This window comes from Electrophorus electricus, chromosome 7 (genome assembly GCF_041902795.1).
Source record: "Electrophorus electricus isolate QZ-2024a chromosome 7, ASM4190279v1, whole genome shotgun sequence".
NCBI classification, from domain to species: domain Eukaryota; kingdom Metazoa; phylum Chordata; class Actinopteri; order Gymnotiformes; family Gymnotidae; genus Electrophorus; species Electrophorus electricus.
The window spans coordinates 21,365,990-21,510,168 of NC_137503.1; the positions used below are offsets into that span (position 1 = coordinate 21,365,990).

Consider the following 144,179-nt stretch of genomic DNA (forward strand, 5'->3'; position numbering starts at 1 on the left):
GCGCCCCGGACCCGCCGCCACTGACTGCTGCAGCTGCGCTCCCAGGCCCGCCGCCGCTGATTGTCGCAGCCGTGCCCCCAGACCCACCGCTGACTGCTGCGCCCCCAGATCCACTGCTGGTCACCGCGGCCATGCCCGCGAACCCACCGCTGACTGCTGCGCCCCCAGACCTGCTGCAGAACGTCGCAGCAGCACCTCCAGACGAGCCTAGTCCTGCTTCTGGTGCTACGGACACCTCATGGCTTGTTCCTCCTCCTGGAGTGAAAGTAGCCAGGCCAGTTCCTGTGCCTCATGTTGGTCCTAGCACCATGGTTAATTCTCATGACTCTTCTGTCCCCAAAAAGGCTGCTACAGGTGTGCTCCCTGAGACAATTGGGACTCCTTCGGTCACACACGACCAGTGACTCCTCTGAACTAATGAACTAGCCACTCCTGGTCATTAATAGAATTTTAGTCACTGATTGTGGTGCATGTTTTCTTGTTTCGGCTTATTCAACAAACTTACCTTGATTATTATGTCTGTGAGCCCAAGTGATATTATGTTTGGTAGACGAGAAATAATCACATATCGAATTGGCGACTTTCATGAGTTGAGACAGAATTATTAGTTATTAATACATTTATTAAGCATAATCAATTTTCCCCTGTTAATCAGGGTGGTACCTCAATTAAATTTAATAATTGTAATAACTGACAATTAATAACTGACAATTCATTAAATTCATACTAAATATGCTATAATATATATTTCCCTCAAGCAGGCTGGATTCAAAGTAAACATTTTGTATGGAGATTAAGAGGGTGGAGGAGAGAAATGAGAAATTGTGATTCTCCAGACTGGATGTACCTGTTAGAGTAAAAATGGGCTGCAATGCAGGGTTGGCTGAATGTGTTGGGAGGGCAGTACAAGACATCCTGAGGTTCTTAGATTCCAAAAGAAGTCTTTTCACATTGGCACCCACTGAATGGCACAGAGGGCACAATAAAACAGTACCTGTAAAATAATCTACTGCACGTGCCGAAGTAATATACAACCCCAAGTCTGCAGCTCTCAGGTTAGTCCCCACATCAGCAGTGCCTGCCACAGGAATCACCTGCTTTTTGCTCACTGTAAAAATTGTTTTTATTTAAATTGGATTGTGGTTTCAGAATTTTTCCAGTGCTGTGACTGATGAATTTCAAGTTATCTATATATAAAAATTAATTGTTGATTTGACTATTGATAGGATAAACAGCTGAAAATAATAGGCCAATGATTGCTTAAAAAATCAAATTGCTGACACTTCTGTTACTATATACATGGAGTTATTGCCACTCATGAAAAATCAAGCAGGAGAGAGTAGTAAAATCATGAAAAAATCCATGTACTCATGTTTGATTTGTATACATGAGAAGTCCTAAGGCATCTGGTCTAAAGTCAAAGTTCCGCTTCATTTGTGGACAGCTAAAAAATATTTTCTGCATCAGTATCTGTTTGACATTTTATACCAATAAGCCTAACACAGCCTAATTTGAACTACATGCTATGTCAGCCTATTTGCTTAACTGGGCTTTGTTTTGGATGTCTAAAGATATAGGTTACATGGGAATGGTAAACACAGTTATTGTATAAGAGTGTTTGTGGGGAAATTTCATAGGCAATGAAAACAAAAAATCAGAGAATGGAAAAAAAATCAAATGTAATGTGTAATGTGTAATGTTTGTGCACCCACAGAAGAGGATCCAATTGCTAGAGGTGTTATATTAGCAAACAAGCTAATTCTTAGCATCAGACAGGTAAGCGTAGTCGGGTCGGTCCGGGGTCGAAACACGGGGTAGTGTCCAGGAGGTGTCCAAGGGTCAGGCAGGAGACAAGGTCTAGGAAGCAGGCAGGAGTCAATAACCGGGAAAACACACAGGATAAGGAAATGCTTAGTATGCCAAATAGGTTAAACAATACTTCACGACGTGTACACGGGGAAGGGAAGCTTATAAACGGTGTTGGTAATGAGGGGAATGGGAATCAGATGTGTGCTATAATTCTGGTGAGTCGGATTGGAGGGGTGAGCGTGGCTGTGGGTTGTTCCTGGGGTTTGTAACAAATGGGAAGCATTCAGATATTATTATTATTTGCATGTATATAGGACCTTTCTCAAACTCAAGGTCGCTTTACAAATATCTAATACTAATATTATCTAATATTTAATACTCACACACCTGATGAGAAGCAGCAGCCAATTTGCACACGTCGTACTCTCAATCAGAAACCACAGCCCCCTTGGGGGACTGCACTGGGTGCAGGGGAAGAGGTTAAGATCAGGACAGAGCACCAACCATCACTGGACATACATGCACAAATTATATATATATATACACACACACACACACGACAATTTAGAGTATCCAATTAAGCAAACCTACATGTTTTTGGAGGAAACCAGACACCACAGAGGAAACCCATGCAGACGCAGGGAAAACTTGGAAACTCCACCCAGATAGGGACTTGAACCCAAGACCCTAGTGCTGAGAGGCAAACATGCTAATCACCAGGATAGGAAAAGTAGCTAAAAATGAAATATTTTTTTCAGCTGTGTCTGTAATATTACACAAAGAGGAAAATAAAGTAGAACTATGACTAAAGACCACACTGTTCTTTTCTGTAGTTTTGGGTTAATTTTAATGAAAAAGCAGCAATTAAAACTTTGTTATAACAAACCCAAATGACATCAGTAATCAGTTCTACAACAGTACAAATTAAATCTCTGCCAAGCTTGTGAGTTCAAGCCTCATCTGAACCAGGAATTTTAAGATCCTCTTCTGTGAAAACACTTCGTCATTTTACATTTTGAATATGAAATGGGAACCTGCCTGTTTAGTATGATAATTGGCACATTATCCACCATCTTAATGGTGTGTTCAAACAGTTGTTGAAACCTCATATATTTCCTAATTTATTGCTTGGAAGTTTGTACAACTGACAAAATCAGAAATACCGGAGGATAAATGGTGGTAAATCTGACTTTATCTCAGTTTGTGAGTTGTGGCATATTAGCAGAGAGTAGGTTACATTCTGATATTATGTCAACAGAATGGGCCAAGCTGGCGAACCAAGTTGCTGGTAAACATATTTATGAAGTTATCCAGCTATGACTTCAGTTTCTGTGTCTTAATGTGTGTAATGTTATAAATGTAGTAGTTGCCAATGACCATGCAAACAACTAGGTTAGTTATTCTAATTTATTTTAGTTGCCAAGGGCCATTTGACAGCATAAGTCAGTGATTGCAGTCATGGTTGTCTTTCATCTTGGTGCAAGAGAAGGCTGATCACTTGGGCTTCATAAGACCAGTTCCTGTCCTCTGCACTGGCATCTGTGGCCATCATGAATAATGTTCACACTAATGTCCATGAATAATGTCCCTCTCAACAGAAGGGCTGGGTTGCTACAGTAACTGGCAGACCCACCAGAATCATGTCACAAATGGCACAGAGACTACACTGCTATAAAAAGTGAGGGCCAGAGTGTTATTGACAGCCGATTAACCTCTGACCTATAATACACTGATGCAAATTGCCATTTATGTGATTATCACAGACCTGCACTAGCCTTCATCAGCACAGTAACTGTGGATGCTAATAGACAGTAGCTTCTCAAAAGCAAAGAAAACAATGAGATGGCTGAGTCTCTAAAAGTTTAGCTCATTGGTGTACTACAGGTGAATATGTTTTATATCTACCAGTTTAACTCGTTACTGTACTACAGATGAATATGTTTTTTATCTAATATTCCCCATAGCTGGGAACATGCTGAGAGTTCAGCAGACAGATAATTAGCAGGAAGATAATAAATATAGTGAGTTTAAAAAGATAACCACAACCATAAAATAAAAGTTATATGTACTGTTATATGTAATATGTTTCACACAAATACAAAAGCGAAGATTGGCCTGAAGATTTATCAAGTATTAAAATTGACCAATCAGGATTGTCCAATCAGCAGTACAAACCTTCTTGGTGGTAGAGAGAAAGAAAGCCTTCATTACCAAACCAGAAGAATTATAACAAGAATAAGAACTTTAACTATAACATAACTATCAAAACAATGTCTGAAAACATTGTTTTGTTTAGAATTTGATGACCTTGAATTGAGATGGTAACTACAGAAACCTCTAACAGCATTTTGTGTCCTCTATACATTTAAAGCTTCAAAACTGCATACACGCTTACTAAAGGCAAAATTACATACAAACTATTCAGAAATACCAAACTAGGTACTGTCCACACAGTAGAACGTAGGCATACCTGTTCTTCTAAATGCATTACATTGTACTCTGTCATTTATCAATTTACAGAAAGCAAACAGAAAGAACAAGTCAAAAATACTTTCAAACCTCAATGTTAATTTGAATATAAAAATTAATGAAAATTACACTTTATGCCTATGTATGCTACATGTAAGACCTCACACCCTGTTCTAAGGATTGGGCTTAGAGACCTATAAACAGGATGTTGTCTCTCAGTTCATCTCTCAGTTCATCTCTAGACTCAGTTCTGTTTAGAATGTGAAGGCGTAGACCACACCCACCACCACAATATTGCCGATGGTGGCAGTGATGGCGATCCACAGCCAGATGGCATCGCAGGACATAGGCTGGTGCTCCTCCTGTTGGTGGTGAGCTGCCATGGCTGCGGTGTGAACACTGACTGAGGAGTTGAAGAGCGAGTGATCCGTGCTGTAATCATCATTGGGGGAAGAGTCCATAAAGGCCCCAGTCATCACTGGGATCTGCAGCAAAAGGGGAGGAGAGGATGCAACCAGAGGGGGAAATATGAGTTTAAGGGATGCATCATGCTCAAGATAGAGCTTCTATTCTTGCTGCTGAGCCTCTAACTTTGAAGTCCATTTCATGTATGTCTTGTACATGCTTGTGGTTGCATGCATTTGAAAGTGTTCTAAACTGACCACACATCCTTAAACAATGTTCCATATCTTATATATCATTTGCATAATTAACAACAATAGCAAGTCAAGAACATTGTATTTTGATGTCAAGGTACTAAACATTGAGAATGTTCACATCATGAGGGTTTTTCAAAATCCCCTCCCAGGGGTAATAGTATGTTTCATGGGAGGAGTAATGTGTCTTCTGGGGCACTAGAGGGTCTGATGGTGGAAGTATTGAATCTGAAAGAGGTGTAATAGGTGGGATGGGGGCAGAGGAGCACTGACAAATGCCCTAAAAAGGAGCAGCACAGTCAGCTGAAGCCCAGAGCAACATCAAGATAAAAATATCCCACAATTCTCTTTTTCAACCTTTATATTCTTACACACATACACACACAGTTCCTGTGATTTGTGTACCTTCCTGATACACACGTGCATGGCAACCAGTGACTATGGCAGAGGACAGGGAGTTTTAATACTAGCATACAGCTGGGTGTGAACTCTCATCAGGAGCTAAAATATACATGGACATCTAAACAACAGACAACATACATATGAAATTTAGACTGGTTTTCCTATCTAATAATACATGTATACTTGCAAATCAGTATTAATGTTTTTTATTGTCTTTGCTTTTTCAGACCAAATTTTGTCCCATGCAGTATTTCTTGCCTGTATAAAACTTTGTCACACACAGCTCTTTATCAGGCATGGTTCTCTGTAACACACTACTTTCTGTAACATACTGCTCTCTATCACACACTACTCTAACACTGTCAATAACCTCAAGAGAACAGGAGCAACCAGCATAAAAAATCCAGATTTATCTTAAGACCAAATAAGATAAAGCTGTGTCTGTCTGTCTGTCTGTCTGTCTGTCTGTCTGTCTGTCTGTCTGTCTCTCTCTGTGTGTGTGTGTGTGTGTGTGTGTGTGTGTGTGTGTGTGTGTGTGTGTGTGTGTGTGTGTGTGTGAGACCGAGAATCTCCTAGGACTGAAAAGATCATGTGCAAGTAAAACCTGGGTGAACTGAAGTAACATTTAAGGCTTCAGGACATAGCAGACATCACTGATTCACTTAGCTCAGACCCAAACTGTGATAAAAATACAAGCTAACCCCCCTTCCCCCCCCAAAAAAAAACAAAAAAAAAACAAAACAAAAAAACAACCTCATATAGTCAGTAGATAAACCTTAGCAGCTCACTATACACAAGTATTTTCTGCCTCACATTAACATACTTTATAAACATATCCTATTACTTAGCTCATGGGGCAGCTATGTTTTGTGCTTGCACACATGGTGTCCTGTATGCATTGTGTCTACTGATTGGATTCACATTAATTATCAGTGACAGAGCATGTTTGGAGGGAACGAATGAGAAGTGAGACAGGCAGTGGAAACTTTCCTCCAGGCATCAGACATGGATCATTATTGAAAGCAGAGATGCAGATAATGGAGTTGTGTTTTGTGTGTACATTCTTTGAGAAACAGAATAATGAAAGTAATGAACTTTAAATAGCTATCTTGCGGAATACTGCACTCTGTCTTAGTCTGTCTTAGTGTAGTGTTTTAAATCAGCATTGACCCAACCCCTCTGCCATAAAGCCTCACTCGAAAAATGTTAGTCTACATGCAGCTACTCTGGTCTTTGTTGTTTTTCCTTTGAGCCAGGTTTCACTGCAGAAACAGCACAATGGAGCACTGGCACATCTTATTTTCTCCAGTAAACAATATTTATTCTATAGTTTCCTTCTCTGTTTTTAGAATGAAAAAATCATTACAAAATTATATCCTTGAAAGTCTGAATGACTAAACTGAATAAGTAAGAGTTTGAGTTACTTAATAGGATCCTGTGACAGACCAGACTATTACTACTACTCACTCAATCTGCAGTGAAACACCCTAACTGTACAAAAAATATACCGAAAAAAACGTAATCACAAAATCACTGCAAAGCAGTACAAAAATCATTGACTAAACTGACTAAATATTGTTAATTGTATTTTAAAAAGTTAGTTAAGACTTGTCATTCATATGGGACTGAAATTTTAAAGTTGTTTGCATTTTTCATGTGAACAGGGAATGTTCTCAAAACCTTCTTTAATATTATCTGAAGGTTTTCTCAAAGTTATTGGGAAACATTCTGAACATAATGTTAATGGAATGTCCTTATAACCTTTTATATATGTGATACAATTTCTCAGGTCATTAAACAGAGAGGGACTAAAAATTGTAGTGTAATACACAAGGCACACAGTTTATAAAGCTGGTCAATCAACTTTCCTGAAACATTTGAACTGTAATGTTTTTAAATGTTTTGTAGGGATTTTGTTACTGTATTTACTTAGCTCTACCACACTTACGTACAAACAGTGCTGGGAACAAATATTGGTGAATTTATGTAAACCGTAATAAATGTCTTTACTGTCATAATGCTGAGTGTCATGTGCCTCTTGATCTTATCAATCATTCACTCTAGTTAGAATTTATGTGTTGACATTACATAATACTGCCTAAAAAGCTGAACTTTGCATGAATTCAAGATAACACAGGGTTTATTAGCATAATACAAGCCAATGTTACATATTAAAATTGATTAATATGGTAATTAGGCTATATTAATAATACTTTAAATATCAGAAATACAGTATAGAAAATGCTACATGAATATTACCTGGAAACAGAAAGGGAAGAAAGAAAAAAGGGACATAAAAATGAGGGATTTGTATTTACTTTTGTAGCATCTAGCAGACATTCTTATCCAGAGTGACTGAAAAAAGCATCCGAGATGCTACTCTACAACTCAGTCCACCAAGGGACTCATACCTGGAAAGACACTTATTTATGGTCCTGAATAACAATTGACTATTTATGATAGAGTGGGGCCAAAGTGACCATTGTGACTGGATAAATGTTATCTCTGTGAGAGACCACCAATGTGCATAACAGTAGGGTTACAGGAGAACATAACTTCATAGATCAGAGTTTGGCCTAAAGTTTTTAGAACACTGTGATAAGAAAAATATGTTCTACGATTGTTAAATAAACTAAACACAATGAAAATTTCCAGAACATTTGACCCATAGGATTCAGAAAATATTTTGTAGAACTGTCACAGTTGCCCCTCCTCTGGTGTCATGGTTCTCACGGCGACACCTGCCATGTGTCCTTTGTTTTGGTTCTGTTCCTGTTCCACCCCTTGCTTTGTTTTTTCCCACCTTGGATTGGTTTCACATTTGTCTAGTTAGTATCCATTAATCTGTGTATAACTACCCCTTGTTTCCATGTCTCAGTATGGGTCTTTAATCGTCTCATGTTGTTATGTGTGGGTTTCAGGTTAATTACCTTTTGCTGTTTTACCTTATTTTTGTGTCGTTGGATTTTCCTTTTGTATTCCCATCCAGCTTGTATTTTGTTTAGTGTTATTGAATTTCGTGTCTGTTGTTTCTGCCAGTTGCATTTCTGCCAGTTTCCATATTAAATATACTTCAACTACACACTTGTCTCCTGCTTTGCCAGCTACTTTGTTACAAGGATATTCTCATAACCAGTAAAAAAAAATGTTCAAGGACCATTAAGAAAACTGGTCATTATTAATGTTTCCAGAACATTTGGCTGACATTTTTATCCAAAGTAACTTATATTTAAATATTTTATCAGAATAACAGTATGTGCACTCCCTGGAAAATGAACCCATTGGTTTTGTTAGCAGCTTACTTTAAGTGCTTTACCAGATAAGCAATATTGTTATAACCATGGAAAAATGTTCCAAGAAAAAACTAATGAAAAAACTGGTTATTATGAACATTCTTACCTGTAATGCTCTAAGAATGTTTTACAGAATGTTCTGATAATTAAGATAAAACATTCCCTAATCATTGGGAAAACTGCACACAACAAACAGTTATATAATAGAAGTGATTTGTTTGCAGGAAACAAATCACGTTGACATTTATTGGCCTCCACAGAACATCCACAATGGCCAGCACCTCCACAAAGCCCAGAACACCATGCTGTACAGTACCTCCACACAGCCTGGAACATCCACAATGTCCTGCGCATCCACATTGCTCAGCACATCCACCAAGCACCCCTGCCTCTTACTGCACTCTGGCTAGCTGGATTCTTACATGGTGCCTCATTCTGCAGCCAATCACTATCAGCCCACATCATGAAGCCACACAACAAAATCTTTGCATTCAGGACAAATACTTGCACACATATCCTCCCCTCCCCTCTGTGTCCTATAAGCCATAAAATCTTATTCATTTTGCAGTTCAGCATTGTGTAATGTTTATAGCTGAATTGAACCATTTTATAAGATGTAGCATGTCCTCTTTTCGACAAGGACATGCTACTTTACAATCTTTTGGTTTGAAATAAAGTATGTATTTTTGGTCCAACCAATCTTTGCTGTATATGTATTAACACATTCAGTATAATCAATACATTACTGAATGCATAAAATATTGTAAATCAAATAGACTTAACCGCAGAATCAAAAATTGTATTGAGCCTAAAAATGTGTTTATCATTACGCATCCTACCACACACACACACACACACACACACACACACACACACACACACATAATTATATGCTTTTTCATATTTTAACTTCCAATTTGAGAAAAAAAACAATTAACATTGTATCATGTGGCACAGTTTTTTTTTTTCCTTTCTATTTGTTGCACTGTCAGGGGAAAGCAGTGCTATCTGTTTGGCACTTGGTTCAGTGCAGATCTGAAAGCAGGCTTGGGGCAGTGGTGGCTCAGTGGTTAAGGTACTTGACTTGTAATTGGTTAAGGCACTTGACTTATAATTAGAAAGTTGCTGGTTTAAGCCCCACCACTGCCAAGTTGCTACTGTTGGGAACCTGAGCAAGGCCCTGACCCCTCAATTGCTCAAGTTGTACTCAGTCATAATTGTAAGTTGCTTTGGATAAAAGCATCAGCTAAACGCAAGCCTCAATAGAAATCTGAAGGCAAAGAGCTCTTGAGGGCCCCTGTTCACCCATATTGTTCATACTGTGACAAAAAGCTCCTTTCCATTCCACTCCATAGGCTCCCTGAACATCCTGTGGAACTTTCTGGGTAATCAATCAGTCACCTCAGCTTTTGTTCATGACCATAAGCATTTGAAGCCAACAAACCCTACAGGGCATAATTTCAGAAAACATTATTCTCTCTGACAATGCTCAGACAGACACACACACACACACACACACACACACACACACAAATGATTGTAATGATTTCAAATTCAGTATAAAAAAGTAATATAAATGTCATTAACAATTAAAATTTGTATTATTTGTATTATTGATACCCTCTTTGAACTACTCTGATCATTCCCCTCTACCTGGTTCTCCTCTCATATGCTGTAAAATGTTTTATATGTAGCAGTTCAGATTTTTGCATTCTGCACAGCTCATTTGCACTTTTTTAAAAGTTTAAAAAGACAACTTGCTTTCCAATTTTTGTTCTGAAATAAAAGTTTTTGTCATGCCTTCCACTCGGACTCAGTTCAATACAACCTACAATGCCCACAAGCCACTAGTTTGTTACAGATCACCTGATTATTGAACTCACCTGTGTCATTATCCCTCATGTGTTCTACTATATACGTTCTGTTCATTCACTGAGAAGTCTTATCTGTTTGCCTTATGATTCTGAGCATTTGTATTCTTTGTATGTTCTTCTGGCTATCGTACTCTTATGCCTGTTTTCGGATTTATTCTTATGCCTGCTCCTTGTTGGATTTGTCTGCTCATCACCTGTTTGCTGGATATTACCTCTGCTTGTGTTTTTGACTACATCTTTGGTGTCACGGAACACTCCCATTTCAACTGATCATATGGTACGGCCCACTGTGTGCAGTGGGAGTTCACTGTTTATTGTGACTCGTGTCTTATTTGTGATCACGCCCCCTTGCTATTTCACACCTACACCTTATTCTGTGTTTCATTTATGTTTGTATTTAAACCTCTGTATGTGTATAGTTCTTTGTCGGTCATTATTCATGTTACTCGTATTCTGGTTAGATGTTTCTTGTGTTCATGCTGCTTGTTGTATATGAGTGCCATTTTGTTTATCATTTGTGTCTAATAAATGTCTTTGTACGTTGAGGGAGGTCTGCGTGTCCTGCTCCTTGCCCTGTGGCACTCGGGCCATTACATTTGGATTGCCCCTTTTCATTATTAAATCCAAAACCTGCATTCAACTCCATCTCTGCTTGCAAAATGTAAAACTATTAAATAAAAGTATTTTGTTACATATACATATAGTTATACCTGAACACACACACACACACGCACACGCACACACACACACACACACACACACACACACACACACACACACACACACACACACACACAACTATAAAATAGTATGGGAAAGGCATACTTATTATTAACAGCACCAATAGCTGAAAGAAACACCAATATCTACTAATACATCTTTTTATTTATTTCCTGTCCAGTGGTAGTCCTCCCCTTTTCTTAAATCCTTCTTGTTGCTGGACACTGCTCAACATTGCATATATCAAAGGATAGTATAGGCTCTAATTAATCCCCACAGCAGCCAAGTATGACAAGCTAAATGCTGTTTAGCATGGGAGTGGACAGATTGTTTACAAGTTTGATACACACTCCAGGCAAAGCCTGGCAAAGCCTGGGGATAGCAGCCTCACCCATCTCAGCCCATCTTCTCTCAGGATAATAATTACACTGCATGCAGTGGAAAAGTGCTGGATTCATTCTCAGGGGATCTTACCAACATTAGCATGTGGGCTAAAGAGCTTTATGTGATTTACAAAATGTATTCTGTCTAAGACACAGCAAAAGGAAGCCCTTCAAATCATACAAGAGATTTGAATATAACAGTTGGAAAGAGGCAACTGGGAGCCAGCTATTAATATGAATAGCCTGAGTGGTAAAACTTAAAGGAGAAGGCCAATAGCCAAATGAGTTTCTCTAACAACTGAGAAGGTGGGGGAAGGGGTACAAGAACCTCTTGGCAACTGACTCAAGAAAGCATCTTATACAAGCTCCCAAGACCTCTGTTATAAGCAGACAAATCACATTACTGCAAATGCCTGACCCAAACTTAGGTAAACAAATATGACAAAGCAAACTGATGTCTCTGAGAGTTGTATTTCAGTTCAGTTCACAAACTTTCATTTCACTCCTTATATCTTGACAAATAATTATTTTTAAAAAATATTTTGGTCCAGGAAAACAAAAATATTCCAACCAACTGTGCATTTACAATCCACTGAATGCTTTATAAATCTTTAGATATAGCTTATTTGTAACATGGGAATTAAGACCTCTGCCCCCCAAACTTAGAGAAACTATATAATCTTTTTGGCCAAGAGGATAAACACAGTTGAAAGAGCTGCTGTGAAGGAGATAATCTTCTGCTCATGGTGATATGTATTCCTGTTCTGGGAGATTAAAGTGTTTTCAGTGCAACTTTTGTGCAGATGCCTCATAGTAACCAGCCCACACAATGATAAGAGCATTGGCTGCAACTGACTATTATAACCTCCACAGTAGTAACAATAATTGAATGAGATATGAATATGCATATGTCTGATGTGGCCTCTGAATTAAAATCTGTACTGGTGTACTATGCTGTGCGACCTCCCTGATAACACAATTCCATGCTAATATTAAACAAATAAAACAAAAGCTTGCACAATAGCACTCACACCACACTGTACACTACACTACAGTCATTCAACCAATGCTATATATAAAGCTATGCTGATTAAAAGACAACAGATCAAGCAGACTATATACTCTTTTATATAACCTTTTAAAACAGACTACATTTGCTTCTTGCTCTAGAACCAGGATACACTGAAGGTGTACACTGAAGAGATTTTTATAGAGTAATACCATAGACCAGTAATGGCTTTTGTTTAGGTCATTAATGTGCTAGTATGGTATTTGTGGCTCTGCAAAATAATGTAATATGACTGGCCCAGAGTCTACTGGTGTTCACCACAGTTATCCAGGGTTATGCAGTGCATGATGACTGTTCCTTCACATCAAAACATGTGATATGGCAACTTAATATGACCATCATTGGTAGAGCAGCACCATTTTATGCCTGTCTGTCCTACAATGGTACAATCTCATGGAGGTGTAAATTCTTTATTATCATAGTGCAGGGTCAGCTATTATAAAATACCCCTGGAACCAAGAGGGTTAAGCGCCTTGCTCAAGGACCCAACAGTGCCAAGATTCTGAAATTTGGCCCTGAAATTCTGATTCTAAAATTCTGCTGATGAAAATTCCCTCTACTGTTAAAATACAGTTCCATATTGCTGTGTGTGTGTGTGTGTGTGTGTGTGTGTGTGTGTGTGTGTGTGTGTGTGTGTGTGTGACAAGTCTATGCTAAATTTCCACTGATGTTTTACTGGGTAAAAATAATTTCAATGAAATGAATGTATAATCTAGCTCCATTCAAAAGAGAATATTTAGAGAATCAAATACATTTTAATTAGCATACTGGGGATTGCAACAACATGTTTTGTATATTTATTATTTTTTTAAACGCATATCATATATAGATTAGAACTAGTCCCAATTAAAGCACACATAAGATTGCCCAGATGAGCTAAACACACTAAGCTTTACTTGTTCTTTTATTACTCTTAACTGCTAGTGCTTTTAGTTGAAGTGTAACATGCATTCTTAATGTGTGGAATGTTGTTGTACCACAACATTTAATGATCGCAATGTTTTAGTTTGGATGAGCTGCATAAAAAAACAAAAAACAAATGCAGTCTTCATCAATATAGTAAAACACACACTGTCAGGTCTACAAATATGAAAACATGGCCTTCAGTTTAGGCACCTATTACTCCTTCACTAAATATAAAACCCAAATCAACAAGTCTTTGACTAAACATAAAATGTCTTAAACACACTTCCTATAACACAACTTCAGCCCCAAATGCATTTATCATATAACACTACAAAAATACAGAGAAATTAAAGTCAGAATCATAACAAATAGATCTGCTAGCAGTGCTATTAATTTCTTCCTGATCACTCAGCTCACCTACAGCATCTCCTACAATGAGCAATCATTTCCATTCAGAGTAAAACGGTGCTGTCAGCATATTCACTCCACTCTTCTTCCCTAAAGTCATTTCATCCTTAAGGAAATCAAGCCCCACATAACCCCAAGTATACCATTGCGTTCCTTTCTGAAGGTATTTTATCTTGCTTTCTGATCTTGCTGAAATGACTCAATAAAACAGGATTTTCTATTTGCTGCACATTCTACATTATTCTATCTTGCACCGTGTGCATGTTCTCCAGTACTGGCTTGAGGTTGTAAACAGGTGTTCATATTCAGGTGGTATATATCTTGAATTGTGCAGTAATTTAATATTGTGTGCAGTGGAGAAAGCTCAGACAGGCTGGTTGGTTGTGCTAGTAAATTAGCTAGTAAATCATACCTAATCATTTATCATCATTTATTTATTTGACTCACTAGCAGAAAATGTCTGACTTGTATTTGATACAATCTGCTCTTCCCTATATGGCATGGCAAACCTGTGCCTATGATTGTCAAGGCACTGCTTTTGATTGGAAATAGTTGCTTTTGAAATAGCAGCTTTTTACCATCAGAGATCCATTACAAATCCTAGTAATGCTTTCTATAATTTGATTTCTGTTTGAATTGTGTTACTGCTTTCCAGTGCTTTCTAATTCGAAGGTCCTCCCCTGTAACAGTGCTCTCTGTCCCAGACAAGCCAGGAAACTGGAAGAGGAGAAAATGCTGGATTTTTTCAACCACACACACACAAATTGTAAGAACACGGAGGGCACATATGCAATCTAGAAACTTATACAGACAGATAGGAGGCACAAAGTGAAATTTCACAAACTTAACCAAACCAGTGGGAGACATTTTCCACCCACTCCTCCTCTTCCTCTACTATTCTAACCTGAAATGATTTTACACCACATCTCCTCAGCTATGTGGGTTCCTGGGTCCTGTCTATGGCCCAGGGGTGAGAGAAAATCTATACTGACCAGGTCAAAGTTTCATCAGGTGAGTGGTTTGTAGTCTATCATGCAATTTTATATGAACAGTGACTCTTTGTGTGTTCACTGAAGGCACTTAACTTTGCTTGTATAGCACATTTCTCAAATTCAATGTCACTTCACAAAGCAAAAAACAAACAAAAAAAACAAACCAAAAAAAAACCCCACTTTACATAGATCACATTACAATTTCTCAGAGAAACTTGATATAACTGGTATAATGACATAGAGGGTGATTTGCAGAGGAAGGTTCTCACTGGGTTTTAAAAGAAGGCATTAATAGATCCATCTCTGATACATCAGGCTACAGAATTCTACAATTTAACGGTCCAGCACAGAATAATGGAGCAAAGTCTGGTCTGAGAAACCAGTGGCAGCCCAAGACCTGAAAACATGATAGCATGTGGAGGGTTGTAAACGTGAAGGACCTTACGGAACTGACCTTCATGGACAACATTTCACCTGGAGTTTACACAAAAACCTTCAGATTATTTGGAAATCTGCACTATGAGGTGCTGGTATTGGTCAACCTAGCGAGGAGACAGCAGAGAGGCAGACGAGTGGGTGTACTCGTACTACTGAGATGTCATGGGTTTCGGACCCCTTTACTGTCTTTAGTCCTATCCAGTCTGCGATCTCTGTGTGACAAAATGGAAGACCTACTTCTGCTTAGCCAAACCAACAAAGACATTTCAACCACATCTGCCATCTGCTTTATGGAGACCTGGCTTTGTGATATGATCCCAGACAGCACGTTACACCTCCCTGGCTTCCATCTGCACAGAGCAGACACAGACACAGAGCTCAGCAGGAACACCAAGTGAGAAGGAATATCCTTTTCTGTCAGTGAACTCTGGTAAAGTCACTTTTTATTAACTGCCAACATCTTTTATTTTGTTTGCCGCTTACATTTCACTGGATATGTGGGTGAGAGGTGTGCAGGTGAAATTCTCTCTGATTAATTAGAGAGAATCCAGATTCACTGTTTACAAGAGAAGGGAACATTTTGGATCACTGTTACACCACTGTTAAAATGTCTATCACAGTGTCACACACTCAGCTCTTGAGCATTGCTACCATAGCCTCATTCACCTCATGCCATCATACAGGCAAAACCTCAAAACCAACAGGCCTGTTGTCACTACAGTGAGACATTGAACCAGTGGAAACACTGAAAAGCTACCAGTGGAAACACTGACAAGCTGCTTTGAATCTGCACAGAGGCGAGAAATGGACTAGACAAAAACACGGACACTGTGATATCAAACATAAGTTTCTGTGAGGATATCTGCATTTCAACTACAACACAGGAAAATACACTAACAATACACAACAATAAACCATTGTTTTCTGTGGAACTTAGCATCGGAGGGAAAAGGAGGCAGCACTCTTCAATGAAAACTACAACGAAGCCAAATACAGGCTGGAAAAAGAATTAAAGCAACAAAGAAAGAATACTCAGAAAAGCTGAAAAGCCACATTGCTACTAACAACCCTATTTCAGTCCGAAGAGGCCTCCAAGAGATCACAAACTTCAAAACATTTACCATCATTCCAGTAACCCTAAAAAATAAACAGTACTGGACTTAATGACTACAAGCTTATAGCTCTGACCTCTGTAATCACTAAGGTCTTTGAACTTCTGGTCCTACTGCATTTCAAGAACATCAGAAATCTTCTGCTGGATCCCCTGCAGTTTGCATACAGAGTTAACAGATCTGTTCATGATACAGTCAACCTGGCCCTGCACTTCATGCTTCTGCATGTCAACACTCCTGGAACGACAGAGTTCTGTCTGTGGACTTCAGCTCAGCTTTTGCAAAACATGTTTTAACTTTTTGCAAATGTTCGTATCATTCTGTAATATATTTGAATATAGTTTCAAGTTTGGTTCATTTGTCATATACATAGTCATACACAGTATAACTTGCAGTGAAATGCTTTTTTATAATAGTTTTTATTAATATTATCTGACCTACATATGTATAGATATTGTGGAAATGTGCAGATATTCATACATCTCTTAGCTCTCCTCCATGGCTCATTACTGGTCTTATTCTTTGTTCCTTACTCTATTTATTGTATTTTGTTTTTAGTTTCTTTTAGTTGTGCTTGACAGGTCTGTTTAGTTTGTGCCACCCACAATAACCTGGCAACCTAACAGACCACATAACCTATCTATAGAGAAATATTGCACTAAAGTGTAAAGCACTACCCATAGAACTCACATGAAGCATAATGAGCACTTTCTGATAATAAGAACATTTTCCTATGGCCTGTGCCTGAACACTACAACGTGACCACTGAGATGTATGTTTTTGAGCAAGTATGTATCCCTAGTTGAGTATCATAAATTCACAAAGGATAGCGAGTAATACACTTTAAGTCACTGGCTGTAGGGAAGGCAGCTCTAATAAATATATTTTGTCAGTATAGTTACTGACTATATTAATGTTACAAATCCCAGAATGTATAGTAATAATAAGTTTAATTTATATAGCAGGTTTCTCAAGTCCAGTGTTGGAGCCTTACATGCATACATGCACTCACCAAGACAAATTCTTTATAGGGGTAACATACTTCAAATATAGTGATTCTGAAAGGTTTTCCAGTTTTCCAGTGTCAAAGCATTGTGGTCAGCAAATAAATATTAATGAAATGTATTTATTCTCTGAGAATATTGAGTCTGTTCCTTTTAATCATTCATTTAAATCAGAACTGCTAGCTTTTTAATAGATATATAGGCTGCTTATTTAGTTAAGTAAGTGCTTAGCTTAGTTAAGCATCATCCTGTTAGCAGGGTGTAGTGAGAGTTACACATTGTGATTTCATCACATGGCAATGACTCTTTAAAAGAAAAGCTGATCCAGGAACAAAAAAAAAAGAATATTGATCCCAGAACATGTCCTACTCAAAGAAGTATGATATGTATGGTGTGGTGTTGTATGGTGTAAGGCTGTATGGTATAGCGCAGTTTGATGTAGGCCTGTATGGTGTAGGGCTGTATGGTTTAGGGTTTTTTGGTTTAGGGCTGTCTGGTGTATGGTTGCATGGTGTATGGTTGCATTGTGTAGGGCTGTATGGTGTAGGATTGCATAGTGTAGGGTTTGTACATGGTGTCAATTCTAATGGACAAGAGAGAGGGTGCTGAATCAAAAAATTCTATGCAGGTGAGGGTAAACTCATATGTACTAGTTTAGAGATAGATGGAGTCTGTTATATATCCATATATAAACATAAGGAAAAAAAAAACATTTATTCCTCTCTTACACAGAATGGTACAATTAAAGTACAGTGGACAATATCTATGGTGTGAGATAAACAGGTGGCTTAGTTCATTATATCAGAAATATTCCCCCAAATCTAGGACATTATGAGAATGCAACAACTGCCACCCTTCATCATCTGTCAGAAAGAGCAAGGTGATGATTCATTCACATCAAGAGTGAAGAATGAGGGATTAGATCCATGAGGAAAAACTATTTATTAATGAACAGCAGTTCATTCATCTGGACATTGATTGGAAGGTCATTACAAGACGTTTGCAATAGGGACATTAAGCCAAAGCACAAAAAGAAAAATAAAGAGCAAGGCCTTAAATAAGGGCTGGCAGAGTGGGATAGTTGGTGAACAGGGGCCAGATTCATAAAACCTGATGGTAACCACACTACGCCACACTGAACTGCCATTTGTATAAAAATATAATGCAGTTGCAACATTTACCAAGATGGAAATTGCATGGTTGGGCTGAATTGGTGACTTTAGTTCTTCTTCTAAATCATGGCAGAGCAGTAGAACTGTAAAACAGCTAAACTGTTTATAATCTTAATCTTTAACATCAAGTTAAATGTCATGTTTTATGAACTAAATAAGTAGGCCTTAAGTAAGGTATGAAACTAATCTGCTGAGAGCCTGCATATCTTCAGAATTTTAACTTTCTTTCAAAACTGGTTCTTAGTCATCAAATATGACATTCTGCATATTCTCAAGGCACTTTTCTTTGTTATGGAGTTAATCCTAAAACAGCTCAAAGCTTTCTGTCAGGGGAGATGAAGCAAAAGAGAGATGACAGATGTGAGGTCTTCTTTTTGCCAAGCTCTTCCCACACTTTGAGACACACACACATTTTTGCATGTAGATAGGAAAGCAAACATAAACAGGCTTTGAATGTGACAGTAAGCCATCCCGTTGATGAGGGCACACAAGGATTCTGTCTGTGCTCTGCAGTGGGGGTTAATGTAGGAGCTCTACCTCAGCCAGCCACCCTCTGTTCACTCATTTTTAGCATAGTTTCTGGCCATTTTCAGGCAATTTGTTCACACAGCTCCAATGTGACTTTATATGAATTTGCATCTTTTTTGCTGACAAAACATTTAATTGATCTAAAATGATGGAAACAAAATGCACATTCTGTAAGAACAAAGGTTGCTAAGGAAAAATAATTGCTACAATAATGTAACTCCATAAAAAATACCATACATAATTTAAGAGGAAAGGAAAAAGGGTAAATATAAAGTTAATATTTTATGTCAGTCTGATAAAATTAGACAATCCCAAAAAACATCTTATTACAACTCATCAGTTCATTTCATCATATGGCAGGCAGTCATATCCAGAGCGATGTACATATTTATCAGTATGTTTCACCTGGGAATCAAACACCCCAATCCTGGGGTTTTTAGCACCTTTCTTTGATTGTACTACCAGGTATGTACTACCACTGAAATAATCTGCTTCAGACATGTTTTCTATGGAAACCCTTTTGCTTGGTATCTTTATGTCTGAAATGTTTAATAGCACAACACTTTTACCAGTATTACCTAAAGCTGCTTTAATTTTGCTATAGTCAAATTGTGCTTCCTTTACCTTCACCTCAGTCAGCTGGACCACACTGACTAATTTACTTGCCAGTTCTAATGAACACAGAAGTAGCCCAAAGCTCTAGTGTCCATACATCAGCCTCCAGTGTTTTGCTTCAGGCATTCTGACCATGTTGCCTTTAAATTCAATACATATACCACATACCATGTCTGATCATAATGTTAAAGGAAGTGTTTAGTGTAATGGTGAGTTCATGTCACAGTGTTATTTTGTTTCTATAGCTTTTAACTATACACCTTTTAAGTGTGTTGTGTGTTTGTATATGTGTTTATGTATATGTGTATGTCTCTAGGAACAGCAACTCTCTAGGGTCTGATGTATTTTTGTCAGCAGTATTGCACAGAATACCACTCAAATTATATTCTTCCTTATAGGATTTACAAGCATTTCAGATGTTGATGCATGAAAAATGTTGTGGAATAAATGGAAGTCTAGTAAAACTAGGCTTGCTCAGCTGTCTTGTTTCTGTAAGGCTCCAACACTGGACTTGAGAAACCTGCTATATAAATTAAACTTATTATTACTATACATTCTGGGATTTGTAACATTAATATCGTCAGTAACTATACTGACAAAATATGTTTATTAGAGCTGCCTTCCCTACAGCCAGTGACTTAAAGTGTATTACTCGCTATCCTTTGTGAATTTATGATACTCAACTAGGGATACATACTTGCCCAAAAACATACATCTCAGTGGTCACGTTGTAGTGTTCAGGCACAGGCCATAGGAAAACGTTATTATCAGAAAGTGCTCATTATGCTTCATGTGAGTTCTATGGGTAGTGCCTTACACTTTAGTGCAATATTTCTCTATAGATAGGTTATGTGGTCTGTTAGGTTGCCAGGTTATTGTGGGTGGCACACCCAATTTTCATTTTATACGCCCTTACGTCCTTCCAAACGACTATCAGTTTATTTAATGACCTGTTCGTTTATTAGCCTAATAAGTTGCTGTCATTTTCAAGCGATAATAGAACACATATTTATAAACGTTATGAAATTAAACAGACAGAAAAAAACGGCATTCTATTCAATAGTCACACGCTGGAGCTTCGTTTTTCTATCTTTTTCGACCCTGTCCTATAAGATCGTCGTTATCATTTTGCATTGTGGTACAAGACGAAAGCCGTGCATCCAGCAATCGTACAACATCCACCTAAACAAAAGTTAACCCTTTATTTTCTGACATGGATAGTGATTCCACATCATATACCTTTAAAAGTCATTGGTTCATTCTAAAAACATGACACCCTACGTCGCAGATTTTAACGGTCTTAGTATGAAATTTACAGTCTACAATATTGTCCCATTTCTGCTTTAAGATTGCGAATATGATTAAACCAGAATATGATTAAACCATTTTTTTTTTCACTTAGAAAGCTCATAAGAATCTTAAACGCCAATTTAAGATATCGAATAACACCAAATACCAAGCCAAAGTTCATGAAATAGCCAAGCTCTCGAAACTTGAGTTTGATTTTCCTTTTTTTCTAAAGAGGTAGTTTCGTTTGTGGAAAATTAGGTTTAATCTGTAGGTTTTCCATGAAAAGACCTACCTGCGCAGCCATAAATGACAGGTCCATGGTGATTTGCTTATCCTGACACCGAGAAAGCACAACGAAGGATGAGACAGCTCAGTTCTGATTTGCAGCGTAAAGCGTAGTAATCTATTTACATCCAGTGTTCATTGCTGTTGTTCTTTAGCGCATGACTCCCGGTTCATGCATGCTGGCGTAACGCTGAGCGCAGAAGACCATTTTGGTCATCAATAAACAAAGACACGCACGAGAATGTGAGACAGAAAAGGAAGGAGGTAATGAAAGGGACAGGAAATGAGAATGACAAAGAGAGCAAATGAGAACGCGTGAACGCACGAAACGCTGCTTCTTTTGTGTCCTGGTTTTCTGTTTGCCTTGAGTATTTGTGGCATCAAATAATTTCATTGCCTTGCGCTGCTCATTTTAAATATCAGAATAATTTGAAAATGATATATAAAAAATACATATATTTTGATTTGCTATATGTATTAGTCCTTTCTGAATCCAGTATGCTAGTGGTGTAAATGCAAATATACCATAACGGAATTTGTCAATATTTATTGTATGTTTGTTACTATGTGACACTTTTGACGTAGGCAAGAACTAGCGCTACTGCGTACCTAGTGCACTTTGGACTGTACTTGACTAGACGTTGTTTATTTTCTAGAACTCTATTTTTAAAATACTTTGATGAATACTTTTTCCTTGGCAGTCCTTGGTCTTTTGTGCACGTGCTCAGTTGCCAAGTCTTCTATGAATCTGAAATCATCCGGCGAATCGTGTGAGCCAGAGGGTTCCATTACATACCACTCTAACATCTCTCAGATTCAGCCCTGTTATCAGTAGCTATCATACCACTCTAACCCTCAATTGCTCAAGTTGTACTCTCTCATAATTGTAAGCTACTTTGGATAACAGTGTCAGTTAAATGTAAATTTCAATTAAAGTGTGGATGAAATGTAACCTTGAATCTGATGTTGCTCAGTGTAATGGGTTTTACCATGGCACACTCTCAATCAGTCAGTGTGGCCCTCTTTTAACCCAGCTTCATTATTTCATAGCTGACAGGCACATTTAAACACACAATGAGACTGAGTGAGCCTAGTAACTATACAAAACTGGAACCTCAGTGGGCACAGGTGGGAATGAGTCCATGCTGACATTTTTACCAAATGCCAGAGGCATCACATGCCAAACTGAATATTCATTCATACAGCACAAATATCTGCTTTGTAATAAGCCAGTTATGATTAGTGTGCACCAGTATGATGTAATTTAATGCCTGAAGGCAGCATTATGATGGGGTGAGTTCTGACACATCCACAATACAAACTGAACAATCAGAAGATGAATATTTGTTTGGAGTGCACCGCATACTGTGAGTAATTGCTAAAGCAGGCAATCATTGGTGGCCTGATTGACACTATGGCAAATACTTGATTTCATCTGTCAGCAGAATTTTTTTTTGGTGTCATGCAGCCCTCCAGAACCATCACACACTACAGTTCCCAGAATCCTCCATGGAGTATTAATCCAGCACACCTGTGCTTCCTTGCATCACATATTTATATACTCCTCTCACGCTTCCTCATTGTGAAGTATGGCCTCTATTTGCTTGAGCATAATGAGTGTTGTAAGTTATCCTGCTATTTCTCCATGTTTCCAAATTCTAGTCCTTTTACGAGCAATGCCTTGCCCTTGTTTGCCCCTGTCCTACTGCCTTGCTATCTTGTCAGCTCTAATTTGGATGTGTTTGCCTCTCAAACTTATTTTCTGGATTTTTACCTGGAATGTTTGTAAAGTAAAAAAACATTCACTTTTTCTCATCTGCCCTTCTTGCTGCATGATATTAGGCAATTTTGAATTGTGTGCAGTTTGTCTGTCTCCAGGTTCAGTCATTAAATTCAGTGACTCTGAATCAATGAATTCAGTCACACAGATGATCTTGGACTTCTGAACTAGGCCTGGCAGACATGACTTAGGTGGGTTTCTATCACATAAACAGTCCTCATGCACTATAAGGTTTAACAGAGTATTAATAGTTTGATATTTAATATGGACCTGAGTTTAGGGCATGTTTAGTGTGGATATACAGTATTCTTTTACATACATGAGACATAAATGTCACATGAAGTAACCATATATATACCTTATGGGGTAGCAGTAGCATAGTGGTTAAGGTATTTGCCTAGCAGTCAGAAGGTTACCAGTTCAAGCCTCACCACTGCTGAGTTACAAATGTTGGGTCCCTAATCTCAAAGCTGTATACAGCCATCATTATAAGTTGTTTTGGATAAAAGCATCAGCTAAATGTCATCAATGTAAATGTATATCTTGCATTTATAGCCTGTCAGAATCCACTGCCTGTGTCACAGTTTCCCCTTTCTTAGTGTTGCGGTTCCTATGGCAATACCTGTCATGCTCTTCTTGTGTTGGTTTTGTCTGTCTTTAAGCATTTGTTTTTTCCACTCCTTATTGTCCAGGATAGAAAATAGAGCTTGAGTAGTCTATTGCAGCAAAACGTCTAATCATAATTAGCTGTCCTAGGGTGCATTTCATAATCCTACATTGAAACCATCCTACATATCTGGAAATTGATAGTTGAAAAAAACAGAAAAAGACATGCTTGTTTTTGTCATCATGATGTATTTCCTGTCCAGTTCAATATTTTGTGCAAGAATTTGAGAAAGAAAGGGAAAATTCACATGAAATATGGGAAAAGAAAATTGCTGCTCAGTAATTATGATTCCGATGCTACCTAACCTGAGCAGTTGGACTTTATAGACAGCATTTCTGGCTTTGGTTCATTAACTTAATATGACCTTTGAGTTCTCACTGCCCATTTATTTTAAATACTGCCAAGGTGAAAGTGTATACATTTAAGATATTTTATAATACATTGTATTATAAAAGTAATGAGAAATTATGCATTTTAGTTTATAATTCTTTACACTGGTTAAAACAGATTGCTACCCTTCATTCTGATAATACAGATATACACTACCAACATCAGCAGTATGAATGAATGAAAAATCCTCCAGCAGACCAAACAGGAAATTGCCACTAACAGGCTTTTGAGGTGGCATATTTATTTCCAACTATGGTGATGGGTGAAATTCATGTTAGCACTATCCATCTATTTTTTAATGTTGCTTTCAGTATGTGCCTGAGGGGTGGGGCCTGCTGGCTCTCAGACAGAGCCACTTCCTGAAGAAAATTCTGAAGAAGAAACATGTCAGGAAAATGACTGATGGATCTGTCACATCAGCCTGAACACAGCGTCATAAAATAAAATGCAGCTGGGGGAGGGCTTGAGCGTCCTGCACATGTCACCTCTGTTCACTAATGTGATGAAGATGTGGAATAAGGCTCCTCCCACGGCACTTGGCTTCTCTCTAGATGTTCTCCCATGACAGCCATCAGTGAGGATAGGCTCACTTGGTAGGATATGATTAATTGTGTGTTTCATAGCAACCAATCTTAGTGAGTTGGATCTCTTGGGCCAGTAGTTGTGTGGTTATTAGCCTGTGGCAACTGTGTGGGAGGCCACATGCTGAATTTCATTACGAAAGAAAAAAAGAAAATCAAGTCTGAGGAGTATAAGTTTGTTAGAGCCAATCTAAGTATGCAGTTACACTCCAGTCTCTATCAGAATAATTTCTTTCATCTCCAGAACAAATTGTTTGCTTGTTTAAGAAAAATGCAATGTTTTATTATTTATTTATTTATTTAATTTTATTTTTTTAATGAGTACACATATAGTAAATATGGGCTCCACAATGGTCTTTGTACTCTGAGTTAAATCCTACATTAAAGTTCACATTAATTTAGAAAAAGATTTGTAGCCTCATCTGTTACTTGCAATTCCTTTATTTTTGACCAGGGTTGGACTTTCCTTCACTTAATGTAAGAGAAAAGGTAAGGAACAGAGAACAAAGAAGAAAGGAATAGAACTATGAGAGGGAGGATTTGCTCAAGTTTCTGGAGGAAAGCAAATGCTCAACAGAGGAACATTTCCTACACTGGGGTTTAATCATGCCAATTTTTAATCATGCCAAATTTACTTTCTCAGGGGAATATGAACCAGTGCTGCTAGTGGACCATACATATGTTTTCCACTGTTCTGAAATTCCTCAGGAATTGGTGAAATATTTTTCATTTTCTGACAAGCATGGTTTTGGGGGGTTGGGAATTTGGAAAGTTTGTTTTCCATTATTACTATAAATTTAGCTTTGAAACTTATTTTTGTGATTTGGAATTGTTTCTTGAGACATTTATAGGCCTATACAGAAGAAATTCTAAAGAAAGTAAGATTAAGATTCCCTTTATTGATCCCCATGGGGAAATTTGGGTGATACAGAAGCCCCAGCACTGAATAAATAAAGGTTAAAGGTAGAATTAAAATAAAATAAAGTAAAAATAAAAACTATGGGGACCATTACTGTATTATGCAAAATTGTCCAAGTGCCACCCCATCTGCTAGTGATGTACATTGACGTGATATAGAGCATAATGAAAGTGACAGTGTGAAATGGCAGCAGGTATACAATGTGAAGGTCTATAGTTAGAGACTATAGACATATATGGTATAATTATTGTATAATTATTGTAACATAATGTATAAAATGTTTGCACATTTTTCATGATCTTCAACATAAGTTAATCAGGCAAACAGCATCAGCTACTAAACAAAATGATCAATCACATGTCGGCTTTTTTCCTCTTAGTGAATCATAATCACTGTAGCAAACTACGGAAGTAAACAGCAGTAGAGAGCTGTGTTGGCCCAGAGATTTGGTCTGGTTAGTCACACAACATTTGTAGGTTAGAATTTTTATGCCTGCCTGCTCATTTGATCTATGATTGTTTTGTTTTTTTTTCCATTGACTCTTGGTTTAGAAGACTCCTGTCTGCACAAATTCCTTCCTTGAACATGTTGCACGAAGCCATATTTATACCTTCACAATCTTTGTTCACAGAGATGTGAACACTTCTATTGCATTGTACATTTCCAATGGCAAGGTGAAAGGCTGAAAGTACTGCAGTATTCAGGGTCAAAAATGTTTAACTGACTACTAACAGCTGAAGATAGATATGTTCTGAAACTTCTGTAGCAGCTCAAATAATTTGTTCCATGGATATGAGCTAACTAGCTTTCATCCAAATGTTCTTCTGCAGCTTAAAGCAACTTACTAGTGGTGAGTGTTTCACATAAAGTAAGTTTCTATTTAAGCCATTTCCTGTTTTACATATAATTCAGGTTACTGAAAGGAGATATGGTGCTCCTCTAGGAAAAATGAGCATAGAATTCATGTCTTGGTTAGATTTTCTTTGCTGATTTAAGATGGCACTTGGTCTGTATTAAAAACAAAACCAAGCTTTTGGAATGAAGTTCACATTCAGTTAACTACATAGCTGCACCAGGCTAGCCTGCAATGCTAAGCTACTGGCGTACCTTAATGGCTTAGTGGTAAGCACTGAACATCAGTAGATGGTGTACAGCTTCATTCTCTCTCACTGAGATGAAAATATTTGTTTGTGTTTTGACACGACTCTCTCCTTGTCATAAAACTGTCAAGGACAGACAGCCAGCACCTCTTGCCTTTGCATTGCATCTGAGTGGTTGTTTGAGAGGTCCATTAATCACTAATACTTTTTAGTATGTGTTTTAGTGTACACTAAAGTCTAACATGTAAAAGAAAGCAATTAATGTATATTAAATATATGGAGTTTTTATCCAGAAAATTAAAAAAAAGAAACTAAACATACAAAAGTGTTAGCACACTTTATGAGAAGGAATTTTCATATTAAAATATTACACATTTGTCTGAAATTTCCTTACACACTGAGAATGAACCCTTAAATAGTAATCAAAACTGAGAAAACAGAATTAACTGAAAGAACAGTTTATTGCTGTATCATTGTAGCAGTGTAAAAGTAGCAGTGTAAAAGATCTTACAACATTTACAGTGTAAAAGATCTTACATTTACATAAATGTAAAGATAAATGTAAATGTTGTAAGATCTTTTACACTGCTACAGTCTAGTGCCTCAGTTTGTGAGGGGTAAAAGATTCCTATATGGAGCAGATGAGGCAAATAAGGAGAGAGACACACACACACACACAGTCATACAGGCCATAACTGGCACTAAGGCACATAGTGCCTTAATCCCTGTCAGTAGATGGTCCACAAAAAAAAGAATACAGCACAGAGATACCACCTGATTCTAAGATTCATTTTCAGTTGATCAGTGGGTATAGATGGAAGACTTTCATATGACCATTCTTCTTCTGCATGACAATTTTCTATAAAAGCTCTGTAATTTCTTAAATCAGACTGCATATTTAATCTCTGTTAGAATAGTCTTTGGATCGCTACAAATATTTCTTATTATTCGTCTACTTTAATATGAGTGAATAAGGCTATAGAATCTGCAAAAACATGACTAGTGAGATATCTGCATTACTGTCGACTGTGATTTTTTGAGCCATTTTTCTGAAGGTATTTCTATATCATATCCAAGCACGATTAATTGTGTAACAGTAATGTAATACAGTCCTGCACATCTTCTTGGATCATAGCCAATTACTAATTACCCAGGACTGGAAAATGTACAGGGTTATGTTAAAGAAAGCTAGTCCAGTGTTTGTTTTTTTCTACATCAACATGAGTTTTACATCAACTTATAGTGTTTATAGGCCACTTCAAACTCTGCTTCATGCTAATGCTTTTCCTGTTGTTGGGCAAAAGTAAATGTGTTTAAAGTGAGGTGCAAACCTCCATGAACTGTTGTTTTTCATTCTAAGAAACCATTAATAGTACCTCTGAACAATTGGGTGTCAACAGGCAGTCACTCCTTATCTCTATGGAAACAGAACCAAATACACATAGCTGAAGGTGTGCCATGTTAGATCTTGTTCTGCGGTAATTTTATTTTATTATTTTTTTTTGTGTGTGTGTGTTTTGTTGTTGTTGTTATTGTTTTTAGCACTGTGGTGATATAGTTCTGGCACATATGTTTGTCTTATAAAATTCACTTATCATTGCACTGCAATAATCTAAGAGGCTGTGTGCATATCAAAAGTGAGATGCTACTAGTCATTTAGGCTAATAACTTCCATTTAATTAATAGCTTGTTTTCTCCAAGTGGTATTCAACTGTAACTTTGAAAACTGTGAGGGACAAGAATGCAGAGCAGGTGTTGCATTCAATTCAGCTGCCCCTCAAATTCATGTTGTCTTGAAATCAAGTCAAATCAAGCATGTTCACTGAAAAGAAATCACTGCCGGGACTGAAAGTAAGAGGTTCATGAAACGTTTTATGACTGCCTTTGTCTAGACTATCAGTGTTGAACAATCCAAAACGTATCAGAGCTATGGCTTAAAATATATTTACAGCAGAATTATTTTGTTTATTTTGATTAAAGTTCATTTTCATTTCGCCATAAGTTTATTTTTTGGGTACCTGCCCTTTTTCTTTTGATCCTCGGGTGTTTATTATTTGTAAATCCATTGTATTACAGCTTTTGAATTATTTTGCTAAAATTTGTATTGGCTCAGCACTTTCTCAATTTCTTCTATAAAGGCCCATGTTAGCTACTGATAGTCTACCAGCTCTAGTGTTTATAATATTTCTGCATCCTGAGTCCCATGACGTCTCTTATACACATGTAAGTGAAGTTAAACTTTGTTCATCCATTTCATAACAAAAACATACCACTTTCCTGCCTAGAATCATTCAAGTAGGAATAACATATTGCCACCTAACAGAGAAATGCAACCTGGGGCCTGGGGCAGAAGAGGTTATATGTCGAAGATACTAGAATAAAGCCCTATATCTTTGTTTACTTAAATGTTCATTTATACAGCTTTGTCTATCTTTTTCAATCTATCTCTTCTGGCAGACATGTTTTAAAAACCTTTTAAGGCTGGGCCACACAAGTCTGAAATAATTAAAACACTGTCAATTTCTGTTTCTTTGGAGTCATATTATCCATTAAGCACAAATAAACATTGCTTCCACAAGTTGTACAAGCAATCGGAGTAGAGTAGTTAGGAAACAATCCTATCTCCAAACAGAGTAGGGTAGACATGACCAAAAAAATTTTCTCTACACTTCTGAGTACAGACCTAATAAATGATCTACTTAGCAGTGCAAGAAGTGCATTGTGGGGATTCCCCTCCTGGACAGGCTAGTGAGATGTGCTGGAGGACAAATTGGTGGATATCTGGCTGGAGTTCCTAATTGTACTGCTGGGCCATTTTATTCCTGTGACTTAGGAGAGGTCCGGCTCTGTCTACCATCTCGTGGCCCTGGCCATCCCTGCCCTGCTGTCTGTGGACCCGACTCTCCAGAGTTCCGGGTGCTATAGGCCCCCACTGCCTCCAAAGCATCCTGTTCTTGCCCACTGGACCTGCTGGACTCACTGCTGGCTCCCGCCTTCTCTGGCACAGCATTTCCCATGATGATGCCTTGCCATGTGCTTCCTTATTTTAATTTCATTCTTGGTTCTGTCTTTTGCTTTGGTTCTCTTCTTTAACTTTTTTTGCTCTTCACTGTTTTATTGTTTTCAGGTGATCCTCATTTTGTCATTACTCTGTTTCTTCTCTGTCTTGTTGCTCGTCCTGATGTTTTGTAGTGTTCACATATCACTCCCATTCTTCAACAGCTTCACTGGTTACCCATAGTTAAACTTGTCCAATATAAAATTTTCCTACTAACCTTTAAAGCACTTCATGGCTTTGTGTCCTCATATATCACAGAGGTACTCCATCCATACATTCCATCTTGCACATTAAGGTGCTCTGATACAGGTTTCCTCACTGTCCCCAAGTTTAGGCTGTCCACCATGGGTGGCAGGTCATTTAGTTTTGCTTCACCCTCTTTCTGGAACTCCTACACCAACTTTAAAACCCAGTTTAAAACCTTTTATCTCAGTATTTCCACTCAACATGTACCACCACTCTTGATTGATGCTGCTCAGGCATCTTTGTTTGTTTGTTTATTTGTTTTTTTGTGCATACTTCCTTATTTTGTAAATTAACCTTGGCTTTTTGTGAAAAAGGCACTATATAAATCTAACATTATTCTAATTCTAATTCTAATTCTAATTATTATTATTATTATTATTATTATTATTATTATTATTATTATAGGCTACAATGCATTGACTCCAACTTAAATTGCATTTTGATTATAAAATACTTCTAATGACCTACAAAACACCGAAGAGGCTTGCTGCACAGTACCTTAGCTAACTCTTGGTGCATTAAGATTTACCACATCTGTGTAGATTAAAAGGTGCAGGCTTTTTATTAATGCCCAGAATAAGGAAACCTATTGCAGGGGGCAGAGCCTTTTCCTATAAAGCTCTCACACTATGGAAGCCTTCCTGTCAATGTTCAAGCCTTAGACACAGTCTAAGTATGTAAGGCTAAGATAAAACCCCATTTGTTTAGTCAGGCATTTTGTTAAATACCCCTCATTTTAGGTAAAAATGAAGATCTGGGAGTTCATGTGCATTGACAGATATGCAACTGCAATGTTGTGATCTTCAACTATTTTTTGTCACTCAAGTTTTGTTGGCTGAGAGTGATGGAGTTATGATGCTCCAGAGAGCCATCATACCTGTGTCTTTTTAGCTGTGCTGCCATGACTAGATGGAGTCCATCCTTGCACATTATACATGACTATTTTAGACACTTTGGTATTTGAACATGCCTAATTATCTAGCCTTTCTTTCTGCCAAGGTACATCTACTCCTGCTGTCATGATATTGTTAAGCCTCGACCCGACTCAGCTGTTGTGGCTCTTCCTGCCCTCTGACAAGCCCCACCCCCCAACGTAGCTCCTCCCACCTCCACCCCAGCCAACCACTTCTCTGCTCCTCTGTGCAGCTGTTCTTGAGTCCTTCCTATGCCAAATGGCTGTTGTAAAAGCACTATATGAATAGGTTTGACTTTGAACAGGCATGCTGGTAAGAGGAGAACCCATCTGTAATGAAAGTTGAAGGTACTCACCCTACCCAGGACTCAAACCCAGGTTTGACAGGAGGTAAACATGAGCTCAGACCACCAGACTAAAGAGTCAGCTCCCTGGTACAGCAGCCAGAGCACCTATTTAACCTTCCTAAGTGACAGCCTCCGTCACCCCATCCTTCCCTTTGGAGGGTGATGGTCTGTATCAGAGTGCTTTCACCTCCACCTGGTGGTGTGAGGAAGAAGAAAGACTGGATGTGCTGGCAAAAGAATGAGGAGGAGAGACTCGCCAGGCTGGTGAGAGGAGATTGTATAAAAGAAGAAAGATCCCATGGTACAGCACCACTGTGCAGCAGGTGGCCATGGGGATAGAATCTAATTTGAATGCAACAATGCTCCACTTTGAACATCTATTCAGCTACTTCTCAAAGGAACAGTCATCTGAATACTTTTGTCCACATGAAAACAAACAGATAATGGTTACTATACATCTAGAGTTACTATACATCTTTATCATGGTTTCTTCTTCTTCTGCACAACTAACAAAGCAAATGCTAACCTAGTATTCTTTTGAAAGAAATTCAAAAGACTTTAAAATGCAAGAGCATAATGCTGTCATGTTTATGTTGCAATATTTTATCAAAGTGTAGACAGTGAGACAACTATCCATTAGTCCAGCATATATGACTTTATCCCAAAGAGGATCAAGTAAATAAGCAGCAGTGCCACCCCAAGATCAGCTTTCACTTTACTAAAAGAGAAATTGGCCAGCTTACTTATTGTATATCTCTTAAAGCCTTTAATTTGTAGAAAGCTAGGAAACTTTCCAAAGGTGAGATCTCTAGGGAGTATTTACGTATCATTACAGTATGGTTATATACCACTCTGGTATATTAGATGAATAGGTTAGTAAAAATGTTCAGTAGTAACCACATCCTGTCCCATCTTGAAGAAATCATCCATCAAGAAGAAAACTCAATCTCAGATGAATAACTGTAAAGTCAATGTGACATTCTTTTTGTCCCTCTTTCTCTGTGACCCGTGATACAGTTTATGCACTGAAATCTATAGCGCTGTAAAGGCCACAGAGTGACACAAAGTTTATGAAACATGACTTCAAGACTTCAAATCCTCTGGCTCATGATCTCATTACATTTTTATCAAGATTAGTCTTCCACTAGGAAAATAATAATCTGTAGCGATGTGTTCAGGTTATGTCATCATTTGCTCTGTTTCTGATTGATTTTGAACACCAGGATGCAGAAGGGCTCTAGTTTGAAATGCTTCATTTAAAATGCTGTCAGATCTTAGAGTGACTCTGTAGAATTTTTTTGTTCCTTCAGAAAGGGTTAATGACAAAGGTCCAATATGTCATGTTATTCCATCTCATGCACTAGAGGGAGATGCTTTTTCATAGTTCGGTTATTCACAAAGCCACTAAGAACAACTACCACTTGCCTTTAAAGCAATCCCCAGGTAACCAAAAACAGAGAAATTACATAGATTAGAAATTAGATGTGCTTTCTCCTTATTATGTACTGTGAAGACCAGAATGTTCTTCCTCAGGAGAGCTTAACATTAAAATGAAACATCCATTTGTCTAGGCTCTCCCCCAGTATTACAATTGCCTGAATGTAATCAGCATGAATTTACAAACCAAGAATACCCTCAAAGAGCATTTGTTGTGAAGCTGGTGTGGAGCTGCCCATCAAGTATAATTTCACAAAAGGCAGCATTTATTTGCTCATCATTTCATTTATATATTTATAAAGCTCATTTATAAACAACAACATTACCATATCTTATGTGGCCAGCTGTCAAATGATCAAGCTGTCAAGAATAGTTTAAGACCTTATAATTGTTTTTTTTTTAAATGCTACATCTATAAAACTAGATCACTCTGGGAAGCATTGACCAAAAGTATCTTTAATTACCTGGAACACTCTCTTTACTGTTAAATTATAATAATGTAGGAAAACAGGCTCTGTTCATCCGCTTTAATTTGTTGCAATCCAGATTTGCCACTGTAGACATAAGAATAGATTATACTGTTTTCAGTTGTTCCAAACATGAAAGGTTCTTCTTGTTTTTGTGAATGTATGTTTAAAGTGTATCTCTATATCTTACTAAAACACTCAAGTCTCTTTGTTATGTTGAGGTAAAACCTGTACATAAATCAAGACTAAACCTTTCCTTTAAGGGAAAAAAAATGCTTATCAGTACACTGTTGAGGGAATAAAGAATGCTTATCAGTAACATTTTGAATTTTTGGTAAAAACATTGCTTCAGTCTTAAAATTGGGGCAGCGATGGTTCATGTGTGTATTTTTGGAAAACAATTAAATGTGAATAATTTTGTTGTTTTACCAAGTTTGGGTTCATTACTATCACTGGTTTCTAAGCTTTTCATATGGCTTACAGATAATGTGGTCTACTTTATTTAACCAGACCAAAATATGCATGAATTGCATAACAACTGCATTAGATCCTTGTAGCCTCCTCTCCTTTACTCTGGATCATATACATACAGCATGCAGTATAACAGGTTCCACATAAGCTCTTTGGTATAGGAACTGGTTCACCGAGTCACATGATTAAAGAATCAAATCAGTTTTTTTTTCTTTATTACCTAATGTCATAAACAGTTATACCAGCAAACAGTTTAGTTTGCTAGTCATTTCACCCAAAACAACAAAACAAAGTTTTGAGGCCTAGGCTTAAAGGGTGAACAGTTTAGCATCAGAAATTAAACCTGCAAAACCTCACCACAGAAAAAATAGCAATGTCATATCAAAAATACTATAGCTGAATCATTTTAGAAAAAACAAAGACATGATATCCATTTTTAGTGATCAAGAACTGTCAAGTGCTACTTGCAGATTTGCTGAGGCTCTTTTTAAACAATAGGACAAGCACTGATGAATCAGTTGAGGCCGGCCCACTCATTTTAGACACTTTATCAAAAGCTATTAAGTAAATCTACTATATTCTGAAAAAAATATATCACATGCATTTTAACAGGCAAGCAATACTGTCCTAAGATGAACCTTTTTAGATTTAGCTCCTTCCCATCAAAAAGCTAAAAAAAACACACGCATGAGGAACAGTATCCAAAGTTCAGAATGTTCACAGAAAGTTATGCTTGGCAACATCAAAGTCAGAACATGAAAACATTCCAAAACAATCCATTGCCCCTAATGTGTCCTACTGCCTGCCCCATAATTATGCTTAACTGAAACACTTCTGAAGTCCTTGGTATACAAATATCCATAGTTTAGAGGGAGGTGTCGATGTAGACAAAGATGATGACGAGTAAATTCAGAATGGTTCCAGCAATCCCAAGGAAGGCCAGGATAGATTCCTCTTTGCTTTCACTCTTTTGTTCTCTTGGCTCTTCAGGGCCGATGGCATAATTTAACATTTCCCTGTGGTGGGTCAACAGCCTTCTCCTAAATCCAGTCTGCAAAAAGATGACAGATTCCATTTAAACATTAAAGCAGAAGGAAACACAATATTTGCATTACTTCTGATCAGGAAGTAAACTTACATGTTTCTGGAAATGTCTGAATATCATTATTTTCTGTGTTTTGAGTGAACCTGCTGTCAATGACGTTGAGAGCAATGTCAACTGGTATTCTCAAACTTTGCCCAATCTGTAGCTTTGCCAGGGGATTTAGTAACAAACACATTCAGCTCCACTATTCACCATGTGACACACTGAACTGTCAGGCTCATAATGACAAGCTTGATGTGAAGGGAGCTTGAAGAGAAGAGAGCTTACCTGATACAGCACCAGGAGGATGAGAGCTCAACCAAAGTTACAGAATTCAGGACAAGGTCCAAACTTCTGTGCACCAGGTCACTTGTGGCACCTTGTGCAGTGAGGAGCTATGTGCTCAGACAGGTCCAGTCAGCTAAACTATCAGCACAGAGCAAGTGAGATATTGATCACTGTCAAAAAACATGGCAGTGATGAATCTTTATATATTATTAAGTTGTTTTGAATTTACACTGGTCCCTCAAAACATTCAGTTCACAGGCATAAGTATTATGTACGTGCTTTTATCTGCATTATGCTTTACCTCCAAATGCATCTGTTTCCTCCAAAGGCACCATTGCCAGTGGCTGGGCTCCAAGGGTCCTGAGAACAGTACTTCTAATAATTACACATACATTTGTTGAATACTGGCACTCTTAGGCTCCTTTTTAGAAGTGTTCTTGAAGATTGTTTCGACTGCTCAAGGCATTTTGGGTCCTGCCCAGCTGTCTGTGTCTCTTCAGAGCAGAGGAGTCATACATCCTCCAGGCACCGAAGCCAATGACCTGATTCTGTTAGTACGCCAAATCCACTTGGAAGAACAGTGTTCTTCTCACCAACTGCCTCTTATATCAGAGAACCTGGAGTTGCCAAGCAACAGGCATGGGATGAGCTGAAGGATTCTGGGAGGTGAAGGCGCCATTATTTTCTACATATTTTGGAAATGGATTAGTGGGCAGTGGAACCTGTCACATGAGGGTTGTTTAGTAGTGTTTGTATGCCTTCAATTAGTGTTTATTACTGACCAAATAACCACCTTCAGATTTAATTACATGTTATATCTTGTATGGAATTGTATACAAATATCATGAATGGTAAAGAAAGGGCAAGAAGACAAGATTATATTATATTATATTATATTATAATAAAACTGAGTGAAAGACAAAAATCATACAACATTCCATCCACTTAAATGTAATACATGTGAATCTGCTGAATCAAGGCTCCTGAGCAGAAACCATATACCAAAAAATGATTTAAGTCCCATTGGATACACACTGATATCAGAATATTTTTGCGGTGGTGTGAAGTCAACACATCTGTCTGTAGAACTCAGAACACTATCTGCATATATGGGAAATCCTAATTAGCGGAAAAATGATAAGTTTCGCAATATATGTTAGTGTCGTAGCCAATAAGAACAAGTGTAGTGGTGAAAAAAATGACTAGGACAAACTGCTTTCTTTAAAAACAGGACATTGCTCAGTTCGTAGAAAGAGCTGTTCAGAGTGAAGCATGACCAGTAGTAATCTATGAGCCCTGATGTCATCATAAATCATAAATTAAATGCAGATTTTTCTGTTTGGAAGACTAATCGATATATACTGACTTCCAAGGCTGCTGGGTCAGAAGCAACATTTACACAGCATGCAGCAAACAGAAGACAGACTTCACAGAGATAGAGGTCAGGAATAATTTAGCAAAAAAAAAAACAGACCCCATTTCAGAAATGTGCTGAATTATATTGCATTTCTAAACTCTGTTCCAGGATCATCTTGGCTGCTTCAGTTAGCAGCTTCAGCTTCCCTATTAACAACAAACAATACTCAGTCCTAGAGGACTAATCAGTGAAGACTTTATTCCACTCAACAGCTAAATATTAAGCTCTATATTAGAATCTGACTATCTGAAGCAAGGTGTCTTGTTGTATTTGTGCAACACAACCACAGATGCAGTTTCTTAATTTTCCAGTATGTCATACCACAATGACCCCTGCTGGAGATTTATGAAACCTAACTTTCTACCTAAAAGAGGTTCCTCCCAGGGCCCATTTTAGATTTTGCAGAAAATTAAAATGAATGGAACATTGGATGCTAGTGGAAGGTCTTTAGATGTATGTCTTGTTTCAAGGTTTCATGGCACTGAGAGATGAGCACTTCCCTTGAATAGAGTCAATATATTCCAGAGAAATGGCGTGTACCCATCTCTAGGCACTCTAGAAAACATGCCACTGCTTCCGGCCCTGAACATTTAATTACCCAAATGTGGTTGTTTATAACACTTAATCTTTGTTTTATTAACGTCAGTATTACCAGTAGCACTTACCATATGATATTGTTTGTCTACTTTAGAGTCAATGTTGGTATAGGAAGCAGTGTGATGACAAAAAAACAAAAAACATTTATCTGATTAAATCACTCTCCTTCATTTTCACCCTTGGTGTGATTCGTTTGAGCATTATGAAGTAATTGCACTCGGATGTGGGCCAAATCATCTGCAAGACCCTTGAGAGGAGGTGGTCTTAGTCCTGTCCCAAACCAACTATGAAGTGGTTTGTTTGTGGTAAGAACGTGATTTGACCTTGATCCAAACCTTCAGGTGTAGTCCGCAAGTTTGAGCTAACAGCATTTTAACCTCATATATTGCCCAGATACTTACTACATCTGTGAACAAATGCCTTCTCTGGGATTTTAAACTGCAACAAGCTCCATGTTAAGCTGTATAGAAATATGAAATAGTCCAGAACACTGGACCTTCTTCTAGCATTTACTTTCTTGCTCCCACACAGTTGTGACCAATAAACAGAGAAAAAGTTCACACGTGGTTTGCTGTGATGTATTTTTGCATTCTTAAAACTTAGAAATTGTATATCCTTTTCAGTGTGACTGGACACATGAAATTCACACGAATGTGAGACACCAAGATCATCATAGGCTATACAATATATGCTTCAATATTTTATTGACAAAGTATGACTCCAAAACTACATTTCATACATTTTCAAATATATATAATTTTAAATATATGTTGGGTACTACATGAGTGTTATGAATATAAAGGTATACACAACATAAGAAAATTATTGTGTAATACAGTGCACATCTGTGTGCAATGTTCTGAGAATTTGGGTACAGTTTGGTCTTCAGTAAGTCATCAAACCCAGCTTCTATAAACACATTTGAAGCACTTTAACTCATACATCCACAACTGATAAAGACATCTACTTAGACTCCTTTTCTTTGTCCAGAAGTGCAGATCTGATGCCCAACTTCTCAAGTTCCTCAACCAAGTCACCACTTTGATGCATCTGTAGGAGAATGTCACAGCCCCCAACAAACTCTCCATTGAAGAACACCTGAGGAATTGTTGGCCAGTTGGAGAACGTCTTCACTCCTTTTAAAAAGAACATGGTACAATTTAATTTCAGACCCAATACACAAACAACGTTTTTGTAGAAAAATGATAAATATGTCAAGAGATCCATTACTCATTTTGCTTCTAAGATCTGTCGTTAATGCTCCGCAGTCAACGCCCTGTCACTTGTGCTGCACACGACTGATAAACGCAATCTGAATATGCAAGATCACTTAGCTAACGTTCATCATTTGTTTATCCAGGGCTTTTCCATTAGATCAGTAACTGACCTACATTTTAATTAACCACACAGCCAACTAAATCCTGAAACCACAACTACATTCAATGCATCAACTCGGATAATAACGCTTGCTCAAAGGTTTGACGCCGAAATCTCATAATCCCGAGTAGTCATTTGGCAGGCCAACAGTCTTCCCATTGTTTTAATCTTTACTCCTAACCACCTGACTGGTCTAAACATCAGAAATTGATTAGTTTGCGATATTAGCAGATAAGATAGCTAGTTAGCTAATGAGACCTAGTTTTTCTCTCTCCTACGTTTCTCAAATGTAATATTTAAAAGGCAACCAAATCAATCTTTTCTTAAAAGAAAGTTATCCGCCTAGCTTCAAAATCCGTACGTATTTTTTTTCCCTGTCTCAGTAACTATGCAGATTCCCGTTCCCTTGAACATAACCTAACTAGTTGCATTATTCATATTAACGCTAATTCTGTAAATGTTATAGCTAGCTAAACCAATATTTACCATCAAGTTTCATTTATCTCAAAACTAGCTAGCTAGACAGACAATTAGCTACTTGCCAATTTACCAATTCCATATTTACCCTAACAAGAACCACACAATTGACTACCATAACCTACGAAATTGGTACGCTAGCAGTCTAGTTATGGATAGCTAGACAGCTAGCTAACTTGTCGGATATCAACTGACCTTGTCTAAGGTCTTGGTCCTCCAGAACGTTGTAGGCGGCATAATTATTTACTCCATGCATTCTAAGGATCTGGACCACAGCGTTGCTAAAGCCACACATAGGCTGCTGCGGAGTCCCTTTCATAAACACTACAACTCTGTCCTTCTTCACCATCTCAGCAAGGCTGTTATGATTTTCTGCTGTACACATTCGACGGGGCGAAATATAAAGAAACTGCCCATTGTTTTGATTTGACCTGTAAAGCGACGTCATCGCCCGAAGAGATGTAGCTGTCAGCCTAAATATTTTGTTCATTTTATAAAGATTGTATACAAACAATGCAAAAAGCAATAAAGCAGAGGGATTTTTTTTTTCTTCTAAGACGCCGCAGCAAGACTTTTCAGGAGCACCGCCCTTAAACGGAAGCTATTGAAACAAGACACTCATTGGCCTGAGTATATTTTACTCTTCTGCAATTGGCTTAAAGACATGTCAGTTATTATCAACATTTGTAATGGCGCGTTCGTACAACCCACGTTGGGCGGATCCTCTGATCGTTAATTCATATGCATTCGAAATTGCTGAGACGAAGGTAATTTGAAGATCGTCGTACTTTCGCGGACCTGAGTGATTTGAAAGTACCTCTAATTTTACGCAGGGTTTCCATAGTAATACTTTTTTGTTGGCTTGTTTTGAGTTTCAATATGCTAATTGGTTATTTATAAATATTCAGTGACCTCGCCAAAGGCATACAGCAACGGACACGTTATCAATGAGTAATGTATTTTCGGTCATCCATTAGATTTGTTTGCTATTTGTTCCAGGCAGTATCGAATTTGTTTACTATTGCTAGCTAGCTAACCGCTAACTGGCTAGCTACATAGCAGTACTAAATTTGTTTTTTAAAACCATATCGTCATAAACGTTTAATATAACGCTAGCTGGTTTTAATATTAGTTCGCTAAAATAGTTTGCTAAGATGGCTTTCTTGAACTTTCTAGCCAGCCAGCTAGCAGTTACCTAGCTAGCAAGACGTACTAGTTGGCTAGTTTTAAAATTGCTTGTGTGAAACACATCTGGTGGTGACAAATATGCAATGTTGTTCTGCAGTGCTTTCATATTATTGCAAGCGACTCAACAATATTGCATAGATTAAAGGAAGAAGTATAAAGGCGTAACCTCTGGAGGTTTTGAGGTCTTACGTGCGATATTCTTTTAACACTTTGAACCCTGTTTCCACGGCGGTAATAGTTGGCCGATACTGTTACCTATCCACAAACAGGCAGAAAAAGACCGAGCACTTCGATATTGTCTGTTAGGACAAGCTCACCTTTCAGACACTTTTTGTTGCAACATTTTCCTATCTGCCATTTATGGATAATAATGGCAATGGCCAGCTGACGTTTTTAATCTCTCTTTAGGTGGATCTTCTGTGTGGCTTGTGATCCAGGTTCAAGTATTACAGACGGTGAAGAGATTGTTGTTGCTGATTCATGTCAGTTGACTTTAACAGGTTGTTTAAAAAGGCGGGGGAATACCTAGTTACAGGAGACTTATGTAAAGTAGTGCATATTTTCACTGGATAATTTGTTTTGCATTAAAATGTTACAAATCAGTGGTTAGCAACTGTCCTCCTGAAGATATGCATTTTTGCAGTTTAGTTCTATCTCCAGCACTAGAAGTTAAACGGCTTGATGTAAATGAATCGCTACCAATGAGGACTGAACCCTTTAAAGCCTGTGGTTTCATGAAATTAATCCCCTTATTTCATGCTTTACATGTTATGGCAGCAGTATATGGTGGGCTTCATATTGAAACACCTTTTTGGTCATGTTCTGAACTAATAGGTCATATGAATAAAACTATATTAAAGCTGTGTGTTGCTTACCTTTTGCTTTTAGCCTAGCATTTCATGGAATTTGTAAGGGATATATGCTATATAAGATCCGTTTATAAGTGTTCAGCGCTCCAGTACCATATAGCTAATGCTTCTGGGATGCTGTGCTGTGGAAAATCAATAAATATCTGAATGGAAATTCATGTGTGAAACAAGATATGTTCTATTTCAAGCATTTTATGTCTCTAAACTATGAAGTATAATGTTTGGTTTCTAGTTTTGTCTAAACATTTACATACATTTTCTCAGACAAACGTATGATTTCAAAGAAGCCAGTCACTTTTTGGACAGGTGTATAATCTAAAGGACAGTAGAAAACGCTAGTCTCAAAATTGAATTTGCAGATTGTGGCCCTCATATAAACAGACTTGCTTGAGTTATTAAACTTTTCTCTGTGTATCCTGATGTTCATTGTTACACAATGTGGACCTAAAAAAGTTCATTAATTAAGACATACACAAGGGTGGCTGTGAATAGATGGCAATTCCAGATGAGAAAGGACATGCTTAATCAAAAGGTGTTGTGTTTTTGTCCTCGCACTTAATTTCCAGTAGGTATAGCTAAGGTTCTCACTTCTGTCCACATTGTAAATACATGTGGAAGGCAACCATCCATTTACAATACAAATCACATACACCTGTTTAATTCATGGCATGGGCCAAGTTCAATCATCAGTTATTTGTTTATTTAACAAATGATGATGGCCTTGCAGGATTTAATGTTCACAACCCATGTTTCCTTATTTAGACTTATTATTACTCTCCTTAAATTTAGAAGCGTTTATTGGAAGTATAATTGGCATATTTCTTATATAACATGATCGATACATTTATTTAAAAAATAAATAAAAATCTAAAAGCGACTGGAATCTACAAGTTTTGCAATCTATTGGTCACCCTCTCTGTGTTATTACTACTCCATGTTTCTAATTAATCATAAATGGAAGAGTATACTATATATGCTCAAAGCATTCATTGCTGTTGTAAACACTGCTAAAGTTTTTTTAAGTATTGAAGTTATTATAAAATCTTCAGTGGATTAATGTATGCTGCTTGTAATTAAATTATTGTGTTTGCATGTATAAATAGGCAAATAAGCATTTTGTTACACACTGAGTTTTTGTGCTTTGATAAGGGCTAATTTGTTCATTTTGTAGCATGTCCTCTTCAGAAGGACAGATTGTGCAATATGGATTGAAGTGTTTTTGGGCAGGTACCACAATTATTCAGGTGATTTCACAGCAGCATTCATAGGGCATGATGTAGTGTGTATGAACAGGGCGTGTTTGTGAATGCCTTGTGGTAAGTTCTGCATTATGTTTTACATTTGACCACAAACTCTTTACCCTTTTCTACTAAATCTGCCTTCCTGTTCGAGATATTACCACCTGCAGGACATCTGTTTGATTATGAGAAAGCTACTGCACCACAAAAAGACAAATGTCCTACAAACCTTGCAGTGTTTCTGGTAGGCAGCATTCAGTACAAACTAGCAATCAGATTCATCTAAATTAGTAATCAGATTAACCTATCTCAGATTTTTCTCCTAAGTGTCTTCAGTTAGATTTTTTGCAGTCTTAAAATAGACCAGTTGGCACCTTGTGACAGGGTGGGTATACACTGAAATATTCTTTCTATCTTCATATTCTTCTAAAATGTTTTTTGTAGAGAACAAGTAAAATAGAAAGGGAACTCGTGCAGTAGTAGTGTCTGATTTTATTGCCAGTGAATTACCCCATGTGTAGTATAGTTGCCTTCTCAGGCTATGACAAATTCCATTTTAATACTTGTTCTCACCTGCTCTCACTGCCTGTATGTTTTCAAAGGAGCCCTTCACACAAATGTGCATATTAAACACTGAACTGAGTTTACCAGTTAACAATATCAACTAAACACATTTTAACTTCATATTTACCATATAAAGTTCAACTTCCAAATGGAAGGCCCTCTGCAAATAAACTTGCATTGTTCTAGTAAGTTTCTTTATGTTTGAAATATGTTATTTATGATTCAGGTTATGCAGATGCCAGAGAAGCTATCCAGAAATGGATCTTCACCCGGTGCATTTACATGAATTTGAAAATGGTGACACCTTTTGGCTTGTCAAACAACATAATATTTAAGACACAGTGCATGTTTGTAGAAGGATTCATTATGGTACCTGTGTTCAGTATTTTAATGGAAGCCTAACAGAGCAGCCTGATTTATTTTCCTTCCCAGTGTGAACCTCATGTGCAGGTAGACAACTTGCTCACAGGCATTCAGGATGGAAATATATTAATGGCTTTGTTAGAGGAACTGTCAGGATGTACATTTACAGCATTTAGCTGACATTTTTATCCAACGCAACATATAACTATGACAACTTGAGTAAAACTTGAGCAATTGAGGGTAAGGGCCTTGCTCAGGGGCCCAACAGTGGTAACTTGGCAGTGGTGGGGCTTGAACCAACAACCTTCCGATTACAAGTCAAGTACCTTAATCACTGAGCTAAATGCAAAATGGTGAGACTTTGCTTGATTGGCTTCTTTGAAATATTGTGTTTCATATTTGAACAAGTGTCAGTTAAACACTGACAAACTGATGATGATGATGATGATGATGATGATGACAGGCAAACAGCCTGATTGTGATGGTTATATATACTGTGTATATTTGATATTTTTCTGACCCTCATGTTACATATTTTGAAAAGGAAGGAAATACATTCACAAAAATAACCCAAAAGCCCCACACACATTCATTGATCATTTCCTTAATCTAGTATTTACAAAAATGTATATACAGCATTGCCCAAAGGTTTTCCCATTACATAGTCTTATTGCTAGAAATCACAGAAGAGCTAATGAATTATGTAGCAATGGGCCATGTAGACAAATTTCAACAAAATGACAGAATAACTAAATAGAACAAGTTTTATATATATATAAAATCTGTCTTCATTTTTGCAAAATAGGACATGAGAAATTATAAGTACAATTTTGGTCAAGATTGAGAATGATTTAGTTTTCCTTGTAAGGGAAATGGTGTTTAGTTTTGCTCCACTAGGAGGAAAAAAATACAAACACCTGAGCTTCTGATCAGTGCTGTAGCCAGGAATTGATTTCAGTGGCAGATGGGGACAAAAGAAACACACAAATTGTAAAATTAAATTGATACATCCAATACGCTCATGGATTTTCATCCCCTATTGAAATTGTCATGTGTTGTTTTCGGGAGGTGTGAGCTGACCTAGCTATGCCTTGTATGCCCAGAGGGTTTGTGAGAGTTTTTTGGTGGTGCAAAAGGGCCATTAATCACTGTGGAGACTGTGATCTTTGATTTCATTCCAGCTTTACAAGTTCAGACTATCTACACATTACATTTTCAGTTTCAGCAATATTGCTAAGGCTCTGTATTTCTTTGAAGACAGAAATGTGAGTTGTGTTATCTTAAAATGGCTAATTTAGATCATTATGTCCTACATACATACATATATATATATAGGAGGTAGAGAATATTGAGGCTAATTTAGATCATTATGTCCTACATACATACATACATACATATATATATATATATATATATATATATATATATATATATATATATATATATATATATATATATATATATATATATATATATATGTATATATAGGAGGTAGAGAATATTGAGGTAGAGAATAATATGAATCCAGTTGGAGCTCATGGTTTATTTAATATATTAAAAATATTGCTGGACTGTATGCCTTTGAAAATACTTGCTATGCAATTTCCTCCAACAGCTAAAGGAAGTGACAGTGAACTTTGAGAAAAGGTTCTCCTCTATATCTAGCCTTGCTTCTCTACGTGACAGCAGCTACTCCTCTGCCTGCAGCTCTCCAGCATCCCCCAGTGATGAGCAGAGCAATACTCTTCTCTCCAAGGGGGACAGGATGTACATCCAGGATAAAGATGTGAGTATCTCCTTAATTATTACATTAAATTATTAAAAACATGTAACCTATAGAAAGGGTAAAAACATTTCAGAGTTTTGCTTCTCATACCCTGGAAAACATTATAATTAGTCATGATGAATGCAAGCTCTTTTCTTTTAAATTTGCTTCCTGCATATATTCAGGTTAATTTATCAAAAGTCAGTCCAGAAGATGAATTTAACTTCACTAGTAACCATCACAGCTCTGCACTGGCCTGCCCCTCACTGGATGATGTAAAAGAAGTTCAAGACTATTCTACTGTCTGGCAGAGAACCTTTGCCACAGAAGCTGGACATGTCCAATTCTTACCACTGCCTAAGTTGATTTGCTGTTTACAATGACATTTTTCCAAGTGTAGCGAAATCCATGTCATCAAATGGACAGATTCTCTGTTGTTCCACTGAGGGGCACTGTTGGAATACCTTATTAGAGTCCAGGAGCCATTCAGAAGGAATTGAGAAAGATGATGAAGGCCTTTCCCATGTTTCAAAGGAATCTGTTCTGTTTGCTCTGGACTCAGATGAAGAAGTTGCCTACAGATACATCCTATACCTGGGACACCAAGAATCTGAGCTTCATGATGAGTCAAGCTTACAGCTCAGACTATTTGCAGTGTTTAATGCTCAAAAAGCGCATGACAATTTATAAGTTTTAAATACACCTGATTTTTATCAAGGAGAGAGAGAATGGCGGCTCTTATCTCGCTCTTTGGAGATCAGAGTACAAAGCCTCCAACCACCTTCAGAAGACAAACAAACACCTGATAATCCCAAACCAGAAGCTAAGATCATATATACTGATAATATTCCTACTTGCCAAAAGAACAGGGCATTAGTCACAGAGCCACATACAGTTACAGAGCTATGTTGTGCGAAAGGTAATGTTAGCCAAAATGATATCGAGTTCCCTGAACTCCATACTTATAAAGTAAAACTTCACAAAAGTGGCAGACCTAAAGTAATTTCTACTGACTCTACACTTTCTGACAGAGTCAGAACTTTAAATAAAGGATGTTCTCCTGAAGAAGAGAACCTATATAATAAAATTTCCAGAGACTATATGGATCCAGAGTAACTGTCTGTGAGAAAGAGAGTGTACTCAGAAAATTAACTCAGAGATGAACACAACCTTAGTGAGGTTAACACTCATATGCAGAACAGTCTAGAAGATGAAGATTATACTGCACTGGGAAACTTTAAACATCAACGTGATTTCATCCTAGCAGTTAAGGGGCCAAAGATGGATGCTACCTCAAAAACAGCAAAGTAAGAGTGAACATCATATATCTTACTTATTGTCATTAGTTATTTTGCATGATCTCATTTGTTATATGCAATCTGTATCCTGCAGGGATGTGAAGCTGACTGTGCTTTCCGATGTCATAAGTGCTGAGATTGAGTTACTGCACAAAGTTCTGCTCCTGTGGCTTGTCACCTACTGTATCTTTATGTTGTTTCAGTCAGAGATCTGGGCACTGTTCTAGCTAGAACTGGCTCAATCCAAAACAAGGACATAGCTATGTAAAAAACATCATTGCAAAAAAAAACTTTCATGCATGATACCACACACTCAGGTCCCACTGGATGTGGCAACCTATCTGACCTATATAACAGTTACAGATAGGAATAAGTAATACATTTATGACAATTAATTTATGATGAGCTCACAGTTCTGCAAAAGTCACCACAAAAGTCATGCCCATTGCATCTTTAATCCCACTGATACTCTTGAATTTATCAGATTGGGCAAATTTATAAGTATTGTATTTGCATACCCTAATTGATTCCATTTCTGTATGATAATAGGTCACAGAGAGAGATTTGATGTGAGTGTTTTAGCTGGCTCTATGATCTATATACTCTGTGAAGCTTCCAGTGGGCAGGTATTGCTGAAAACTGTTGCAGGGAAGGCATAAGATCATTCAAGAAAACATCTTACTAGCATGGGTTTTGTAGGATCCATACCCACTGAAACAGTCCATCACTTCTAAGAATCATGTGTACCCTGTTTGCCTGCTAGGTCAGGGTCAGCAAAATCAATAATTTTAAACATGAGTGCAGGAAAACAACTTCAGTTGGAGTTTGGACAGTTTCATGAACCATTCATAGTCTTTGTATAGCAGGAGGCTTTGTGAGCCCTTTGGTAGCAGTTCTCAGTTCCCTATGTGTACATATGGATATTTTGTCTGTGGAGCTCCACTCTGAAGTGTGGAACTTCATCCTGCAGACAATTTTAGGATTTAAAAAAGTATTTTATAGCCTGATTTAACCACATGGAACAGAAATAAATAAAATGTACATTAAAAAAAACCTTTAAAGGCATCAAAAAGATTTTGCTCTCTTCAGTTTTACTAAGGTTACCAGTGTTAAATAAGTTAATTAAGATTGTTAATGTTTATTACCATAGCTAGAATATACATAGAAAAACAGATGTCATTTGAAAACATTCCTTTCTGTCCAACAGATGGCACATCAGCTCTGAGCCAATAAATTCATGGAATTTATCAAGTCCTTGCTGAAGATGGGGCTAGATATTTTTATTATTACCTGAAATATCATTTTACATCATTTTACAATTGTGAGGCAATTTATCTGTAAAAAGTGTCTCTTCTGCAAGTGGAAACTCACCTAGTTCTATAAGAAATGTAAAGTCTCATGAGAAGTGCATACTATACAATAGAAATGTGGTGTGTCTTTGGGCAGGTGTTATTTCTTATGTAAGGTAGTTAGCTTTCCACTGTGGTTACATTTAGAGAGACATGCTATGACTTACAAATATCTACAATAAATAGGGTTTTTGACAATGGCATTGCATTAGTGTAAAAACCTTTTGGAAATAATTAATAAATATTGATCATTTTAAGTGCACATATAACCTTATGAATTCAAATAAAAAATATATATTTCATTTCCGTGATCAACTTCAAAAGTTTTCAGTGGGAGAAAATACTCAACATCGTTTAAATAACATTGTGATTTAAAAGATTTTTTAATAACAGTGGTGTCTGCTCCATTTTATCACAGAACACTGAACTCTGTAGGAGTCACTAATTGATTGTACAAAGTGCTCTCAGAGTATTCAAATACAGGGACTGAACAGTGCCTCCACTGTCATGCACTGTATCTGTGTTTTTCGTGTTTTATCTGAAACAGACAGAAGATTTTCCTTTAAATTAAATTGGTCACCAGAGAGAGATCACAATCCCAGCATTTAAAATATAAAACATTTAAAGACTGAGCTGATTCACATGTATAAAAAACAAAAAGGTGGTATTCACTATAAGATAATCAGAATTTTAGAGCATTTTATCCCAAACGTTAGAAAAACTGAATGCATGTTTGCACATGAAGACATTAAACCATTATTTTCTGTTTTAGAATGGTCCGTTATGTTTTCAGTAATCAACTTTTTAAGATACAGAATGACTAATGAACATAGAATGTAGGAGAAATATAATTAAACATATTTAATAGGCTTTAGTAAGTGCAACATATTGTGTTGTATTTGAAACAAATACAACACAATAAATGTGTTAAATAAATGTGGCAAATAAAATCCTGTAATTCAGCAGTCCACATATTGCATCACTATATGTTGTGTGATAATAAATCATGACCAGCTTCAAATAATGCAGTGTGTGCTAAGTTAATGTTTAAAAGGCTGTACTCAGCTGACATTTAACAGGCTATAAAATGAACAAACTCAATCCCAACAGTCTCCTGCTAATAGGACGCTTAAGGTAAGTAAACATATTGTTAGATGATTGCTAATCTGGAGTTCTTATTAAAAGGGGGTATTAAACCCTCCAAAATCACTGAGATATGGAGAAAGAGATTACTAACTTTGCAACCTTAGATTTTCTAAATATTATAGAAAATATTGTCATATATGCCATTTTAAAACTACATAAAAATGTAAAATCTATAGCCAACATTACATTCCGGTATACTTTGCGATATGTCCAACTCTGCAAGCATCCAGTGTTGTAGACATTCCTAATTATTATAAAAACATTTAGCCTTTTTAAAATATATGTTGAATATGAATTTTATCTGTTCCTGCACTGAGGAATACCCATATGTAATTCCAGATTTAAATCAGTAAAATCCCTCTCCAGGTGATAAAATGTTGGGAAAGGTCCAGTGCTATTTGACGGTTGCTCTCCTGCTGGCAGTGGCCTGGGCTGACCACCACGAGAGGCTTGATCATGGACATCATTCAGCAGATCACCATAAACATCTTCACCATGGCAAAGATGAACCCCACCCTCAGCATGATAGAGGAGACAAGTCCTGCCACATACTCTCATCTCAAAATGCTGACTTTGCCTTTTCTCTCTACAAAAAACTGGTCAGCCAGCCTGATGCCAAAGGCAAGAATATTTTTTTCTCCCCACTGAGCATCTCCATGGCTCTGTCCATGCTGGCCCTGGGGGCCAAAGGTGAGACCCACTCACAGATTTTCAGCTCACTGGGCTACAGTAACCTCACAGCCACTCAGGTCAATGAAGCCTATGAGCACTTACTGCACATGCTGGACCACAGCCAGGATGCCATGCTGTTGGAGGCAGGAAGTGCTGTGGCTGTCCGAGAAGGCTTCAAGCCTGTAGAAAAGTTTCTGAAGAATGCTCAGCACTTCTACCATGGAGAAGCCTTCAGTGTAGACTTTTCCAAACCAGACATTGCTGTGCAGGAGGTCAACAAATTCATTGCCAAAAAGACCAAAGACATGATCACTGACATGATCAAGACTCTGGACCAAGACACTCTGATGATGCTGATCAACTATATGTATTTCAGAGGTATAACATCTACACATAATCTACCAGTGTTTTAGTATTTCTAATGTACCCCCCCCCCCCCCAATTGCTTAACAAGTCTCTAAATTCCATCTTCCAAGGTAAATGGGAAAAGATTTTTGAAGTGAATAACACCCACAAAGCTGACTTCTATGTGGATGGTAACACAAAGGTGACAGTGGACATGATGAAGAGAACTGGCCGATATGAATTCTATCAGGATCGAGAGAACTTCACTTCTGTCATCATGGTGCCCTACAAAGGAAATGCGTCCATGATGATCATTCTACCTGATGAAGGAAAAATGGAAGAGGTGGAAAAATACATGTGCAAGCATCACCTCAAGTACTGGCATGACAAACTTTTGAGAAGGTAATGTTTTTCTGTGATGTGAAGTCACTTACATATAGTACCAAAACATTAAATCTTATTTTTAGAAATGTTTTCGTTTGAAAAGCAGAAATGGTGGAAAATGATCCCTAAAGACTAAAAATTATTTCCTATGTCTGAGATCATTTCTGTTCTCCAGCAATGTAGATCTGTATATGCCCAAGTTCTCCATCTCTGCTTCCTCCTGTCTTGGGGACACGCTGAAGGAAATGGGAATAGTTGATGCATTTTCAGACAGTGCAGACTTCTCTGGAATCAGTGAGAGCAAAGTGGTCATTTCCAAGGTACATGGAGAAACTGCACTCATTCTCAAGCAATGTTTTGTAATGATTTGGTAGCATCTTTGAAGAAAGTGCCATGTTGACAATCCAGGAAACTTCAGATCATAGCCCTTGGGCAACTAATTAACTATTCAACACAGACATCTTTGGAATCAGTGATGGGAACAAAGAGGCAGAGGTAGATGTGCCACATGGATAAATGTATATACTAGAACTATGCACATTTCCTTTACATAAAAATACTGTAAATGTAATGAAAATGAGTAGGGCTGCAAATCATTTCCCAGCTTTCATTTATGAATAAATGCTGGAAAATTCTAAATATAGTTCATACATTCATGAAAAAAAGTTTCATGGGAACTGCAACAAAATTAAGATGAAAATGTATTTGGTGAGTTAGTAAAAATTGCTAACAGAATTTAGTCATATGACTATTTTAGACCATGCCTGGTAAGTTTAAGCATGTGATTAGGCTAAAGATCTGTGTAATGTTCTTTTTGCTATTTCAAAGTTTTTATACATATGTAAAGTTTTTGTACACTGACAAGTGCAATTTCAAGCTAGGAAATTACTGCAATTTACCAAAATATATACATATTACTTTTAGTCTATTAACATAAAGTGGACAAATGAATACAAAGATTAGAAAAATATTCATTTTTGTCCGGCATTATAGTTTGAATATGAATTTTTAGCGTGTAGTATGTTCCACCTTGTTCATATATGTGATATCCCTGCAGGTCCTTCACCAGGCAGTTCTCAAGGTTGATGAGAAAGGCACTGAAGCAGCTGCTGTCACGACTCTAGAGATCATGCCCATGTCTTTGCCAGACACCATGAACCTCAACAAACCCTTCCTAGTCTTTATAGTGGATGATAGCACCAAGAGCATCCTCTTTATGGGCAAGATAACCGACCCCACTGCATAGTGGCGGACATCTCCCACACATTCTACCAAACAATCTGTGTGCTATTGAACTACACTCATTTGACTTAACTCTGTCAAATTTTTTTTTATTATATGAGAGGAATTATAAGTTAAATGTTTTGCCAGCAACAGGGTTTAAGGAAGGTCTTCACTGAGGAAGAATACAGCTATGTTCAGTATGTGCTTTAATTGAAATTTTAATAAACAAATAATTATGCTAACAAATATAAACTGTAATAAATATTTATGAATTGAAATGAATGCCTCATCATTTGCTTTGGTAAATTGTAACGTTCTATAATAGGTATACTGGTGACATTAGCACTTTTGGCTATACTTAATGTTTCATCAAATACACATTGCTACTGTCTGTTGAACTGGAAAATTTATCAAACTGACTATATCCAGTCAAGTAAAATGTATTTCTATAGTGCTCGTTACAACAGTTACACAAAGCAGCTTTAGAAATGTCCGGGTCCAATCCCCAAGTGAGCAAACCAAGGGCAACCAACAGTGCCAAGGAAAATCTCCCTAGAGCATGAGGAAAAAAAACAAGTCTCAAGGGGGTGGTGGAGGGCATCCTTCTCTGGCCAACAATGGATACTACAGTATAAACAATAACAGTATAAACAATAACGAGCAAAATAAGTAGAGAGAGAAAAATTAATAATAATAATAATAATAATAATAATAATAATAAATAAAAAATAAAATGAAATAAAATAAAATAAATAATACTAATCATTTAATGTCTAGTCCATTTAATAGAAGTCCTACTCTGGTCCCAATGGTGTGCACATGTCCAAAACCCATCCCACATGAGAACAATATGGGGTTCATATAATACAATAAAAAGGTATATGTAAGGGACACTTATCCTAGACCAACTATATAAATGTTCCCACTCATAAGATATCAGTGGTCTACTGTTCAATTACAGGTAACAAATTTAGATAAAGTCTTAAAGTCCAAGTTCACCAAGTTTGGTTTATTCGTCACATGCATAGTCATACACAGTATAACTCGCAGTGAAATGGTTGAGAGTGCTCTGTCCAAACTGAGGAAAAAAAAAACAGGGGTGCATAGAGAAATATAGATATTCTATATATGTGAAATATATATATGCAAAGAGAAATATATATATTCTATGTATGTACAAAATATATTAACAATGTAAGTGCAAAGTCAAGTGCAAGAGATGTCTTGTCCCTGATCAGACCCCTCTGATCAAAGCCTGTTCAGAGGCTAACACACATCTATAGTGTAAATGTAATAAATAAACTCATGTGAGGCCAAACACAAAAGACCAACATGTCCAACTAACTTAATAATGTAATAAGAGATTAGGGGATGATATTAAGAATGCAGTCTATACTTGTGTGACCAGAGATTCCCTGTGTTCCCAAAGTGCTGAACTCAATCAAACAAACAAACATCCCAAAGATCAAGAGAATGTCAGCAGGAGTTGTAAAAGAGCCTAATGTGTTGTACAACAGCAGTTTATTCAAAGTTGTTTCACCCTATATCATTCACCATATTAACATTCACATGTGGGGATGGGAGCTATTTCAATCTCATCTTTACCAGTTGTTAATTAAATAAGTATGAAGAACATTTTTCCTGTCTCGCTTTGTGGTTCCTCACTGCAAGGCAACAGTTGTGTTAGAAGAAGGATTCTACTTCTAGCAACAGCTAGAAACAGAGAACTTAACCAGCAATAGTCCAGCAAGAAGGATAGCAGAACACTGGCGCTCCTCTGCAGAATGTGAATAGCATTCTGTGAATGAGGGGCATTAAAAGATAGCAGAGAAGCTGCAGCCAGAAGAGAATGTCTTCTTATTGGAACTATGATAAGTGTCTTTTAGACATATCTGAAGAACAATGTTGATGCCCCTGGGCGCACTTCAAGGCTGTCACAGGTAGTAGCTAACTTAATGGGTGGTCAGATGATGGAGAGACTACAGACAGTACTCAATATCTAAAGGCCTAGAAGATTGCTACAGCCTGCTTTACCTGAAAATAAAAGTACCAAGGTGTTTCTCTCAAGCCACTACTCCTGCAGCTCAGTCCCACCTACTAAATGCAAATACCAAGCGAGAAATATTGGGGTTAAAATGGACTCAGATTATTTATTGGCCATATTACAACAATAAGAAAATCAGCCTTCCACTGATTTAGCAAAATATAGCAAAATCTAGAAATGTTGAGATAAGACTAGTCAAACATATGCATACCTTGCTTTAGAGCAGGCTGGTTTATTGTAATGGTTTCTTTACTACTTTTCCCAAAAACACTTGGAGAAAGTGATGTGATGTGAGCACATTTCCTTAAAGTCTTCATTAAGATATAGAATTGATTTCAGATTGTTATTACTTGGTTCTGTATCATTTAATTTGCTTAAGACCTAAATACATCTCCGACATGCTAGAAGAATACATACCCAATGTGCCTCTTACGTTAATCGAGACTGGTCAATTAGTATTGTCCAGAATAAAAACAAATCACAATGAGGCAGCTTTCAACTAATATACCACCCACAGCAGGAACCAACTCCCAGAGGATGTCATGGTTTCCCAAACCATAGCAATTTTTACACCTGGACTGAAACCATTTTTGCTGTGCTGTGCCTTTGATTAAATTCATAGGCACTTCAGCCGTTTTGGTGTTTTAGATTTCTTTTATTTTACCTTACAATTTAAGCCTTTTTATCTTTTATGTCTATTTATTTTATCCTTTGCTCTGTATGCTTTTATTGTCATTTATACAAAGCATTTTGCTTTGCTTCTAAACTTGCCTTGCCATAACACATCAAGTTTCAAGTTTGGTTTATTCGTCACATACATAGTCATACACAGTATAACTTGCAGTGAAATGGTGGAGAGTGCTCCGTCCAAACTGAGGAAAAGAAAACAGGGGTGCATAGAGAAAAAAATATATATGCAAGATAAATATATATATATTCTATGTATGTACAAAATATATTAACAATGTATGTACAATATATGTATATTATGATTATATACACAATGTACAATGTATATGGTTGGGTATATATGTACACAATCTACAGAATGTACAGATCCATCAAGTTTGCAGGTTACACAACAATTGGGGGTGTGAGGCATGTGACTGCTGTGAGCCAACTCCTGTACAAAAGGGCAATCACCCCACCCCACTGAAACACTCACCAAAAAAGCTTCTTAATAGGTGGACTGGGTCAACAACCAAATCCTTTGCTGCAGTACAAATAGAAGATGGTGCCATAGCCTCAGTGACAGACCACTATTTAGATCATTTTACTGGGATTTTTGCTGAACACCAATAAAAACACATAGAGGGGAGACTTAGACTACTGCTGAGATTAAGTCCATCACCAGTGAGATTTTGCCTGACACTGGACAAGCCTCATAGTGCCTTCATGGTTAACAATGAACTTAGCAGCACTATGCTATCACACACTCAAGCTGGAGAACAAAGTTATTGCAATCCACAGTATCAGTACTGTACTAGCATGGACATTTATACTGTGTACTATTAACCCTGTGCTGACAACTTCAAATAAATACTGTCTCACAGCTGAGACAGCATTTCTTCTGTGTACCGGCTCATTCACTGCAGCAAAGCCTGCACTCCCAACAAGGGTCAACTAGAAAATAAAAGCAACACTACATGTATAGATCACCAGCTTCTTTAAGCAATTCAACAGAACACCCCAAGTCAGCTATCTATCACAGGCTGCCACTAACTGGGACCCCCACATTTCCCTGATCCTCTGGGCAGTTCGGTCACCAGTACAAGAATATACAGGCTTCAAACTGGTGATGAGGAGCCCATAGAGCTCATCCATGGCATGCCACCTGACAGGAGCCCCAGAGATACTGCAGCTCATTATACCAAACTAAAACTTCCCAAACAAAACCAGAAAACAGGAAGGAAATTTAATGGCTAAGGGGAGCCTCAGGAGAGAGACATATTTGAGAAGGGAAAACCGGAGAGGAGAGGGGACGTGTAAAAACATGGACACCCTCGCAGGGAAGAAATGAGGTGTAGCACAAGGGCTCACAGACCGCAATACCTGAAGTTACTGGCTAATAGCTTGGCTCAAAACATTAGCAAAGACCAAGCACTGAATGACGGGGTCACTGGGCTTTTATAGCTCTAGCCCAGCTGTTGGTCATCAAGCCTGATTAGTAGCATGGTTGACTCGAGGCCTCCCTCTGCTGGCCGGAGGGCGCCTCAGCCTGGTGTCAACCCTTACAAGACAGCAACTCTTGGTGATGTATAGCACTAACATCACCTGATGTCAGTCCAATCAAGCATGCATTTCATTTAATGAGGGTAAAACTTTCATTATATTTGTCAGATATATTTGTACATTGCAAATGGTTTAATTACTCCCAACTTCACAACCACATAGTCAAAAATATTTACAAATATTATTACATCCTCACTGATCTACAGATACTATCTAAAAATAAATACTAATCTATTTAAACAATGAGGTGAAATGTTTTTTTTTTTTTATACAGTCCTCTCAAGTTCAAGTTCCTCAAGTTCCCAAATTCAGATTGACAGCTTTACAGTGCATATGCAGTGGGAGTTCACTATTGGCTGTTCATAGTGTATTGTCCCTTGTTGGCACACACATGCACAAATTTCACTGTAATTTATGTATGTATTTAATACATAATGTGTGTGTGTTATTCCTTGTTGGTCATTATTTGTGGTCATGTACACATTAGTGTGAATTGTTCACTGGACCATTATATGTGAGTGCCATTAATATTTATTGTTTCTCTGTGTCTGTTGGGCCCACCACAGAGCATCACTGTACTGCCTTGGGAGAGGCACAGACTTTGCCTTTCCTCCTTACTTATACTTATTGAGAGACCTCCCTTGATTGGTGACTCCTAGCCAGCCTTGTGTTGGGTGGGCATCAAGCTTTGCTGTGCTGTCATGTGTGTGTGTGTGTGTGTGTGTGTGTGTGTGTGTGTGTGTGTGTGTGTGTATATATATATATATATATATATATATATATGTACAGTCATGATCAAAACTTTTAAGACTGACACAAATTTGTTTTCAAAGTTTACTGCTTCAGTGTTTTCTTTTGTTTTTTCTTCAGAAGTTAATATGGTATAGTGAAGTACATTTAATCTGCAATTCACCTTGGCATGCTGGATATCAGCTTCTGGGCAAAATCTTGACTGATGGCAACCCATTCTTGCCTAATCAGTGCTTGGAGTTTATCACAGTTTTTGTTTGTCCACCTTCTTTTTGAGGATTGACCACAGGTTATCAATGGGATTGAAATCTGGGGAGTTTCCTGGCCATGGACCCCAAATTTAAATGTTTTGTTCTCCGAGCCACTTGGTTATCACTTTTGACTTATGACATGGTGTTCCATCATGCTGGAAAAAGCATCACAATCCATGGTCAATTTACTCTTTTTCTCTTTAGTTCCCTACCCCTACATATCTACAGGCCACCACTGTTAAGATTTTATCTCATTATTATGTTAGCGATGGCCTGATGTATGAAAATAAATACCTGAACAGAAAATTACAGGAATCAATACAAAAATCAATACAATCAATACTGGAGTTAACAGAGGCACAGAGCAGTGCTTTATTTGGAATTTAAAATAAAGGGTGAAAACCATACAATGATATTATAGCAACTTGGTGTACCAATGAAAATACTTTTACATTATGTTGTATAAAAGCATTTTGCAGGAGTACCCTTTATTTGACTTCAGAAATGCAGTGTTGACCAAGTGGTTAATGTTTAAAGGACTTTACACAGCTGACACCTAAGAGAACTCAGTGCTTACAGTCTACTGCTGACAGTGTGCTGATGGTAAGTAAATGTGCCATAAGAGGTCTGAAAATTTGGCACCGTAATTTTTTGGAACAGTAAAGATTAAAAATGTTTGGGTAACAGCTGCTTTCAAAATGATCAACAAAACGAAACATAAAATAAAAAAGACACAAATTTTAACTCTCATATTATTTCAATGAACAATCTATTTCATTTTCAAATCTTTATTATGAACATCACTTTAAGCCTGTGTCGTAAACATCACACTTGCTTTGAAAATGTTCTCTGTACTTATGTATGTTTTAATGCAGGAGTTATAATTAAAATAAAAGTATATGTGTAATTGTATACATGTGTAAATATGTACAAAACATGCAATATACATACATACAACACATACAATATAAATGTGAGATTCCAGCTTTACATCAGTGCAGTTCCTCTCCAGGTGATAAAATTTCGGGAACGGTCCAGTGCTGTTTGACGGTTGCCTTGCTGCTGGCAGTGGCTTGGGCTGACCACCACGAGGGGCAGGATCTTAAACATCATTCAGCAGATCACCATAAACATCTTCACCATGGCAAAGATGAATCCCACCCTCACCATGATGGAGGAGACAAGTCCTTCCACATACTGTCATCTAATGCTGACTTTGCCTTCTCCCTCTACAAGAAACTGGTTAGCCAGTCTGATGCCAAAGGCAAGAATATCTTTTTCTCCCCACTGAGCATCTCCATGGCTCTGTCCATGCTGGCATTGGGGGCCAACAGTGACACCCACACACAGATTTTCAGCACCCTAGGCTACAGTAACCTCACAGCTACTCAGGTCATTGAAGCCTATGGGCACCTACTGCACATGCTGGACCACAGCCAGGATGCCATGCTGTTGGAAGCAGGAAGCAGGACGTGACCAGTATAACTTCACCTCTGTCATCATAATGCAATAAAAGGGAAATGCATCTATGATGATTATTCTACATGATGAGGGTAAAATGGAGGAGGTGGAAAACAAATCTCCAAGGATCACCTCAAGTACTGGCAAGACAAACTCTTTGGAAGGTAATGCCATTGTTTCCTTCCACATTACAAATAATTACAAATATTAGCCTTTGATGATCATATCAGAAACTTTATAACTCTGAAAAATGTTCTAACTGTAAAAATGTTGATTTTATGCTGTTCAATATAAGAATGCTTTTCAATCTCTGAAATTATTTTTGTTCTCCAGCTCTATGAATGTAGGTCTGTACATGCCCCAGTTCTCCATCTCCGCTTCATCTTCCCTTGGGGACACTCTCGAGGAAATGGGAATAATTGATGCATTCTCAGACAGCGCTGACTTCTCTGGAATTAGTGAGGAGTTCAAAGTAGCAGTTTCCAAGGTAGAAATAGGTCTTCTCAAAAATATGATTCATATGATTCTCATATTACAATTGTGTAGAATACATTGAAGCCAATGGTCTCAATCTAAGATGCTTAAGAACAAATTCAGATTGTTCTGATGCATATAACCTTTTTCTTTTTGTCTATTTTTATTATTGTCTTTAAGTCTTAATTATCCTGAATACAGGTATAAAAAAATAGCTAAACAACATGCAAACAAACATTACAATATCCAAGGTAGTGTGATTTATTTTCATCTGCTTAAGCCTAGTAAGAGTAAACATGACAACAGAGATCAGATAAAGATTTATCAATTTATCTCCACAGGTACTCCACCAGGCAGTCCTTAGTATTAATGAGCAGGGCACTGAAGCAGCTGATGCCACCATAGTTGAAATCATGCTCTTATCAATGCCATTCAGAGTGTCAACAGACCTTTCCTAGTCTTCATTGTGGATGATAGCACTGAGAACATCTGCATAACAGAGCAATCTGAGAGAGTGCTGTTATACTCCTTTCATTTTAGTTAGCAACAGATTCAGGAAACTATGTTACGTATTCTAATATGTTGCATTACGCATGAGCAATTGAAGGTTAAATTTTCTGCAGGTTAACCTGAAACTGGATTTACAGAAGGAATCCAATGTATCTTCTTTTAGAGTTAATTTCCATTACATCATGTAGAAAAATAAATTAAGATAAAAATTAACCTGTGTTTTCTGTTTTAGATTTGATTAAATAAATATACATATATGAAAATACTTGTGTTATATGCATCTTAATAAATGTTTACAAATTCAACCAAATGACTACAGACTTGCTTTGATAACCAAATTATAACCATCCATAATACATAAATTAGAGTCAGTTATAATAGCACTGCTGGTCATACTTTAAAATTAATGAAAAGTGCCATATGCTGAGATTATGATTTTGTAGGATCTTTCATCTCAGCCAGAAGATCATGGGGACATGGATACCACTGAAACAGAAGAGGTGCCATGACAGGATAAGCCTCTTATTAGAATGTAAGAACTCTGGCTGCTGCATTTTGAACTAGCTGGAGCTTGTTTAGGCAATTAATGGTACAGCCAGATAGTAAGGCATTGCAGTAGTCCAATCTTGAAGTGAAGAAAGGTGGTCCTAGAAATATTATTTACATGAGCTTCGAATGAGAGACTGGGATCCATAATAACTCCAAGATCTTAACTGTTAGAAAAGATGTGATTGAGAGACCATTGAGGTTCATTGAGTAATTAGAGAGCTATCTATTGTCCTAATAGAAGCACCTCTGTTTTGTCAGGATTAAGTGAGAGAAAGTTCCTCAACATCCAGTGTCTGACATCCTTTATACATTTGTCAATAATACTAAGCTGATATATGTCCTCTGGATTGGCTGAGACATATAGCTGAGTATCAGCATAGCAGTGGAAACTAGCATGATGTTTATGTTTAATGTCACCTAGAGGAAGCATATATAAAGAAAAAGCAAAGGCCCTAGAACAGATCCTTGTGGGACACCATAGCTAACTTTTTTGTACAGTAAGAAGTCTCCATTTATGTTAACAACTGGTAGCAAGCAGCTAGATAAGATTTAAACCAGGAAAGTATCATTCCTCTAATCCTTACACCATTTTTGAGTCTATCTAGTAAAATGTTGTGATCTATAGTATCAAATACTGCACTCAAATCAAGCAATATAAGCAATGAGATATAATCCTGGTCAGAAGCCAACAACAAGTCATTAAATACTTTAATTAGTGCTGTTTCTGTACTGTGATTAGGCCTAAACCCTGACTGAAAGACTTCATGTATCTGGTTCTGATTCAGCTATGAGCTTAGCTGCTGAGCTAAACCTATTTCTAGTATCTTGGAAATAAATGGAAAGTTTGAGATCTGCCTGTAGTTTAACAGCTGACATGAGTCGAGGTTAGATTCTTTGATAAGAGGTCTGATTCCCACTAGTTTGAATGATTCAGAAATGTAGTCAAGGATCAATGAGGAATTTATTAAATGTAGAAAAGGTTTGATTACTTCAGGTAGGATTTTCTTAAGAAAGTGTGATTCTAGTAAGGAAGTGGAGGAATAAGAGCATGAGATCCGAGATGTAAGTTCTGGCTCTTGGATAAGGATTCTAGAGCGGTTTTTGGCTTGGTTGTTCTGATGGCATGTTAATACTCTTAATGTTATCTCTAATGTGCTTAATTTTCTCATTGAAGAAATTCATAAACTCATTTATACTGTGTGATGTTATTTTTGTTATTTTTTATTAGGGTCGAGAGATAAGATGTTCAAGCAGTATTAAGTGCTTTTTTACACTCAATAACAATGTCCTTCCTTGCAAGTTGGAAGACTACAAGCTTAGTGCAACACCATTTATATTCTATTTTTCGAGTGCTTTGTTTTAAATTGTGAATGTTGACATTATATCCAAGTACTATTTTTCTGTCCCTAATTTTTTATTCTTAACTGGAGCAATATCATTGAGTGTGCAGCAGAGTACTGATTATAAGCTTTCAGTTATCTGATCACATTCTGTGGGGTTTGAGAGTATCCTAGTCGCAAATGATAAGTATGGGAGATTCGCAATAAATATAGGTGCAGTGGCTGACGTGATTGTGCGTCCAGTATGATAGCGAGGAGAGATTACTATATTGTGGCTCATATGTAGTTCAAAAGCAATTAGGGAATGGTCTGAGATGGCATCCGACTGGGGTAGTATAACTATGTTCTATGCCTACACCATATGTTAGTACTAAGTCAAGCATATGTCCACCAGAGTGTATGGGTTCTCTTATACATTGGGTGAAACCAATCGATTCTAATATAGAAATAAAGGCCATTCTCGGAAGGTCTTTGGCACTATCAAAGTGAATATTGAAATCACCAACAATAATGGTTCTTTCTACTAGAGTGACTAGATTAGAAATTAAATCTGCAAATTCCTTAATAAATTCTGAGTAAGGTCCTGGTGACCTGTAGATGCCAATTAGTGGAAGAGGTTGGGTGGGCTTCTTATCACTGGCTACATCATTTATGCTAGTAAAAATAATTTCAAAGGACTTGAAATCATAACCAGCTTTGTGGTTCATGCCTAATGTGTCAGCATAAATAACTGCAATGCCGCCTCCTCGGCCAGGTAGACGAGGGCAGTGTGTATAGCTGTAGCCAGAAGGACACACTTCATTTAAAGCTATGTACTCATTTTGCTTGATTCAGATTTCTGTTAGACTTTGGATGTTAAGGATGTGTGATCTTCAAAATGTTCTGTGAATCAGTTACTTTAAGTTACTTTACGTTGGTTTATTAAGACATGTTTTTCTTTGTTTTCTGTATTTCTGCTTAGCTCTGGGAACAGACACAGTGTCAATATGATAAACCTCGGCTGATGTCACGTAGCGACCAGCAGACGGTTGGTTTAGCCTTTTTGTCTGCTGCCTGGCCTCCACTCTGGATTGTCATAGATTAAATAGATCTGTCATGAAACTATGGTTTATGGTACAGGAAAGGAGAGCAGCGCCCTCCGTAGTGGGATGGATACCATCCCACCATCCCACCAAAAGGCCAGACATGCTCTCCAATGTGTTTCAATTATCTATAAACCCCACATCGTTTTGTGAGCACCACTCGGACATCCAGCAGTTCAGCGAAGATAACTGGTTGTACATTACAAAGAACAAAGGACGAAAAATAACTAAACATATTGCACTCAGCACACTGAAGGAAAACAGAAGCAGCCATGATGGAAAAGCAAAATATTAATGGTACTTACATTTTTGGTACTTCTTTGGATGTAGTTTCTGATGATAAAGTAGTTTTCGATGTCTGATGGAAGTTGCCGGTTTTCAGGTAGATTTACTCTATACTGCCAAAAGTATTCACTCTCTCATCCAAATAATTTAATTCAGGTGTTCCAATTCCATGGCCACATATGCATAAAACCAAACACCTAGGCATGCAGACTGGTTCTACAAACATTTGTGAAAGAATGGGTCAATGATAGGATGCCACCTGTGCAACAAGTCCAGTTGTGCAATTTCCTCACTACTATATATTCCACAGTCAACTGTCAGTGGTATTAAAACAAAATGGAAGTGATTGGGAACAGCAACAACTCAGCCATGAAGTGGTAGGTCACGTAAAATGACAGAGCGGGGTCAGCAGATGCTGAGGTGCATAGTGCGCAGAGGTCGCCAACATTCTGTAGAGTCAATTGCTACAGACCTCCAAACTTCATGTGGCCTTCAAATTAGCTCAAGAACACTGCATAGAGAGCTTCATAGAATGGCTTTCCATGGCCGAGCAGCTACAAGCCTTATGTCACCGAGTGCAATTCAAAGCATCGGACGTAGTGGTGTAAAGCACTCCGCCACTGGACTCTAGAGCAGTGGAGACATGTTCTCTGGAGTAACAAATCACACTTCTCCATCCGGCAATTTGATGGATGAGTCTGGGTTTGGTGGTTGCCAGGAGAAAGGTATTTGTCTGTCGGTCTTGTGCTAAGTGTAAAGTTTTGTGGAGGGGGGATTATGCTGTGGGTTGTTTTTCAGGAGTTGGACTGTGCCCCTTAGTTCCAGTGAAATGGAATGCTTCAGCATACCAGGAGATTTTGGACAATTTCATGCTCCCAACTTTGTGGAAACAGTTTGGGGATGGCCCCTTTCTGTTCCAACATGACTGCACACCTGTACACAAAGCAAGAGCCATAAATGAATGAGTTTGGTGTGGAAGAATTTGACTGGCCTACACAGTCCTTACATCAAGGTGATAGAATACCTTTGGGATTAATTAGAGTGGAGACTGTGAGCCAGGCCTTCTTGTTGAATCTCAGTGTCTGACCTCACAAATGCGCCTCTGGAAGAATGGTCAAAAATTCATATAAACACACTCCTAAACCTTGTGGAAAACCTTCCCAGAAGAGTTGAAGATGTTATAGTTCCAAAGGGTAGGCTGACATCATAATAAACCTATGGATTAAGATTGGGATGTCACTCAGGTTCATATGCATGCGATGGTAGACGAGCGAATACTTTTGGCAATATAGTGTAGTTAAGACCAAGGTATCACGGTTGATCCCTCCTAGCATCTATGTTTCCATGATTTCCCTGTCTCATGTCTTTGTTTTGCTTCACTTCCTTGTATTTGTTCCATTCCTTAGTTTCGTTTTCTCTGCCTATCATTATTTCCACTGGTCATGTTTAACTTTTATCAGTTCATGTATTTAAATGCTGTCTTGTGCCCTATCTTTTTGCTGTTCATTGTAAGCCCATAAGGAAGTCTAACCAGTGTATGTAATCCTGTATGTATGTCTAGCCTACTACTTTGTGAATGTAAGTTGTTTGTTAATCGTAGCCTCTATCAGGTCTGTGTTAAAGCCTAGCCGCTGTTTGTGTTTACACATTCCTCAATAATAAGTTGATTATTTGTACTCTGGTTGGGCAGACATATATAATTGTCATTAGCATAGGGTTGTCACAATGTCAGATTCAGATCATTCCCTGAACATGCAGCTGCTTGGTGTTTGTCACGTTATGGCCCTGACCCCTCCTCAAACGTCTTGGGGTGTGTGTGCGTGTGTTTGTCTGTGTTGCCATGCCCTTTTATGTCATCCACCTCTTCTGTACTATGTGTAATCCTCTTGAGTGTATATATGTCTCCTGTGTTGTAGTATGTGTTGTTGGTGTTCGGAATGTGCTTAGTGATTTGTGCTGTTAGATTTGTTGCCTGTGTGTGGAATAAAAATGTATGTTTGAACGTGCCCCTTCTCCGCATCCTGTTTGTATCATAGTTTAAAGGAGAGAGCTGCGTATGAGAAGGCCACAGTTCCTTTACTGTTACAGACTTTTGTGTTGCGTCTACATGACATAAAGTGAATAACTGATGTTATACCAAAACTATTTGTAAAAGTATTTGTATTGAAGTCACGATTTTTATTAACTTGTGTAATATCTGTAGTTTTTTAGTTACATCTGATAGCATTTTCCAATCTCACTTTTTATCCCATCTGCTGATATTTATAGCCTGCGCTCGTGCTCCATTACGTTGCCCGTCATGCACAAAACTGCTTCCTTCGTATTACTACTAGACAAAGCATTAATGTCTAAATGCTTATTCTTGAATGAACATGCTAATACACTAAGCACTTTATATCTCCATGCGATATCATTGCTGCGACAAACTAACCTCACATGTCGACAAAATATGCCTCAGCATGCCAACCCCCAACATAATTTACTACTAGGCTCTTCACTTCTTTTCACTGTCCAAAGTTTTGCAGGATTGGAAGGAAGTCATGAGTTGCTCCAAGCAAATATGTAATGCAACTCTTGCCAGGTGATTTCCCAACTAAGCCATTGGCCTTGTTTTCCTTGCAGTACTGCTGTTGTGCACCATGCTTCCTCTTCCTGCTTCCAAACAAAACTAGTAATAATTCACCTTCTCTATGGAGATGTGGCCTTATTAAATGCTTTCCACAAATCACTTGACCCAAGACCTGCTTTTATGTATTGTACTTGGTCAGTCATGTCACGTAGTTCTAATGAGCTCTTGGCAAACTGCACCGCCACTCACAAGTTTGACTTTATCCCTGCTATTGTGACTTGCGCTGCTGCTTTTATCACTGTTTTCCTTGACTCTTTCAAAATCACGACTCAGCACATTTAAACTCCTCAACTAAACTTGTCTACTTAAACAACATGGCACCCCTAGCCACTTCCTTATAGCCTTATTCATAATCCTCTTCAGCCTCTCTATTTCTGTAATTGCAACCTCATAAACCACCAGTGGCCATCTGCTCTTTATCATTTAATGCTACACTATACCATCTACCTAAACTCTTACTTAACTGCTTTCAACAGTATAGAAGGTATTAATTTTCTTTCCACTTTTTGACCAAATGAGTATATGGCCCTGAATGAATCTTCTCCTTCTGGCTTTAGCTAATCTCATAACCCCTGTTTATATGGTTGTGTACCCACAATATATGACAGGTGTTTCTCAAAAACCAGGCTTCAACTCTTTTGAATTCCTTATTCTCAGTGTGCCTGACTCATCTTCAACCAAGAAATTGTCAGTTGTTTATTGTAATTACTGTTTACCACTACCCAGGCCCTTAAACTTTTTAAATTTTTTTTTAGACTTTTTATAAATCTTATCAGGGGATAGTGGGGAACCTTTTTTTTTTTTACTTAAGTCAACCTATAGTCAAGGGAATATGAGACAGGAATAAAACTACTGCATACAGCACAAGATCAGGTTGTGTGCCATCAACCAAAACCTTAGCAATGTACCTAACTCAAATAGATAACAAAATATGTGGTCCCCCCAAAAAAAGTAATCCATCTGATAGGGTAAGTTGAACCATCAGAGAAAACAGTTAATCCCTAATGTATTAACCAGATTTTAAAGTGTAATTCTAATTATTAACATAAATTTCCCATTGTACTGATAGTATTTGTGTTCATGAAATAAATATAAATTAATTTGTCTACAATTCTGAAAGCTTTAAATGTAATTAAACTTTTTTTGAGGAAGATCCACAGATTATTTGATTTTCACTTTCATAGTAGACTCCCAACTGTATGTTTGAAATAATAGTATATAACATTTTAATCTTTTTTTCAATAAACAAAAATTAGGTCTACTTGGTTATGACAGCAATCAGTCATAGAAGATTATGTAACAGTGTAGGTTGCAGGGAAATATGAAATCTTGTTCCTCAGGGATGTGGAGCCCCTATCTGTTTTTCTTCTGTAATTAGTTATATGGAATATCATCTTTTCAGATGCAACACCTAAAATATGAAATATAATGTTAACTATTCATTATTAGGATGCAACACCAATTTAAACACCAAATATCTGACTTAACTTCATGCAAACCTGACTCAAATCTGGCTCAGTTTACCCTACAGCCACCATTTTGGTAAATGTTTGGTCTAGTAGCCCACAGCTACACTTCTGCTAATCCAGTCACATGTTTTAGACAATGGTAGTTCATCAACATGTCTGATACATTTTAAACTGAGAATTTAAACTTTAAACATTAATTACATTTGATGTGAGATGTGCTTATACCTCATATGCAAAAATCTTTGACAGGCAAAAACATTTTTTTGTGTGTGAAAAAATATGCTTATCACTTCATCACATGATTCTTCAGAAAGATGGAAATTGAGAATGCAAACTAAATTTAGGTCTGTATGCCAAAATTGTGCATGATTACCCAGATAGAGGTGGTGGGTTAACTTTCCACTGGCTTAGCTTACAACGATCTCCCCTATTATCAATGGATAAGGCAATAATCAAAATTCAAAATACACCAATCAATTCTTGATTCCATGGGCATTACTCAAAATGTGGTGGGGCCTACAAATAATTTAAACCATACTTTAGACCTAATCTTATCTTTCAGTATTGACACAGGCAATTTAGCAGGCTTCCATCAAAGTGTGGTAATATCTGACCACTTTCTTGTAACGTATGAAGCGTGTTTGAATCTTGATGTTCATCTGCCAACCTGTTACTGTTACATCTGCTAATATAGCTACTACTATTTATTGATGATTTAGCACATTAAATAACCACTGATTTAACTGTAGATTCAGAACGACTTTATTGTATAACTGAGCACATTTGAAAATTCACTCTGTCTAGCTTTAGACAAGGTCTAGCAAAAAAAAAAAAAAGAACATTAAAAGACATGCACTTCGGTACAATAACCATACACATAGTTTGAAACAAGCCATGCAAAGTGTAAGTGGTGAAATACTAAATTAGAGATATTTAAAGCTTTATAGAAAAATAGCCTCATCAAATATGCCCTCACTTTGGCCAAATCTAAGAAAACAGAAAAAATAAAAACAATCCAAATTCTATAAACTAAGAATGAAGCTGAAATTGAATCCCTTATCTCACAGGAATGTAGCTGTCATGCTCTCTTGCTGGGGCTTCATATCCCAGCTGTTGCCTGTTGCCAGCTTCCTGTCACTCAACCTAGTTCATCCAATGGTCACACACTCCTCAGCTCTGCCCCCCCTGATTCCTCGTTATGCACCTGTCTATTTAAACCTGTATGTTTCACCACATTCTTTGTGAAGTATTGCCATGATTACTACATTATGTACTGAGCATTCTCTCTGTTTGTCACTACAATTTTCTGCCTGTTTTTTTGTTGATTATTGCTGCTTTTTTACTCTTACTGGGTTGGTTTGCCCTGTTGGATTGCCCTTTGGATTTGAACACACTAGAGATGTTTTTTTGTTTATCATAAACATATCATTTATCAGGGCTTCTCTTAGTTTCTAGAATTAATAAGATTACAGACAGGGGAAGAGCCTTCTTCTATAAAGCCCCTCAGTTATGGAACAGCCTTCCAGCTTTAAACAAAGAAATCAAAGCAGCCAAGATAAACTACTCAAACAAACTGCGTAGAATGATGTCCACTAATGAGCCATCAACCATCTGGAAAAGCTTGCAGGACATCACCATCTGCACTGGTGACAAAAGTATTTGTTCATCTGCCTTTGCACACATATGAACTTGAGTGACATCCCAATCTTAATCCATAGGGTTTAATATGATGTCGGCCCACCTTTTAAGATATAAAAGCTTCAACTTTTCTGGGAAGGCTTTCCACAAGGTTTAGGAGTGTAAGGGAATTTTTCGCCATTCTTCCAGAAGCACATTTGTGAGGTCAGACACTGATGTTGGACAAAAAGGCCTGGCATGCAGTTTCCACTCTAATTCATCCCAAAGGTGTTCTATTGGGTTGAAGTCAGGACTCTGTGCAGGCCAGTCAAGTTCTTCCACACCAAACTCATTCATTTATGGCTCTTGCTTTGTGTACAGGTGTGCAGTCATGTTGGAACAGGAAGGGGCCATCCCCAAACTGTTTCCACAAAGTTGGGAACATGAAATTGTCCAAAATGTCCTGGTATGCTGAAGCATTCAGCATGTCTTTGTAACGTTGAGCGGTAAGGAGGCAGATGCATATGTGGAGAAGTGCGAACTTTATTAGGAGCAAATCCAGAGTAGTAGTCATCAGATTAGTCCAGGGTCATTGAGCCAATATGGAGAGTACAAGGATGCATGAAACAAACAAAAGTACACGAAGCCAAACAGGGGAAGCACGCTATAACAGAGGCTAGGATAAACTTGTACAAACTTAAATACATACAGATAAGGGCTTTCAAAAAACATCCAGACTTACATCCATACATCCATACACTAGACTTCTATACAGCCAATGAACAGCCAAGACACAGGACACTGTCACAATTAGTCTCTCCTAGCTTCCGTGTTCTGTGTTTTCCCTGTCTTGTGTATTTTAGTTTTATGCCATAGTTTAGTAACTACAGTAAGCAAGACCATGCAGAGCTTTGGTCATCAGTGAGATGAAGCCAGAAAATGTACTGGTGCTGCCAGTAAATGGATGATCTGATGGTGGCATATCCATCAAGCGACACCCTTTACTCCAGTGGATGCAGAAACAGCTCACCTACTCTAGAATCATCACAGTAGCTGAGACTCTCAGTCCATTTATTTTTGATGCTTTCTTATTTCCAGAGAAAAATGGCATCTTTCTAAAACAAAGATCAGCTGTTTTCTATTTAAAGCTGTCAGGTTTTATTTCAGGATGTCTCATTTTATTTAAAACTCATATTTAGCATAAAGATGTTAGGTTTTATTTAAAGCTTTTGTCCTTCGGTGCCACCATAATAATGTAACAAATCAAAAGTCTTTTATAAGTAAACAGAACAAAGAACACTAAGGGCAATGAAATTTCAGGGCTTAACTAATATTTTCTCAGTACCTATATTCGGAGCAAAGCTTCACATTGTTTGTCTTGGAAAGGGTCCAATAAATTACTTTTTTCAACCCTTTACAATACTTCAATACATTATACTTAGTTATATCCAGTATCATTTCGTACTTTCTACAATCGTATGTGTACTCTCCCTGTTGCAAAAACTGTTTAGAAATAAGCCAATTTAGCAAAAACAACAAACAAATAAAACAAAACTGGAAGTAGGCTAAACAAAAATTACGTAGTAAGGTGTAATATTATTTCGTGGGCTTGCCCTACCAATGAATCTGAGCTACAAACACTATTAAGATTTTCCAGCTAATATTGTAATTTTAGGATTTCTCTAAACTGGTTGCCCTCTAGACTGCATTGGTGGCTAACTCAAATTAAAACAAAGAAGCATGGCTTCAATGGGAAACTGCTGGATAGAAGAAGGTAAAAAGAAGGATGTAAAAAGCTATTTTGGTTTAAAAACAAAAGCAATGACAAACTCAGAGAATACATAATGGGTCAGAAGAGCATAGTATGAACTTATCAAGAGCATAGGGACTGGTGTGTGCCCTATCATTTAAAAGATATACCACATTTTAATTAGCTTCTCTATCAGGTCAAAGAAATATTACACAATGTGCTATGTTGCCTGTTACAGTTACAGTTACAGTTAACCATAGCCACTCAGATAACTGCAATTACTACAGTTGAGAACTACATTTTATTGATTTTCTCCTACTGATGGGTAGTGAATGCTGAAGAGGAGGGTCTATGTATGTGAATAGGTGTGACAATATCAACCTTCCAATAAGCTAATGTCAGAGGTCTACTGTTTAATGAAATAAAATCTAATCAATAACATTTGGTTAAGGAGTTATGGATTTCATTTAATAGAGTTGGACTATATTGTGATATTATATCGGGAATATGCAATAATTAAAACTATATCTTATGGTTTAACAACAATTGACAGGTGATCTCAAAGCATTTATGAAAGTGTACAGCCAAGCTTTTGACCCAGTTTATTATTTAGACTAGAAATGAAATACCAGAAGAATAGAACTGTAAGCATAAGTGCAAACTAAATATCCAACATACCCTTTAAGGATGCAAAGGCTATTCATTGGAAAACAGTCCACCTGTGAAAGCTGCAAAGGGTACATACATCTGCACAGAATCAATTTAATACAGTCCACCAAAGACTGTATGCCTTATGCTTCCCTTTAATACCCTATAAGTAATTTTATAAAAATCACAGGAACAAGTACACAAGTGATGGGAAGATGTGAGTTATAAAAAGAAAGCAATAAACTCAGGAGCTGGAGAAATCTCACCCCCAATCATAGCCTTCCACACTCTGGTTCACAGACTACTGGTCATAAGTAACACTATTAAATAAATGTATGTTCCCCACAACTTTAACACCATATTGTTTAATTAGACTTACACTGTAAAATGAACATACATGACATGAAAATGATGCCAACCTAAGTGAATAGTATAATACCAGTTTAAATCTGTAACTTGAAGAAATGCAACTGTATGCGACCAAAATTCCCTCTGTTCCCAATGGCAATGTTCCCAAAGAACAACTATTTTTAACATCCATTATTTAAAAACTGCTATGGTGTTACTCACACGGAAGAATAACAGGAGTTGCAAACAGTCATTTGGGTTGCTGAATGGGTTCATTCACACCTCCTCCACACTGAATACATTTGCCTCTGCTGGCCTATCCAATATGTATGTTTGGTGTGTGTGTGTGGCATGAGTATGTGTGGGCTTTTTTGGGTAAGTCATGTTAATTAGCTTTCAACCTCCTGTGGTCATCCTGCCTTTCAATTACTTCTGTGGGAGTAACTTTAAGAACATTATTTACCCCTTTTCCTTGTTGATATTGTTGTTTGTTTTTACTCTTGATTATTATGAATAAATAGTTTGAAGTTAATAGCTAATAGCTATTATATTTGATAATCTACAAATTTTCTCCAGAATTCTGAGTGATGCAAAATAAAGTTACTAATCCTTACCTAGTGACTGAAATCTTATCTCCATGGATGAAATTTCCAGTGTGGTATAGTTGGATGACTAGATTGATTTTTTTAGTCATAAATTATTATTATTAGTGTACACATGTACACTTCAGATTACATACACCCTATACAACTGGACAATTAGTAGGCATTATGTTTGCTTGGTCAGCCACTTGTTTGAATTTCTGACTATAAGCACAAGCACCCTTCAAGGCTGTGCACTTTATATTACTGCTGTTTTCTTTGTACATTAATGCCTGCTGATACAATGACCTATTGGTCAAGGTTCTAAAGTTTGCAAATGACACAACCGCAGTGGACCTCTCCAACATCAATAAATATCTGTACAGGAAACAGGTGACCCCTCTTAAGTTATAACATACAGTTGAACATATAATTCAAAACAGGTGAAATGTAAGCGGGATTGATGTAAACAGCCACTGTCTGCTTTATGTGAAAATAAATGGTGTGAATATGGTAGTGAGTCATGTGAGTACCACTGCCAGTAGCATTCAGAATCCTTTGCCAGTTATGTTACATATGCAGGGAAGTCAAAAAAATCTAACCAAGACAAAAATAAAAAATACAGAAATAATAGAGGTTTTTTATATTTGAGGTATAATAACTCAGACATATTAAGCAAATACTGAATATGTAGATATAAACAAGGTATAGGGAGAAAGAGCATTCAGTGTTATATATAATAAACATTTTATATTGATATAGTTCTAGTTGGGATATTAAGGTACAGTTAATGCATATTATGTGGAACAGTGTAAAACACTGGTATGCTATGATGAAGGTGGGTGCTGGGTTAATGACTGAAATGCAAGTTGTCTACCTACATACCTAAGTTCATCTTTGCATGGTGTCATGGCATGAGTGCTGAAGAAGAGTACACAAAAAATATAAATTATTTCATTTGGGCAGAACCTAACATAATAACATAGAAGCATATCTGATAGCCACACTCTGAGGGATAGCCATTGGGGGGGCTAGTGACAGGGTGGACATGGGTGGACTGTATAAGGGTGGAAGAAGATTCTGTGTTAAAATGATGATAAGGAAGTTAAAGATGTGTTTAATGATTTTAAAAGGACTCTGCAGTACCTCTCACTGAGAATTTATGAATTAGTAGAGAGAGTCTTGGGACTGAATGAATGGAACCTTCAATTAACCAATTTTCCAGAACTTGAAGGATAAAATGCACAGAGAATGTGGTTTTCTATGTCAATTTATTTCAATGTCATTTGCAGTGTTCCTTTTGTACTACTGTACTGTACTGTACTACAGTTTGACCTTGACCTTAATTTCTGAGTATTTGGAATCATGTTTCAGGATTATTTTGTATGTATGTATGTATATTTATATGCATATGTGCATTTGCATGTGTATGAAGGTGGCAGGGATATAGTGGAGAAATGGTATTTCAACTTTGTGTTGTAACTGTGTGTAGGTCTTTTATGGAATGAACAAACTCCTGCCATATATGTCATACTTGACAATACAGTGATTGTAGAATATTTTGAGCTGGAGCTGGCATAAACATCATAGTATTCTGCTTCAACATGTTGTTTTCACATTATTTGCTCACACAACAAATGTTTACTGTCCACATATGTGATTTACAACTGGATGATGTTTAACCTCAAGAATGCCAATAAAGAAAGATTAGCTCTTAAAACAAAGACACAGTGGACCTAAATACCTTAAGGAACTTATTGGTTGCTTAGGATTCAACACCATTGCTAACTTAGATAACAGTATTTATTGTTGTCAGCAAGTCTGTCTGGAAAATTTCGTTTCATTAGAATCAAAGGCCAAGCAGTCAGAAAGTTAAAAATTGCCTTTCTATTATTCGTAATGCTATTTTATCATCCCCAGTTGGGTGGTGCTCTTTCTGCTTGCATGTATCTTGAGGATCCATGTTTGCTAGTTAGCTAGAATGGTAGCAAACTGTCATCACCCACAAATAATCCAGAAAATGAAAATTATTTGATTGCCCAATATTTCAGTGAGACTGGCTAGACTTCAAAAACTTCAAAAGGAGTGATTAACATTGTTGTGCATAAGGGAAATTAATACTTCATGTACAGCAAGTGTAAGAAAGGATCACAATTTGAGTTTCATGGGATAATGCCATTTCACTCTGTTTTGTGAACTTACAATGAATGTCAATATAAAAACATAGGGAAGCGTGCTAACCCTGTCTCATTCTAAGTCCCTCCTTTGTTAGGATTTGCTATTCATAACATTTCTACCAATGTAGTAACTACAAATCATGGCTCATCAATTTAATAGCATTGAATTGCAACATGGTGTCTAGTCAAAGAGTGATCTATGGCTTCACAGAAAGGGGGCTGGGAACTGGTTAATGTTTGAAGAATTTGGTTCAATCATTTCTTATAAAATGACCAAATTCCAGCTTAGATCCTGCTGGGAGGACATAGATGGTAAGTGTTTCAAACTCCAAAAATATTGAACACTTTATATTTTAAAATTATGATATATATATATATATATATATATATATATATATATATATATATATATATATATATATATATATATATATATTTCAGTTGTATGTGACTTAAATAAACAAATAAATAAAATAAATAAATACATTTATAGTTGTGGGACCTACATAGCCCGTCAAGTCTGGGACATCTTGCCTTTTTAAAAACACTGTATCATTTCATTTTCCACTAAAAAAGCTACAATTAAGAATTTGGTTAATATTTACTAATTTACTAATACCATTAGTATATTTTCAGCACTTAGCTACCTTCAATTTAATTAGAGTGTCTGTATAAAGAGTAGGTTTTTCCTAAATAGTGATTTAATGTTTTTCTTTTTTTCCAAATTATAGTAGATATAGAATATTTTTTAAGCATGTCTGTGGAACACCTGAAAAAACTGAAAAGCTTGAGCAGCAAGCTATGAAAAATATTTTGAGCAGATGGCTGTCCCCAGGCTTTTTTTACAGATAGGGTATATGACAAAAATGTTTAGTAGCATATATATATATATATATATATATATATATATATATATATATATATATATATATATATATAATATATAAAATCTTAAGAAATGACTACCAGTATGATTTATTAATTTTACTGCTTCCTGCAGCAATGAATCAGTAATTTATTCTAAAAATATAATCTATTCACCTATAGTTATATAGTCCTTATAAAGGCTGCCCTACTCTGTCCTGTAGGGGCAGGGTCCAGCACTGTTTGGTGCTTATCAAAAACACCCGATTCAACTCATCAGGTAATTACCAAGTTTAGCAAGTGTGCTTCAGGAGGTATATTACCAAACTGTACAGGATTCTTGCCCTTCAAGACCTGGGCTCCCCAAGTCTTTATAAATATTGCCACTTCATTATCTATTTATGGTTTTATCCTGTTAAATTCACTTTGACTGCCATTATACAAACACACAATATTATAATGAAAACATGCAGGAGGTATAATTAAAAGATTAAATTTGAACATTGGACAGTAGAACACTAGATATCCAAATTTGTACTTCATATACTCATAACATTAACATATAGCCTGGACTACTTAATATGGTTCTTTCACTCATATAATTTTCATCTGAGCAAGGGACGCCATCTTCAGAAAGGCTTCTGGGTTACTGCTGCAGTTGACATGTGAGATAATAAAGTTAAATTAGCTGGAGAGAATGATTGAATTTTCCAGTTTATCCTGATGTCCAGAATAATGTGCGTCTCCATTTTGGAGAAGCATTTGAGTAGACAAAACAGACACAGAGTACCAAGACAGAGGAACATGCACATTTTAGATATGTTTGATAAGATTCTACTTGAAAAACAACAACAAAGCAATTCTCCTTTCCATAACTAAGTAGGATTAGGTATCATTAAAATGTCTAATCAGTTATTTGATACCAAAGAGCTGTTTCAGAAATCCAATACCATTCAATACAAAATCAATGTGGTACTCTTTGTAGGTGATGTGGTACCCTTTGTGCAGGTGATAAAATGTGGGGAAAAGTCCAGTGCTGTTTGATGATAGTGGTCTGACAGTGGTCTGGGCTAATATATTGTCATATATGCTATTTTAGAAGTACATTAAAAAAAACCAGTAACTCTAAAGCCAAGATTACATTCTTGTATATTTTGCGATATGTCCAACTCTGTAAGCAACCAGTGTTGTAGACATTCTTAATTATTATGAAAACATTTAGCCTTTTTAATGTAACAATTATGTTTAATAGGAATTTTATCTGTTTCTGTACTGAGGAATACCCATATGTAATTTCAGTTTTAAACCAGTACAGTCCCTCTCCAGGTGATTAAATGTGGGGAAAGGTTCAGTGCTGTTTGACGGTTGCCCTGCTACTGGCAGTAGCCTGGGCTGACCACCAGGAGGGGCATGATCATAGACATCATTCAGCAGATCACCATAAACATCTTCACCATGGCAAAGACGAACCCCATCCACATAATGATGGAGGAGACAAGTTTTGCCAGCTACTATCATCTCAAAATGCTGACTTTGCCTTCACCCTCTACAAGAAACTGGTCAGCCAGCCTGATGCGAAAGGCAAGAATATCTTTTTCTCCCCACTGAGCATCTCCATGGCTCTATCCATGCTGGCCCTGGGGGCCAAAGGTGAGACCCACTCACAGATTTTCAGCACCCTGGGCTACAGTAACCTCACAGCTACTCAGGTCAATGAAGCCTATGAGCACCTACTGCACATGCTGGACCACAGCCAGGATGCCATGCTGTTGGAGGCAGGAAGTGCTGTGGCTGTTCAAGAAGGCTTCAAGCCTGTAGAAAAGTTTCTGAAGGATGCTCAGCACTTCTACCATGGAGAAGCCTTCAGTGTAGACTTTTCCAAACCAGAAGTTGCTGTGCAAGAGGTCAACAAGTTCATTGCCAAAAAGACCAAAGACATGATCACTGACATGACCAAAAGCTTGGACCCCAAGACTGTGATGATGCTCATAAACTATATTTATTTCAGAGGTACAGCATCTAAGTATAATCCACCAGTGTTTTAAGGAGTGTTTCAGGTATTTCACTAAAACTGCAGTAACAAGCCTTAAATTCCATCCTCCAAGGTAAATGGGAGAAGCCTTTTGAAGTGAAGAACACCAACAAAGCTGACTTCTATATAGATGTGAAGACAAAAGTGACTGTGGACATGATGAAGAGGACTGGACGATACAACCTCTTCCAGGACCGGAATAACTTCACCTCTGTCATCATGGTGCCATATAAAGGAAATACCTCTATGATAATTATTCTACCTGATGAAGGAAAAATGGAGGAGGTAGAAAAAAACATCTGCAAGGATCACCTCAAGTATTGGCATAACAAACTCACCAGAAGGTAATCTGAATTACAGGTATTTTAGCAAAAAACAGAAAGCTTATATCTTTAATGAGTGAATATATTAGGACAATCATGAATATCCAGACTTTTAAATAAAGTTATAGGCATAATGATAGAAATCTCACTTTTTCTCTGCAGATCTGTGATACTATATATGCCCAAGTTCTCCATCTCTGCTTCCTCATCTCTTCAGGACACTTTGATGGAAATAGGAATAGTTGATGCATTCTCAGACAAAGCAAACTTTTCTGGAATCAGTGAGGAGTTCAAACTGAAGGTTTCCAAGGTATATGGAGAAAATTGATTTTCATTTGTTTGACATGTGTATGACATGATGTGTATCACTTGATGTCTAAATGTTTTCCTGTTTTATTTGTGTGACATCCCCACAGGTCCTCCACCAGGCAGTTCTCAGTGTTGATGAGAAGGGCACTGAAGCAGCTGCTGTAACCACCTTAGAGATCATGCCCATGTCTATGCCAAACTCAATTAACCTCAACAGACCCTTTCTAATCTTCATAGTGGAGGACAGCATCAAGAGCATCCTCTTCATGGGCAAAATAACCAACCCCACTGAATAGTAGCAGATGTCTCCAACTAAATTAGCAAATCTATATAGTTGAAGTGTCTAGATTAGCAAGTCTAGACTGTTGAAGTTTTATCACAGTAGCCTCATTGCAACAGACAGCAAAGACAAATAGAAATTTAAACATGAGTCTACATGTAATGTAACAGCAGTCAAAGAGTTAAATGATTGGAGTATTGTAAAATGTGTTATAAAATGTACCAGGCAAGAGAGGCTACTTAAGATGAGCCTAATTTTTCAGTTTGACATAAACGGTCCTTTTGGTCTTTGTGATAGTGTGTTTAACTTCAGTCAATGAATTAACATTACTACCTGACTACTGATTGTCACACCTACACAACCAGGAATTTATACAACTGTTGCTTAGATTAACAAGATACTACATCTTGGAACATTGCGTTATCTTGCTTCACTGCTCAGTTGTTACAGCGAATTAGATTTTTCTATAGAGCACAATGTGCAAATTAATGAAGCATTCAGAATACATCTACAGTGAGCACCACATGCACTTTTATTGGCACTGATGATGAAAACCCATTTGAAATCTAATACAATAACTGACCTGGGTCTTTTGCCGCCTTTCCTGTTTGGTGTCAGTCCACTTCCTGTTAAGGAGTTGACTATCTAACTTACTGAAGCCACTGAGAAGTGCCACTCAGTAGTCATCTTTTGGGAACCCTTTCACACTTGACAATACAGGTTGTGGAGTTGAATAAAATGCACAAAATGTGCATTAAAATTATTTTAAAATGTAACAGGAGTTTTGATGAATATAATAGTAAAAGTACATTTTTGACCTCACAAATGTACTAAAGTAAAGTAAGACCTCAAAAATGAGCTAAAGAGTATCACCCCACTCTAATATTTGACATGTACAAAGGCATATCCCCTCACTCTAATGAGTTAAGGTACTTGACTTGTAATCAGAAGGTTGTAGGTTCAAGCCCCATCACTGCTAAGATGCCATTTTTGGGCCCCTGAGCAAGGCCCTTAACCCTCAATTGCTCAAATTGTACTGTCATAATTGTAAGTTGCTTTGGATAAAAGGTAAATGTCACATTACACTAATATTTGACGTGTATTAAAGAGTATACAGATATTATAGAGTTATAATATACATGCTACAGATTCCTGCTTATGTTTCAGGTTCACCACCATCCAGTTATTGCTAAGTGTTAAAAAGAAAGAGGTTTTTTGTTGCCCAAAGACAATTATTGGGAAATATTTGTAAACACTGTCATAAATTATCATCATTGTTCTTTGCTAATGGCATCTTCATATTTTACGATTTACAGTTTGTGGCAGAATGAGAAAGATTACAGTTATAAATTGGGTGTCACTATACTGATGGTCAGTGACAGGCTTTTTCAGTTCTGAGGTCTTCATATACATAGCCTCATTAATCCATAGTAGCATCCTTAAGCCATAATATGTCTGACTTTGTAAAGCTATTCCTTAGTCATTCAAAAGTGTAAGAGACATCCATCATATACCTTTGCTGTTTACTGTTTTAAGAACTAAGTCTTTCTTTTGTAGGCTAGATTAATTAAAAACAATATTTCTGTGTGGAAATCAACAAAATCAAACCTTCTGAATTTCATTTGCTGTTTTATGCCAGCAAATTCTCTCACAGTGGGTTCTCAAAATAACATCAGAACATAGTTAGTGTATTACAAGTAAAACAATATGCCACTAAAGTATAAATAATGACATTTAAAAAATGAATATAAGCTGTGAAATATCTGATGATTAGAAACAACTTGAAGTTTGCCAAAGGTCCATCATTAAAATTTTACTACAGAAAATAATGGTGAATGGAGAGGTGGAGACTCCCCCTGCTCTATGCCTCAAAGAGGCTGATAGTATTTAATGTATTTACCTGCTGTGTCCTGACACACATTCACATATCTACCATTTCCACTCAAACACACAGATTACTCATAGACACAATATCACATTACACTGGAATTCCACTACCATTCTGTTCACGATAATCTGTGAGCTGTGTCCAAACTTTGATGCTAGTTACAAACAGCACACCATTAATTCATTTTAAAAAACCAAAACAACATATATACATTGTTCTTAATCAATAATCTCTTTTGAAGATGGATTTGTTTGATTATATGTGGCAGATTTGAGACAGAACTGAAGTCTGTGACAACAGAGTAGAATCAGAGTAGAATCAGATAGGGAAGCCGTTATCTTGCTAGCTAAAGCAAATAAAAATTGAAAATTACCTTCAGGAAAACAATAGATATTTGGAAACATATCTAAATGTCTAAAGATGGTCACTGTATAAAAAACCTGTTGTCTCTTCTTGCTGAGTGGCCTCCGGTGTGCCTTCCTGCATTTCTTTGCTCTTTGGCCCAAAACATGATGGCATGTCAATCTGGGGGAGGGCTATGTGCAAAGCACTCCCTGAGCAGTTTGTATTCATTTCTACTGTGTCACTGCCAAATGCCACTCCAACAGGGTTTTGTCTAGCTATTGACAGAGCCCTTAGTCTAGCCCTTAGTCTATCTGAGCTGGAAAACTGTACTGAACAAAAATAAAGACTGCTGTTACTGACACTGACAGTGATATTACTAAAACACTACATTAGTGACTCCAAGGCTCGGTGAGCTTTGACAAGGGCACATTTTTGTGTATACCTGTGCTTGAACACTTTAGAATCAACCAGATGTCTTTGTAACATTTGGTGAATGGAGACCAAGTTGAATGCTGTAAAACAGGGCAATCCAAGCCATAGCCAAAAACAGGCAGTAGTATAAACAAAGTTGATCCAGCAAGGCAAACAAATACAAAGGGGAATAGACAAAAAGGGTAATCTAACAATACTGGCAAGGATCAGCATAGCCAGGGAAAACAACAATCTAAAATGCTCAGAAACATTAGACATGCAAACTCTTTGTTTCCCAGCATGACAAAGAATTTTCTTCATACTCAGTCCATGCAAGGTATGTGAGGATGCTGTTGACAGTATAAATGTAGAAACTAATGTCCTCAGACAACCAGAACTTCTTAAATACAAAGCAGAAGAGTAGGTCTGCCCTCTGCAAGGCTGTAGGTAATCCCTTCGATGGAATAAAACTAACCATTTTTGAAAAGTGGTCTACAATCACCAAAACGACGGTGTTCCCCTCAGAGACAGATAGGCCCATAATAAAATCTATGGAGATGTGGGACCATGGTCACAGAGGAGTAGGTAGAGGAAGCAGCTTACCTGCAGGGGGAGTGTGTGGCGTCTTGCTGCGAGCACATTCTGTGCACAAAGCCACATACTTGACCATGTCTTTGTGCATGGCCAGCCACCAGTATCGTGCACTCAACAATTGCGCCGAGTGCATCGATCCTGGATACACTATTCCCACCGAGGTGTGCGCCCATGTGATGAGGTCTCTGTGGTGTTTGGGTGGAACATAGGGTTGGTTCAGTGGACAGTGAGGATGCGGGTTAGCGGCTTCTATGCTGTGGTCTAAATCCCATGTTACTGCAGCCAAGAAACATGAGGGAGAAAGAACTGGCTCCTGGCTGGTCGGTGTGGCTTCGGCGTGATGTTGCCGGGAGAGTGAGTCCGCCCTTATGTTCTTCTCTCCAAGTCTTTAAGTGACATGAAAAACAAACTGGGAAAAGAAGAGTGACCACCAAGCCTGCCACCAAGCCTTGCCAAGAATTTGTAGGCCCTCAAAAGCCTCTCTGCTGTGGAACCCCAATTAAGCCATTTGGCTTGTCCCCGAAGCAAGTCCGTGATGAGTTTGGCCAGGGTGCTAAAAGATTTAATAAACCTCCTGTAAAAATTAGCGTATCCTAAGAATTGTAGCTACTGCCAGCGTGTCTGGGGTCTCGACCAGCCTGTCACTGCTTCTACCTTGCATGGCTGCATGCGTATGCTACTCTCTTGTACTAAATTCTCATAGTGACCTGGGGATGTACTGAAGGCTGTCTTCCACTCATCCCCTTCCCTGATCCTTATGAGGTTGTAAGGTCTAGGTCTAGTTTAGTGAAATACTGGGCTCCCATCCACTGATCAAGTGCAGCAAGGACCAGTGGAAGAGGATAGGGATATTTGACTAGTAGTTCGTCCACAGTAGTCCACACACGATCTCTATCCCTCATCCTTCTTGACAAATAACACACTGGCTGAAGCTGGCAATGTGGATGGGCCCTGCTGTGTAGCCTTCACTGAACTGAACACCTCAGCCAGTGCTCGATTCTCCTGAGGAACAGTGAAGTCTTTGTCAGCGTTGGGACTCTCTATCAATATGGACTGGAGATGCACAGCCCAATCAGGGTAGCACTGCTGGTTAAAGGAGGGTGCTCACTCAAGGATGTGATTCTCTCACCACAGCAGGTGAGGGTTATGCTTACATAACCAAGGGAGACCTAATGTGAGGGAGTGAGAAAGAGAGAGTAAATAGAAGGATATGTGCTCTATGTGCTCCCCGCCTGCTTCGAGAAGAAACGGGGAGTGACATGGGTAATAAACACACACTTTTGCACACTTAAGGGAGAAGGCAGGGAAATCACTTTTATCCCTAGCTTCTTTGTGATGCTCCAGTCCATCACATTCCCAGCCACTCCAGAGTCCACCAGATGTCTTTCTTGCAATAGGTGGTCATAGGTTTCAAGTTTCAAGTTTCAAGTTTGGTTTATTTGTTACATACATAGTCATACACAGTATAACTCGCAGTGAAATGGTTGAGAGTGCTCTCAAAAACAGGGGTGCATAGAGAAATATTGTACATTCTATATATGTACAAAAATATATTAACAATGTATGTACAATATATGTATATTATGTTTATATACACAATGTACAATGTATATGGTTGTGTATATATATATATACACAATGTACAGAATGTACAGATCCATTTTGTAAAATGACATATTTACAGTTTTTATGTTACATGGTGGTAATTGAATATATATATATATATATATATATATATATATATATATATATATATATATATATATATATATATATATATATACAGTTATGTTACATGGTGGTGGTGGTCCCCACAGTTTATCAGTTTCCCTAATTCAGGGCCCGAATGGCCTGTGGGAAGAAGCTCCTCTTCAGTCTCTCTGTCTTGGTCTTCAGGGAGCGAAAGCGCCTCCCTGACCTCGACAGAGAGAAGAGCCTATTGTTGGGATGGGAGAAGTCCTTCACAATCCTCCTGGCCTTGGTCTGGCACCGCTTGTGGTAGATGGTCTGCAGGTCAGGAAGTTCCGTGTGAGTGATGCGCTCTGCTGAACGCACTACCCTTTGGAGTACTTGTCTGTCCTGCTTGTTGCTATTCCCAAACCAGACTGTGATGTTCCCCATGAGGATGCTCTCGTTAGTGCAGGTGTAGAAGATCCGCAGTACCTTGGAGGGCAGTCTGAAGTCTCTTAGGCATCTGAGGTGGTAAAAACGCTGACAAGCCTTCTTTGCCAGGGAGTTGGTATGGCGGGACCAGGACAGGTCCTGCGAGATGTTGGCTAAGTGAATAGCCTTGTTCAAAGTAGAGTCCTCCGGTCTGCAGGCTAATTCTGCCTTGGCGTGATTGGACAGAAGGGGCTGGTACCCCCCCAAAAAATCTGCACTGGACCACGAACTCCTCACAGCTCTCTGCATCTCCTCCAAAGACTTCAGAGGTGGCGATCAGACACCTTACCTCCTCCACAACAGGTGGAGTAGTTGGAGAAGTCACTCAGCTCTCAGAGCTCAAGGTGATATTACACACACATTGCCTGAGGCCCTGCACCATGGAGCGGATCTCCATAATTTCCTGTCTCTCCTGCTTTAGTGCTGCCATCTGAACAGTTAGCAGGTGTGTCCAGTCAGGGCTGCTTGCCTTACTCCCTGTAGGCTGCACATTCTGTGATGGTGGTGGCACAGAGGAAGCAAGAGGTGAGGCAGAAAGAAGGTGCTCTTTATTATCCATAACATAAACAGCTGTGAAGCAGTGACAAAAAGGAAAACAATTGCATTTTGACGTAGCATTGCACTCTGTCATAATACTTGTCAGTGTAGTCCACTGTGTTTAATAGGTATGTGATTGGGATCCAGAGCAGGAGGGGGTGTGTCCCTCCTGCTGGATGACCGGCCAACCGTGACACCATGTCTATTTCTTAATCCTAAAAACCTGGCAAACCATCATCAGCTATCAGAAATGTAGACAAATTAATTTATATTTATTGCATAAACACCAACACTATCAGTACAATGGTGGATTTAAATATTAATAACAGTATCTAGAATTATACTTTAAAATCTGGTTAATACTATAGGTGTAACGTGCTGGCCCAAGTGACAAAGGGCGTAGAGCAGGACACATAGACTCTCTTGGCAAGGACAAATATTTAATTACATAAAACAAAAGACAAGAGTGGCACTTACGTACTATACAAACAACAAACAGGCACACTAAACACTAACGATATTTAACACTTAGCACAATCAAGACAACCAGTTACGGCAGTTACGTTTTACAAATAAATAACACACTACATTAGCTTCTACAAGTACATTAACAATGACCAACACCCTGCACACAAGGACATAGGTTTACATACATAAAGACAAGACAAGGTGCATGTGTGTGCAGGTGTGGCCACAAACATATATCCTCCCACTTCATGTGGTGGGCCTAACCACATGACTCGAGATTCTAGCGAGTGTTCTATGACAGAACCCCCTCCCAAGGGGCACAGCTCCCAACGCAAATGAACGCGAACCTCCGGGCGTCGTGAACATATAAACACAAACACACAGCATGGCCACCCAGGTGCCCACCCAGTACCAGGCTGGCCAGCTGCCTGGGAGGGAGAAAGGCAGCTTCCCTGCCTCTCTGAGGGTAGTCCGGTACACTCCCAATGACATTACGCCTGTGGACATATGAAAGGTGCAAAGACCAACGAACAATAGTGTCCCACACACAAACATATACGGTGCAGTGACGTGGCGCCCACCGTCCACGCAGGGACCTTGATGTGTCCATGGCCTCAATGGACAAGCAGGAGTGCATGTCCGTCCCAGTTCCAGATGTGCCACCCTCCACAACAGTCCTCCTTTTGCCTGCCGCTCTAGGAGCATCCCAGAGGCGGTTTGCCTCCAGGGCTTTGGGCAGACCCCTCCAGTCTAGCTGGCGAGTCGACTGAAGGAAAGGGACTTGGGCTTCAGCTCTGCCCTCCGGAGATCCCTATTGCTCCACCCAACTGTCCTCTTTCTGGTTGGTGTGGTGCCCCTCGGCCCTCCTCGGCCCAGGCTCAACAGCCTTAGGCCCCCCCATGAAATTCCTGGGGGTGTTTCCCTCCACTTCCGGAGAGAACATGGACAGCGGTCGCGGTCCTCTCCCCATTGTCCTGGGATCCAGGCAGCAGTGCGGGGGGTGCCTATGCACCTCCCACTATGAAGTCCATTTTTTGCCGAGGGTGCTGGTGTCCTGTGCTGGTTGGTCATTCTGTAACGTGCTAGCCAGAGTGTCAAAGGGTATGGAGCAGGACGCACAGAATCTCTTGGCAAGGACGAACATTTAATTACATAAAAAAAAAACAACAACAACAGCTCATTTTACCCAACTCTCCCCTACAATGCTTGATAAGAAGTATAAAATTCTTTCCAAAAATTGATTAATGGCCTGGGTAGTGCTAAACAGTAATTGGCATAAACAACTGTCATTTCCTTGGTTGAAGATGAGTCAGTCACATTGAGAATAAGGAATTCGGTTTTGGAGAAACACCTTTGTCATATATTGTGGCTACATGACCTCCACAACCATAAAACAGGGGTTATGAGCATAGGTAAAGTCAAAGGAGAAGATTCATTCAGGGCCATATATTAATTTGGTCTGGACCAGGTTTCATTTATACAAAACATGCTCAGACTATGGTTAGTAACACTATTTTCAAATTAGTGTGGTGGATGATATTAGTATAATCTATTTTAACATTAGGTTGTAACACATTTTACAGGATCTCTATAGAAAAGAAAGAAAAACTTGCTAACTACTGTTGGCTAAGCTATCCAAAAAATACCAGGTGACATCTGCCTTCTAAGATAAGGGACCTAGATAGAACACTGCATATATAAACATATTTGCATGCATATTCTCTCACAAGGGACAAAGGAAAGAAGAAAACACTAAAAATATATGTTACTGGGACAAGAGACAGTAGTAACTAACCAAACAATGAGCAATAAATAATTAAATCTAACAAAATAGAAAGCCTAACAAAAGCCCTTTAGACAAACATGGCAATAAAAACAGCTTTAAAAAGCTAACAAGACAGTGAGCAAAGTCCTTACATGTACACAAAGTAAACAGCTCACAAGCACAGTGACAGTAAATAAGCAGAAAGACAGACTAATGCGCGGGTCAGTACGAATCACAGAAGCTCTAGGAGGAAGGCTTGTGGGCTAGCAGGGGAGGAGACGGAGAAGAAGGTAGAAGTGGTGTGGAGAAGGGAAAACAGGGGCTGTAACTATGTACATACAAGCACAGAATCAACAAACAACTCCTCCGCTCCTCTACTTTCTTATTGCCTGCCTGGGGCCATGAAAACCGCTTCTTTCTCTCCAGTCCTTACCACACACAAACACACACAGCCCATGAAAAATACTTATTACTCTTCAGTTCTTACACACACACACACACACACACACACACACACACACACACACACACACACACACACACACACATATAAACCTATGCAAACACAGGCAAAGGAAACTACTTATTTCTCTCTCACTCAAATATACACACAAATATGCACCTCTGTTATTTCATGGCTTTGAAAATGTTTTCCTTACCTTTTTGCATTTATCTCAATAAAAAAAATAGCTGTGCAACCTACAGCTAAGATCCTAGCTAAATCCCAGCTGTTCCATATAAAATCTTCGGGGGAAGGTTTGGACAGTAGGGGGCTCTCACTGATCATTTATGCTTCCCATTGCCAAATGGTGGAGTTAAAAGATTTGGGTTCGCTCAATATATAGAAACCTAAAGCAATGCTGTATGAAAAGAATTCATAAACATCATCACATGCATCCATCACATTTCATATTATAGCAAGTACAGCTAAATGAACTAAAATAAGTGGGTCTAAAATATGTGCTTCAAACTGATTTACATAGGAGAAAAACAGCAACAGTATTGCCCAAAAATATCTCTACACTATCTCTACACTCTACACAGTTTATCACCTTACCTCCTCATACACACCTGACTCAACTCATCAGCTAATTAACAATATCTATAATAACCCCCATACCCTGGATTTATTAGTGTATGGGGTACAGTGTTGACTGGAACAGTTTATAAACCTTAACTACTATTCATGTGTGAGTGACTGCAAAATATATCTGTCTGTAAAGTGTCCTTGAATTTGAGAAAGGCGCTATAAAAATGTAACAATAATAATAATAATAATAATCAGCATCATCATCATCATCATCATTATTGAGGAATATCAGACAGATTAATTAATTATCATTTCAGATATACCATAGACAGATGTCTTACCTTGTTGTTACATGAAGCATACATGATTGTACACTCATCTATGCTTTATGCTACTCACCATTGCCAGGCAGCACTTATTTACTTTTTACACTTTTTACATCAGTAATATGTTTACAGGTGCGATAATTAATTACAAATGAAGCTCTTTTGTAACATTAAGAAAAATAAATAGTATGACCTTTTAAAGATTTTGAAGAAGGTTAGATGCCAGACTACATATATAATATGGAAGTAATAAGTGACAAATCTATCTGAGAAAAATCTGATTGAGATACTCTGGGTACACGCACAGCAAAGAACAAAATAAAAGCCAATCTACTTTCCCTAGGCAGTGTCTCCTTTTAACACTAAATACACATTAACCATTTAACCTATGGGGGCTATGTTAATTACAGTTTCTCTCCTCCCAGTCCAGATAGTTGGCAGACTGCAGGGACCAGGGCAGGCTCTTTGGCCTGCCCATGGAATTATTCCACCAGCTGTTAACACATGCTGTGTCTGCCTTTCTCTTGAGAGAAGTGACTGTAAGTGCCATCTGGTCTCATTTCCATGAAGACTGGAATTGAAACACAGGTGTGTCAGGTCACAAATGAATAAGGATATATCTAAGCATGATGTTTCAATGTGAATAAGGATATATCTTAGCATAATGTTTCAGTGTGCATATCAAATTAAAGCATGATGTAGCGCAAGACAAGCAGTGAAGATAAAATGAACATAGCTCATTGTCCTGATGTTTGTCACTGCTCTTCTGCTCAAAATCTCCACCTCCATTGTACTCAATATCCACTGCATGACTGTAGATCCAGAATTTAAAGGGAAACAATTTCCTCTGCAGAGCAATAGTTTAGGTGTTCAATGAAGGATTAGTTGTTTCATTTCATTACTGCCAATAGCAGCAATTGTGTGCTCACTTCTTTCATCTTAGGAGTGAAATAACTTCAAAGAACCTTCAGCCTTCATTTATGTAAGAGATGTAAGAGATGGCAACAAAGAGCAAATAAAGCAAATTGGATTTGAGATTTAAACACTAGGTACTCAAGCAGCACTGAGGAAACACATTTTCCATTCACTTGAGCAAAAGCTTGTTTGTTTGCTGGCTTGTTTGGCAGCATTTCCAGTACCAATACATTATTGAACTGTTAAAGAATTTAGTCAAAAGGTGAGAATTTAAGGTACACTATTTCAGGTTTTGTTCTCTCAATCATTCATTAAATTTACATTTTAAATTTACAAGTAGAAGCTAAGACTATATGGATAAGCAAGTTTGGTGTGGATGAACTTGACTGGCCTGCACGGAGTCCTGATCCCAACCCGATATAACACCTTTGGGATGAAATAGAGTGGACACTGTGAGCCAGGCCTTCTTGTCCATCATCAGTATCCGAATTCACAAATGCTTTTCTGGAAGAATGGTCAAAACTTCACATAATCACACTCCTAAACTTTGTGGAAAGCCTTCCCTGAAGAGTTGAAGCTGTTATAGCTGCAAAGGGTAGGCTGACATCATATTAAACCTTATGGATTAAGATTGGAATGTCACTCAAGTTCATATGCATGCGAAGACAGACAAGCGAATACTTTTGGCAATATTGTGTAAATCCATATTACATAACCATAAAGGGGGCCGATATGTGTGTTTGCCTATATGTGTTTCTTGCTTTGAATTTCTTGCTTTGAACAGAATCTCTTGTTGAACAGAATATGATAGTTCAGCATGACTTTGACACATGGCACCTAACAATGGCACCTCCTTATACAAGATGATGGGGGACAATCTTCTCTGTGGCTAGTCCAGGGCCTCCGGAGTCATTTCAGGCCTTTTAGAACGTGTTGGAACAAACTGGAACCATACTGGAACAAAAGATTGTGCTGCAGGAGCAACACTAAGGAATGACTAATGGGAGAACAACGATGAAGCATAAAACTAGAAGGTGTGGGGAAGGAAACTAATGAGGAAGAAGAATGTAAATAACCAGGCTACTTTAGCTAGACAAACAATAATGAAGACAAAAACAGGAAACACAGGTAACAGAGCTAAATCAAAGACTAGAGGGTTAAAGACAGACACGAGCTGAAAAGAAAAGACTAAACAATACTTACACAATTAATGGGGAAGTATAATCTAAATGGAAACGATGCGACAGGAGAAAATAATAAGACTGCTGAATAAGAACAGGGAAAGGAACTTAGATGAGAGCACAGAGAGAAAGTACAACAGACAGGGAGGGGAGAGATCGAGAGACAATGACCAGCAAAAACAAGAGGAAGGAGCAAGGATTAAATAGAAAGTCTAATAAAAGACAAACAAGGAACAGCTGGAGCTAAAGCGGAGGAGACAGGAAACCACAGAAACAGATGATAGCAGGAAAGAAATAAAGGAAGTGCTTTAGGTAGTGAGAGAAATGTGGGATGTTTCAGTATGCAAGCGTGACACTAACCAACTAGTTAGCAGTGCTACATTTTGCTAATAACCAATGTCTTAGCTAAGCTATCTAATGCACTTGCTTTAGTGGTCTAGTATGTTTTTGGCAGGTTAATCATATGTGTCTAGGTTATGTGTGTAACCCCCCCAACCCTTAACATCCACTCCGATAGAATACCAACAGGGTAGGGGCCTAGGTTTGGACTTCTTTTGAATGACAAAGTCTAACTTTTTCCCTATGGTTAAGAATGCGCAGGTCTATGTGTCTTTTGTTATACCCCTAGGTAACTTGATTCCCTTCAAACCTCATTACCATGTGCCATCTAACCAACATACAAACTGGAAGATTATCACATACCAGGGTGATTAACCATCAAAATTTAGTTATCCACACATAACACCGAATATGAACTGAATAAAGAATACACTTACTGATTAAAAATGAGTACTTATAATTCTCTTACAACTCCAAACCCCCCTCCTATTTCCCGACAGTTATACAGATGAACCCATGCCCCCCCCCCAAAAAATGTAGCAGGCCTAATACTGTGCTCAGGAACGTTGAGACCAAAAACACAATGGCTGCTTCACAGGCCTATGACTTCCTCCTTAACATCAGGACATTGATCAAATTAGTGCATAACAGCAGGCTACTGTCACAGCATGCTACTTAGATATGCTAAATAGAAAATCAAACAAAGCCTCATTTGATGACTTGTATCTAAAACATTTATACGCACTTACTCCAAAACTTACAGAATTAAAGTATTCTCGATTAGGCAACCCAAAATTACCACAGTGTTGTAAAAAAAAAATAAAATAAATAAAATAAATAAATTATATATATATATATATATATATATATATATATATATATATATATATATATATATATATATATGTTTACCAGATAAGGGAACAAATAGAGAGTGTTTCCACTCTCCTCACATGTATTCATTCCATCCCTTTTCTCTTGAGAAGGGTATCTCTGCAGACCAGAAAACGCTCCAAATAGGTGGGACTGGCTCCAAATTGGTTGGACATTACACCAAGGGGAATACCAACATGTGTTAGCATGTCATGTTAGTAAATTATGGCAAACTTCAGCCTGTTCAGTTTGTTGTTGGTGTTGTGCTAGTTGGCTGCAAATAGCAAGTGAGATTACACACAGTTTCACACACAGTTTAAACATCTAAAATAAATAAATAAATAAATAAAATAAAATATATATAATTTTATTTTATTTTATATATATATATATATATATATATATATATATATATATATATATATATATATAAATTCCCATCTAGATATGTGTGTGTGTGTGCTTGCATGTACTACAACTTATTCTTGAGCAGTTACCCCTTCAGTAGGTTCTATGACTGTGCCTTTGACAGCTTCTCTCCTCCTTCCTCCAATAACTCCTAGAGTATGCATGCCACTCTCACTCTGACCTTGTCACTGAATAGGAAATACTTTTACTCAGGTGATAATGTACGATCTAGGCAGATTGACTTTTGACTCCTAAGCCACTAATTCTGGGTTATTTATTTTTCATTTTAATTTGGGTTATGACTGAGATGATCAAAGTCTGATTATAACTCTAAACTTTACTCTGCCTCTCATTCAGGATCCAGCAACTGCAAGGCATTTATCCATTACTATGCTATGGGTAGACAGAAACTGGACACTGTTCATGGGCATGTGATGGAGATTTTTGCCTATGACTGTGGATGACCACCAGAAAGCCCTCAGTGAGGTCTTACAGGGAGATGACTGAGAAACAACAGAGCCCTTTCTGTTTATTTTTGAATACAGAGAGGATATGGGGCTGTTTTTGCAGGCTTGTCTTGATGAGCAGAAGTTCCAGGTCACCACCATGTTCACTGTCATGCAGTGTCCTTCTCCCCATAGTGTCGGAGGCACAGACACTGGGCTTCAGTGCCACTCATCACACACTGCTTGAGATTTTGTTTCAAACTGTCCTCTATATGTTGATAAACAACTGAATAAATAATATTAAGCTACACAATTTATTTACTTTTTTGGTCAAGGATTTGTTGTTTCCATGTGATTATGTTGGTGAGGTCAATGTATGAATATTATTATGGGAAATATTGAGGGTAACTATTTGAATACACTTGGTCCACTTGAAATTTATATGCAATGTAAAAATACTTAAGTATAAAATAGTGTTCACATCCTGTGAAGTGGTCGAAAGGACACTGGGAGTTGTATGTGAAGATATAGCCTACATTGTAACACTGAAAAAAACAAAAGTTGACAAAGTGTTTGTGTGATTTAGACTGAGGTTAAATATTGTCTTTATTCTTCTGAATGGTCACCTTACTTTGTTTCAGTCAGTATATTCATTTTAGTTGAGTAAAACCAGGTAAATTGCTAGCCACCATGCAAAGATTTTTCTTTAAAGCTGACAGTCTTTACATTGTGCATTTAATTTGTGCACATTTTTTCCCTAATGAATACATACTTTACAGTATGGAAATATTAAATATTAATTTACTTAATAGTTTCAAGTTTCAAGTTTCAAGTTTGGTTTATTTGTCACATACATAGTCATACAAAGTATAACTCACAGTGAAATGGTTTGAGAGTGCTCTGTCCAAACTGAGGAAAAAAAACAGGGGTGTATAGGGAAATATATATGTATATATATACAAAATATATTAACAATGTATGTACAATATATGTATAATATGTTTATATACACAATGTACAATGTATATATGGATATGTGTAAATGTATGTACACAATGTACACAATGTACAGTTCCAGCTTACAGTTGACATATTTACAGTTACATGGTGGTAGTCCCCACAGTTTATCAGTTTCCCTGATTCAGGGCCCAAATGGCCTGTGGGAAGAAGCTCCTCTTCAGTCTCTCTGTCTTGGTCATCAGAAAGCGAAAGTGCTTCCCTGACCTCAACAGAGAGAAGAGCCTATTGTTGGGATGGGTGGGGTCCTTCACAATCCTCCTGGCCTTGGTCTGGCACCGCTTGTAATAGATGCTCTGCAGATCAGGAAGTTCCATATGAGTGATGCGTTCTGCTGAACGCACCACCCTTTGGAGTGCTTCTCTGTCCTGCTTGGTGCTGTTCCCAAACCAAACTGTGATGTTGCCTGTGAGGATGCTCTCAATAGTGCAGGTGTAGAAGTTCCGCAGTACCTTGGAGGGCAGTCTGAAGTCTCTTAGGCATCTGAGGTGGTAAAGACGCTGACGAGCCTTCTTTGCCAGGGAGTTGGTGTGGCAGGACCAGGACAGGTCCTGCGAGATGTGAACACCAAGGTACCTGAAACTATCTACTCTCTCCACCGTGGTTCCACTGATCCTCACAAGTTGGTAGTGCTGCATCTGCTTCTTGCTGCAATCCATGATCAACTCCTTTGTCTTGCTGACGTTTAGGAGGAGATTAATTTCCTGGCACCAGTTTTCCAGGTGTTTAATCTCCTCCAGGTAGGCCCTCTCAATGTTGTCCGAGATCAGGCCCATGACGACGGTATCATCAGTAATCTTAACAATGATGGTGTAGCTGGAAGTGGCTGTGCAGTCGTAGGTGTACAGTGAGTAGAGCAGTGGGCTTAGGACACAACCCTGAGGAGCTCCAGTGCTGAGGGTGAGGGTGGATGAGACACAGTTGCCCACCCATACTGATTGTGGTCTCTCTGTTAGGAAGTTGGAGATCCAGTCGCACAGGGATGTATGCATGCAGGGATGTATCCTAGATCCTCCAACTTAATAGTGAGTAGGGAGAGGATGATAGTGTTAAATGCTGAACTGTAGTCTACAAACAGCATTTTAACATAATTACCCCTCCCTTTGTCCAGGTGGGTCAGTGTGGTGTGGAGCAGATTTGTAATTGCATTGTCAGTGGAGCGGTTGTGGCGGTATGCACACTGCAGTGAGTCCATCGAAGCTGGCAGTGAAGATGTGATGAACTATCTGATTAGCTTCTCAAAGCACTTCATCACGACTGATGTGAGGGCAACAGGGCAGTAGTCACTGAGGCCGGAGGGTCGAGGTTTCTTCAGGACAAGGAAGGATGGTGGACAATGGTGGAACGCTTGAATATTGAGTAGAGTGGGGGTATTGGAAAAACTATTGACTATGCACAAAAAAACCCCCAAAAAAACTAATCATGAAGTGCTATTCCATACATAACTTGCTATGCACAATCCAGGTAAGAATGAAGGTTTTCCAAGTCTTTTCCTAAGCCACTGATTTCTAGATCTGGTCCTGGAATATACCGTGTGCCAGAATATACCATGCCCTGCATATTTGAGTCTTTTACCCTGTTTTATCATACCTGTTCCAACTGATTTGTGGAAACTAAAATGTACAAGGCTGGGAGTATCATAGAAGCAGGGTTGTTCTTACATGTTTTGAAGTATTAATATAAAAATCTCTACAAATGTTGAAAATGATTATATTATTGTAGCATTTTTCCAGTTAAGACATTCCTGGTATCTTGTGTGATAGGTGTTCCTGATAAAAAGTTACCTTGCAGGTACGAGGTAGGTAAGACCTAATAAAATAAAAGATATTACTTCTGTCTCTGAACTTATTGCCAAATCTAGGTCATGATCATGTCAGTTAGACCATGTCCCTACCTCTCTTTGTAAGGCCTGTATGGATGTCATTTCTACTCCAATGATTAATATTGGTTTGAAGAAACCCACTCATCACCTCTTCTCTAAGCAGCTATAGACCCAAATCCAACCTCCCCTTCATAGATAAAACTATGGAAAAAGTGGTATCTTGGACATTTTCTCACTGAAAATATGGCCCTTTTCTATTTAGATTTCATACACATCATAGTAATGAAATTGAACCCCTGAGAGTTGTAAATTATCTTTTACTATCTGTTGATGGTGGACACCATCTTGCTCCTTGACCTAAGTGTGGCTTTCAATACTATTAATCACAAGTACTGTACTGCTTTACCATCTGTCTTCTATTGGTATTGCAGGGGATGCTTTACTTTGGTTTAGATCATACCTTTCACGCAGAAAACAGGTTGTCTCCTTAGGAAAACAAGTTATTCACTGCCACTATCACTCAAGGTTTGCCCCAAATGATAAGGTTTTCCTTCTCCTTTTTATTTAGATGTTGCCCACTGGGCAAATCTGTAATCATGATCTTTTGGTAGTACTTTCCTCACTGTACATCAGACTAGGCTTTCCTTTATGGGTAGCAGGGCATGTAGCACTGCACAGAATCTGTGGAACACCCTCCTTCATTCTTCTGTTATTTCTTTGAAATCTCAATTAAAGCTGTACCTCTTCATTCATCACTATTCTTTCTCTCCTTTATTTTTTTTGCCCCTCCTTCTTTCTCTCCCCTGACAAAAGTTCTTTCTGAAGCAACCTTTCTGAAGGCACTATATAAATGTAACAAACAAACAAACAAACAAGCATAATTAAATAAATACATATGATTGCTGGGTGACAGCAGCAACACCTCAGATTATGTTTATAACCTGGCTTTAAAATTTGGTGAAAGTATGTCTGAGTCCCGAATTAAATCCTGGAGAAAGAAGGTAATGCTGCCACAGTATGGCCCCTCCTCCAAAACGTCTCCCTGTGTATGTGTGTGTGTGTGTGTGTGTGTGTGTGTGTGTGTGTGTGTGTGTGTGTGTGTGTGTGTGTGTGTTCATCCGTCTTTGCCACGCCCTCCCTGTGTTTCACACTTGCTCCTTGTTGTGTATCGTCAGTGTGTGTGTATATATAAGACTCTTGTTTAAGTGTGAATGTTGTCGGTGTTTAACCCATGATAGCCTACGAGCTATGTCATCTTGATATTGTGATGTCGGCAGCAGAGAGGAAACGAGAGGCAAAGTTCCAGTAAAAGGTTTTTTATTATTCATTCTCTCAAAGCAGCGATACCGAGTCTAGTGGCTTTTCAGGAGCGGAGTAGCGTCTCTCCAGTAGGCTCATGTGGTTTGAATACTAATGTGCAGCGCTGTCCCTCCGAACCTGTGGGTGTACAAATACACGTACAGGTAAATGAGACGCAGGAGTCTCCTGTCAGAAGACAGTGATTGTGAGCAGGGAAAGTGAGTGACATGGTCCTGGTCTGGCAGGGGCGTGTCCCCCCCTTTAGGGGACTGGCCAACCATGACAGATGTTTGTTGGAATAAACATGTCATTCTGTTTCTAGGACTCGTCCCTGCATCCCGCTTAGCCTCCAGAGAAACACCGACCGCCAGAGGAGGCCAAGAAAGAAGAACAAAAGGAAGAAGCAGGGGAAGAAAGCACATAACTGTTCCTCCCCAGCCCTTACAGGGAAAAACTCCATACTCTTGGGCATGCTCTGTACTGGTACAACAGTGGAGAGTGGTCCTGAAAAATTTGGGGGGTGCCCTAGGTGTAGTACAGGGTCAGACTCTGCGGAGTCCTACAGGCCCTTGACAAACTATAGGAAATGGTATGAGGACAACCAGTATCCAGGTCCGGACTCCGCAGCGTCCTATTATTCATACTGAGACTACCTGGAGAGCTACGGGCAGTATGAACGGAGTGAGGGGTATACCAACGTCAGCATCCAATCTGAGTTTACCGACGTCAGTTTCTGATCGGACTTGGAGGTCAATCGAGTGGAGAATCCGGCAAAGGAGGTGGAGGAGGTTTTCCATAGGGATTCCCCCTCGGTTATGGACACCACATCAGCGGATTCTGAGACTGAAGAGACTCCTGCACCTAAGGTGCCACCTAAGGCTCCACCCAGGAGGCACCACTCTGGAACAAGCAGGCTGCCAAGTGGGGCTTGCAGACAGGCGTAATCATCTGATCAGGACACGTCCTCCACGAAAGCTCACAGCCCCAGAGCTCAAGCATCTATGCCTAAGCCTCATAAAAGCAAGGGGGCAGCATCACCAGTGCCTGCCCCTGAAACGGACAAATCAGCTGCTGAGCTTCTGGACATGCGTGCGTCAAAACCACCCAAACCGTAGAAGGAGGATCCCGCCCAGCCTGGCTGGACTCCAACCCAGCCAACGATAGGAGGACTGGAGTACTCCTGCTAACTTTCCCAGACTGTTTAATGATTCTTTAGGTAGTCCTGTTCACATACGTGTCCCGATCACCATACCTACCCCTGTCTGTATTACTGTGCCAGTAGCTTTGTCCCCCTTCATGTCAGTGCCATCAGCATGTCCATTCCTGTCGCTTGGTCTTCCGGCCTTGCCATTTGGCGTTGGATTTGGGGCCGTAACCTGATGGGTTGGTGTGCCAAAAGTCACACCTTTGGGTAGGGGCTTTGTCACAGTACAGCCCCTCCTCTCAAACATCTCCCTGTGTGTGTGTGTGTGTGTGTGTGTGTGTGTGTGCGCACGTATTCCTCTGTATGGCATCTGCTCCTCGTTGTGTATCATTAGTGTGCATGTATATATGTATATAAGTTTAAGTGTGAATGTTGTCGGTGTTTAACCCATGATAACCTATGAGCTACGTCGTTATTTGTTGGAATAAACATGTCATTCTGTTTCTACAACTCGTCGCCACATCCTACTTAGCCTCCTCAGCATCACAAACGCCATGCTCACAAACAATTATAGCGTATACAGTGATAATAATAAGGACCTAATATTTATCCTTGTGAGACATATTTTACTTTTGTAAGCTCAGCATTCATTATGTAAAAGGACAAATTGATAGCTGTTTGTCATATACAATTTAAACCAGGAGATTGCTTAACGTCAAAGTCAGATTTATTTATATAATACTTTTTACAACAGCTGTTGTCACAAAGCAACTTTACACATGTCTGAGTCCAAGCCCTGCAGTGAACAAGCCAAGGGCAACAGTGGCAAGGAAACACTCCCTAGAATATGAGGAAGAAACCTTGAGAGGAACCAAGACTCAAATGGCTGGCCCATCCTCCTCTGGCTGACAACAGACATTACATAAGTAACAATATGAAGAATAAAGAGCAGAATAAGTAGTGAGAGAGGAATTAAAAGAAAATTTAAAAATAGAATAAAGAAAGAAATATGTAATGAATGTCTATTCCAGGTTTCTATAAGTCCTAGTCTGGTGTGCGTGTGTGTGTGTGTGTGTGTGTGTGTGTGTGTGTGTGTGTGTGTGTGTGTGTGTGTGTGTGTGTGTGTGCATGTGTGTGCGGAACCCATCTGTCAAGGGCAACAGAGAAGAAGTTGACTGGGGTGGAGGGGTGGTGGCATACACCAGGGGGGCATCAGGGAGTGTAGGGAGACCTTCATTCATCCTGGCCTCGCTCCATGGGTCCACAATGGGGGAAGAACCATTTGGATGATTTTAGGGGTGCCCTGAGTATGGTCTGGGGTCGGGCTCTGCTAAGTCCTATGGAGACCAGCTGAACTATGAGAACTGGCACTCGGGGGTGGACTCCACTTGCTCCTTTCCTCCCACAGCGACATTACAGGCTCTGAGAATGACAAGCCCCCAGCACCCAAGGCTCTACCCAGGTAATCCGCCCCAGAGCAAGCAAGCTGCCCCGAGTGACATGTAAGGAAGTGTCATCATCAGATGAGACACTCCTTACCCTAAGGCCAAGAGCCTAATAGAGGCAAAAAGGCAGCTGCACCAGTGCCTGCACCGGAAACAGACAATACAGCGGGTGCGCTTCCTGATGCGCATGCGCCAAAACCAAAACAGCCGCCGCTATCCGAGCCGGCGAAGGACAATCTCCCCCAGACTGGTCGGTTTCCCACCCAGCCAATGACTGGTTGACTAGCTGGGGTTCCTTTCCCCTTTTCCAGACTGTTTACAAATCCTGTGTGTGGTGTTATTCATGTACCCGTTCCCATCACATTGTCTGTCCCAGTTGCTTTGTCCCCCTTTGTGTCTGTGCCTGTGCCTGTCAGTATGTCCGTTTCTGTGTCTGTTGTCGTCCTAGTCCCGGTCCTTCCGCCCCCGTCCTGCTCGCGCTGAGCTGTGTCGGGTTGCTTGGTCCTCCAGCTTCGCCATTTGGTGTTGGCTTCGCAGCCATTGCCCAATAGGCTGGTGCGCTAGGAGTCGCGCCGTTGAGGAGGGGCTCTGTCACGGTATGGCCCCTCATCCCAAGTGTCTCCCCGTGTGTGCGTGTGTTCGTCCATGTGGCCACGCCCCCATGTGTCATAACTGTTTGTAACTGCTTGTCATTTACGTGTGTATATAAACCCCTATGGTTCTGGTGTCAGTGTTTGATGTTACGCTAGCTTAATTGCTAGGTGGTCTTCAGTGTCTGTGTAAATAAATGTTGTTGTTGTTCAACGTAACTTGTCTCCGCATCCTGCTTAGCCTCCGTACATTACAGTTAATTTTACAAACCCAATGAATATTAAGAGACATTAAGATAATTAATAATTTAATGTAAAAGAATTGAGTGCATTGAGAAGGATCAAAGTGCATAAACAGTGGACAGTTTAATTAAAGGTCTTACAGAATAGGAATGCCTTAACAAAAACTATTAGGTGGCCTGGTTGCTTTTTCACAGGCCTATGCATAAAAACTGCAAAAAAATAAATAAAATAATAATAATAATAATAATAATTATTATTATATATATATATATATATATATATATATATATATATATATATATATATATATATATATATATATATATATATATATATACATATACACACACACACACACACAGGCATTTTTCATGGATTCTATATTCCTTTTTATATCTTTTAGATTTCTATGATCCTCTCTACTGGGGTCATGGAGCTCTACTCAGAACTTAATAGGACTCCCAGTAAAACACAAATGTGGGCTGTGTCATCCTACTTGGTGTTACATCACCTTTCAAAACACCACAATATCTCATCTCAGCGATCTGGATTTTGCAACCATTCTTCAATGATGACATGTAAAATAGGTTTTCTTTGAAAAAATAGATTTTAACATTCAAATGCCACACAAGAAGAGGACATTAATTATTATACACTAGGAATAAAAGTGCTGTGAAAAGTGCCTATGTTGTAACAAATGAGTTTTAACAATTGAGTACTGTTTATGTACTGTTTATGCCTCAGTTCTAAATAAATAAGAAATATAAGCTGTGGTAAGGTGGCTTTGTCTTCAAACGCGTGGACTATGGCCTCATAGACTTTGGATTTATGTTGTGTGACATTTACTGAAGTAGATAACAGCTTCTTGCGGAATCTGTAAGAAGTGCATAAGTAGGTAAAGTTGATTTATGGAGTAAAATGACAAAAGCTGACCAGACCGCTGTACAGAGTTAAGAACAGAAGAAAACAAATCACATCAAGAAAAACATGACGTAAAACAAATGCCCACTTTGTAGCACTAAAATGCTAAAGAGGCAGATTTTATTCCTTGATTTTAAGACAAGTTATAGAAGGAGCAGACATAATGCTCAGTGGCAGGGTTCTACAGCATGGAAATGAGTGATCATCCAAATATGGCTTTTTCCTTGACCCTCTGCCCTGAAGGCCAGCATCCTGAAGGCACCTTTACACTGTTGTTATTTTGCATGTAGCACTGTTGTGTAAGATCTTCAAATTTTTGTTAGCTAACAAAATGCACCATTGGAACACAGGAGTTATGGCAACTGAAAACTGGTCTCTGTATGCCTATTCAGTACTTTTCAGAAAAATGGTTAATCATTTGCAATATAAAAAAATATATTGACTATGCAATTTAATTTTACTGTAACTGAAAAAAACAAGGGAAATTTAAAAGTGACAAAACAAACAAAAAAGCAACTTTGGCAACAGCCTCCTGTTACCTTCTCTCCTTTCTCTCTCTCATCCCTTTCACTGTACTCTCTCTACAGTTTTTCCTCTCTCTCCACCATTTTCTTCAGTAAATATAAAATGATTGTGTCCCTCTTCCTTTTTTTGTGGCTGTGGGGTCATGACAGAAGGGGTGCGACCAGAGCTACATCCTATGGATGTATGCTATGGAAATGAAGACAGGCAGTGTTACTGATGGCTTGCACGCAGTTGCCTCCTCTATTGTGTACCACTTCCAGGATGCAGCTGTGTTATCACTCCCTTTAGTCTTGGGACATTTTAAATCCTACAGAAAGTGCAAAGAATATTGACTGTAAGGGTAGGCGCCAGGTCGAGGTCCCCTCCAGCCACCAGGGGGAGGCCGCAAGTCAGGCACAATACCAGGCACAATACCACTGAAGCCCAACAGCTGTGCTAGGTCTGTATAAGCCCAATGACCCAGTCACTCAGTGCTAGGGCTTTGCTAAAGTCTTGAGCCAAGTTCCTAGCCAGTATTGAGGTCTGTGAGCCCTTGTGCTACACCACTCTTCGAGAGTGCTTGTGTTTTTACACTCCCCCTCTCTTCTCTAGTTTTCCCTCTCAACTCTGTCTCTCTTCCTCTCTCTCTCTCTCTCTCTCTCTCTCTCTCTCTCTCTCTCTCTCTCTCAGCTTCCCTTAGTCACTAAAGCACATCCCTGTTTTCTGGTTTTGTTTGGGAAATTTTAGAGTTTTGTTTTCCCCAGTACATCGGGGCTGCCATTCTTTCCATGGCGTCCTTTGTTTTCCCTTTTTTCCACGCTCGGTGTGGTGTTTTGTTTTTTTTCCACCCGTCTTTGGTCCTCCATTACTTTGAAGTGTGATATACACGCAGGTCGTTTAATGGCCGCCGCAGTCTAGCGAGAGCTTATTCATCTTGCAACTAAGCGGCCGGGATCGACTCCCCACCTTTGTTTTTTTTAACTTCTCTTGTTTACTGACACTGCAGTGTCAGTGTCATCTCCTATTTGACCTGGGTTCAAGCCCTGTTACAATTGATACCTACAATACACAATCTTACAATGATGTATAATCACTTTATATTAATAATGTTTATGATTATTTGTATATAATGTTCAGTAACATTTTGACTAGACTAACATTTGCACTTCACAAAAAAAAAAATATATAACTTTCTTGTTTACAAAATACATTTTGTATGAGGAAAATGATAGCTTGCTCTGATTTGTCTAAAGCATATTCTAATAGCATTCCTCCTGAATATAAGTGAAATGTATCAAAGTGTAGTTATCAATTGGCAATGGAGTGTGGTTTAAATGATGATGCTGAATCTACTGGACATCAAGAGTCCTGTAAGCTACACCCCTAGAGAGTTTACTTTTAACACAATACTCAAATGTACATGAAGGCCTACAATTCAAATGTGTACTATAAGATATGAATCCAATGTATATGACCATTTGTCAGTGATAGTTTGTGAGAGTGAGAGAGAAAGAAGGGTTACACAGTCATTACTGTGCATGTGTATCATATCTATCCTTATGTGTGAGTCTGTGTGTAATGTATATGAGCATCTGTGTGAGATGTACATTGTGAAGGCACTGATTAATTGGATCTTTTATGTCGAATTAGGCTTGGAACTAAACTCTCCAGGGTGGTAAATCACCAAGACCAGGCCTAGTCACCCCTGTACTGATATCTTACCTTGTATTTTTGTTTAAGGTTCTCCCATTTCTTCTTCACCCTGATATAACCTTCCCCAGAAAACCTCCCCCAGTATTCTTGTGCACAAAAAAACCTTAAAAAGACACAATGTGTGTTGCATTTAAAATATATATTAAACTGCCATTATGCAACTGTCATTTACATATAAATTAGATAAGCAAAAGAAAAAGATCTGCATTTTTGACTGTTATATTTCTCATAAAACCTAGCAATTCATTTTTGTCCCCTGGGGGGACATGTCTCTAAAAGATATTTCAAAAATTAAATTGGCTACCAAACTGAAACCTATTGTGCCATGTAGAGGACATCCTAGCCTTTCCAACAATATATCATTGTTGAGGTGTGTCATCCTGTCATCCGTTCTGCCTTTTCAAAATGGTTGCCATCTCAGCAACCACATTTTATGGAGCAAGAGAAGTAAGTAGTCAAATAATATCCTTTTTATATGTTTATAAAGTCTATAGTTTATATGTTTAGGTATAAAAATGTTTTAGCTAATTTTCAAAGCAATTTCTATTGACATGCACAAATGTTTAACCACCTAACAGCATACTTTTTAGGTCTTTCATAGTGGACATAGTGGATACTAAAAAAAAAGATTTAGTATCACAGGTGACAGGAATTTGAAGCAGAGAAAATTTATCTTAAGATTGTGGAAAGATTTTGAGATTAAATATGATTAAATGGAGAAACAATGTTGTAGAGGAGGCTGCAAGTTCAGGAAAGGATGAGGAAGCAGTACAGGATGAGCAGAGAAAGGATGATCACATGCTTCATTATCCAGTTTGGGTTAGAACAAATGTAAGCTTAGCAGTTAAATACATTACTTTATACAATACATTGCAATCCATACATTACAGCTCTCTTTAAATATCAACAGAATAATAATAAATGATTTCCCTGCTTGCCTTCGTGTGCTTTGGTTTGTTTATCATGTATCCTAGTACTCTACATATTGGCTCAATGACCCTGGACTGTTATAATGACTCTGAATTTGGATTTGCCCCTAATAAATCTCGCTCTTCTCTGCACATGCGTCTGCCTCCTTACCTCTCACCGTTACTAACATATTCATTCATTGCAAGAGCAAGCATAGGCATGAGTTCATGTAAAGACAGAACCACATAACAACTATAGCTAAACCAGTGTTGAAATTGATCATTTCAGGTCACATAAAGGTCACATATTCTTTACTTCCTCCTTAAAGCAAGCATTAAGCATTTTACCTCACAGGTTCTTTTTCTATCTCAGGTTTATTTAAATGGTGAGGTATAGTACTACTGAGACTTTAAAAGTTTCCATAGGCAATATAATTTGTAGGCAAATAATATTTGTAGGCAAAATAATTTGTAGATAGCTAACTTGGTTAAAAAATTACTTTTTTTTAAATGAAATGAATACATGAATTTTGATGGTGCCTGCTCACAGCCTTAGCTAAATGTGCTAATATAATGTTATCCCGCTTCATTCCTTCTTTGCTCCCCTTCGATAACATTTTTAAACAAATTCAAAGACAAACCAATGTTCTTTTTAAACCAATGTTGCCCTTAATGTTCATATCCTTGACTAATGTGAGTATCGTTTTGCTCAACTCTGGCTATTCTAGAAGAAAAACATTTTGTGGCTAGGCTACTGGGGGCTCAAGCTTAGTGATGACCCTGGTCAAGTTTGAAAAATAAAGTTGGAAGTCTGAGAAAGAAGTCACAGTTAAGCGAGTCACTTTGCTTAATCACACAAAACAGGCTTCCATATATTTCTGTATGGGCAAAGAGCCCTACAATCTCATGCCCTTTTATGGGGATTGTCAGGACATTTACTTATGGTAATTAGCAAGAATTAGCACATGCTTTTAATTTGTGAGTGTCACGGAACGCTCCTCCCCCCATGAGTCACGTGGTACGGCCTACCACTTGCCAGTGGATTCACATGTGTTTTATAACCATGCCTTCCAGGATTGTGCACACCTGCACAGGGTTTACTCTTTGTCTGTCTATTTAAGCCCCTGTCAGTGTGTGCTCCGGTGTTGGTCATTGTCGCTACGCCTGTGTTAATTCTGACCATTATAGTCGTAACTTTGTATTCTGTAGTCTGTTATTAATGTATAGGTGTTCTATGTTTAACATTAAGTGTACAGTCATGTTTTCCATCAGTGTTGTGTGAGAAAAGTTGTGTATGTTTAATATCATTAAATTTTTCGCAACATCATGGGAGTCTGTGCGTCCTGCCCCGTGCCCTGCGGTACTCGGGTCGGCAGCAACATTACAGCGAGGAAAATTTTTTAAATTATAAGAACAAAAATGCTGACAATTCTGTGGTTTAAGAACACATCATAAACCTGACATAGACCTTTCTCAATAACATTTCTAAGAAAAAACTTAAAAAGTGTGAATGAAGCCCAATGTCTATAAATCTGAGACTATGTCTATAACTGTCTATTACTTCTGCTCCTTTTCCTTTTCCATATGTATTATGCCAAAAGTTGAGCTGATGATCATAAACAATTTTGACTCACTATTTAACAAAGTCAAATAAAACCTTTCCCATTATTCTCTCCCAATAATCTCCTATTTTCTTGGTTAGGCAGAATTTCACTTCTCTGCTTTACCCAATTCAAACGATTCTCATTAAATTAACTCACTAAAAAGATACAAAAGTGAGCAACTGGAATAAACTAAAGCCCCTATTTAAGTATTTTTAAAATCTATTGATGTAGGTATATCTTCCATAATATAAATAGCTTTTATACAAAGGATATGCACCTGTGCTAAGTATAGTATTATCTTGATAACTACCCTTGTGGTATCTGTGACTGTTTAAAAATAGAGTTGAGGGTTTTTTATTTACTTATTTATTTGATTTTATTATTTTTGAGGCAGAGTGTTCTAGTTTCCCTTTTTCTTCATTGTGTCCGAGTGGCATTTCAATAATTTATATAATCATTGTTTTGCAAAGGCACTAACATTACTTCATTAATTTGTGTTTATGTAATAAATATCTTAAAAAGATTTAACATTCTTAAGGATATGAGATTAAGCTACATGGGAAAAAGACACAGTCATGACCAAAAATTTACAAATTTACTACCAGATGTTTATATTTACATTTAAATTTTTTACATTTTATGGCATTTAGGTGGTGCTTTTACCCAGAGTGACTTACAATTATGACTGAGTATAATTTGAGCAATTGTGAGTTAAGGGCCTTGCTCAGCAGCCCAACAGCAGCAATTTGGCAGTGTTGGGGCTTGAACCAGATATGGACTTCAAATTTGATTGCTGTAAATGCATTGATGCGTTGATTAGGCAAGCTATTTTTACGATGACTTTATAGGACTTTGAGTTTCAATTTTTGAAGGGCTAAGTTTTTCAGGAGCAGGGTTAGAAGGAACATTGATCTGTGCAGGACAATAGATCTCCAGGAGCATCCTGGACTAAATTTGCCTGTGGGACTGTGCGATGTAAATGAATGATTACTCATGCATGGTTATATACTGTTCTTAAGAATAATTTTCTATTATAAACTATATCTATCATTATGCCTATACATTTATTTCTATCATGTCTGAAACTATGCCCTTTCTCAACAACACTGAAAATGTTGTTTAATTATTATAACAGGGTTGGAACTAAACTGCAGGGCAGTAATCTGTCAGATGTAACATTATCTATCCCTAGGCTCCCGATGTTTCCTTCCCAGGACTGTAAACCCCGAGCTGCTGTGTGCAAACACATACATACACGCCACGGCAATATCTGTTGTTCCTAACACAAGATGTTGTTCCTAACACAAGGTGGACCAGGAACCGACGGCCTGGGAGGCCTCTCAACAGGAGGGAGGGAAGCAGAATCTCTGCTTCTCTCAGGGCATTCTGGTAGGCTTCTTGAGACATGCAGGGGGGATACATTCCCCGACGACGACCCCTCCCTGCGGGCGAGGTTCCTGATGATTCCCTCTCCAGGATAGCAAACTCTGGGCTGCTGCACACACACAAAGACACAGTACAGCCACGCCCGGTGCCCACCTAGCACAAGGCAGGCTAGGAACCTCCCCCTTGGGAGGCCCTCACCAGACAGGGAGAGAGGCAGAGTGTCTGCCTCTCTTGGGTCAGTCCTTCGCTTTCCCCGTGCAGTAAAGCACTCAGAAACAAAGAAGCGCAAACATTTCACAGTGCTGCAGCGTCTGCAATCAGCACAGGCACTGCTTAACATGTCCTCGGCCTCCATGGACATGCGGGGGTGCACGTCTGCCCCGGTTCCGGTCATGCTCCTCCCCAAAACAGTCCTCCTTAATACCTGCCGCTCTAGGAGTGTCCTAGAGGCGGTTTGCCTCCGAGGCTTTGGGCAGACCCTTCCAGTCTAGCTGGTGAGTCCGCTGATGGGAAGAGACTCTGGAGATCCCGCAGGCTTCACCCAACTGCCCTCGCTCTGGTCATTGTGGTGCCCCTCAGTCCTCCATGGCCAAAGCTCAATAGCTTAGGCCACCCCCAAGAAATTCCTGGGGGTATTTCCCTCCACATCTGGAGTGGACCCGAACGCCAGTTGCGGTCCTCTCCCCAATCTCCTGGGATCTAGGAGGCGGCAGTGCGTGAAGTGTCCACGCACCTCCCGCTAGAAAGTCCATCTTCAGCCAAGGGAGCTGGTGTCCTGTGCTGGTTGGTCATTCTGTAACTAATCTGCTGGCCCGAGTGCCGAAGGGCGTGGAGCAGGATGCACAGACTCCCTTAATAAAGTGATACATTTATTACCTTCACATACGAATAACTTTGGCACTCACACACAACATTAACGACAGACATAACATAGATATTTAATTAAACACAGACTACAGTAACATTTTAACACGGGCTACATACATGTGTTAACATACAGCAGACTAACAATGACCAACACAGTACACGTACGTACTATCAAAGATTTAAATAGACAAAAGACACAATACATTAAACCACGTGCAAGTGTGTACAATTACAAAGGGTGTGGTTACAAATAAGGTGAAACTCCCTGCATGCAGCAGGCCATACCATGTGACTTGTGTGGGGGGGGGGGGGCATCCCATGACAAGGCCATACTGCAGTGTGGTGGATATTTGTGTTCTTTAGCCTTGATTAAGAAAAGTCTTAGTGTCATGAATTCTGCCCAGCGCTCCAGAATTTTCACATCCAGATTCCCCCACTCCAGGGAGACTCCCTGACTAAACAGATTACCATCACCTGGGTACTGTTGTTCAACAACTGTTCCCTTTCTAATTAATTACTCTCTCCTCATATACAAGCTCCCTGCTCCCTGACTTTCTTGTGAAGTATTGCCATCACTTGCTGCATAACAAGTACGTTTCTCCATTGTTGGTCTTCTTGGTTATTGGTTTCTGTTTCTCTCTCAGACCATGCCTCTCTCCTAGTCCCTCGGTGCCTTCAGGATTCTTCTACATCTCGATCTGAACATACCTGTGTCCTAGCTTTCATTACACGTAGTAAAGTTTAGCACTCACTGCTGGGGATAATGCATTTATAATGCATCATTAACCATCTCCAGAGAAGGCACTTCAGACATGAACATTTAAAGGTCATAACAGAGGTGTTATTACCCGTCATTGGTCATCAGAGACAAAGAAGACTTAACCAGTTGGCCATACACAGAGACATGCAATGCTTTACTGTCACAGAATGCTCCCAGTGCCACTGGTCACGTGGTATGGCCCACTGCGTGCAGTGTGACTTCACTTTGTCTTATTTGTAACCACACATCCCTTGTTTGCACACACCTGCACATGGTTGAATATGATTGTCTGTATGTATTTAAACACCTGCTGGTGTGTGTATTTTTGTCGGTCATTGCCTTTGTTCATGTCTTGTAGTGTTTGTTCACGCTATTGCTGTTAAACGTGTTAGTGTCTGTTTTTCACATTGTCAATGCCTGCATTTGTGTTTATTGTTGCCGTTGCATGTGAGTGCCAATGTTGTACGTGTCCGATAATAAATGTTTGTCTACGTCAGTGGTGTCTGTTCATCCTGTTACTCGCCTTGCAGCACTCATGATGTTACATTTACATACATTTACATTTCTGTCTAGTCATAAACAGGTGGGTTGCTGCTTCTTTCAGGGACTAGCAGTCCTTGCATTATCTCTGTTTCAGTGTGGTGAAGTTCAGGCCTATTATACTTGGGTGCACTCCCTTGCAAAGACTGGAACCTAGGCCCCTTCACACAGAGTCAGAGCATGAACTTTCTTAATACGTAACACAGATTATTTATGAACACAAATAAAGTGTAATACCTGAGTGTTTTATTCTAGTGGGCAGTATTTCTTTAGGAGCCCCCCAGACTGGATCAGTCTGTGAGCCTGTGCAAGGCAATGTGTACACAGTGGAACTGAAAGAGAAAATGCTAGTGAATATCATAGATTTATGAAGTTAGTGTGCCTCCTTATACTACCTGTACTTTGGTTCATTTCTAGAAAATACATTTAAATAGGAAGTCATGGATATTTTACGCAAGACACATTTTTACACATGCACGTGCAGAACCCACCATAGAACAGCGCCCTCTCATCATCATGTAGAGTGATGTGAGGAGAGTGTTTAAAAGGGTGAATAGCAGGAAGGCAGCGGGACAAGACGGTATCTGCGGTAGAGTCCTCAAAGCCTGCGCAGACCAGCTAGCCCCGGTATTCACCAATATCTTCAACCTCTCCCTGACGCTCGGTATCGTCCCATCCGGCTTCAAGCGATCCACCATCGTTCGTGTCCCAAAGAAACCTCAACCCTCCAGCCTCAATGACTACCGCCCTGTTGCCCTCACATCAGTCATGATGAAGTGCTTTTAAAAGCTAGTCAGAGACTTCATCACCTCCTCACTGCCAGCCTCCATGGACAGTTCAGCATTTAACAGTATCATCCCCTCCTGACTCACTACTAAGTTGGAGGATCTAGAACTGCATACATCGCTGTGTGATTGGATCTCCAACTTCCTAACAGACAGACCACAATCAGTACGGGTGGACAACTGTGTCTCATCCACTCTTACCCTCGGAACTGGAGCTCCTCAGGGTTGTGTCCTAAGCCCACTGCTTTACTCACTGTACACCTAAGACTGCACGGCCAGTTCCAGCTCCACCATCATTGTCAAGTTTGCTGATGGTACCGTCGTCATGGGCCTGACCTCAGACAACGATGAGATGGCCTACCTGGAGGAGATTAAATACCTGGAAAACTGGTGCCAGGGAAATAATCTCCTCCTAAACATCAGCAAGACAAAGGAGCTGATTGTGGACTGTAGCAAGCAGCAGGAGCAGCACTACCAAACTTTGAGGATCAATGAAACCATGGTGGAAAGAGTAGAGAGTTTCAGGTACCTTGGAGTTCACATCTCGCAGGTCCTGTCCTGGTCCCACCACACCATCTCCCTGGCAAAGAAGGCTCATCAGCGTCTTTACCACCTCAGATGCCTAAGAGACTTCAGACTGCCCTCCAAGGTACTGCGGAACTTCTACACCTGCACTATCAAGAGCATCCTCATGGGGAACATCACAGTCTGGTTTGGGAACAGCACCAAGCAGGACAGACAAGCACTCCAGAGGGGTGTGTTCAGCAGAGTGCATCACTCATGCGGAACTTCCTGACCTGCAGACCATCTATTACAAGCGGTGCCAGACCAAGACCAGGAGGATTGTGAAGGACCCCATCCATCCCAACGATAGGCTGTTCTCTCTGTTGAGATCAGGGAAGTGCTTTCGCTCCCTGAAGACCAATACAGAGAGACTGAAGAGGAGCTTCTTCCCACAGGCCACTCGGGCCCTGAATCAGGTCAACTGATTAACTGTAGGGACCACCATCATGACTAAATTGTAAACTGGAATTATACATTGTGTTCATACACATATATGCATATTTACATTACATATACTGTACATGCATTGTTATATATTTTTGTATTTTTTGTATATATACATTTCTTTATACATCCCTGTATCTTTCCTCAGTTTGGACAGAGCAGTCACAAAAAACTGCATGTTACACCATGTATGACTATGTATGTGATAAATAAACCAAACTTGAACTTGAACAAATAAACATCTGGAATTTCACGTTTTTTTTACAATAAAATGAAACATTTGAGAATGGCATTGATAATTCTAGTAATTACTGGAAAAGAGCTTAAATTAGTGCGTTAATATAGCAAATGACAAACATAGAGTACATGCATATTAAAGCAGAACTGGAAGCAAAACTGAACAAGATTAATTATAAATAATCACACAATTCAAAAAATACCTTTACATTATTTTCTTGAAAGATGTTTTTGTTGTTCAAACAGTTTTATATATATATATATATATATATATATATATATATATATATATATATATATATATATATAGCGACAAAGACATAGCAAGAAAACCCATGTTAATGCTAGTTAATATGCTGAATTTTTCTTTTCACCATGCAAGATATCACAAATTCAAACAGACTATTAAAAATACACATGATTGTGTAAAAATACAAATGAATGTGTAAAAATACACATTCATTTCCATGTTACTTTCATGTTTTTCAGTGGGAGTTTAACTTACTTTCTCGAACTTACCACACTATGCTCAGCCTGGAATATTATGGCTTATCCACTATAGAAAACTGATTGAGTATCACTGTTTATACTAATTATCCTGTCTAGCTCAAAAATGACGCCAACTGTTTTTCTCTGTATTTCCTCTGCATCGTCCCTCCTCCTCCTTTTCATTTTTTTTCAATGTATAACATACAGAGATGAGTTTAATGAATATTGACAACCCAGACAAAACTTACAAATAGTCAAAACAATGGATTACTGTAAGTATATAAACTTAAAATGTACAAATTGTCATCACGTGAAGTTCAATTACTGTTTGATTATCATTTAACAGGTTAAACATAGGTTAAACGGCAAGTTATTACTTGGTAAATCTGTCTGAGAAACAAGACTGCGAACATGAGAAATGTTGTGAGAAATTAGATGAAATTAGAAAAGTTGGTTATACTAGCAAGGATTTGAGTTTGTTGGAATTTATGGTCACAGTTCCTTGAATTAAAACTAGGCTGGTAAAACCTTCCCAATCTTCCAATCTTTGGGTTTTATGACAGCTAAGAAAGGGGGAAGGGTCAGAAATTAAAAAAGCATAAAAATACTTGTTTTTAACATTTCTAGAGTTGGGGTTGTATTAAGCAATTCATCTTAACCAATGATAAAATGTAGTTTGTCAGTTTGTCACACACACAGAGTTGTTTAAAATACATGCATTTGAATTTATCTCAGGGTTCATCAGCTAATCCAGTTGCCATTTTCAAAATTATGGCCCAACATCAAGCTCCAAAGGAAAATCCCAAAGTTTATCTATTTGAAAAACAGCAAGTATAAAATAATAAATTAAAACAATTTAGTAAAAGCAGAATAAATAAAAAAGTGAATGCTTAAAATTTAGATTTTTACATCATGGTTTAACACCATCATAGCCGGTTTTTGCTATTTCTAGGGTTTGGGTTAGGGTTGGGTTTAGCAATTCAGCATAATCATAAAATGTAGTCAGGTCATCACACATGTAAGACCATTTAAAATAAATGCAGTAGATCTGTGGGCTAATCAGCTCATCCAGCTGCCAAGCTCAATGTATGGCCCAACTCTCTCTAGGATATAGACAGCAAGCTTCAAAGGACCACCCAAATGTTACCATCCATATATTGAACAGCAAATATAAAACAATAAATGAAATGTTTACCATCCATATATTGAACAGCAAATATAAAACAATAAATGAAACAATATGATTGAATGAACAAATGAATGAATGAATGAACAATCTGTTGTCATTGTACATAGTACAAAGAAATTCTGTACAGTACTCTCAACATGAACCAGATTAAAAGAAACAAACACAATCAATTATAGGAGCAGACAGCATTAAGGTGCAATAGTAAATATAAAATTGCAGTAATGTGCAAAATAAGTGGATGTGCAAGGGTTCAACAGAACTGTGCCTCAGTCCCGAGAGACTAGGGTGGGTATGTACAAGTAGGGTGATGAAATTCACAGCTCTAGGGAAAAAGCTGTTCCTCAGTCTGCTGGTCAGAGTTTTTATTGTTTTAAATATCTGTCCTGAAGGCAGGGGGACAGTCTGTGACTGTCTGTGGTGGGTGCGAGCTGCAGTAATGCCACAGGCCTTCTTCTGAGGGTAGCCATACACTGAGTTCAGGTCAGAGAATGGGCATCCCACTATCCTCTGGGTTAATTTCACCACCTGGGCCTAGTTCTTCCTGTTTTGTCCTGTGCAAACCATACATTCATACAGAGACAGAAAATACTTTCAATGGTGCTTCTATAGAAGTCCTCCAGTAACTGGGAGGAGAGTCCTGCTTGAGCCTCCTCAGGAAGAAGGACCCTTGCTGCGCCTTATTCACCTGATGGGAGGTGTTCAATGCCCAAGTAGAGTTGGCCATAATGTGGAGTCCCAGGTACTTTATATTGTCCACATGCTCCACTTCCTCACCTTGAATGAATAATGGAGCATGCACTGTTCTTCTGGTTGTTCTGTAATCCACAATGGCCTCTTTTGTCTTGGTGATGTTCTGAACCAGTGTGTTGCTTGAGTACCATCTGGCTTTGTGATGGAACTCCTCCCTGTAGTGGGTCTCTTCATTATTCGTTATGTTACCTATTACTGTGGTGTCATCTGCGAACTACACAATGGTGTTGAAAGCAAGGATGGGGGTGCAATTGAGTATGAAAAGGGTGAAGGACTGGGTTAAGCACACAACCCTGTGGTGCACTGTATTCAGGATGAGCAGAGATGATGTATGGCCCCCTATTCTCACCACCTGTGTTCTATTGATAAGGTCACTGATCCATTAACACAGTGGGGTGGAACACAGTGGGGGGGGAATATTGTGTTAAAGGCAGAGCTAAAATCAAATTATGTGGGGGGGGGGAGTGTTTCAGGATGAGCCTCTTGAGGTATTTCCTGATGACAGGAGTCAGCGCAACTGGGCAGTAGTCATTGAGGCAAGTTACAGCTGATTTTTTGGGCACAGGTACAAAGATAGAACAGGTGGAGACTGCAACCAGCTGCAATGAGAGGTTGAAAATATCCAGAAATTCTCCTGCTCATTGGTCTGTACATGACTTTAGTTTCACCCTGCAATGTGGATTTCACTAGATGAAGATGCAAGGTGAATGACAGCTGCTGCTGCTCTTCAGGCTGCAGTGACTGGTCCATCCTTTGACTTCCTTGCATCAAACCAAACAAATTACTGGTTCAGGGTATCAGTTAGTGCTCAGTCATGGCTGATCTGCTGGTAGCTGCACTTGTAGTCTGTCATGATTACAAATGCTTCTCCACATACTACTGGGGGTTATTGTTAGCAAACTGTTCACCTATGTGCCACCTGTACCTGTGCTTTTCCTCCTTAATGTCTTTCATGCCTCCGATCTGGTTTGCCAGAATACTAGTACACACCTGATAATCATTCTCCTGCATCCCTACTTAAGCTTCCCTCCCTTGCATTCACTTTGCAAAGTGTTTCCAACCCTATGTTGCATACCGAGTGTTCCAGATATGTGTTTGTTTGTATTCCTGGTTTTTGAGTCCTGCCTGTGTTTCAGACCTTGTCTCCTGTCTGACCCCTGGACACCTTCCAGACTCTGCCCCATGTTATCGACTTCGGACCAACCTGACTACAAATACCTGCCTGTCCCCTCTAATCTGTTCAGTTTCATCAATAACATCTCTTGCAATTGGATCCTGTCCCTCATGTGTGTGTGCACAGCCTTCAGTGGAAGAAAGCCTGCATAACATCACACGGTCACTATGAATACCTATATATGCCTTATGATTTGTCCAATAGTCCCTGTTTTGCAGGCATTCATGGATGAGATCTTTCAGGACTTGACAGGCAAGTTCATGATTGTATATACTGATGACATATTTTCCCAGTCTGAAGCTGAACATGTGGCACATGTAACAGCCATTCTGACGCACCTTAGAAGACATTGCCTGTATGCCAAGGCCAAGAAGTGTCCTGTTACACAGTGACTGTGTCACCTTTCTTGGTTGTACCACCAAACCAGGAGTCCTTTCCATGGACCCGGATAAAGTCACTGCCATACAGAATTGGCCAAAAGACTCAACCATTAAGGGGTTGCAAGGGTTCTTGGGTTTTACCTACTTCTACAGGACAGAAGTTCGTGAATTGTCGCCATAGCCCCAGCCTACAACTTTGACCTGCTTAGAGGGTCTGGGTCTAGACATGCAACATGAGGCTAGGACTACCCAGCAGGAAACTCAGCCCCCGGTAAATTGGGCCATTCCCGGACTCTGCCCCGTGTCATCAACTTCGGACCAACCTGACTACGAATAACTGCCTGACCCCTCTAATCTGTTCATAAATAAAACCTCTTGCAATTGGATCCTCTCCCTCGTGTGTGTGCAATCATAACACTCAGAGCCCTGCTTGTACGTTAGCATGTCACTTGTCCGATAGGCAGAATCTCGGCCGCTAAGCAGGGAACGTACCTTGCTGTCTAGCCATGGTTTCTGGTTTGGAAACACTTTGATATGTTTGGTTGGTAAGACAGGGTCTGTAAGGAAGTGTATATAGGTGAGGATAGAGGATGTGTATTCTTCGAGATATGTGACTTTCTTGAACACACCCCAGTCGGTGTGCTCAAAGTAGTCCTGTAACATTGCAAGACTTGCACAGCCTTGACAGAATAGCATGATGCCCATATGTTTCATATCAAAAAGTTCAGACCAATCTCAGCTCTCTTCCTAATGAAGCATCATTTGACCTAGAACATAAATAAATAATTTGGCCCTAAATCTGAAAATATGTCTGATTTTAGAAACTTTTCATATCTCTTGTGAAAACAAATAAATTAATAGTACAGAAATGTGTAATAAGTGTCTAAAATGATTTTTTTTACAAATGTTTATTGAGTAAAAGTGTGGTCTGCACTCAACTTTCACCAAATCTTAAATGTGACTTAACAATGACTTTATATTACATATCAAGCTTTATGGTGTATCAATATATCAAGTTTGATGTATGCAATGAAAAATGAGCATTACAGCAACTATAACCAAAACATGGCAAAAACAGAAAATTTTAATCTGCACAGAATAGTATGGATAAAACAAATCCATTCATTTATACTATACTTGCTTTCACACACTTTTACTAATTGTGAGTGAACTTTGTCAAATATCATGACTATTGTATCAAATATCAATTTCACTAATTTTTCACAAAAGCATCATTTAGCAAACTAGTAGCAGACATTGTGCCTTAATGTGACTGTAGCTATCTAAGTCCATTATTATAGCAATATTGTAAAATAACACTGATTTAGCCATTAATCTCTTATTTTCATATTCATCATCAAAGGAATTAAATCCCTCAGGCTATCTTCTTCACTACTTTCCAAACTTTCTGCAGCTTCAGTAATTGTAAACGTTTTGCACATTTTACCAAGCTAGCTAGATGTCAATTGAACAAGGAAGGAAAGGTTTCTGACGTGAGGTGTAAATCCTTAATGATTTCATAATTGTCTGTTTGTCACATTCAGACAAATTTCCACACAAATCTACCAACCACACACAATGAGAGGTGTATAAGTCCTTTTTAATTGTGGTTCCTAAATCCTTCCATATGCCAGTACAATAACATCTAATTCATTCAAAAATAAAGATGCAGATTTGAGAAGTAGTTGAAGAGAATAGCTGCACACATTCTTTATTGCACGTTAACGTTAATATGTATTGTTGAGGCACACTCCAGACAATGTCTGACTAGTACACAAAACCTAAATTTTTATAGTTTTTCAGGGGTAATTATTGTAATGGACCAAGTGGCGCAGGGCAAGGAGCAGGACACACAGACTTCGTCGACGTAGAGAAACATTTATTAGAAAAGATGGAAGACAACGGCACTCACATATAACAACCGATAAACACAAACATGGTGAAAACGAACATAAACACGTTTAACATTAATGCTGTGAATAACACTTAAACAACATAAACTTGAACAAAGGCAAACATGGACAATGACAGACAATACTGCGCACACCAGTCTGGGTTTAAATACATAGACATAATGAAACTTAACTAGGAGCAGGTGTGTACAGGTGTGGTTACAAACAAGATAAGCAAACAAGACCCTTCCACTGCATGGGGCATGCCAAACCATGTGACTCGTGGGAGGAGAGCGTTCCATGACAATTATGTAATCGCCCCACCTTCTTTTTCATATTAGTGTTTAAAATCTCCACCATTATATCCAAACCATACATTTTTAATTATATGCAAATTGAAATACATTATTATGCAAGTTGAAGTTTGACTTCATTACAACCCTCCTCACTCCTCACGCAGCATGTGGCACCTTGCAGCATGTGGCACCTCACAACAAGTGGCACCTCTAAGATAAAGTTGTTTTTCCATATTCTTCTATCCTTGGAGGAGAGATAAACAAAGACCTACAGATACTCACAAAGGAGCCTTCAGTTCTTAAAGATGGTCTTACTTCACACCCTTCAGTACTGATATAGATGTATCCTTAAGCCTACTACTGGAATAATCCAGAACAGTCTGCCTTATGCATGCTCAGTGGCCTTGTGGTCACCTACACCAGGGTGTGCAGGGGCCTTTGGAAAGGCAGAGACTGTAGAGACTCTATACGCAGATCACCCACAAGATTTTGAGGCACCTGATAAACATCAAGTATAAGACAATAAATTAAATATTTTATGATAGGAAAAATAAATAATATTATTATTGAACGCTTAAGCTTATGTTTTTATCTTGTGTTAGATGATGCATTAAAATTGTACTTATAACTTTTGTTTCAATGCTGGTGTCAGCAGCAGTGTCAGGAGCAGGTGACAAAACACATCATTCCTTAGGTATTACAAATCACAAAGAATCCAATCTACAAAATTACACCCAAGCCCTCCTCCCAGTGAACTGAACAAACAACAGCAAAAAAAAAGTTACTAATAAAAGATTTATTTACAAGAAATATTTACAAAGGAAAAACAAGCTAATATTCCAAAAGGGGTTGAAGCAATAGTCAAGCCCAAAGTAACTAGCACAAGATTCACAAGAAGTTAATCTATACCAAGTAATCACAATACAAAATGCTCATGAAGTACTGAGCAAGCATCAGCGTGCATGTCTGTAATTGGCTTCATTAATTTGCCCCCAGGAAGACGAAGTCACACACAGACAGAAATGAGGTAAGGAAGATGAAGAGATGGATTGGAATGACACTATACAAGCACTGTTTATTGGTTAACACATGTAGGTGACAAAACAAGAACTCAGTATAGAGCAAAAAATCCCAAGAACTAAATATTTCTGTTGTCGGCCCGAGGAGGATGTGCCCCTCGTTTGAAAGGGCAGTGGTAGCTCAGTGGGTAAGATACTCGACTAATAATCAGAAGGTTGCCAGTTCAAGCCGTGCTGCTGAGCAATACCTTTGATTGTTGAAATTGTACTGTCATAAGTGTAGGTTGCTTTGGGTAAAAGTGCCAGCTGAATGCCATGAATGTAAATGTTATAAATACTCATAATCCATAACAAGCTCCAAACTGTCATAGTACCTTGGCCTGAGAATAGTGTGTTTCCCTATAATCTGTAAAACAGATAAATTCAGTAAGATTCTATCAATAGATATGTAACACTGTCTAAAGGTTGAAACTCCTTCACCTTTAAGACATTTCCCATTAGTGTCTCCCAAAATTACTAATGTGTGCACACAAAAATGTGATCAATTTTTTGGGGGTCCAATTAATTATTTAACAAAAGCCCATAATAATAAAGACAAGGAACTGTTACTAAACATGAACATGTTTATGACAAGCAAGGAAGCATTCTGTGCCACAAATGGTGCTCTGACAACAGACACCGTGAAGTAGCTGGGTAAAACAAAAGAACGGCTTCCTGTGAGGAAACCCATTTATGTTGCCTCTCTGTTTAGTTCACTGTAAACCCGTGGAGTGGATATTAATTCTAGCAATGTAAAGGATACTCACTGGTAGTTTGAAGCAGAGTGAATTATCGAGTTTAAAAGTCTAATTGTACAATGCTAACATTAGCTCTAGATGATGATCTGGCATCGAGTATACAGATTAATGGGATGTTGCATGTTAACCACACTATTTCAGTTTATAGATTAGCTTGCCTGTGAAGAGTTTTATTGTTATATAAATTGTTTGGGGAGGGTCTATGCAGCTTGTTAAGTGATTGGAGTGGGCTCTGTTCCACCAGGAATAGATTGCATTTGCAACTGTTGCATAAGTATTTCATTTTCTTGGTGAGCTGCAATGTTACCCTTCATGTTAATAGCTAGCTAGCTGGTTCGGCTAGCTACAGTTTCCGTGTTTGTTGTAAGAGTTAGGCAGAGAGAAGAGAGTTCTTATGTGAATTTAAATTAATTGGGATTGTACACTAGTAGGCTATCTATGTACCTAAAGTAGCACTGTTATACATCTGAGTAGACAAATGTTGTACATGTAAGTTTAAACAGGAAATACGTGCTGAAATATTGTTTTCATAGAACATGATGATGGGAGTTAATGAAGCATTGAATGTAGTATGCAAATTACACTGCATCTGCTGAAATATGTTGAAGTTAGAACTGTTTTGTATAAAAAGAAAAGAAGTGAAAGAGAAAAAATTGCATCAGTGAGATGTTTAAAAAAAGACAAGGAACAGACTGCTCTTATGTCTCCTGTCTGCTTTTCCTAATTCTCCAGGTCCATAATTCTCCAGGTTATAGTACTCACTCACTGAGACCTGTAATACTAAGACCTATAAACACAAAATTATTTCAATGTATATAGCACCTTTCTCATACTCAATGATGCCTTACAGGCATATAAGAAATAAGATTTAAAATAAACAAGAAATAAATAAATATGAAGTAAATTAAATAAATATGTATGAAATAAAATATCAAGTAAATAAAATAAATATGTATGAATATTTTTTTTTAAATATGAAGGAGGTGAGTTTAGCAGAGACAGTGAAAGACCTACTTATTTGCAAGTACCACCATTACCCTTCAAATTACTGCATCCACGCATACAGAAACTGCTAGTAGTTCATAGATAAAAGTGTAATTTAAAAGTTTATTAGAAGCCCAGGTATTTAAAATTCGATGTTCCTAGTGCTTTCACTAATTATGTTAGTTTACCAGAAGGAATGTTTCACTCTCTCCATTCAGAAAGGTATTATTTTGCTGTTGATATACTTATTTGGATTATTAAATTCTGATTCTCATGACTGTCATGGTTACATTTAGATGTATCTAAAATGATCTGAATTATGATTTATTTTGCCTCTGGCTGTCTCCACAGGTAATTTTCAGAGGAGTTTCAACATCAAGCTTCCATCTCTGTGGTAGTCCTTTGTGTAGTTCCTTTTAGAAGTTTCTGCACCATAGAGGATTAGTATGTAGGAGGTTAGTCCAACTGCTGACAGCAGTTGCTTCTTGTACACAGTAGTATCCTTCTATTATTGAACTCCCACATACTACCAAACACATTGCCCATCACAGTCAGCAGAAAGAAATGCACGCTTGGAAGCCACCAGAGTAAGAAATAGGATTATGTGTGCTGATAGTTAAACTGATACAATCTTTCTAGTCACCTGGCTAGATTGAAACAGTGAGGTCTGGGTCCAGCAAAACCTTATAGTGGAAATTAATCTGATTAATGTTGTTCAGTCTAAGCAAAAAATCAAACAGTTCTTACTCTTTGTTAAAATGATGTACTCAAAACACAAAGGACAAGTGTGGGTTAAAAGAAACAGAAAATGTGTCTTTAAAAATATTTTAAAAGTATTCATGAACTTCCACTTGGTAAACATTATTTTCCTATTATTCAATGGACTGCTTTACTGCTTGCGTACTTCAGCAAGGCAGACCTCTACCTTCTTTATCATTATAAAACCAAGGATGATGGTTTAAGCTGTGTGACTGAATTACTCTCTACAGGGACAGTATAGCAACATAAGTAATATGCAAAAATGAAACCCTTCTGAGAAGAAACACCTGGTGTTTTGTTTCTTGTGATGAAAAAGTCAAAAACCTCTCTTGCACAAAGTGCAAGAATACTTCAATGTGAACCACAACTCAACTCAGCAGATTTAAGCTGTGTAGTATAAATCATACAAGCACAGAAAGAAGATGAAATACTCTCATCAAGGAGTAGAGATTAGCCTGACAAGACATTATCCAATGTATTTTATAATTAAAGAGACAGGTTAGATGAACTGAAGTAGCGGAGGTTTACCCCATAAAGGGACATAGGGGCTACTGCTGCTCAAACTTGATTGTGTCAGTATCTGACACGTGAATATTCAATGTTTCATTATTGCATTTATATGACACTTACTCTGCCAACACAATCTGCGTACATCATACCAATGATCTAAGTAAGTCTAGTATGTCCATCATGCCAGTATTATGCCTGCTATTATTGTCATCATCCTTGCCTTGTGAAATTGCTTCATTCATGTGTTACCTCGCCGCTGTTTTCCTCTTTTGCCTCTGTTGATTTTGCCCTCCATGATTGTTTCCGTCATATAATTAACTGCCTCCTTGTGCATGCATTTTGCCTCTCGCCTGTTCCTAAGGGAGTTTGATACAGAATAACCGACCCTACTAAGAGAATGCTGCGGGAGTGCTTCGGTCCGTCGCATCGTGTTCCATCCTCTCCGGTTCAGCAACCCTCACGCCAGACAGCGAGGGACCTTGGATTACTCCCTGAGGCGGAGTTGGATTATATCAAGACTCTGCTCTCCAAACTCAAAGATGGGAAGCCCTTGGTATTGCTTTCGCTTATGGTGACTCTGAGTGAGTATGACAGGGAAGACGAGTTGGTGGGAGAGATTCATTATGCAGTGCTGTACCTCCAGTACCTGACCTGCCCTAAACCCCATGATCTAGTGAAGGTACTGTTCATAAAGACCTTTCTTCATGGTAAAGCACTGCCATGAACAGAGATAATCTTCCAACACAGAGTTCAGGAGGCTAGAAAGGTGGAAGGTTTCCTCTGGCTGTTAACAGCACAGGTTGCTACAACCCCACCAAACCTGCCTTCTGTAGCTACTCCCCTCTCAGCTGCCCAACCAGTCCCTGTCTCCTGTGTGGAGAACACAGCCTGACCAGTTGCTATCTCTGGCATGGTGATCGCCACCCGCCTGGATCCAGCTGCCGGTGTGAGAGAAGCCGCCCAGCCAGCTCTGGTCCCCAGCGCAAGAGAAGATGCGGCCCCCTGGCCAGCTCCAGTCCCCGGCATGAGAGAGGATTCCCTCAGCCATGCCTTGTGGCGAGCCAGTGACCCTTGAGGCCTCTCCGTCAACCTCCCGGACCCATATGAGTTCTTTGTCTATACCTGGTGTCACATCTGTAACTCCTCTGCCCCCTGAGACTACTGCACCAGCCCCCAATACTGCTCCCTTGTCTGCCTCTGTTCCTGTTTTGCCTGCTCCTGTTACAGGTTTTGTCTGTGTTCCTGTCTGTAGATCCATGCTTGTTCATGTCAACCTAGTGAGACCCGTTACCCTGCCTTGTGGTATGTGTATTTCCTTACCTGTCACAATGCCTGTATCCATGCCTGTTCCTGTGTCACTCTCCTAGATATTCTCACCTGTCTTTGCTTTTGCTTCTGTCCTGTTTCCACATCTGTGCCTGCTACCGGCATGTCCCCTCTCCTCTCCTCAGTTTTGAGCATATGCATGAAATGACTAAGTAGCTACACAATGTTTTACACTAGGAGTCCAATATTTCTCCGAAGTGTCCAAAAACCTCTCCAAATGCACACAGTCATTAATCACTATACATCAAGTATGCATGTTTCTTTTGGTAAAACATCAAAGTTACTTTAGTAAGTTCCACAACATTATTAGCTTCATAGCATCATTCTTATCATCTTTAATACTCTAGTTAATACTGTAAATGCTGTAATACTGTAAAGAAATAGTATACTTCCTCATTTATACTTATGATTTGTAGCAACATTGAAGCACTGACAGTACACATTGTGCAGATCTTTTAACATTAAAGGGATGACTAAATAAGTCAAGTGAGGGGTCTAAGTTTTCATCTAAGCGTCCTCTATTTGATGAAAGAACTGCCAATCATGCCGCTTGCCCTGGAAACACTTGAGAAGTAAATTATAGTCACCCCCTCCCCTTTCCCCTTCACACATAGGTGAGAATTGCTGTCACTCCAAGACAATGGCACTGCAATGACCAATATAAATCATTATAAAATAGAAAAGGGGGGTCTAATGCTCTAATCAGGAACACTTTAACATCAGAAATGTACATTTTGCTTATGAAGGAACCAAACGCATGTTTTTATACAAAGAAGTGAGCATGCAATTAAAGAACTTTACTAACACTCTATATACCAATTAAAGATGTCATGCAGTTGTTTTGATGGTAATTGAATTTTCTATGACAAAATCTGAAGTTATCTTATACCAGAAGAATGTTTTTAAAAGGCCACCTAAAAGGACAGGCACATTGTTGTGAAAATTTACCCAAAAAACACAGTGTATTCAGCGTGGGATGTCTGGCAAGCAGATGCATGTAGACGGATAAAAATCGGTAAACAGGTCCTTGTATTAGCCCTAAGAAATTTTATGTTGATAAATGTACTATACTTTAAGAATATTCGATGTTATCAAGTAATTTATTAATATATGCTAGTTTGGACCTGCCTGCAGGCCGGCTAAGGTTAATGCAGGGTTAGTGCAGGAGGGGGTTAATTCATTCAATGATGGTGTATGGGCCAACACACCAATGGGGCTTGCCCTGCTGTCCTTGGTGGCCACCCATACTTGATATCCCAGATGATAAACAGGGTCTCTCCTCTTCGTCAATCTGCCATCAAACCGTTTCTGTATAGATATATGGTACCTTGCTTTTTGCACAGACATGGCATGACATCATATACTTGACTACATACTGCTGCATGGATGGCCACCAGTAGCCTGCAGCTAACATTTGACCTGTGCAGTTGGAGCCTGGATATACTGTTCCCATGGAGGTGAGCCAAAGTTATAAGTGAGGACTGGCACTGCTTTGGAATGAACAACCTGTTAGGAGGACATCCAGGATGTGGGTTAGCCCAATCCCAGGAAGCAAGTGGAAGGTAGGATGGGCTCCTGGCTAGTAGGTATTGCTTTGGGGTCAAACTGGCATGAGAGAGCATCAGCTTTAATGTTTTTGGATCTGGGTCAGTAAGTGATCATGAAGTTGAACCTAGAAAAGATCGCTGACCAGCGGCCCTGTCTGGAAGGCATTTTTTTGGTCCATTATCACTACAAGCAGATGTTGAGCTTCCTCCAGCCAATGTCTCCATTTCTCAAATGCCAGCTTGATCGTCAGGAGTTCCATTGTAATTCTTTCAGCAGGTGACAACTAAAAAAAAAAAATGCAACAGGCTTTAATTTTGGGATGGTTCCAGAGTATTGGGGAAGCAGATACTCATATTGACCAGATATAGTATTGAATGCAGCCTTCCGCACATCACTTTCCTTAATCCTAATAAGGTTGTAGGTGATGCGTATATCTAACCTGATGAAGTACTTGGCCCCTCTGAGCTGCTCTAAAGCTGTGGGGCAGAGGATGGGGCTGCTTCACCAAAAGAGCGCTTAGACCCCAGTAGTCTACACAAGGCCTCGGCCCTCCATCCTTTTTCTTGACAAAAAAGACACTGGCTGAGGCAGTGGGCTGTATGTAACCCTGAGCTAGTGCCTCACTAATGTATTGCTCCATTATGGCTATTTCCCCTTGTGATAATGGATAAACCTTTCAGCGTGGGGGCAAGTGTCACCCACCAGACAAATGAAGCAGTCTGTAGGTCTGTAGAAAACACTATAATAGACAAGAATATCAGCATGCATACAGTAAGATCACAGTATTAAACTGTTGTTGGATATTGTTACTGAAAATGTTTTATTTGTAATTAATATTATAGCTACAGTGTAACAGTAGCTATGAGAATTTAACTGTTATTCAGAGCTGTAGTTGCTTATAATAATAACTTCCTGTTGGAGATTTTGTCACCTTTCCAGCAAAGCAGCCAGGAAATAATTTCAGAGGCTTTGATGAAAAATGCTAAATATGATTGCCTAAATGAGATGTAAGATTAAATGGATAAGTGCAATGCACTTAATTAGACAATATTAGAAGCAGTTGTACCATTCTGAATTTGTCACTTCTTTATTTAAGGCATGCGTCTACCAATACTCCTATGGCAGTACTGTTAATAAAACAACATGTTAATTAATATGTTAATTAAATTAATAAAACAATATATTAATAATAGGAGACAAATTATATCCTATGCAACAGCCCTCTCCTCTATGCCATCATCCACGTGATCACCACATGAAATCGTGTTTTTGTTATTTTGTTAGCATGTCATGATCACTCCCTTCTGCACAATGGTGTGTTGCCACACCATTGTTACTTATTAGTGTGTTGCCAGCCTCACCTGTTCCTTCTTTCCAACCTCAGTACTGACCTATATATATATTACTCATGTTTTCTGTCTTCAGTGTTGGTTATTGTCTACTGTGAGTAAGTGAATGTACTTCTCAATGTGTTTTTTTTCTTGTATTTTCGATAAAACATTCTTTTGTTTAGGCTCACTCTGTTTGCATCTGCATCCTGCCCTTTTTGCCTTCTCACACCTTTACACACTTTTACACCTCACTCAGCCTTACATCCAAATTTATAAAACCAGCTAAATCTTTTTTTTTCCTTACATTTTTTAAATCTTCATTTTTCCAGTAGACAATTGCTGTTGTTGAACATTGGCACATATGATTGTGACTTACAGAAAAACATCCATTATTGAAAGGCCCATTACAACATACCGCAAACATTTTTTTAGTAGCTTTATTTCTGTCTGAAGTATGTATGTGTATTTTTGCCATGTCAAATGGGTGTCAAGAGGTTTTGTCTGCATAGAAGTACAAGTGTTGTCAGACTTTTTCATAGGAAGGGTTAAAAATGAAGTGCACGAAGCTTCTCAGAGCTGTCTGCTGGCACTGAAACACTTAGCAGCAGTGAATAGTCAGAAGCACTTTTCTGTGTTCAGTGGGAAGAATGTCAGACTGTTAACCTTCTCTCTAACTTAAATGGTCACTAATGACACAACCAGAGGGCAACAGATGAAAAGAACACAGTGCAGCCTAAATAAAGTAAAGAAAAATCCATAATTGTCAGTGTATGCAATAAAAGTAAAAATTAATATTTATTTGTTAGGAAAAATTCAGAAAATCCTTTTGATTTATTTTCATTTTGAAGTTCTTTGTTTTCTTCCTCCCTGGCTCCGCCCCCACTCTTGACACTCCACAGCCTAAGTCCACCCCCCGGTGTCTAGTTATTTACTCCCTCGGCTCACCTGTGCCCAATTCTCTTCCCTGATTCCTACATGCATTTTTTCCAGTCCTCGATGTGGATCATTGTCCTCTTGTGCCTGTGAAGTTCTTTATGTAAACTATTACATTTACATTTGTTTTCATTTAACATCTCACTTCTGCTTTTGGCCCCTTTTTTTGCTGCCACACACCAGGCACTATCACAACTATTTCCTTTTGCTCCCAGATACATATTTATAATTTTGTTTTGCCAATAGTTTCACAGTAGTAGATCACAAAATAGTCTTCTGAATAATATTTAAGCATAATTTTATTATTCTTTACATCTGCACGTATTATTTTTATCAGTCGATTCACTGGTGTTTGTTTCAAATCCAAAGGTGTGCTCCATTTGGGTGAGCTTAGATTGATTATTGAACAAAGAGTGGTGGCCAGTGTTCTCTATGAGAAAAACTCATATGGTTGCAGTGTTCCTTTTTACATTACAGAACTGACTCACCATAATAATTGCCTATAGTTTATGGCTTATAAACCTAGATAAAACCTACATAAAGCTAAGCAGCATACGCTACAAAGTTTCACTCAGCAGCATCTTTTTGGCCAATGTGTGCTCATTGACCCACAAAATGGATTAAATGAAATTCAGAAAAGGCTGGAGAATTTCTATCTACTGATGTTTATGGAGATGTGGCTCAACAGCAACATTGTCGACTCGGCTACTAAGCTAGCAGGCTGCACGGTTTTGCTGACAGAATAGTGGACTCCAGCAAAATCCATGAAGGAGGTTTGAGTATTTATGTGAACAATTCATGGTGCAATAATACAAAGGTCATTGAAAGGCATGGTTCTTCTGATATTGAATTACTCATAGTAGGCCTTTTTATCAACCTTGAGATTTTATGGCCATTACCATCGCTGTGGAATACATACTCCCACATACCTCCACTAACATTGCACTAAAGCAGGTACAATATTCCAATAGTAAACAACAAACCGAGCAACTGAGCAATGCCTTTATCACAGGCTGTGATTTTAATCAGGACTGTATTACCTACATTTTTTAAACATGTTTCTTGTGCGACGAAAGGACAAAATATCCTGGACCACCTTTACAGCAATATTAAGGACACTTACAAGGCTACTCTTTGCCCCCACCTGTGGCAGTCTTTGCTGTTTCTGACCCCAACCTACAAATCAATCATAAAAAGGATCAAGCCAACAGAAAAAAAAAAAAAAAAAAAAAAAAAGCACTGTCTGGCCAGAAGGCGCTCTCTCTAAACTTTAAGTTAGGAAATCATGAGGCATACAGCACAGGCATACATCACACCTCTAGTGTGATGAAGTGCTTCGAGGGACTGGTACTGGCTCACATCAAGAACCCCTCCACCCGCCAAGATGCTATTGTCAATGCCCTGATTGGAACACAGAAACACATAAATTAGGACGTGGTTCACTTATTACAGTTTCTGCTGTTATGAACCTTTATCTAGGCTTGGAGGTCATAAAAAGAAAAAGGAATAATAACTAGCTAACAGAATGGATAATGGAACTGGTATAGAGTAATAAAAAGAAATGGAAGCACAAGTCTTTTTCATTGATGTATTAATGTATAATACAAAGGTTTATTATTTACAAAAAATAAACATACTGGTGCAATTGCTTCAGAAGTGACCCAGGCCAAAACAATAAACAAGACCCACACTAATGAAAGAAAACACACACTAAATAATCCTAACACAAAAGAAACATACAGAAGACTACCCTCACTACCTAACACATAGACAGGCAAAAACCCACACCCAACAAAAATGGCAGCCGTTTCTTTTTTTCACCAGTATCCAACACCAAAGTACCATACACAAAACGATATTTACACTATCTATATAATATATAACATTAATCTAAGCAGGAGGGATGAAGTCAAAATTCAAGGTCCAAATGGTGAAAACAAGGTCATATACAAGTATCAAAGCCAAAATATAAAATATAAAAATCTCACAAGCGTACTCACAATTCAAACACAAACATTTCTGCTCCATTTCTTCCGCTTCCTCCTCTCTCCTAGGTGGGAGGAGCGGTTGGCATGTAAACATGGTGAGAAAGGGGTGGAGTCTCAAACAGGGCAAATCCCAGCAGTGAACCTGGAACATGCACAGACATAATACAAAACACACACACACACATCCATCTTTCCATAACACTGCCTTTAACAGGATTATCCCCTCTACTCTCACAGGTAAACTCTTATCACTGGGCCTCAATTCTTTTCTCTGTAATTGTACCCTAGATTTTAGAACCAAGCCTGTTAGATTAGGCAAAAACACCTCCACATGAGTCCCCTCCTTTACTCTCTCTTCACTCATGATGGCCAGGCAACACACCAGCCTAACACAGTAATCAAGTTTGTGTGTGGATGACACCAATGTGGTAGGCTGAATCACCAACAATGATGAGGCGGCCTACGGAGATTAAATTCTGCAACTCATGGCATGGTGCTCTTCCAACAACCTCCTCTTGAATATACAGAAGTCGAAAGAATTTATTTTGGATTTCAGGAAACTTGAAAGCAGCCACTCACCCACCTGCATCAATGGGACAACACTGACTCCTACTTCAAATTTCAAGGAATACAATGGAGGCTTTTCATGGTCCACGCACAACCAGTGCCTAGTAAAGAAGGCCCAACAACACCTGCAATTCCTGAAGAGGCTGAGGAACACCTATGAACTACTCACCAATTTCTACTGCTGTACCTTTTGACATTATCCTAACCAGCTGCATCACAGCATTGCACAGCAACCTCACATCATCAGATCAGAAAGCACTACAGAGGATTGTCAAGACAGCCCAGCATATCACTTGTACCCAGCTCACAGCCATTAAAGACATTTTCATAAACAGTGTCTGCGCAAAGGTCTCAGCATCAACAGAGATTCCACTCAACCAAACCATGGCCTGTTCTTCCTCCCACCCTCTGAGACATGCTATAATAATCTCCTTTCCTGGACAACCAGGCTTGTAGACAGTTTTCCCCCCAAATTGTTATACATCTAAATCTGGCTACTTACCATAAACTGTACTGATTTCAAGCTACTGACAATAAGTGAACAGCCCCCGCCACGAATCTCATTATGTGAAATCTTAAACATTTGACGCTTACGGTCACCTATCACTTGGACAGCTGAATCTTATTCAAGTAAAATGCATAACTCTTATTGTACATCCAAATATTGATGTTTACAATACATTTGTCATTTGCACATCTTATAATATATTTGCAGTTTGCACAGTCCGCACAAAGCTATAACATTTCAGTGTAAACTTACACTTTACTAGCATTGCTATTACCGTTTTATCCTATTTATTTTATATTTTCTTTATGTCTATATATTTAATATTTTAATTTTAATACTACCTGTGTCTTAGTGATGCCGTAAACTATTTTAGTTTACACGTGCTTGCAATGACAATATTGTGAATGACAATAAAATGGAGTTATCCATATAGTGAAAGGCATAGAGCAAAGTCCTTTCAAAACATGTTTGTATGATGTGCACAAGATTTCTGAAGTAATTGAATAAAGCATGAAATAAACATCTAACAGCAAGCGATGGTCATGATGGTGTAGTTTGTAACCAAGGGAACTGCCACTGTAGTGCAGTTAAAACTTTACATATGAGAACAGAAAGCAGTCTCTACAGTCTGTACTGCATCATATTGGAAAGCAGTGTGGTGCCATCAATGTTGTCTGTACTACTATATAGTGTTAAGCTATGTTTTTCCCTAGCAAGTCTTAGAGTGATTTGATATGTTAATGTTGCTAAGTCATCCACTCACAATTGCATCCTGCTTTTGCCTTTCCTTCATCTGCATGGCACACAGGCTGAGGTAGTGATCCACAGAAGAACTTAAGAAAAATCTGCCTACATTTATGCTTGACACTAAGCTTTCTTATTTAAATATCTAACATGCTGTTCTTGAGGTGCATCTTTAATTACAATGCAATACATTGTCAAATAATCTATATTCATATAAATGTATCTCCCTTATATGATAGTGGTAGACTACTTGTTACTGACAAGCTTGATTGATTATTCTGTAATCATTCTTGTTACCTTTACATCACTTGTTGACAGTCAGAATTCCATATTTCCTGAAAAAAAAATTAATTAATAGTAATGAAAACACAAAAGAGCAAAAATATAGTGACATATAGCATGTGTGTTACTCTCTGTGTGTATGGGTGCATGTCCCTCTGGCTGAGTGCAGCCCGAGCTGGGACATATAGCTTCCCATGGTATGAACGGTTGAACATACCTTGCTTGTTCATACTTGAACATACCTTACTTGAAACAAAAATGGAAAATGTAATGTCGAGTTTTGTCTGTTTCACTACCTCAGAAATGTAGGAATACACCATAATTACAGATCCCAGTGCAGGGGATTGCATTGGATGAAATGCATGACCTATCCTCTTTGCAAGAGATATCAGTTAATGTCCCAGAGAATGCCCCGCAGACTAAAGGGTAATCTTCCTTAGCCCTATGCTTTCTCACAGGCTGTGGTTTCATTGTGAAGGTTAATAACTAACATGACCCATGTTCTGTCAGAAAAGCCCTGGGAATGTATTGAGTTAACAGTGTTATTAAGTATTGATTAGTTGCCTACATTCTATATCAGCTGTTGCACATTGCATGACACTGACTCAATACACAACGTACATCATTTAGAACTCTGGCACATTTGGCTCAGTGTGAACTAAATAGGTAAATCCTTAACATCAAATATTGGACATTATTATGATTTAATATTATTATTAGTAGTAGTATTAGTAGTAGTGCATGAAGGCTTTTGTATAGAAGTTATAACAGATATGTGAAACCTCAAAAAATATCTGATGGTCATGAAAATGAGTTTAAAAAGATCTTGAATAACAAATTTTAAATTAATGTAATTATTTTCTTGTTTCTTGTTAATTTGAAATATCCCTTTATAGTTTTAAAAACACAGTTACATAGGCTGTGTAACGGTATACTTCCCTATCCACACATCACATTGTATGGCCCACCATGTCCTGTGGCACTCATGTTTGTTGATTGTTCTGTCTGTGACTGTCCCCTGATTCATGACCACGCCCCCTTGTTATCACACACCTGAACCTTATCACATATGTCATTATGTCTATATTTAAACCCCTGTGTTTTGTAACACAATTGATGGTTATTTTTCATGTTTTCATTCATGTGTATGTTCATTATTCATAGCCCATGTTAATGTCAGCGTTAGTGTAAATGTTCATGTGTATGCCCGTGTTCATTGTTGTCATTCCTCATTTACATAATGCTGCACTTAGTCGTTTCATGTGAGTGCCACTGTTGTTTCCTTGTGTTTCATCTCATCAAATAAATGTCTGCGTATGTCGAGAGACATTTCAGCATCCTGTTGCTTGCCGTTGGGCACTTGGTAATCTATGTTTGTCTATATTTGCCAAAATTTGGTGGATGGCCATAGGATTATAATTACTCAGCTAAGAAAACTTAATTAATTGATTGCCTCTACCTCTGCAATTGAGATGTCCAAAGCATTTTTTATTAGTCAGTTCATTGGTATTCAGTCCAAATTTCAAAAACACATTTTGCTATTTGTTTAATTTGGGTAAGACACACTCAGTTCTGGGTGACTGAAGATTGACTATTGAAAAAAATATATATGGAGGACAGTAAGTGCAAACTTTCTGTATACGTTTTCTATGGGGATGATCCCAGTGTTGTTTTTTTTCATTATATATCTGAGTCACCACAAAATGCTCTGTAGTTTCTACAGCCTACAATTAACCTACAATGAAAGGCTTAGAGTGCACTGTTTTCAAGAAAGTTTGCAAGGGGTATACAAGATTTCAGAAGAAATTGATGAAAGTAGATGTCACAAGTCCCTCCCATGTTCCATAGTTTCCCTGTCTTGTGTGTTTTGGTTCCATTCCTTTGTCTGATTTTCTTCACTCCTCATTTGGGGAAGCATGCTATAACATAGGCTAGAAAACACGACGGCTAGAATAAACACAAAAGCACCGAGTACAAACTTACGGGCACGGGCTTTCAAACACATCGGTACAGACATACTTTCAAACATCCAAACATCCAAACAACCATTCATTCAAACAAACATCCCACCAAACAATGAACAGCCAAGACACAGGGCACAATACAGGGTTTAAATACATGAACTTAACAAGACTAGAAATGAGGAACAGGTGAAAGTAATGAGGGGTCTGGAAAACCAAACGAGCAGTGGAGAAAACAAAAGTAAGAAATGGAACCAAAACACGAGACAGGGAAACCATGGAACATGGGAGGGACTAACCATGACAGCAGAGATGAAAAATATTTAGAAGTGGATGTCATGAGGGTGGAGTTTGGAATCATTGACCATTCCACTATGTCACTCAGTGTTTTCTTATCAACATCAAGTCATGGATGAAGTGTAAAGACAAGAAAACATTAGACAATTTCTTTAGTATTGTCCTTGGCACTTTTCAGGCTTTTTTGCATGCAGATATCCATAGTGAAATTATTTGGACTTTACTAGTGCCAGAATGAATAAACATCCACCCTCCTAGTTAAGTAGTTAATGTATAAAGAACTTAGGATCACCATTGAAGAAGAATGCAAATTAAGATAGAAAAGATAAGTTTAAATTATCTTTGAGTTAGGGCTGAGCTATATGGCAAAAAAAACTAATATCTCGATCTGCTTAAGAGAAATGGTGGTGTACGATATAATATGGTATGATGACAACCCTAACAAGGTATAATATTAAAGTATCAGTGTTTATTTGTAAGACCAAAAGAGCATGCTGTATGATCTAACTGTCTGTTCCTCTTTGTGGTATTTCACTGATTCAGCAATGTGCAGTGTATCCACACATCTGTTCAGCAGTCTTTTTTGGAATTAAATCTTCGCCACTAGTTTCATTTTCCTCCATTGTTGACCGACTTATCAATTATCAATGAGGTAGACCTGACTGTGCATGATGAACAAGGTGAAAATTACTACAGCAGCATACACTGACAATGGTGGACCAATGTGGTGTGTGTGTGTGTGTGTGTGTGTGTGTGTGTGTGTGTGTGTGTGTGTGTGTGTGTGTGTGTGCGCCCACACAAGAGAACGAGAGAGGAAACACGTGTAAAACTCTAGGTCTATAACACTTTTGCATAGTTTTTACATTTTGTATACATCTGAATCAATTATTGTATAAATAGTTGTCAATTTGCAACATACATGTCTTGTCATATTTAGTGTAAAATGGTTAAAATAATTTGGGTTAAAAAGCAGTGCTATCTCTTTAAGAGACATATATAATTCATTGTTTCATCCTTTATTTTCCTTGGTATGTGTTAAGCATGAAGGGAGAGATCTGTACATGAACTGCTCCATGTAAAAGGCAAACCTAAAGCATTGAATATTGTAAACTGACATTCATATCTAATACTACCTGTTAGAGGAGTATTTCATGTTTTGGAATTGGTTTTGTTTCTTGATGTAGATGTAAAAGTGAGTTATATCGAATGGGCTAGGCAATTTCGCTATTTGAGTGAGGTAATATCTGGTGAGAAAATGGGGTGAGTTAGCTTAGCTAAGATAGTGCATTGTATCTATAGAGATATTGACAATTAGTTTTCTTAAATTGTGAGAGGAGTCTCTGCAATGTGTCTTCCCTTTGACATCGAATTGTGCAAATCTTTTAAAACACAGAAATAAATACATGAATGGCAACAGGACCGAATCTGTGCATTTCTTACACAAAAGCAGAGCGATCATCCCAGTGATACCAGTGGCGCGTATGCGCACACACAGGGAAAAAGGGAAATGTGCTAAACAGTTATTTTATTCTCTGTTTTTATCATACTCAGATGGTAACCTGCATAGCCTAGGCATATTCAATATAATGAATATGGTAATTTTCTATATAATGTATAAAATAGCATGGACTATATCAATATTTGTGACATACCTCCCAGCCCTACTTTGAATTGGCCAAAACCAATTGAAATAGCGAACAGGTATACATGATTGGTAGTCAGAAGTTCTTGGAATGAGGAAGTGGGTTGTGGTTTGTGGATCAAGGAAACCCCAGCATCAGGAGGCCACCGGTGTATTCTGGGGACTGCAGTCTATTGACTCAATCAAGCTAGCAAGGGGAATAGAGTGAGGAGAGGTAGGGTTGGCAAGTAGACAGACAGGATGTAATAATCTTTAATTATTTAAATTCTATGTCTATGTAAAGCACTTTGAATTGACACTGTGTATGAAATGTGCCGTGCCTTTATTTTACAAAATATTTTTGTCTTTAGATTTCATATTGCATTTCATATCTTTCAAAATTTAAAAAAGCAAAAAAACAAAACAAAACTGGAGTTCAAAAACTTTACCAATGCAGCACACAAAATGTAAGAATATGACTCATTCAGTGGTTTGAAGTAATTGGATACATGGTTGTGTTTTGAATGTTCAAAATACCACAATAAACCTGGTGCAAAACACTATTGTAAATAATTTTTGTGCAAAGGTTTTAGCTCAAAAATTGTGGGCTGTGAAGAGCTGACACATTTCAACATAGAACAATAAGAATAGGAATGTTATTTTTTGTCAATAAGATGAATACAATGTCTTTATGAAGCAGACATAAGAATAATAAAAAGATTAAGAAGAACAAAATGTTGGTTTTGTCAGTTGATTTAAACTAAATTAATTTAAATTTTAACATATGTACCTCAACTAATAAATGTTTTTTGCCATTTTAATAGTTCACACATGGAATTTGCTGATGCAGATTACTGCAGAATTATAGGTTTATTCTTATATCTCTTGATTCCTGTATTATCTTGTCCACTGACAGTAACTAGTTGTTTGACTGGTTTTACAAGTACAGCAAATGTTCATAAATCACTCAACCTTCTGCCAAATTACATACAGTTGTGTTTAGCATAATCCCACATTTAGAACTGAACCCTGCTGAGTGAACTACACAACTAGGCTATCGTGGTTATGGAAATCATGATTTGATTGCATTAGTTTTTTTTTTACAGGAAATATATGAGGATGCTCAGGCTTCATTGCTTCCTCTGATGAACTCCACTCCTAGGCTTTTAAATGTATTAATTTAGCAATATTTTCCTGAATTTGTAGGACACTGAAAGATTGCTACATTTTAGTGAGATATTAAATAATAGGAATTATGGCATCTTTAGTTATGCTAAATATATTATATAGAAGTACACAAATTATTTTTTTTTCTGCATTCAAATAAAAAAAAATGCATTATTGAGTCTGAATTATTATTCAAAACCCTGTAAATGGCTAAAATGCAGTGTTCAATATGAAATTATATTGTTAATTTTTCATTTTTGTCAAAGCATGGATTCTGAGTTCTTGTCAGATGGTGCACATCTTCCAAGATCTATATGAAAAATGAAGTAACTAGTGTCTATCTGTTAAGATCCACCACATAATAACTGCAGTGGCCTCGTAGCAGTCATTGCAGCATGGAAAGTAATAAGGTGAATATCCATCTACTTGTTAATGCTCTCTTATCTCCTGAAAGTGGTCTACTCTATATGTAGATGAGAATGTAACAGCAGACATTTGTGCAATACAACAGTGGTGAAAGCAAATGTGTTCCGAAGGCCCTATGTGCCTGAGAGCTTGGCCTCCCTACTGCTTGGTAGCAGCATGGCTAAAGTGTTCAGCCAGATCATAAGGAACAAACAGCTCTATTAGAGTAACTACAATGGCACCACTGTGTTCTGCGGTACACAGCAGTGAAATGCAGGTTTAGCTCAATAAAATAACTGCTGAGCTTTTTCCTGAGAAAAAGATAACATTGCTTCATTAACCATACATGAGGTGCTCATTAGCATAGCAAAAATTGGTGCATTTTAATTATGTAATTTTGTGAAATTGCTTTTAATAGTACTCTCCTAGACTTTTGGCTGGACTTTTGGCCATGCCCCTGTTCAGGTGCCCTCATTTTCCTGCCATTGTGTTTCACTCATCCCGCCTATATCTTTTTTCTTTATGTGTGTGTGTGTGTATGTGTGTGTGTGTGTGTGAGTGTGTGTGTGTGTGTGTGTGTGCATGTGTGTGTGATCCTCTCCTGCACTTTGCTGAGTGTATTTGATTATCTCATGTCCTGTGTGTGGTTCTCTTCTGCTCTGTCTCTCTCAGGTCTTGTTTATAAATTTCATTTCTGATTACTTAGCTTTTCTGCTTTTCTCCTTCAGTCTTCAATTTATGTAATGTCTGATCCCTGCCCTGTTTCCTTATGGTTTGCTGTTTCTTTTATTGTGTTTTTTTTTCTTCATTTCTTTTGAGTTTATTTCTTTCTTAGTGTTCCTTTATTGATTTCTGATTTATTGTTTTCTTGTGTGAAGCAAATTTTGGTTTTAAAAACATGCTGCATAAACAATAAAATTTCATTATTGTCATTATTATTTATTGTCCATGTGTTTTTTATTTATTTATTTTTATGTATTTTTATGTTTTGGTTTTAATGTGTTTGTATGGGTGTTAAAAGCTTTTACAATTTAAAATGTAATTTTAGATTTTTGGATTCTGTCTCAAGTAGGCTTCTGTGGGACATAGGATGGAGTATGTACCAAACTTTGTTAGACTGAGGGGGAGTAACAAAAAACAAAACACACACACACACACACAAACACACATTTTCTATCTATCTATCTATCTATCTATCTATCTATCTATCTATCTATCTATCTATCTATCTATCTATCTATCTATCTATCTATCTATCTATGATAGATAGATAGATAGATAGATAGATAGATAGATAGATAGATAGATAGATAGATAGATAGATAGATAGATAGATAGATAGATTTCATTCTCTAGCACAACACGCATAAGAGATTTGACTCCACACACTCAAAATATGCTTTCATGACCCTTGATCAGTGTACTTGAAGACTCATATTACTGAGCTAATCATGAGTTAATACTGTGCTGTATTGACATCTGTCTTCACAGTTAAGTCAAATCCTTAACTGAGGGCAGAACATCAGAAAGCACTTAGTATGCAGAGATCATACAAGAATTTCAGGGCTTGGTACGGTGTGTGTTTCGCATGCATGACAAGTATAGAGAAACTGGATCTTGTCAGTCTTCTATGAAGCATCTGCCTTTTAATTCATGCTTGAGGGTATTTTCTCTGGCAGATGCTATAGTGTGTTAAACAGCTAGAAGTCTGTATTAAGGCAAAGCACAAGGGCTTTCTCAAAACATTTCCAGTATCCAAAACTATACCTAGTATTTGGTATCCTGGTGGAGCTTAAATTGATTTGATAAAGTTTATTGTATAATGTGGAGTTCAGATTAAGTTGAGTTCTGTCACTTCGTCTCACTCAGGTCCAGCAAGACTGGAATAGTACACAACTGAACACCAAACTATAAAGCCACTAGCTAGTGAGATTTTATACTTTTGTATTATATGTTGTACTGTATGTTTATTGGGCAATATTTATTATTTATTTATTTCTGTAAATTGTATTTAATTATTCATTAATATATTATATATTTTAATTATATTATTTCTTTATGTTTAATATATTCACATTTTCAGAGTTTTTACATCATGCTTAATTAGGTTTTGCAGCCTAATTAAACTGCATTCAGATTTGAACAAATATACAAACTCAATCTTACTTTGTTCACATATTCCATATTTCACATATTCAAATTTTCTTTAGAACAGAAAGGATAAAAATCTAAATTCTTTAATGATATATATAGGAAGAAAAATTGTACCTATATTAATAATATGTAGAACTATCAGTAGTTTTCTAATTTGGATTTTGCTATTATATTCACAAATTCAAAAAGCAAGAGATTTTTCCTTGTTTTTCACATTCATTATAATGTAAGGTGCATCATCTCTAGCTAGGTGCAAAAACAACTACAAAGACAATCTAACAGTGTGTTCCTGGGGGAAATCATCCACACCAATAATCAATACTTAAATGTATTAGGAGGTGTCAGTTTCAAACCTTGGGTCCTTGAATGATGAGGACATTCACAATCTACAGCAGCCCTTGAGACAATTCCATTACAGAAAAGAAAAAAACAAAAAAAAAACAGGATGGAGTTGCCAGGCTCAAGGTTAGACACACATACACACACACACACACAAACAACTTAGAGATGAGCAATATCTCTCCTTCTACATGATTGTTCGTGGAAGAATATTTTAGAAAAATGCCAATAGCAAATGAACAAAAAAATAATAATTAAAAAATAAATAAACATGCAGATACTGGAAACTGCCATGGTAGAAAGGATGTAATGAATACTACAAGCAGCCAAAACTGGAGAAAAGTATATTTTCCCAGATTTACTTCTGAATAGAGACATAAAAGTCATGTCAAGAGTTATGATGTATATAAGGATAACAAAAGTGAGGAGAAATGTGATGTCATGTCTCCTGATTATGCGACATGGTTTAGTGTTTTTGTATACTTGCTGTCTCCAGCATAGTCTCCACCAGGGTTCTTCCACTGATTGTAAATGCAAGTGTGGTAGCCTGCTTCACACTGAGAAAACTTCAAAAAATAAAAAAATTCAAGATATTTATTGTTATATGTCGAGCAAACATTCAGTTACACTGAACAACAAAATTCATATTTTGCATTCCTTCCATTACACCTAAGAAAAGAATAAGATTAAATATATAAATATGAAGAAAAACAAGCAGGAAAAAAAAAAGGTTCAGTAAGAAAATAGAAGACTATATTATTTACGTATGAGAAGATATATTGTGTAAATATGAGGTATTTACATATTAAGCATGTGGAATAAAGGACATTGGAGAGTGGAGTGTTAAATGTAAAGTGCTCATTGAAAGTAATTGACTAAGATCAGTGAGACTTTAAAATGTTCTTGTGCTAAAAAAAATCAACATTAAAGTGTCTTGTGCAGAGTGTGCAAATTCAGTCCAGAGTTCAGCAGCAAAAAACATGTGTGTGCATGTGTGTGTGTTTGTGTCGGTGCATATCACACCATTGGATAAGTAGAGTTCTTGTGTCAGTGATGGTCATTCACAAGTCTGATGGCCTGTGCATAAAAACTGTTCCTAAGTCTGGTGGTTCTTGAGTTCAAACTCCTGTACCACTGGTAGCAATGTGAAGAGACTGTGCTGCGAGCAGTTTGTGTCCTTGATTGTGATTTGTGTACTCTTGTGATGACCCTGGTCTGTCTCCTGTGATAGTTCCAAACCAGATGGTGATGCCGCCAGTGAGGATACTCTCAGTGGTGTACCCTTATAGAAGGTGCTAAGCATTTTTACCTGGCATGCCAAAATTCTTCAGCCTTATCAATAAGTACAGACATTGCTGTGACTTCTTAATCAGTTCAGATGTTTTGTGGGACACGGTGAAATCCTTGCTGATCACCCTCTTGACCCTTGCCTCATGGGGGAAGTGGTAGCTCAGTGGTTAAGGTATTTGACTTGGTAGAAGGTTCAAGCCCCACCACTGCCAAGCTGCCACTGTTAGGCCCCTGAGCAAGGTCCTCAACCCTCAATTGCTCAAGCTATAATAATTGCTCAAGCTCTAACTTTGGGTAATAGTGTCAGTTGAATGCTGTAATTCTAATTGAGTGGTAATTGCGGTGCCCTCCTCAGATCAACAATCATTTCCTTAGTCTTGTTGGTATTAGAGAGAACATAGATTGTTTTCCTGGCACCATGCCACCAGATCTGTCATGGGCGGTTTCCCGTGTTTATGGTTTGTGTGCTGGATGTATGATTGCTGATTCTGACATATTGAGGTGTTCCTGTTCGAAAGTTCAGGATCATAGTAATAGTAATAGTATGACAGTATGTGCTGAGGTCGATGTACAGCATTCTCACATAATAGTCCTTAGTCTCCAATTACTAGAGAAATGTGTGGATGGCAGTGTTCATAGCATCCTCTGTGGACCTGTTCTGACAGTAAGCAAACTTAGAGAGGACCTACATACTCTGGTATGTTCTTCTGGATATGGGCAGGACTAGCCTGTTGAAGCACCTCATCATAATTGCATTCAATGCAACCAGCCATCAGTCATATATACAGGTGAAAAGGCTCTTTTTGGGGAGAGGCACAATGTTGGTTTTCTTCAAAAAGGTGGGTACTGTGTCTTGTGCCAGGGACATGTTGAATATGTCTGCAAGGACACCAACCAGCTCTAATGAGCAAGTCCTGAGTACCCATCTGGGGATATTGTCTGGGCCAGTCGATTCACATGGATTTATTTTCCTCAGGGTCCTGCTCGCTCCTGCTGATGAGACTGTGAATGATGCACTCTGTGTCCTCCACAGTGCTCCATTGGGGTTCAGTGTTGAGGGCTTCGAAGCAGGCATCGAAATCATTCAGATCATCTGGCAGTGTGGAATGGCTATGCATTTTCCCCCTGCTCTTGTCCCGATAACCTGTCATGTGTTGCAGTCTACGTGCTGCACATGTAAAGACACTGCAAGGACTAAAATAAGTAGTAAGCAATGCTGGTTGCGGGAGGAGTAGGCAAAGACATCTCCCAAGATGGGCACCATTTTGGTGACTCCAAGCATCTTAAGATGGCTTTGCTTAGCATTTACAAGCCATGTGTGATATGACTGTAGAATTTACCATCATATTTGGGACTAGCATAATGATACAACTTAAAATTATATTTATGTTAAAAAATGGCAAAATTCTTATAGCCTCACCTTATAAAATGTAATATTGTGCAAAGCGTTGATGTGATAAGTTGTTTTTAATTAATTTGAAGTTTGATTTAATATGTTTGACAACTTTTTAGGAGTACACTAGTTTGCCCAGCTTGTGGCATTTGAAGAAAGAACAATTCAGGATGAATCAGTGGCAATTGTAAAGTAAATCAAATCAAAGCCAGAGTCACCTTTTCATTCCTTTTCACTACAGATGTGCTGAGTAAAGAATGAAATACTATTTCTCCAGGACAGAGTGCTATATGGACATAACACAACAGCAGATAACAGTGCAAACAGGTGCAAATACCATAAACACAAACAATACATACAGTAAATGCATGCCCTAAACTGTACACAGCAAAAATAATAAACCATACAAATATCTAAACATTAGATTAAACAGTCACTAAGGACAGGACAATACATTAGATGTTGGCATTGGTTAATAGAATGAGTAGATTGCTATTTTACATGTATATATATTGATGGCTGGTAATATCTCTTAACAGCTTAAACACTGTCAAAAGAGCAGACAATGTGTATATAAAGTTTATGACCAGGTATAAAATGACAGGGTGCAGAAGGTACAGAAATAGAAATATATGTGAGAGTAGAGCTGATGTAAAAGTTCTGTTTCACACTGGCAGATCTGTTCAGGTATGTAACTGCTTGTGGGAAGGAAATGTTCATAGGTACAGAGGACTTTGCCTGAATGCTCCATAGCCTACATCCAGATGGGAGTATTTTAAAGAAACCATCTGTGGGGTGAGAGAGTTCCTTCCTGATGCTGCAGGCATTAATTTTACATGACCTTGATGGCAGGGAAACTTTGACTTATTAATGTGCTTAGAAGTCTTCACCACCTGTTGCAGTGATTTCTTCTCTGAGGTGACATTTTCAGTACCACACAATGATTATGCAGATCAGGATGGTCTTTATGAAGCTTTTGTTCAGACTCATCAACCAGATGGGCATGCACATGCCAGCCTTCTTCAGTCTCCTTAGGAAGTAAATTAAGTAGAAGCACTGTTCAGCCTCCTTTGCTAACTGTTCAAGGACTATGATGAGGTTGCTTGTGAGGTGTACTCTTTTTCCACTATAGTGCAGATGGGGGTGTGGGAGTGAGGTAAATGCATCTTTCTGAAGTTAACCACTTTTTGTGTTAGACATTTAGTTAGAGATTATTGTCCTAGAAATAGGAGTCCAGCTGTCTCATCTCATCTTTGTATTCAGTCTCATTTTTGGTGAGCCCCACACATATGGTATCAGCATACTTAATGATGTGTTTGCTGTGATGTTTGTTGACACAGTCATAGGCGTTCAAGGTGCAACAGGTGGCACTAATGGTAGACAGTGTTGCACATAACTGAAGACTTTTTTGGCACCGAAACGTCCATTGCTAGTAAGCAGAACTTCTCAGAACTCACCACGCACTGACCCCACCCACTCCTCTTTCAGTTGCTGAAGTACACCAAAAGGACTGCTGATATAAAGAGACCAACTAGGCTCCCGGCAATGATGCTATGCTATCATGCCCTCTTATGTCTTTTCACTCCCAAGATCCTTGAATAAATATTTTCCCTCTGGGATTTTAACAATGTGTCTTTAATCTGTGTGATATTTGTGTTTAGCCCTTGCTGGATCTTGCTGGTCACACCTGCATTGATGAACAGTTTGGCTAGGGGTTAGTCCAAACAACATATATTTTAACTGTTTTAGTATAATAATCTCCATGCACCTGGGGATTTTGGAACACTTTAGAGGTATAAAATATATCAATAAGGTAAGAACCCCTGTGTACCTAATAATAATACCCACTGATGATATGATATAGCTAGGAACTTGAAACTTGAATACAGACCACTGGCACCCCAAGAATCCTAACAGATGATTAGCACTTTTGACTGTTTTAAATAAATTAATAATCACTCTCTAACATGTAACTAGAAGTGAAATGCAACCATATGAGCGTGCCTCAATCCCTCTCTCTTTTTAGCAAGCCTTGACTTGGAAAGTATGTCACTTCCTAAGAAGGTCAATGGTACATTCTATTTACTCATCTTCAGGGGGATCTCAGTAACTGTTTTGGCAAGTTTCATTTATGAGTAATGGCAGGGGCGTAAAGTAGCATAAGTGGTGATGAGCAGCCTAGGGCTTTTCTTCCCATTACTGATAGTAGTTTGCAGTGAAGCACCTGCATATCATGAAATATAAGTGAAGAGAAAAGAGTAGGCTCTGTTGAATTATCAGGAAAAAATGAACCATGAAGAATAAAATGATGATGTTAAATGAGAGGAGAACCATTATCATTGTCTTAGCAGACTGTACATTGCTGCCATGTCACTTAAACATTAATACCGTTCATACGTTTTACTCTCAAATCATTATTCACTTAATTACCATATCACTGGCGAAACCTCTGGATTTACATTCAACCCACTCAGAAAATACCTGCCATTAGATTCCTGACTATTCTGGGAAATGTGAGCAAATATTAAAACGTATATGTTAGCCTTGGCAGGGGACCAGATTCACTTAAACCACTATTCACTGTTTACAGGTCTGAAACTGGTGGAATGCATTACACTTGTAACTGTACATAAGTAGTAAAGAGTCTGCTGTCATAGACAGAAACTGGAAAATCTGTGTTTTGCAATCAGTCCATGAAGTGCATGATTTTGCTGCTACATTCAACCCAGAAAAGTAAACAAAATTAAATTAAAAATTAAAATTAAATTAAAAGTAAATTAAAATTCAAGCTTACTGATCTGGTCTGCTGCTATACCAGTCCTATACCAAACCATTGTAAAAGCGCTCAGAAAGAGAGAAATGTACTTTGCATTTAACCTACTACAACCTAAAGAGCAAAGCCTGGATTCTTTCTACAAAGCTATGTCCTTTCAGTGTAATTTATTTATTTATTTTTTATGCTTTTACAAGCATTTGCCGAAGTACACTGCTACTTTTCCACCACTTGCATCTAGCACTTGTGTACAGTGTCATACAGCTGTCTTGATGTACTAATGGCCTGATGTTGGCGTTTTGTGTTGCATCCCCTCTTATGGCGAGGTGAACTTGCAAAACTAAAATTTCACAACTCAGCAGTTCACATGACTAAAAGCTGAGATCTGGATCCTGACATTTGTAAAGATGCTTTGTGATAATGTGTTGCAAAAGTGCAATATACATACATTTTTCTTTGAAAAAGAAAGATCCATATAACCGCTTCAGCGGTTAAATATGTCAAATTTGTTGGCAATGCTGCTATACATTATAGTGGAGTTATCACCACTTCTGGGGAAAAATTTAATATTTCACATATTTAAAATTTGCTAGACAATTTGTGTTATTAGTAAAACAACCTAAGTGAATGTTGTTTGTGTATATTTAAACCAATGTTGGTGTGTGCTGTTTTGTCAGTCAATGAACATGTATAAGTACATTTGTCGTTGCTCGTTAATGTTTGTGTTCACAATATTTCATGTGCTTTGTTTTCACCATTTATGTGAGTGCCCATGTCTTTTGTGTTTCCCCACTAAATGTCTGTCTACGTCGATGGAGTCTGAGCATCCTGCTCCTTGCCCTGCGGCACTCGGGTCGTTACAAGAACATAACTAAGATACTTGTATGTTTAGGTTTTTTATGTATTATTATGCAAATTAACAATACAAAGTCATTATTACTGAAAAGAACATACTTTCAGTTAATTTATAATTAATTGATTAATTGAATAAAAATAATCTAATTTTTTTTAGAAATTAAAAAACAAGTGCATCTCTTGAAAGTTTAAAAATCACATAAAACTTGTCTCTTCCAAAGTATATTTCCCAAAAGGACTTTTACCAATACATACACATTTTGATTATTTTCTGAAAGTCTGCTCATCTGAAGTGAGATGATGAAACATGCAGAGAATAACAAAAGCGGTACACTCTGGCAGCATGTGCAAAGAATGGACAAGCCCATTCCAGCACACTCAATAGCCCAAAGAAGCATTATATCCAGATAATAATGAAAAATGTTAAGTATAAAAAAAGCTAATTTAGAGGGATGCAAGTCAGAAACTGGCACTCTCTCTTGTCTGTGCCTGTTTAATTGCACCTGTAAATAATCTCTGTACAAG

At 38.3% G+C, this 144,179-nt stretch overlaps 4 protein-coding genes, 1 long non-coding RNA gene, 1 other non-coding gene and 1 pseudogene across 8 annotated transcripts; 4 read left to right on the top strand and 3 right to left on the bottom strand.

The window, feature by feature from the left end:
- Positions 1-3,202: 3,202 nt before the first annotated feature.
- Positions 3,203-21,780, bottom strand: LOC113571708 (uncharacterized protein C14orf132). The gene is made up of 2 exons (XM_027000807.3): positions 21,433-21,780; positions 3,203-4,763 (listed from the first exon to the last, which is right to left on the bottom strand). Exons 1-2 carry the CDS (start codon positions 21,457-21,459, stop codon positions 4,533-4,535), a joined length of 258 nt encoding a protein of 85 aa, XP_026856608.2. The 5' UTR covers positions 21,460-21,780; the 3' UTR covers positions 3,203-4,532.
- Positions 21,781-34,056: 12,276 nt separating this feature from the next.
- On the bottom strand, positions 34,057-34,966 carry LOC113571736 (protein TUNAR pseudogene; annotated as a pseudogene).
- A 2,908-nt stretch (positions 34,967-37,874) lies between these two features.
- On the bottom strand, positions 37,875-39,631 carry glrx5 (glutaredoxin 5 homolog (S. cerevisiae)). Its single transcript, XM_027000844.3, has 2 exons — positions 39,237-39,631; positions 37,875-38,323 (listed from the first exon to the last, which is right to left on the bottom strand). Exons 1-2 carry the CDS (start codon positions 39,529-39,531, stop codon positions 38,151-38,153), a joined length of 468 nt encoding a protein of 155 aa, XP_026856645.1. The 5' UTR covers positions 39,532-39,631; the 3' UTR covers positions 37,875-38,150.
- LOC145658775 (uncharacterized) lies at positions 39,626-41,092 on the top strand. Of its 2 annotated transcripts, none has more exons than XR_014124637.1 (2): positions 39,626-39,808; positions 40,638-41,092. It is a non-coding gene; the product is annotated as an uncharacterized LOC145658775 (long non-coding RNA). The 2 variants fall into 2 exon arrangements; XR_014124636.1 differs by lacking the exon at positions 39,626-39,808 and adding an exon at positions 39,815-39,992.
- On the top strand, positions 40,291-40,574 carry LOC113571737 (small Cajal body-specific RNA 13). Its single transcript, XR_003410019.2, has one exon.
- An 8,068-nt stretch (positions 41,093-49,160) lies between the features above and the next one.
- On the top strand, positions 49,161-51,724 carry LOC113571727 (alpha-1-antitrypsin homolog). Its single transcript, XM_027000842.3, has 4 exons — positions 49,161-49,871; positions 49,970-50,240; positions 50,398-50,542; positions 51,280-51,724. The coding sequence occupies exons 1-4, from the start codon at positions 49,196-49,198 to the stop codon at positions 51,466-51,468; spliced, it is 1,281 nt and encodes a 426-aa protein (XP_026856643.2). The 5' UTR covers positions 49,161-49,195; the 3' UTR covers positions 51,469-51,724.
- Positions 51,725-74,685: 22,961 nt separating this feature from the next.
- Positions 74,686-78,039, top strand: LOC113571709 (alpha-1-antitrypsin homolog). Of its 2 annotated transcripts, none has more exons than XM_081718443.1 (5): positions 74,686-74,787; positions 75,807-76,517; positions 76,613-76,883; positions 77,025-77,172; positions 77,279-78,039. In XM_081718443.1, exons 2-5 carry the CDS (start codon positions 75,842-75,844, stop codon positions 77,465-77,467), a joined length of 1,284 nt encoding a protein of 427 aa, XP_081574569.1. In that variant the 5' UTR covers positions 74,686-74,787; positions 75,807-75,841; the 3' UTR covers positions 77,468-78,039. The 2 variants fall into 2 exon arrangements, with proteins under 2 accessions (XP_081574569.1, XP_026856611.2); XM_027000810.3 differs by having other exon boundaries at positions 74,716-74,787; positions 75,834-76,517.
- Positions 78,040-144,179: the final 66,140 nt, after the last annotated feature.

Coding starts and splice junctions, on each gene's coding strand:
- LOC113571708 (XM_027000807.3), bottom strand. CDS start 21,459: ATGGACCTGTCATTTATGGCTGCGCAG. Junction 4,764..21,432: donor TGTCATTTATGGCTGCGCAG/GTAGGTCTTTTC, acceptor CTTTTGCTGCAG/ATCCCAGTGATGACTGGGGC.
- glrx5 (XM_027000844.3), bottom strand. CDS start 39,531: ATGAACAAAATATTTAGGCTGACAGCTACATCTCTTCGGGCGATGACG. Junction 38,324..39,236: donor GGACCAAGACCTTAGACAAG/GTCAGTTGATAT, acceptor TCTTTTTAAAAG/GAGTGAAGACGTTCTCCAAC.
- LOC113571727 (XM_027000842.3), top strand. CDS start 49,196: ATGTTGGGAAAGGTCCAGTGCTATTTGACGGTTGCTCTCCTGCTGGCA. Junction 49,872..49,969: donor CAACTATATGTATTTCAGAG/GTATAACATCTA, acceptor CCATCTTCCAAG/GTAAATGGGAAAAGATTTTT. Junction 50,543..51,279: donor GCAAAGTGGTCATTTCCAAG/GTACATGGAGAA, acceptor ATATCCCTGCAG/GTCCTTCACCAGGCAGTTCT.
- LOC113571709 (XM_081718443.1), top strand. CDS start 75,842: ATGTGGGGAAAGGTTCAGTGCTGTTTGACGGTTGCCCTGCTACTGGCA. Junction 76,518..76,612: donor AAACTATATTTATTTCAGAG/GTACAGCATCTA, acceptor CCATCCTCCAAG/GTAAATGGGAGAAGCCTTTT. Junction 77,173..77,278: donor TCAAACTGAAGGTTTCCAAG/GTATATGGAGAA, acceptor ACATCCCCACAG/GTCCTCCACCAGGCAGTTCT.